The sequence below is a fragment of the Erinaceus europaeus genome, chromosome 15 (assembly GCF_950295315.1).
Source record: "Erinaceus europaeus chromosome 15, mEriEur2.1, whole genome shotgun sequence".
Lineage (NCBI taxonomy): Eukaryota > Metazoa > Chordata > Mammalia > Eulipotyphla > Erinaceidae > Erinaceus > Erinaceus europaeus.
The window spans coordinates 40,925,354-41,069,532 of NC_080176.1; the positions used below are offsets into that span (position 1 = coordinate 40,925,354).

At 39.5% G+C, this 144,179-nt stretch overlaps 2 protein-coding genes and 1 long non-coding RNA gene across 5 annotated transcripts in view; 1 reads left to right on the plus strand and 2 right to left on the minus strand.

Moving 5' to 3' along the window:
• Positions 1-51,289: 51,289 nt before the first annotated feature.
• On the minus strand, positions 51,290-67,383 carry AQP4 (aquaporin 4). Of its 3 annotated transcripts, none has more exons than XM_007520066.3 (5): positions 67,225-67,383; positions 63,890-64,304; positions 62,801-62,965; positions 62,441-62,521; positions 51,290-56,177 (listed from the first exon to the last, which is right to left on the minus strand). In XM_007520066.3, exons 1-5 carry the CDS (start codon positions 67,254-67,256, stop codon positions 55,899-55,901), a joined length of 972 nt encoding a protein of 323 aa, XP_007520128.1. In that variant the 5' UTR covers positions 67,257-67,383; the 3' UTR covers positions 51,290-55,898. The 3 variants fall into 3 exon arrangements, with proteins under 3 accessions (XP_007520128.1, XP_016042329.1, XP_060029628.1); XM_016186843.2 differs by lacking the exon at positions 67,225-67,383 and adding an exon at positions 64,429-64,519; XM_060173645.1 differs by lacking the exon at positions 62,801-62,965 and having other exon boundaries at positions 67,225-67,321.
• On the plus strand, positions 66,745-109,460 carry LOC132533156 (uncharacterized). Its single transcript, XR_009545066.1, has 3 exons — positions 66,745-66,919; positions 108,118-108,244; positions 109,102-109,460. It is a non-coding gene; the product is annotated as an uncharacterized LOC132533156 (long non-coding RNA).
• Positions 109,461-119,890: 10,430 nt separating this feature from the next.
• Positions 119,891-144,179, minus strand: part of CHST9 (carbohydrate sulfotransferase 9) — a 400,006-nt gene continuing 375,717 nt past the window's right edge. The window contains exon 5 of the mRNA XM_060173646.1: positions 119,891-122,700. Within this exon, the coding sequence (XP_060029629.1) occupies positions 121,618-122,700 (1,083 nt within the window). The 3' untranslated portion in view covers positions 119,891-121,617. The remainder of the gene's footprint in view (positions 122,701-144,179) is intronic.

The following is a 144,179-nucleotide window of genomic DNA, read 5'->3' on the forward strand; positions in this document are numbered from 1 at the left end:
CTGATTGCACAGGTTAATGACCTATAAAAGAAGAACAAAGGAACCATAAGGCAACCAGAAGGACAGAGATCACTAAAGTTAGGGCAGAAATCAATAACATTGAAAATAGGTATACCATACAAAAGATCGATGGAAGTAGATATTGGTTCTTCAAAAGAGTGAACAAAATTGACAAACCTTTAGCCAGACTCAAATAACAAAAACGGTATAAGACCCAAATAAATCAAATCATAAATGAAAGAGGAGATATCACAACAGACACCGCAGAAATTCAACATATCATTCCAGACTTCTATTAACAACAATATGCCACCAAGCTAGAGAACCTGGAAAAATGGATGATTTCCTGAATACCTACGAACTTCCAAAATTAAGTAAAGAGGAACTAGATGACATGAGCAGGCCCATCATAGCTAATGAAATTGAAACAGTTATCAAAAAACTTCCCAAAAATAAAAGTCCTCGACCAGATGGTTTTACAAATGAATTCTACAAAACCTTTAAAGAAGAACTAACACCTCTACTTTTAAGAGTCTTCCAGAAGATTAAAGACATTAGAATACTCCCTTCCAGCTTCTATGAAGCCAACATCACTTTGATACCAAAAGCAGAAAGGAACACAACCAAAAAAGAAAACTACAGACCAATATCTCTGATGAACATAGATGCTAAAATATTGAACAAAATTCTAGCCATCCAGATACAGCAGTATATGAAAAAGATTATTCATCATGAACAAGTGGGGTTTATCCCAGGCATGCAAAGTTTAATACACATAAATCAATCAGTGTGGTCCACCACATCAATAATAGCGAAGATAATAGCGGTTTTGAAACCAAAGAAAGACCCAACACTGGCCGCCAGCTATAGACCAATTTCTCTCCTCTCCGTGTGTTACAAACTCCTTGAGAGGCTGCTTCTGTCACGTATTTCTCCTCTTACAGAGAAATTCCTATCACCCGCCCAAGTTGGTTTCCGCCCAGGAAGATCTACCTGCGAACAAGCCCTGGCCTTCTCAACTTACATTGAAAATGGATTCCAGAAGAATTTAAAGATGGGTGCTGTCTTTGTTGATCTCACAGCAGCCTGTGACACGGTCTCCTAGTGGTCTCCTAGTCAAGATCTCAAGATGCCTGCCTCCATGGGTGGCCAACACTATATCATTTCTTCTCCAAAACAGAAGATTCCGGGTGCATCTGGGTGACAAGTCTAGCAGATGGAGACTTGTCTCAAGTGGCCTCCCCCAGGGCTCTGTTCTGGCTCCTACGCTATTTAATATTTACATCAATGACCTCCCAGAAACTTCTTCAAGGAAGTTCATCTACGCCGATGACATCTGCTGTGCAACTCAGGCATCAAAGTTCGACATCCTTGAGGAAACATTCACGAAAGACATGTCTCTGATATCTGATTACTGTAAAAAATGGCGACTAATCCCTAGCACTGCAAAAACGGTATCATCTGTTTTCCATCTACACCATGCCTCGGCCTCGCGTGAGCTTAATGTGCAGCTTGGCGACACGAGAATCCGGCATGAAGCCCAGCCAGTCTATCTTGGCGTTACTCTCGATTGCACTCTGTCATTTCACGAACATCTCATAAAAACTGCAGCAAAGGTGGGCGCGAGGAATAACATCATTGCAAGACTGGCCAGCTCCTCATGGGGCGCGAGCGCTTCCACACTACGATCATCATCTCTGGCATTATGCTCTTCCACTGCAGAATACTGTGCCCCAGTATGGTTCCGTAGCCCCCACGTCCACTTGGTCGATTCCAAATTATATTCCTCCATGAGGATAATTTCTGGAACTATCCTTTCCATCCCGGTTCCATGGCTGCCAGTTTTTAGCAAGATCGCCCCACCAGATATTTGTCGGGATGCGGCATCATCTAAGTTCATTTCCCACGTCTACACTTGACCGGACCTGCCAATATATGCGGATGTCTTCGCCCACCTGTCCAACGCTTGACGTCTCGTCACCCAATCTGGTCCCCTATGCCTACACTGAACTTCTCTGTTCCAGTCTCTTGGAAACAGAGTTGGCAGTCAGCTGAGGTAAAGAACAAACACCTCATCACAGACCCCTGCAAGCATCAACCCGGCTTTGACCTAGCACATTATGATTGGGCCCTCCTCAATCGCTATCGAACAGGCCATGGCTGGTGTGCCACTATGTTCCATCGCTGGGGAGCCAGAGAGGACCCAAACTGCCCCTGCGGCTACAGACAGACTATGACCCACATAGTCAATGACTGCCACCTCTCCAGATTCAAAGGAGGTCTCAAAACTTTACATCAGGCTCAACCTGACGCTGTTGACTGGCTACGGAAGAAGAGCAAACGCTAGAAGAAGAATAATAGCAAGACCAAAAATCACATAGTCATATCAATAAATGCAGAGAAAGCCTTTGACAAAATACAACAACCCTTTATGATCAAAACACTACAGAAAATGGGAATAGATAAAATATTTCTAAAGACAGTGCAGTCCATATATTATAAACCTACAGCCAACATCATATTCAATGGTGTTGTTCATATTGAAGCAATTTCCCTCAGATCAGGTACTAGACAGGGCTGCCCACTATCACCATTATTATTCAACATAGTGTTGGAAGTTCTTGCCATAGCAATCAGGCAGGAACAAGGAATTAAAGGAATAAAGATCTGAGAACAAGAAGTCAAACTCTCTCTATTTGCATATGACATGATGGAACCCAACACATCCATCCAAAAAGATCTGTGTACATACATGTTCTTAGCAGCCCAATTTGTAATAGCCAAAACCTGGAAGCAACCCAGGTGTCCCACAATAGATGAGTGGCTGAGCAAGTTGTGGTATATACACAATGGAATACTACTCAGCTATAAAAAATGGTGACTTCACCATTTTTAGCCTATCTTGAATGGACCTTGAAAAATTCATGTTAAGTGAAATAGGTCAGAAACAGAAGGATGAAAATGGTATGATCTTACTCTCAGGCAGAATTTTAAAAACAAAATCAGAAGGGAAAACACAAGTAGAACCTGTACTGTAACTGGTATATTGCACCAAAGTAAAAGACTCGGGCATTGGTGGGGGGCAGAATACAGGTCCTAAAAGGATGATAGAGGACCTTGTGGGGGTTGTGTTGTTATATGAAACACTGGGAAATGTTAAGCATGTGCAAACTATTGTAGTTACTGTCAAATGTAAATCATTAATTCCCCAATAAAGAATAAATAAATAAATAAATAAATAATCCAGGACTGAGTGAGTGTACTGCACCATAGTCAAAGACTCTGGTTTTTTTGGGGGGTGGATTCAGGTCCTGAAACATGATGGCAGAGTAGGGTTGTCTTTTTTTGTGGAATGTTATGCATGTATAAACCACTGTATTTTACTGTGGATTCTAAACCATTAATACCCCAATAAAGAAATTCTTTAAAAAAAAACAAATAAATTCACAGGGCTGGGTGGTAGCGCACCTGGTTGAGTGCACATGTTACAGTGTACTAGGACCCGGGTTCAATTCCCTAGTCCCCACCTGCAGGGTGAAAGCTTTGCAAGTGGTGAAGCAGGTCTGCAGGTGTCTATCTCTCTCCCTCTCTACTTCTCCCTCCTCTCAATTTCTGGCTGTCTCCAATAAAATAAATGAAGATAATAAAATAATTTTAAAAAAATAACAAATTTGCCCAAGTTAGACCCCAAGAGCAACCTTTGAAGCAATTGACAATTCTTAATCTTTTCCAAATAGTCTTTATGAAACAATATTCAAAGCAAGTCCATATTGTAGCCTAATCACCTCTAAGTCCAACCATATAGACAAGGGCTTCTTCAGCTCATGGAAGAACAAATTAAGTTCCAACCATCTACTCTCCCTATCTGGAAGGGCAGGGAAATGAGCTCTGACTCAGGGAAGTACACAGCAGACAAGAACCTAGTTACTGACCTTTTCATTCAGCCTCTGGGGTTCAGCACAGTGTGGGCGTCCTGTGCTGCTCTGAAAGATGAATAACAAGTCTGACCAGGGCTAGTACAGAACTGCAGACACAACTCATGGCAAGGCACTGTAACCACTATTCCTCTCCCTGGCTCTCAGCCTCCACTAATTTTAGTTTCCTTATTTATTGGAAATACCAGTCATGCTCCACATGGCCTAGCTTTTCTTCAGTGTAGCTGCTTCTGCCTCTAGCAATGTCACATGCACATTTACTAATGAGACGACTGCATATTGTCACAGTATCAATAGAGCTTGTACATCTTGGATGATTAGCTTAGTCTGTAAGACACTCATATCTAAACAGTGACCAACAGTGGTCTGAGCATTTAGCTTTTACCAGTGTGGCAAGAGAGGTTTAAAAGTGCAATGGTGAAGGGGCGCGGTGGTGGCACACCTGGTTGAGTGCACGTATTACAGTGCGCGAGGACCTGGGTTTGAGCCCCCGGTCCCCACCTGCAGGGGGAAGGCTTTGCGAGTGGTGAAGCAGGGCTTCAGGTGTCTCCCTCTTTATCACCCCCTTCCCTCTTGATTCCTGGCTGTTCCTATCCAGTAAATAAAGATAAACAAAAATTTTTAAAAAGTGCAATGGTGAAAAGTCAACTCATGTTTAAGTTGATTTATCAGTGTTTTTTGGCCTCATTCTCTCCCTGTTTTGAGGCATTTACTATAAAGTCACTGCAGCTGTTGCTAAAGCAGTTGTACAGGAGACTATATAATGGAAGAAAAGAATATTTCCGTTTCAGTTTTGCTACTAGGATCCCTTGGTCACAAACAAAATCTCAGCTTTATCATCTTCTTATTCATCCTCCATCTTGAACAATTTTTAATTCTCTATAGGAATGCATGCACATATGCACCAGCCATGCATATAGAACATAAAGCAACAGCTGCAAAACAGGGTTGCTTCAGCAGATATTGTCCCCTTTCAACACCTGCCAAATGGGTGGAACTGTAGAGCCACAGACACTGGTGGTGTTGCTTTCTTGTTTTAACCTGTCAGCTTTCCACCATATTCAGACATGGCAGATTTACCTTGTATCACTTTTCATTAAGTTCTTAACCCCCTTTTTTTTTCTTTCTTATTATTATTGTTTTAGTTATAAAGAGGAAACACTGACAAAACCATAGGATAAGAGGGGTACAGCTCCACACAATTAGAACTCCATATTCTATCCCCTCCCCTGATAGCGTTCCTATTCTTTAACCCTCTGGGAGTATGGACACAAGGTCATTATGGGATGCAGAAGGTGGAAGGTCTGGCTTCTGTAATTGCTTCTCCACTGAACATGGGTTTTGAAAGTTCTTTTTTATTTCTTTTTTATTTAAGAAAGGATTAATTAACAAAACCATAGGGTAGAAGGGGTACAACTCCACACAATTCCCACCACTCAATCTCCATATCCCACCCCCTCCCCTGATAGCTTTCCCTTTCTCTATCCCTCTGGGAGCATGGACCCAGCGTCATTGTGGGTTGCAGAAGGTAGAAGGTCTGGCTTCTGTAATTGCTTCCCCGCTGAACATGGATGTTGACTGGTCAGTCCATACTCCCAGTCTGCCTCTCTCTTTCCTTAGTAGGGTGGGTCTCTGGGGAAGCTGAGCTCCAGGACACATTGGTGGGGTCTTCAATCCAGGGAAGCCTGGCCGGCATCCTGATGACATATGGAACCTGGTAGCTGAAAAGAGAGTTAACATATGAAGCCAAACAAATTGTTGAGCAATCATGGACCCAAAGCTTGGAATAGTGGAGAGGAAGTGTTAGGGGGGCTACTCACTGCAAACTCTAGTGTACTTCTGCTTTCAGGTATATATTTTGCAGTAGTTTATGGATACGTGTTAACATATGCTCTCTCTCACAGAAACTGATGTATATCTAGGTTTTGGGACTTTGTTAGAAAGTGAGCTACCTGAGATGGAATTAGAGTATACTATGAAAGGAAACGTCTCACCCGAGTAATGAAGCTGAAGGATTGTCATTCCACATGTGAAGTCTCTGGACACAGTCTGAAGTGAAGCATGTTGAGGTGGCCATCATTGCATTGATTAGGTTGTGATCAGCAGATGCAATATTATTTGATATGGATTGGGAGAGGCCTGAGGGAAAGTGGGCCCTATCCAAGCGCAGCAGTGTACTTGCACATTTACCAAGCTGTCATCACATCTAGTGGAGATTTAATCCAAGTTTTAGATTTAGAATCATATCCAAGATCTTCATTAGAGTCATAAAAACTAAAGCAAGGCTACTGCCTATTACTGCAGCAAGATTATTTATGCTTACATTAAAGTGGGAGAGCATCTGCAGGTTTTTCACAAGTGCAAACACTTAAGCGAGAAGCAACTGGTATTACCATTAGATGGCACACTGCAACCAACAATCATTTAGGCTCGATGGAAGCAGGCTGTGCCACCATGGCAGGACTTCCTGGGCATTCCTGGAGCCTTTCTGCTCACTATTTAAGATCTCAGAAGCCTGCTTGGAATCTGGCACCTGGGGGTTTTATGTTCCCTTGCTTCTCTTCATTTGAACATTTGGTTAGTACGAGCATGGACTGTTCATTTGGATTTCCTCTGCCCTCTGTGGTTTCCAAGCTGCTTGCTCCCATTGCTTTAGTTCTTCATTTCATTGCTGGATTAAAAAATATTTTTATATATTTATTTATTTAACTACTGGATAGAGATAACCAGAAGTTGAGAGGAAGGGGAAGACAGAGAGGAAAAAAGACACCTGTAGAAAAAAAAAAAAAGAGAGAGAGAGACACCTATAGCATAGCACAGAGTCACCATTTGCAAAGCTTTCCCCCCACAGGTGGGGACTAGGGACTTAAACCCAGGTCCTTGAGCATTGCAACATGTGCTCTCAACCAGGTGCACCACCACCCAGCCCACCATTGCTGGGGTTTCCACTGGCATTTACACAAGTGCATATGAAAGCCTGAAGTCAGTTTGAACCAAAGTTTCTGTTTTTTGGAATTAACTACATTATCAGTGGGTTGAGAGAATTAATCTAATGGGCAATAATTATTGTGTGCCATCTTTGCCTTCCAATGTTTGGGGGAAAGTACAGAAGAATAGTTAAAAAAATGGAATCATGGCAATTGCTAGAATTCTCAGCATCTGCTAATTTAGCACTTTTCCTTTAATTATGTGTAACCTCTCCTTTTCCAGGTTAACTGGCCAGAGGGACAAATTTCAAAGTGCAGTTAACAATAATAAGGGTAGCGACAACTGTCAAAGAAACTACTACTTTCTTAACATCTCCTTGAAGGATGCTAAGATTTCTTTGCACTGGACACTTATTCTAGTTTCTCAATTACTGCAGAGAAATTTTCACTCTGCTGCAATGACACTGCCATTCCAGTCACTAAAGGTTACTCGTGATTGGCTGGCAAGAGGCTGACCTTAAACTTCGAGGGCATTGTATGTTCTCACTCTAGTAAAACAGAATACACTTCCCTGAAACTGGGCTGGAGAAATTTAATTGATGGCACCAATTATCAAACCTGGGAATACTCTTGCCACGAACAGGCAAGCCAGTAAGCCACACTCTAGAATAAAGTCCTGGTCATCATCTCTTCTTCCTCTCACTATATGGTGTGACTGAAAAACCAGCGTCTTGCCATCTTTTCACATTGTGCTTCTGGGACTAGTCACTAAGCCTCTCCCTGCAGCAGCTTCCTCACACAAAAATAATTTTGACCCACACTTTCAGTTGGGGTAGGGGAATGATAGACAGAAGATGACCAGAGGGTTCTGAATTCCAGCTCCATCAGGAACCAGCGCGAAGGGAGGAAAGAGGAAGGGACATTTAGATGTAGTAATACATATATGTGTTACTTGGCAAGGAAGAGAAGATGGAACTTTTAAAATGGGCAAGTATAGATGATAGTTAACCCATAGCTGCAACCTCAGGAGGACGATAGTAGCTTACAGTGGAGCACTGAGGACCCAGAACTCTGGTGGTGGGAATGGCGAGGAATTATACCCCTGTCATGTTGTAATTTTGTAAATCAATATTAAATCACTAATAAAAGAATAAAAAAGAATAATCACAGGACCAACTTCCTAGAATTGTGAAGATTTGAGTCAAGATGGGTTTAGGACAGTACCTGCCTCTCAATAAGCACACACTCAGTATAGCCATTGCTGTTAAGAGAGTCTTTGAATTTTCTCTTTTCAGTGACTATATAGTTCCTTTATACTTTTTTTCCCCCCAAAGAGCAACTGAGACCAGTGCTTAGGTTGCCTGATGCTTTGATACAATATATGGAGATTCTAAAGAACTTTGAGGAAATTAAACCTGCCAAAATTTCTTTACCTACACCTTCCTTATAAAAATGCTTTGAAATAAACATGTTACAAACTGTCTGATGGAAAAATTACAGATGACCCAAATAGCAAGACTGAGAAGCAAGAGCAAAACCTTCAGAGATAGTGGGTCTACTTAGGCATTCACTGACATTATAGCCACTGGTCTTTTGTTTTTCTTCTGGAGAACACCATGACTTAACTCGAGGAAGCCATTTTCTCTCACTTTCATTGATAAGATTAAACCAACCTTTGGTTCTAGGGTGGCCCCCAATTGACCTAGTTTATGAGAATACTTCTTTTACTTTAAAAAATTATTATATTTATTTATTTATTGGATAGACACAACTAGAAATTGAGAAGAAAGGAGATATATATATAGAGAGAAATAGATGCAGCACTGATTCACTCAGAAAGCTTCCTCTCCCCACCCTCTTCCCCAGCAGGTGGGAACTGGGGGTTGAACCTGGGTAATTGTACATTGTAACATGTGCACTCAACTAGGTGCACCACCACCCAGTCCTGACTACCCCTGTTCCTTTGGACACTATGATTGTTTCAGAGAAGTACCCTTAAATCAGTCAAGACCAAAAAAAGACCTGATGGACATATGCTGGGGTTTCTGATAAGAAAAAGAAAAAAAAGATCCTTAATACTAACAGGAAGAGATACTCTCTTTTCTTCCAGTCTCTGGCTGATAGGGTGTGATAACATGAAGATGAAAAAAATTTTTTTTTGTCAATTTTAAGAAAAAGTAAGCACCAGGAAGAGACAGAGAGAACTCTACCTTTGACATTCTCCCAGTTGCTGTGTACAGTTCCACTATGGTTTCATCTGGCTTGTTCAGCTACAGTTCAACTAAATTTTCTGTATTAAATCAATCTGAGTTGAAGTTTTTTTTTTTTTTGCACTATACAAGGCGAGATGTTCAAAGTCTGCTATGGTTAAGTTTTTTAAAGATTAAATTTTGAAGCTATTATTGGATATTTCATTTGTATTTAGATGTCTAAAATATCTAAAAATTCAAGGTGTTTTATATTTATATGTGACCCTTCTTGTTATGCAAATCCAGAACTGAGTCATTTGTTAAACTGTATTTCCTAAAAGGTGTTCAACCTATCATTTAGAAAATGATCTTTCTTATTCAAGTAAAGTCATTTAGTGTTTGGCACATATCAAATGCTCAAAGAATGTTTTAAGAAATGGGTTTTCTGCTTACTTGAATTTCTGATTAATTGAAAGTTAATTAGAATCTCTCCCATCTAACTCACATAACCTACTATTACTTCTATATAGAAAAATCTTTGTGAAATATATGAGTGCACTTTCTTCCCATAGTAATTACAGTATAGTGAGCATAATTGCATTTTTGATGATTAAGAATTTTACAGTGCCTCAGGGTTATCAGTCAGAGTATAAATTCTCATTGCACAATATTTTACATGAAGAAGTTGAAAGAAATTGGGTTAAATAGGGATTGTTCCTGGTACATTTTTCTGGAAGTTAGCTGTTGTTGAGGTGGTCTGGTGTCGGGCTGCACCGCGGAGAAGAGAGCGGACGTCCAGAGCAAAGGGGTACACAGATCTTCATTATAGGATGGGGGGGGGAGGTTTGGTTCAGACCACGTGGAGCCAGCCAGCAATGGCCGACCACGGGGGGAGAGCAGGGAGCGAGACCTCAGAGAGGGAGAGCCGAGAGCCCAGAGAGAGAGAAGGGAGGGGTGAGGGGGCTTTTTATTGGGCGACAACCGGGGGTGACGTGTAGGGCCAGGATTGGTTGAAAGGGGGCACTCTAGGATTTAGCGGAGCATAGAAAAACCTGGGGGCGGAGACTGCATCAGAATAAGTCCTCAGCAACATCTCCTCCTATCCCTTTATATCTAAATGGACACAGTAAAGAAAAATGGAGCAGGCTTAAATGTTTTAGAGGAATGCCATGCTCAGGTGGGAAGATGTAGGACTTTCTGTGGAGAAGGGAAGGCTTAAATGGCTGCCAACCTTGTGAGATTTATGCGTCTTCCTGTGCTCAACCCCTCTTTAGAGAGAGAGACTAACCTGGAGAGACTCATCTCATAGGTTTAAGCGCAGCCTGCTCAACCATCTCTTCACAATATCTCTACATCTTTTCTATCTTTCTACCTAGTAATAGCATAAGATGTACAAAGTCTATAAAAGACTATCATGGGGCAGAAACCTTTTGGGCATAAGCCTACATGACATAACAAAATAGGAAGGGACACGAAGGGGAGAAGTAAAAGCCAGTGTGGTGTGAAGGGAAGGATTGGTGTGTAAAGGAGCATTCCCTGTTTGGGTGGGGAAAGGGGCAAGGGTACATAATGAGGGGGAGGCGGGAGGCATGACCCACCAAACAGAGGGGCTATTTGGCATTGTATAGTCCTCAAGGCAACAGTCTGTAAAGTCTATGAATTACTCAGGATCAGTCTATGAAAAACCAGCAACGTGAAGGGAAGGAAGCTGCTGTAAAATTGTCTAAAGTGTCCGAAGGGTATACCAGCAAGTCCGATAGAAGTCTCAGTCCAAAGTAGGCGACTGGGGGAGAAATGGCAGGGGATGAAATGCTGCATGAGGAAGGTCAGCCTCTGGAATTCTGCTTTTCTGTAGATTGTGAGCTGGAACCGCCAAAACGTGACAGGTCAAAGCAAAAGCAGGAAAGGCAGACAGGCAGTAAAAAGGTTCTGTCCTTGGAGTCTGCGAATCAGATTCTTCAGATCGCGTTGAGTGACATCTAGGGTTTCGGGGGGTGTGCCACGGTAGTCGTGCCATCTAGTGAGTGACGTCAGGGTGTGCAGGGGTTCAGATGGTTTTTCCGGGATTCCTGTAAAGAAACACAAACAATCCGCTTCTCGTGGTTAGCAGGGCATCTGATTTGAATGCTTTATAGAAGAAGAGGTTTGGTGCCTTGACCAACTGAGTATTGGGGGATGTATCTTTCCTATTCATTTATGATTACATTTTATATTATTTGTCATGGTTTCGGAGACCTCAGGCCGGGCGTGGTGTGGGTACGGAACACGTTGGGCGCCAGATGTTGTTGAGGTGGTCTGGTGTCGGGCTGCACCGCGGAGAAGAGAGCGGACGTCCAGAGCAAAGGGGTACACAGATCTTCATTATAGGATGGGGGGGGGAGGTTTGGTTCAGACCACGTGGAGCCAGACAGCAATGGCCGACCACGGGGGGAGAGCAGGGAGCGAGACCTCAGAGAGGGAGAGCCGAGAGCCCAGAGAGAGAGAAGGAAGGGGTGAGGGGGCTTTTTATTGGGCGACAACCAGGGGTGACGTGTAGGGCCAGGATTGGTTGAAAGGGGGCACTCTAGGATTTAGCGGAGCATAGAAAAACCTGGGGGCAGAGCCAGGATTGGTTGAAAGGGGGCACTCTAGGATTTAGCGGAGCATAGAAAAACCTGGGGGCGGAGACTGCATCAGAATAAGTCCTCAGCAACAGTTAGCTTTCTGAAAAGTTACACTGGCTTTCATTGTCCTTCAAATTTTTTAAAAAAGATATTTGTGTAAAAATGTTTAACCAAAATCTTGGTCATATAGATTCTAGTTTAAGAATTGATACAGACATTGATAATTCTACTATAAGATCATTCATATTGGCAATATTAGAGAAAGCATGAAGTTAAAGGAACTTGACAGGGCTAGATGATGGCTGAGCACAGATATTACCATGCACAAGGGCTCAGGTTCAAGTTCCTGACCACTTACCTGCAGGGGGGATGTTTCATGAGGGTGAAACAGTGCTATAGGTATCACTCTTTCTCTATCCATTTCTGGTTCATCCTTCATTCTCAATTCTCAATTCTCAATTTCCTCCTCCCCTATCAAATGAGAGAAAAATGGGAGAGAGAGAGAGAGAGAGAGAGAGTCATATATCAGAAAAGGTAGCAACAATAATGCTGGTGAGGTTGTGGGGACAAAAGGATCCTCCTCCTGCACTGCTGGTGGGAATTAAATTAGTCTAATATTCTGGAGAACTCTCAGAAGGCTAGAGGTGGGCCTACCCTCTGATCCTGCAGTTCTTCTCCTAGGGATATATCCTAAAGAACCAAACACACCCACCCAAAAATATATGTGTCTACTTCTGTTTGGGCACAATTTTTAATAGTCCAAAACTGGAAGCAACCTAGGTGTTCAACAACAGATGAGTGGCTGAGAAAGTTGTGGTCTATATACACAATGGAACACTACTCAGAGTGAGGAATTCACTATCTTCACCTCATCTTGGATGAAGCTTGAAGGAATCATGTTAAGTGAGATAAGCCCAAAAGAAAATAAATATGGGAGAATTTCGCTCATAGACAGAATTTGAGAAATAAGCACAGAAAGGGAAAACACAAAGTAGAACTGGGCTTGGTGTGTTGTACTGAAGTAAAGGACTCTGGGGGCTTTTAGGTCCTGTTGCATGATGGTAGATGAGATGCTGGGGGTGAGAGACTTTTGCAGAAAACTGAGAAATTTTACACAAGTATCAAAAACTCTATTTACTGCAAAACATTAATCCCCCAATAAAAAGTAGTCATTAGTCTCCTTATTCCTATGACAGGTAAGATTAATTGCCAAAGTCAGAGATAAGAAGACAGAACATGGGAGTTGGGCAGTAGCACAGTGGGTCAAGCACAAGTGACGCAAAGTACAAGGATTGGTGTAAAGATCCTGGTTTGAACCCCCGGCTCCTCACCTGCAGGGAAGTTGCTTTACAGACAGTGAAGCAAGTCTTCAGGTGTCTTTCTTTCCCCCTCTCTGTCTTCCCCTCCCCTCTCCGTTTCTCTCTGTCCTATCTTACAATGTCAATAACAACAACAATAATAACTACAACAATAAAACAAGGGCAACAAAAGGAAATAAATAAGATAAAATAAAATAAAAATAAAAAAGAAGACAGAACATATCATATAATTTATGGACTGAAGTATTCCCCTGTCCTCCCCATGTCCACCCCTATATTCATATGTTGATACCTCTGGTATCCAGAATATGAACACATTTGGAGACAAAGCCTCTAAAGATGTAATTAAATCACACTGAAATTAGTAAGGTGAGTCGTAGTTCTATATAACAGGTTTCCTTATTAGAAGGGAAATTGAACCTAGGTAAGTTCAGACAAAAAATTATATTAGTACATAAGAACAAGATGGAGATCTGTGATCCAAGGAGAAACACCTCAGGAAAAAAAAAAACAGTCATGCCAATACCTTGACTGTAGATGTTTACCGCCTAAAATGTAAGAAAATAAGTTTCTGTTATTTAAGCAATGAGTCTATGGCACTTAGTAATGACAAACGACACCTCCCGCCCCAAAGAACAGTCTAATATCAGTGTATGATCACTAGTGGGATAGTAGCAGATCACATTAGGAGGATATAAATGGTCCACATCAGTGCCAAGGAAGTAAGTATTATCTATCGGTTGTAGAACATGGGGATTCACTAGCTTGCAGCCAGCAAGAGTACCACTGAGTCTTACCCTTTGTCTCAATACACTTGGAGTTTCAATTATCCTCTTCCTAACTCCTACCTTACTGTCTCCTAATTGTCAAGAGATCTTGTTTTACGGTTGTGTAGAAACTTATATTGGACAAATGAAAGGTATGTTGTGTTTTTTCCAGATTAATCTGTCCTTTGCTAGGGTTATCCTTCATGTGAGTGCTGACATTATTGACCTACTGTCTGCAGGGCATGTACATTGAGTTGTGTTTATAGTTTTGATGATGAATTAAGCTTGAGTTAGTGGAAACTTCTCACTAGTATTCCCTGTGAATTTGGCTTTGTATGTGTGGAAAAATTATAGAATACGCTTAGATAGAAATGTGCAGGATACTTTTCTCTTTAGGTATTCCTATTCCAAAATATTTTGTAAACACTGGGAAGTTTGTTTTTGTTGCCATTGCCAGGGCTTCACAACTACAGAATGATTTTTTAAGGCAAAGAGAGAGAGAGAGAGAGAGAGAGAGAGAGAGAGAGAGAGAGAGATACTATAGCATTGAAGTTTCCTTCAATATGACAGGGGCCGGACTTGAACTTGAGTTACACACATGGCAAAGCAGTGTATTATCTATGTAAGCTATTTTTCCTACCCCCTAAATTTTAGGGTTTTTCTTTTCTTTTTTCTTTTTGTAACACATGGATAAATTTGTCTTTGAGAGTCAGAGCTCTTGACTGGAGTAATTCTAGTAAAATTGATAGGTACTTATGATTAAATGATTCTATTCCTAGAATGTTTGCTCTATGGAAGCAGATTTTTAGTTGCATTATTCTCTGACCCATGTGCTGGGCATATGAATATCACAGAGGTAATTATTTTTTAGCCACAATAGTGGGGGATGGGATGTCCTATAATACAGCTTGGGTTCTTGACCCAAGATACAACTAGTTGACACATGGGTACAACTTCACATTTCTGTGTGATAGGTGTTTGCAGAACATTCTCTTCCCCAACCTAGGTCCTTTTCCACCATCCTACACCAAGACTCCAGTGGCCCTCCTTTGCCTTTCTTCCTCAGAGTCCTTTGCTTTGGTGCAATATACCACATCCAGTCAAAGTTTCATTTTGTGTTTCCCATTTTGGTCCATGGAGGCATTTCTTTCTTTTTAAAAAAAATTATTTATAAAATGGAAATACTGACAAGACCATAGGATAAGAGGGGTACAACTCCACACAGTTCCCACCACCAGAACTCTGTATTCCAACCCTTCCCCTTTCCTATTCTTTAACCCTCTGAGAGTATGAACCCAAGGTCATTGTGGGATGCAGAAGGTGAAAGGTCTGGCTTCTGTAATTGCTTCCCCAATGAATTGGGCATTGATAGGTTGATCCATACTCCCAGCCTGTCTCTCTCTTTCCCTAGTGGGGTAGGACTCTGAGGAAGCAGGGATCCAGGACACATTGGTGGGGGTCCTCTGTCCAAGGAAGTCTGGTTGACATCATGGAAACTGGTGGACAGCTGGAACCTGGTGGATAGCTCCATGGCTCAGGATCTGGTATGTGTGTGTCTTCTCTGAGCCTGTTCCAGCTTACATGTGATCTGCTTCTCTCATGGAGACATTTTTAAGGTAAAAGGAATGGGGACAGTAATTGGAGAATTAGAAATTTAAGGTCCTGGGAGCTGGCCAGTGGCACACTTGGTAGAGTACACATATTACAATGCACAATAACACAGGTTAAAACCCTCTATCCACACCTGTAGGAGTGGGATAGGGAAAGGAAGCTTTAGGACAGTTTAGCAGTGCTGCAAGTATCTATCTCCTCCTTCCCTACTGATTTCTCTGTCTCTACATGATAAAAAAAGTAAAATATTTTTAAAAAAGAATATAAGGTCTTGGAAGTCAGTATAAACAAACAAAACTGGTAGGGACAGGGCAGTGTGACTTGAACGCACACATTGCAACACACAAGGACCTGGGTTTAAGTCCCAGGTCCCCACCTGTTGGGGGGAAGAAATGAAGTAGGTCTGCAGGTGTCTGTCTTTCTCACTCCCTCTGTACCTCCCCTACCCCTAGCAAATAAAAATAGAAAAAATAAAAATAGAAAAAAGGGCAAAAAAGGCCACTAGAAGCAGTGTAGTCACAGTGCTAGCAATAAGCCCTGGTAACAATTAAAAACAAACAAAAATGGGCAATGAGTAAATAGGAAAAACAAGAAAGACCATAGGAAGACTAATGAATAGTCATTATATTTCATTACTAGGTATCTATCAGTGTTTTAGAGAAACTGAATGCCACTGGGCAGTAGTAAAAAACCCAATATTCAAACTGAGGACAAAACAGAGACCTCAAATATTCATCCTCAATATTCCAGCCGTTAGGTACATGATTAGTCAGCAATTTGTTCTGCTTTATATCTTAACTCTTTTTCAGCCACCAGGTTCCAGATGCTACCATGATGTCAACCAGTCTTCCTTGGACAGAAGACCCCACCATGTGCCTTGGAGCCCTGCCTCCCCAGAACCCTGCCCCACTAGGGAAAGAGAGAGACAGGCTGGGATTATGTATCAACTACCAATGCCCAGGTCCAGTGGAAAAATAATTACAGAAGCCAGACTTTCCACCTTCTGCACCCTATAATGATCCTGGGTCCATACTCCCAGAGGGATAAAGAATAGTAAAACTATCAGGGGAGGGAATGGGATATTGGGTTCTGGGGGTGGAAATTGTGTGGAATTGTACCCCTCTTATGCTATGATCTTGTCAGTGTTTCCATTTTATAAATAAAAATTACATATATACACATATATATATATATTTATATGAAAAGAAAACCCAATAGTCAATGATTACAATGTTAAAGAGAAGGAGGGACTTTGTTTTTTGTTTTCCTTTTTTTTTGAAACACCAGAGCACTGCTCAGCTCTGGCTTATGGTGGTGCGGGGGAATGAACCTGGGACTTTGGAGCCTCAAGCATGAGAGTCTGTTTGCATAACCATTATGCTATCTCCCCAGCCCTAGAAGGAGGGACTTTGTAACAATGAATCACAGCTATTATTTCCAAAAGCCTGGCAAAGGAGACAAGTGAAATGGGTCTTTATTTTAACAAAAAAAAGTTCAAAGGAAAACAAAGATATAAAATAAGAAGAAAGTCATCAGATCCTAATTAAGTATCTGTGTGTGAGGAAGGGGAGTGGGATAAAACCAGAAGAGAAGGAGCTAGCCTTCAAAGACAATTATAGTTGAATGGGTTTTTAAAAGGGGAAATCAAAAGTGGGTGAATTTTTTTCTTCTTTTTTAAATATTTTTTTTATTTATGAAAAGGAAACATTGACTAAACCATAGGATAAGAGGAGTACAACTTCGCACAGTTCTTACCACCAGAACTCTGTATCCCATCCCCTCCCCTGATAGCTTTCCTATTCTTTAACCCTCTAGGAGTATGGACCCAAGATCATTGTGGAATGCAGAAGGTTGAAGGTCTGCCTTCTGTAATTGCTTCCCCACTGAACATGGGCATTGATAGATGGATCCATATTCCCAGCCTGTCTCTCTCTTTCCCTAGTGCAGAAGAGTTCTGGGGAAGCAGAGCTCCAGGACACATTGGTGGGGGTCCTCTGTCCAAGGAAGTCTGGTTGACATCATGGTAGCATCTGGAACGTGGTGGTTGAAAAGAGAGTTAACATAAAAAGCCAAACAAATTGTTGACCAATCATGGACCTAAAGGTTGGAATAGTGCAGATGAAGAGTTGGGGGAGGGTCTCCATTTTGTAGATAGCTAGTAGGCACATTTTAGTCATATTCCAAAGGTCCTGTGGCTATGCTAGTGTTTTTTTGTTTGTTTGTTTGTTTGTTTTGCCTGAGCCTGAAGTATAGATAGATCCTGGTAGATCCTAATTATTGTCTGGAGAGGTGATGTCATGGCTGCAGAAAGGACCAGAAAGCTGGATCAGGGAAGAGAGTAGCTCTCAAATATGGGAAAGGTATATAAATATTATTGACTGTAAACCCCTTTGATTTGATCTGATCTGGGTCCCATATTCAGCTTAGGAGCCTATGTGACCTCTGCATCCCTATAGATATAAGCTCACATTCTGTGGTCATGAGTAGGAACGTTCCAAGCTTTCCCAATATCAGGATCCATCTTACTCAGGTGTAGCATAGAGTATATTGTCCAGTCTCCCTTCGGAGGATGGAACACTCTCTACTATTGTTGATCCAAGTTGAGGGCAAGGTCCTATGGGGTCCCACAAAGGGGTCTATTGTGTTGTTCTTGATAGGAATGACCAATAAGAATGGAGAGAGGGATTTGTTTGAGGTCTAGGCCCATTATGTCTGTTTGGGAATCTCAGGACTCCAAGTGGGTGAATTTTAATGTTAGGGTAGATAATTGAGGGAGATAAAATTGCAGCTGGTCCCCACCTGCAGGAAAACAACTTCACATGTTGTGTAGTGCTGCAGGTGTGTCTCTGTCCCTCTTCCACTCTCCCTCTCCCTCTGCCCTCTCAATTACTCTGTCTCTATAAAAAGATAAATAAAAACTATTTTTTTAAAGAAACTGAGGACATCTAGAGAGATAATTCACCTGGTAAGATGCCAGCATTGTATTGTCCCCAACCTGGGTTTGAGCCCTGGAACCACACAGGAGGTTCATGGCAGCAGAGGAAGAGTTAGTGTACTTCTTATCCCTCTCTTTCTCTGTCTCACTATCTGAACAAAATTGTGGCCTGGAGTACTAAAATTGCATATGCTCATGAAACATGTTTAAATTTTTTAAAAGCTGAGGGTAGCTATCATTTCAGCTACTAAATAATAAGGTAAATAAGTTGTGGTTTGATGGTGATCTAGGATGGGAAAGAACTAAGAGACTCTATAGAGAACAATTAGGGTCAGTGAATAAGGGTTAGGACTGCTCAGTACATCAAGAAAAGACAGAACTTGATGGTGTGGATATGTTTCAGATCCAGTCTACTCAGAGATAGGCCTTCAGAGATAGGTCTTCCTTCCCCTTCCCCTTCCCCTTCCCCTTCCCCTTCCCCTTCCCTTTCCCCTTCCCCTTCCCCTTCCCCTTCTCCTCCTCCTCCTCCTTATCCTTCTCCTTCTTTTCCAGAGTTATCACTGGGGCTCGGTGCCTACATCATGAATTCACGGCTCCTGGAGGCCATTTTCCCACATTTTGTTACCCTCATTGTTGCCATAGCTATTGTTGTTGGATAGAACAGAGAGAAGTGGAGAGAAGATGGGAAGACAGAGAGGAGGAGCGAAAGATAGACACCTGCAGACTTGCTTTACTACTTGTGAAGCGACCCCCCTGCAGGTGGGGAGCTGGGGGCTAAAACTGTGATTCTTACACTGGCCCTTGGGCTTTGCGCTATGTGCCCTTAATTTGCTGTGCTACCGCCCAACCCCCGAGATATGACTTCTTCTATGCCCTCTCCATAAACATGCTTGCTTCTCAAAATGGAGATCAAAAGTAAAATGACTGATAAAAGTAAGACAGCAAGGTAGGATTTTTCATGTTGGAAAGGAGGTTGTGGAGGTGGGTGAACAGGGTCTAGGAAACCAGCGTCTTCAGAACATATTAGAGAAAATGGGGCAGGAATAGTAGGAGATTGAATGAGGAGGTAAAGACTAAGGAGTAGAAAGCCTTGAAGACAAATACTGGAATCAGCAGCAAAAAGAACAGCAGCAGGAAAAGGACAGGAGAAGTGGATATTTCATTGTGTTCATCTGATTTGACCATTCTTTTCTTCCAGGAAAATAATATATACAAGAGCAATAAAATGGAAAGGTTTTTTTTTTTTAATGAATTCACCCCGAAAAACAACATCCCTCTCATATCTTGGTGCATAAGTAAACATTGCTGTCTATTGGAGATGTAAATTCCTGGTTAGAGTAGATGTCCCGCAGAAAGCCGTTTCTTCTAGATTTATGTGAACAATGAGAAGAATGGGGTATGATCCCTTAGCTTAATTATTATGCCCTTTACACTTAATCTTGGGAAATGGAATCTTACCCTGTATTTTCCATGAAGTTATTTGTCAGCCACATTCTAAGTTATAACCAAACATGGGCTTATTCTAAAATGTCTTCATTTTGTCTTGCCTGAGTATAACAGGTATCAGAAGAAGTGACCTTAAACACTGTCCTAATGGTTGTGGTACTCAGAAGTTATGAACTTCTGGTAGTGAGACTATTTGATTCTACATAAGTCTGCTGGTGGCTAGTAACCTTCCTATCAGTTTATAAGTTATAATGAGTTTCTTCTGACCTTATAACAAATGATAGAATTTTAATTTTTTTTTGCCAGTATTTAAAACTCATGTAGGAAAAAATGCTACAGTAAGCTTTGATCTTAAAGTAGAGGATACAGATTCTGTCCAACAGCCATTAGGTGGTGCTGCCTAACCAACATTCCCCACTCTGAAACTGCACCTACATTGCCTGTATGGTGGGTACAATATTACCTGGAAAAATTTAAAAAGGTGAAAGTGACTGACATTTCTGTGAAACATATCAGATTCTCTCTCTCTCTCTCACTCTCTCTCTCCCTCTCTCCCTCTCCCCCTCTCCCCCTCTCCCCCTCTCCCTCTCTCCACCTCTTCCCCCCCTCCCCCCCCTCTCCTGTCATGAAATAGCTAACATTGGCTGTAAGGAAGCAGCAGACTGGGAAGTGACTGCTTAGACTGAAAACACCTGCAGGGGAGTCACTTCACAGGCTGTGAAGCAGGTTTGCAGGTGTCTATCTTTCTCTCACCCTCTCTGTCTTCCCCTCCTCTCTCCATTTCTCTCTGTCCTATCCAACAATGACGACAACAATAATAACTACAATAATAAAACAATAAGGGCAACAAAAGGGAATAAGTAAACAAATAAATATTTTTTAAAAAGAACTTAAAAAACAAGGGCAGAAAAGTAAACCTGAACTGGGTGGACTTTACTGCACCAGAAGAAAAGACTCTGGGAAAGGAGGAGTTGGAAGAGGATGAACAGAGCCACGGGATACTGTTGTATGATGATGATGGAGAAGGACCAAAATTAGGGATAAGGGTATTCTGCAGACACCTATCATGGAGACATGAGACACTGTTCCCATGTGCCTGCAAACAAACTGTAAACCATTAACCCCTCAATAAAATGTAAACAGACAAACAGATGGAGGGGCTGGTGGCAGAAAATTATGAGGATCTATGGGCGTTACCACCTTAGTGGTTGAACATGATTATGTGTGCCACCGCCTCTCCTCATGACACTAATTTTTCCAATCTATGAGTATGCTATATCTTTCCACCAAAAGAGAGGTTCTTTTTAGTTTTTAATTTTTTATTATCTTTATTTGATAGAGACAACCAGAAATTGAGAGGGAAGGGGGTGATAGAGAGGGAAAGAGACAGAGAGACAGCTGTAGCACTGTTTCACCACTTACAAAGCTTTTCCCCTGCAGGTGGGGACCAGGGGCTCGAACCTGGGTCCTTGCACATTGTAACATGTGCACTCAACCAGATGCACCACCACCTGGTGGCACCCCAAAGAGGGGTTCTTAATCATTGTTATTAAGTATGGCAGTAGTTGTAGATGAATGAGTAGCTCTCCCGTGCACTTGCAATCACATGCAGAATAGTCACTCTTAAATATTATTTTGCCTTTCAACCTTTGTAAGATAAAATCCTCTCAAATCTGGTCTGTGTGCACCCAGGTGAGCACACACTTTTCCCCCAGTGAGGATCAGGGTTTGAGTCTCTGGTACCAGCTGGAAACACCATGCACAAGGAGAAACTTCACAAGCAGTGGAGTGTTGCTGCGATCTCTCTCCCTCTTTCTCTTCCCTCTCTCCTTCCTTCCCTCCCTCCTTCTCTATTTCTATCTGTGATTGAAAGTATAGCTGTCAGTTCAGAGTAGTGGAACTGCAATGTGCAAGCCCCAGTGGCCAAATGAAAACACTAATCCTGATACTGTCCTACAGAGTCTGTAAGTCTATATTCAGACAATAGAACTATAGCAACCAACGAAATCTCTGTGCTTAAACAATGTAGGTGCATGGTATTTCAGACTCCTAGGTTTTTAAAAATTTTATTTTACCTTTTTTCTAAGAGATATATACATTATAAACAATAGGCAATTTCCGTGTTACACAATAAAAGTAAAAAAAAAAACAGTGTGATTTAATGTTGGAAATCAATACTGTATGACTGTGATTGAATGGGAAGATGGAGATGAAGACTTTTACTGCCCCAGGTTGGAAAATGTTGGTGCCTGCAAGCCTGCAGTCAGTCACAGAAGATCCAGTCACTATATATTTTCATTGCTTCCAATATTCCCCAGCTCCAGGCTACTGTCTGTTCTGCCTAATGACAGGAGCAACCTTGACTGGGAACCTTCAGAAGCCTCCTCAGGTGCTTGTTCACCCCAGTGACACTAGCTTTCAGAGGATGTGAAAGAGAAATCTTAATGAAAGCACAGAGGACTGAGATGATTTTGTGTACATCTGACCACACTCCCACTACTTGATGACTATATTTGATTTTTAAGTCTTTTTGAAGTCTCTGCAACACCACTTTTGAAAATCTTTTTTCAACATCACAACTTTTACTATAAAGCTTATTTCAAGGAGGAAAATCTATTAGAATTCAAATCTCTCCTACTTTATGCTAGTCTGTTTGTTTGGGATACTAGCTTACAAGATGTCCTTTGAGCGACTGCTTTTAGTGAAATCAAAGAGACTTGAGGAGCAAAAACTTTGCTAACTGAATATGTGCTTTATACTACTTCAAGGGGACCCGTTGCGACTTGTAAATGTGATAACTAAATCCTCAGGGATGAAAGGGGCTGAGGTCTATATTCCTTTTTTTTTTTTTTGTAAAATTAAAAATTAAATCAGGAAAGCATTTAGAGGAAGTAGCCATTTTGTGAGACTTCAGAAGAAATAAAGACCCAAGTTGGTGATTCAAGAGTAATTTCAAATTGGGATAATGGGTATTCTTTTTTTTTAAATGGTTATTCTTTGTTGTCAAATCCTTCAGAGATGCAACAATGAGAGGGAATTCATGTCCTTAGGGAAGTTCCCCACCCCCTTACTTTGTCAGTAGACACTCTTAGAGTAGTGTAGATTTGCAAAGATTATTATTATTATTTATAGAATCTTTAAAAAAATTTTTTTATTTATTTTTACCTTTTGTTTCCCTTGTTGTTTTTCATTGTTGTTGTTGTTAGATAGGACAGAGAGAAATGGAGACAGGAGGGGAAGACAGAGATGGGGAGAGAAAGACACCTGCGGACCTACTTCACTGTATGTGAAGCAACTCCCCTACAGGTGGGGAGCCAGGGGCTCCTACCTGGATCCTTATGCCAGTTCTTGGACTTTGCACCACATGTGCTTAACCCACTGTGCTACCACCTGACTCCCTTGCAAAGATTATTATAGGAAAGTCAGAAGTTTCTCTTTTCAGGGTTGATGGCATGCAACTTACTTCCTTCTTCTGCAGTTCCTCTGGAGATGTCCTGGCTTTAGTGGATATGTCACCTTTTCATTAGGAAAAAGGTATTTTCTTGGGGTAGGAGTAGATAGCATAATAGTTACGCAAAGGGACTTTCATGCCTGAGGATCTAGAGTCCTAGGCTCAATCTCCTGCACCGTCACAAACCAGAGCTGAGGAGTGCTCTTGTTTAAAAAAAAAAAAAGTGAAAAGAGATCTTCTCAACCCAGGTTCCCAAGAACAAATGAGTGGTTAATAAAGTTTTGAAATTACATATATATATGGGTCACCACTGCACTGATTAAGTGTATATCACTGTGTGAAAGGATTTATATTCGGGCCCCTGGCCCCCAACTAAAGAGGGAAAGTGTCACATGTAGTGAAGCAGTGCTGCAGGCATCTTTCTATCTCTTTATCTCTTCCTCTCAATCCCCATTTCTTCTTAATTTCTCTGTCCTATAAAATAAAAATAAATATAGTTTAATATATATATATTCTATTCAGCTATTAAAAATGATGAAGTCACGTCTTTTGTTTCATCTTGAATGGAACTAGAAGGCATTATTTTAAGTGAGATAAGCTAAAAAGAGAAGGACAAATACCAAGTTATTTTGCTTGTAGGTACAACTTTAAAAAATTTATTTATTTATTTCTTATTGGATAGAGAAAAAGAAAAACTGAGAGGGGATGGGGAGATAGAGAGGAAAAAGACAAAGAGACACCTGCAGCCCTGCTTCACCACTTGTGAAGCTTTCTCCCTGCAGGTGGGAAGCTAGGGGCTTGAACCCCAGGTCCTTGCACAGTGTAATGTGTGTGCTTAACCAGGTGCGCCACCACTTGGCCTCAACTTGTAGGTACAACTTAAGAGGCGAAGACATTAAAGGAAAAACATAAAGCGAAACATGGGCTGGGTGGTGTGCACTGCATCAAAGTAGAAACTCTGGGGTAGGAGGCTTTAGGAAGAGGGCCTTGGGGTCTTTGTGTCTGATGACGGAAAGGGACCTAAGCTGGATGAGAGTGTCCTGAAGACACCAGCCCTGGGGAGAAGACAAACTGCTCATGTGTCAACAATCACATTGTAAACCATTGACCTGTCAGTAGTTGTTATTGTTGTTTTAAACTAAGCTTTATTTATTTATTATTGGATAGAGACAAAAAAATTAAAAGAAGAGAAGGAGATAGAGATGGGGAGAGACTGAGAGATACCTGCAGCCCTGCTTCACCACTCATGAAGCTTTCCCCCTGCAGGTGGGGACCAGGGACTTGAACACGGGTCCTTGTGCACTGTGGTGTGTGCTCTTAACCAGGTATGCCATTGCCTGGCCCCTGACCTGCCAGTAAAATGAAAAAAAAAAAGAATATGTAAAACCAGAGGGGATACTGCCTTATTCTTTTTATCATATGAACAAAAATGCAATACATTTATAATATTCTTTAAAAGCAAAAGTTACCACATGTTCACTGCCACATGTAATAAAATAGTAAGTGCTTATTGTGAAAATGACATGGCAATATCCTGTGATAAAAAAGCACTGTGAATCAGTATTTCCTCAATTCAGTTATAGTGGCATTGGTAAAAGAAAAAAGTTAATTAAAAATTACATGACAATATATGTTTAATTTAATCCTTACAACATTTTTAGTGAGGTCATCATGCTTGTTTTATGAAGGAGGAATACGTGTTTAGAAAGATAAAGATCCCAAGGGCTGGCAGGGCAATGGTTCAAGCCCCTGATGCCCACCTTTGGGGGTGGGGGGACACTTCACTCACAGTGAAGCTGGTCTGCAGTTGTCTGTTTAGAAAAAAAAAAAGGCTGCTGGGAGGGGCAGATGCATAGTGCCAGAACTGAGCCCCAGTGATAACCCTCGTGAAAATAAAAATAAACGGATAGATGAATAAATAAATGAAAGATAAAAATCCAAAGGTTGGTGAGATGTTTTATTTGTATAAAGTTTTGTGCTTGACCCAGGTTCAAACCTCACTGCCCTAGAGGAAGCTTCTGTGCTTTAGTCTTTTGTACTCCCTCTTTTCACTTCTTCTTCTCTCTTTCTAGCTGGGAAAAAAAACTCATCTGAAGTGGTTTGGGAGACAACATACTGGTTATATAAAAGACTTTCATGGCGGAAGATCAGAGGTCCTAGGTTCAATTCCAGATACCATTATAAACCAAAGCAAGCATTGCTGTCTCTCTCTACATCTTTATTTTTCTAATTCAAATGAAATATATAAAAAGTATTTGAAAAAATCATCCTGGAGCAGTAAAATCCTAGAAATGGCAAAACAAACAACAACAAAAAACTAATAAAACAAACAAATAAAAACAGCAAAAAGAAAGGAATATAGGAAGAAAAGGAAGGAAGTGAGGCAGGGAGGAAGGGAGGAAAGAGCAAGGGAAGGACAGAGGGAAAAAGACTATAGCTGGTAGCTGGTTAAGCTGGGACTTAAATGCAGTTGTAGTTGGCTTCAACAATGGTGGTATTAAGGAGACTTTATTAGAGTATCATTGTGAAGATTTGTTCACTGTTAATCATTTAGGTAAAAGCATACAATACCCCATCTAACTTTTTCAGTTCTTGGAAAGGAAAGCACAATGAACATGCAAATACATTGGCTATTTTTAAATTTTTTTTTTCCCTGAGCAGGTCTACTTCCACACTGCAGAGCAGATAGCTTCTAATGTCACAGCATAGTCATTCACATCAGAAAAAGTAAAAGAGAAATGTGTATCTGTTGTCTCATAGAAGGAAAAAGGAATGTAGAGTGTAGAAAATTATAAAATGATATAAAGTATAAACTTGTGGCAAGGGAAGACTGGTCTTGCTGGTGAAATAATCGTCAACAGGTCACTGACCAACTATCACTGGTCATTACAGATACCAATATCTGGGATACTTATTTTTGCCATTAGGATTATCACTAGGGCTTATTCCATGCATAACTCGACTTGTCCTGCTAGTCTTTTTTTCCATAAGAGAGATAGAGAGAGGGGAGTCTGTAGCACACCAGATTAAGTGCTCGTGGCGCAAAGTGCAAGGACCAGTGTAAGGAACCCTTTTGAGCCCCGGGCTCTCCACCTACAGGGGAGTCACTTCACAGGCAGTGAAGCAGGTCTGCAGGTGTCTTTCTCTCCCCCTCTCTGTCTTCCCCTCCTCTCTCCATTTCTCTCTGTCCTCTCCAACAATGACAACATCAATAGCAACAATAATAATAATGACAACAACAATAAAAGCAAGGACAACAAGGAAATAAATAAATAACAAAAAGGAAATAAATAAATAAATATTTTTAAAAATATTTTTAAAAAAAGAGATAGAGAGAAGAAGCACCTGGGGCACTGCTCCACCACTTGAGAATATTTTCCCTTCGGGTTGGACCCAGGCACTTGAACTCTGTCCTCTTGCATGATAACACATGGGCTCCACCTGGTATACCACCACCCAGCCACCAGTCGCTGGAACTCTATGGTGAATTACACTTACAGAAACTATCAGTCTCAAGGAGATTTTCTTTGGTTCTCTTAGAAGTGAGCCCTAAGACTGGCATGGTTGGCACTCCTCCTGTGACCCAGCTTCTCCTTGACTTGTTTGCTTTTTGAAGTAATCTCCTGGTCCACATTCAGAAAGACTCATACCAGGAAATGACAGTAATTTTCTTTGTTAATATTAGTGAGGGTGTAACCTACTACAAAGAATAATTTCATATCTACCTATCTAACATTGTGATAAATATTTTTAAACAAAAACACTCCAAAGATAGAACTGTCAAGCTCAAAAGCAATCCAGATGGATTTTTTGACCTCTTTCTGTGCTAGCATTTTCTTTATGCCCTTGGAACCAGCTGGAGAGATTTTTATACCAGTTCACATTTCAATCCTGGGACTCAGAAAGTTTCTCTATTGTGCCTTTCACAGCAATGTGTGCCATTATTAAACTTGAACTGTCTGGACAGCTGTGAAAATGGAAAGGAAAAACCATCTCTGGAACATTTTCATTTCACCATGGATATTCCTTATAGTGCAGCTGGTCTAAATTCCCCATATAAAAGATGTTGTGCAGCTATTTCTCTGAGGCAGAACCTACAAGCAAACATGTGAACCCCTCACCCAGGCACATCCTTTCTGATCTTAGTGAGGCATTCCTTCCCATAACTCTGCTGTGTATAATTACAAAAGATTGCTGTTTATCTGAATCTTCTTTAGGATACAGTGCATGAGCTTTTATTTCCGAAGTTGCGGGAAGCAGCATCTTATTGTAAAAGATTTTCTATATCCCTCACCCCCTAGTTCCTCAGTTTCCATGGCAACATTTTGCTTTGATGGCACCTCCAGGATTATTACTATCATCATAGTTATTTCTCCTGATTACTATTGTTGTTTATTGTCATCAGCATCATTTCAACTGTCTGTAAGTTGCATCCTGATCCTTAACACTAGGCCTCTGGGGGATGTCTTCTCAAAATGGTTGAAAAGTGAAAGAAAAAAAAAAGTGAAATGTAAATCTCTTGTGGATTCCATAAGTGCAATTATCCAAATCAGGTTCTTCTTCTTTTTTTGTTGTTCCTTCTCTTTACCTTCCTAGGAAGTCATTGCAATCTTTCAAGCTTGTTATGATATCAAGATATTTATAGTTGTTGCTACTAAGCCTGCTTTGTTTCAGGAGAAAAATGTATGCGTGTTTATGTGTGTTTGGGGGGAGCAGAGGGGGCTACCCCCAAAGATTTCTAATACAATTAAAGGAAAATTTTACTAAAAGTTAGAAACTAGTTGTTCAGAGACCAGATTTTAGTATAAAATTATCTATTACTGGTTAATCTTCGAGGAATTAATGTTTTACATTCGACAATAAATACAATAGTTTGTACATGCATAACATTTCCCAGTTTTCCATATAACAGTACAATTCCCAATAGGTTCTCTCATGCTATTTGGACCTGTATTCTCCCCACCCTCCCACCCCAGAGTCTTTTATTTTCGTGCAATATGCCAATTCCAGTTCAGATTCTACTTGTGTTTGCTCTTCTGATCTTACTTTTCAATTTCTGCCTGAGAGTGAGATCATCCCATATTCATCCTTCTGTTTCTGACTTATTTCACTTAACATGAATGTTTCAAGGTCAGTCCAAGATTGGCTTCTTCTTCTTCTAGCGTTTGCCCTTCTTCTGTAGCCAGTCAACAGCGTCAGGTTGAGCCTGATGTAAAATTTCGAGACCTCCTTTGAATCTGGAGAGGTGGCAGTCATTGACTATGTGGGTCATAGTCTGTCTGTAGCCGCAGGGGCAGTTCAGGTCGTCTCTGGCTCCCCAGCGATGGAGCATAGCAGCGCACCGGCCATGGCCTGTTCGATAGCTGTTGAGGAGGGCCCAGTCATAACGTGCTAGGTCAAAGCCGGGTTGACGCTTGCAGGGGTCTGTGATGAGGTGTTTGTTCTTTACCTCAGCTGACTGCCAACTCTGTTTCCAAGAGTCTGGAACAGAGAAGTTCAGTGTAGGCGTAGGAGACCAGATTGGGTGACGAGACGTCAAGCGTTGGACAGGGTGGGCAAAGATATCTGCTTATATTGGCAGGTCCGGTCGAGCGTAGACGTGGGAAAAGAACTTAGATGATGCCGCATCCTGACGAATATCTGGCAGGGCAATGTTGCTAAGGACTGGCAGCCATGGAACCGGGGTGGAAAGGATGGTTCCAGAAATTATCCTCATGGAGGAATATAATTTGGAATCGAGCAAGTGGACATGGGGGCTACGGAACCATACTGGGGCACAGTATTCTGCAGTGGAATAGCATAATGCCAGAGATGATGATTGTAGTGTGGAAGCGCTCGCGCCCCATGAGGAGCTGGCCAGTCTTGCAATGATGTTATTCCTCGCGCCCACCTTTGCTGCAGTTTTTATGAGATGTTCGTGAAATGACAGAGTGCAATCGAGAGTAACGCCAAGATAGACTGGCTGGGCTTCATGCCGGATTTTCGTGTCGCCAAGCTGCACATTAAGCTCACGCGAGGCCGAGGCATGGTGTAGATGGAAAACAGATGATACCGTTTTTGCAGTGCTAGGGATTAGTCGCCATTTTTTACAGTAATCAGATACCAGAGACATGTCTTTCGTGAGTGTTTCCTCAAGGATGTCGAACTTTGATGCCTGAGTTGCACAGCAGATGTCATCGGCGTAGATGAACTTCCTTGAAGAAGTTTCTGGGAGGTCATTGATGTAAATATTAAATAGCGTAGGAGCCAGAACAGAGCCCTGGGGGAGGCCACTTGAGACAAGTCTCCATCTGCTAGACTTGTCACCCAGATGCACCCGGAATCTTCTGTTTTGGAGAAGAAACGATATAGTGTTGGCCACCCATGGAGGCAGGCATCTTGAGATCTTGACTAGGAGACCACGGTGCCAGACCGTGTCATAGGCTGCTGTGAGATCAACAAAGACAGCACCCGTCTTTAAATTCTTCTGGAATCCATTTTCAATGTAAGTTGAGAAGGCCAGGGCTTGTTCGCAGGTAGATCTTCCTGGGCGGAAACCAGCTTGGGCGGGTGATAGGAATTTCTCTGTAAGATGAGAAATACATGACAGAAGCAGCCTCTCAAGGAGTTTGTAACACACGGAGAGGAGAGAAATTGGTCTATAGCTGAAAACGGTGAAGCCACCAGTTTTAATAGCTGAGTAGTAGTCCATTGTGTATATATACCACAACTTGCTCAGCCACTCATCTGTTGTTGGACACATGGGTTGCTTACACGTTTTGGCAATTACAAATTGTTCAGCTAAGAACATATGTATATACAGAACATTTTGGATGGGTTTGTTGGGTTCAGATATATCTCTAGGGGAGGAACTGCAAGATCATAGGGTAGGTTCATTTCTAGCCTTCTGAGAGTTCTCCAGACTGTTCTCCACAGAGGTTAGACCAATTGACATTCCCACCAGCACTGCAAGAGGGTTCCATTGAACACAGAACCTCTCCAGCATTTGCTGTTGTTACCTTTTCTGATGTATGACATTCTCACAGGAGTGAAGTGGTATCTCACTGTTGTCTTGATTTGCATTTCTCTGACAATCAAAGACTTGGAGCATTTTTTTCATGTGTTTCTCAGCCTTTTGGATCTCTTCTGTGGTGAATATTCTGTCCATGTCCTCTCCCTATTTTTGGATGGGGTCCTTTCTTGCTTTTGGCAAGATCATTATACATTTTGGTTTTTAGCCTCCTGTCTGATGTATGGAATGTAAAGGTATTCTCCCATTCTGTGAGGGGTCTCTTGGTTTGGGTAGTGGTTTCTTTTGCTTCTCAGAAGCTTTTTAATTTGATGTAGTCCCATAGGTTAATGTTTACCTTAGTCTTCTTTGTAATTGGATTTGTTTCATTGAAGATGTCTTTAAGGTTTATGCAGAAAAGAGTTCTACCAATATTTTCCTCTAAGTATCTGATACTTTGTGGTCCAACATCCAAGTCCTTGATCCACTTGGAATTTACTTTTGTGTTTGGTGAAATATAGTGGTTCAGTTTCATTCTTCTGAGTGTTTCAACTCATTTTTTTCTAACACCATTTGTCAAAGAGACTCTGCTTTCCCCAATTAATGGTATGAGCACCTTTGTAAAAGATTAGTTGTCCATAGGTGTGGGGGCTTACTCTGAGGCTCTCAATTCTGTTCCACTGCTCAGTGTGTCTATTCATGTTCCAGTACCAAACAGTTTTGATAATAATGGCCTTATAATACAATTTGAGTGTACTGGGAGTGTGATGCCTCCAGTTCTGTTCTTTCTTCTCAAGATTATTTTGGCAATTCTAGGTCCTTTCTGGTTCCAGATAAACATTTGTAACATTTGTTCTATTCTCCTAAAAATGTGGTTGGGATCGTGATGGGGATAGCATTAAATTTTTTTTTAAAATTATTTTATTCCCTTTTTTTGCCCTGATAGTACCAAATTTGTATATGGCTCTCGGTAGTATATTCATTTTGACAATGATAATTCTTCCAACCCATGAACATAGAATATCTTTCCACTTCTTTGTGTCTTTTTCAATTTCCTTGAGTAGTGACTCATAATTTTCAGTATACAAGTCTTTTACTTCTTTGGCTAGGTTTATTCCTAGATATTATATTGTTTTTGTTGCTATAGTAAAAGGAATTGATTTCTAGACTTCAACTTCTTCTAACAGTGTTAGCATAGAGGAATGCCACTGACTTTTGAATGTTAATTTTGTGGCCTGACACCTTACTGTATTGCCTGATAATTTCCAAAAGCTTCTTGCTGGATTCCTTAGGTTTTTCTATGTATGTTATCATGCCATCTGCAAATAGGGAGATTTTGACTTTTTGTCCTCCAATCTTTATCCCTTTAATTCCTTGCTCCTGCTTGATTGCTATGGCAAGAACTTCCAACACTATGTTGAATAATAATGATGATAGTGGGCAGCCCTGTCTAGTACTTCATCTGGGGGAAATGCTTCCAGTTTTCACCATTGAGAATGATGTTGGCTGTAGATCTGCCATATAAAGACTCCACTATCTTCAGAAATTTTCCATCTATTCTCATTTTTTGTAGTGTTTTGATCATAAAGTGTCGTTGTATTTTGTCAAAGGCTTTCTCTGCATCTATTGATATGACTATGTGGTTTTTGTCTTACTTTTATTGGTGTGGTGGATCACGTTGATTGATTTCTGACCTTGCATCCCTGGGATAAACCCCACTTGGTCATGATGAACAATATTGTTTAATATACTGTTATATCCTGTTGGCTAGAACTTTGTTCAATATTTTAGCTGGGTTCAAGTTACCATATGGAAGGATCTCCAGCAGGGTAGCTTCAAGAGTGGTGAAGCAGGGCTGCAGGTAGAAATACCTAAAATAGACTTCCTAGCTTATTCCAACATGAAGACCCCAAATCTCATCTGATATATTCTTAACTTCAGGTTCTGGTTATTAAACAATTTGTTCTGCTTTATATCTTAATGTTTTCAGACACCAGTTGCAGCTGCTACCATGATGGCAACCTGACTTCATTGGGCTGAGGACCTCACCAATGTATCCTGGAACCTCACCTCCCTAGAGCCCTACACCATTAAGGAAGGATAGGGGCAGACTGGAAGTATAGATCCACCTGTCAATGCCCATGCCCAGAAGAGAATCAGTTACAGAAGCCAGACCTCCCACCTCCTACACTCCATAAAGATCTTTAGTTCACACTCACAGAGGGATAAAGAATTAGGGAAGCTTCCAATGGAGGGGATGGGATATGAAACTTTGGAGTTTGATGATAACTTATGGGTTTCCTTCTGTATATGCCTTTTTTTCCTCATGTAGTCTTCAGGATCCTTTCTTTACCCTTCTTTTCATTGTAACTATGATGTGTCTTGGTTTCCTCAGGTCTGGGATAATTCCATTTGGGACTTTCTGGGCCTCTTGAAGCTTGGTGTCCTTTCTATTGTTTAGGGTGTTTCTATTATTTCCTCTAGGATGCTTTCTTCCTCTGGTAGGTCAATAATGTGTATATTACTTCTTTTGAGGTCATCCCATATGTCTCCGCTGTTGTTTGTTAGTGTCTCTCAATCTGTTTTTGAGTTTCTTTACTTTTTTTTTTTAGTTTTTATCTAATTCATTTCCAGTCTGGCTAATTCTGTTTTCTGCTTTTGTTATTCTGTTCTCCCTTCCCCTCAGATTCATTCTTTAGTTCAGCTTTTTTTTTTTTTTTTTTACCTTGCTCAGTTATAGTATTAGCTTGTTCTGCTAGCTAGCCTTTTAGCTCAGCTATTTTAGTTTTCACTTCTCTCATTACCTTGAGATGGTGTTTTCTTTCAGGGTCTCATTTGTTATTTCTCTATTTTTGGTAGTATTTCCCCTCCAAACTTCCCTCACTCCTGTGACTAAGTCATCAGTTCATGTTTGAATGCTTTCCTCATTCTTAGTTGTTGGAAATTTTTTCTGGGATCCTGTCCAGGTTCATTGTTGTAGTGGATCTTTTTTTTACTTTTGGTGTCTTTTGTAGTCTGTGTCTTGGCTATTGCTATTCTGGTATGGTATGGGGTGACCTCTAGTTTAGTCTGAGATATCTGAAACAAATAATATTTTGGTCTGACTCAGTACTGGCTGTAGCCATTGTTCTAATGTGATACCACTGCCACTGCCTATGAGATGAAGTCTCTATGTGTTCAAATTGAAGTGGGGGATATTTGAAGCCACTTTGCCACCACTCCATTCTCCTTTGTCCCTTTTAGCAGCCTTTATCAACTTATAGATGACTTATAATGTTACACCGTGGTTTCTCTTTTTCCCTTCCTCTAGAGATTCTGCCCTGGAAATCCTGCTCTTACGTGGAATTCCCGGGTTTAAAGCAGCCTTTTTGCAGAAAGTATGCCAAGGTGTTGTCTTCAAGTCACCATTTTGATTCCTGTTATAGGATATGAAACTCTGATGGTGGGAATTATGTGGAATAGAACCCCTCTTATCAAACAATCTTGTTGATCGTTATTAAATCACCAATAAAATATTTTTAAAAGAAGATAATGCCAAAGGCAATTGATTTTACTGTTAAATGTGTATATCTTTTTCTTTTTGTATTTTATGGATAATACTTGTAGTTGTGAAATTTAAATTATGAAATAGTGAGGTATTTCAATGTAGAATTAGTTCCTTAATACATGTAAAGTGTCTATAATTTGTACTTCTTCAAGGTCTGTTTTGGGCTGTTTGATGATTTTTGCTATTATATTACATTATTATATTATTTGTAGTGAATTTAATTTCTGTCTTCATGTTATTATTTTTCCCGAGTCACTACTGAAGACATAATGATTTACAAGCGCTGTTGTCACACGGCTACAATTTCTTATCTTTTTCCCCCTCTTCCCTTTCCTAATTAATCCTAACTACAATCTTCAAATCTCATTTCAAATGCAACTTCCATAGGGGAGCCCACTCCTCTGAAGTAAATGTCTTGTTCATGTCCTTTGCCCATTTTTGGATGGGGTCATTTGCTTTTCTGTTGCTAAGTTTGCTGAGCTCTTTGTATATATTGGTGATTAGTCTCTTGTCTGATGTATGGCATGTGAAGATCTTCTCTCATTCTGTGAGGGGTCTCTCTGTTTGTTTAATAGTTTCTTTGGATGTGCAGAAGCTTTTCAATTTGATGTAGTCCCATTGGTTTGTTTCTTCTTTAGTCTTCCTTGCAATTGGGTTTGATTCATCAAAGATGTTCTTGAGGTGCAGGTAATGTATTTGATTGTTTCTGATCTGACATCCAGGTCCTTGATCCATTTGAAGTTGATTTTTGTTTCTGGTGAGATAAGTTTCAATCAGTTTTCTCAGTACCATTTATTGAAGAGTGTCTCCTTCCTCCACTTAATGCTTTGGGCCCCCTTATCAAAGATTAGATGTCATTAAGTGTAGGGGTTTAGATCTGGGCTTTGAATTCTGTTCCACTGGTCTGTGTGACTATTTTTGTTCCAGTATCAGGCTGTTTTGATGATGATGGCCTTATAATATAGTTTGAGTTCTGGGAGTGTGATGCCTCCATTTCTGTTTCTTTTCCTCAAGATGGTTTTGGCAGTTCTAGGTGTTTTCTGGTTCCAGATAAATGACTTTAGTTTTTGATCTATTCTTTTAAAGAAGCTTGGTGGAACTTTGATGTCTATCACATTAAATTTGTATATGGCTCTGGGGAGAATATTCATTTTGATGATATTTATTCTTCCAATCCATGAGCATGGGATAACTTTCCATTCCTTGGTATCAGTTTTTATTTCCTTGATTAGTGAATCATAGTTTTCAGTATACAAGTCTTTCACTTCTTTGGTCAGCTTTACTCCTAGGTATTTTTATTTATTTATTTATTTATTTTTTATTTAAGAAAGGATAAATTAACAAAACCATAGGGTAGGAGAGGTACAACTCCACACAGTTCCCACCACCCAGTCTCCATATCCCATCCCCTCCCCTGATAGCTTTCCCATTCTCTATCCCTCTGGGAGCATAGACCCAGGGTCGTTGTGGGTTGCAGAAGGTAGAAGGTCTGGCTTCTGTAATTGCTTCCCCACTGAATGTGGACCTTGACTGGTCGGTCCATACTCCCAGTCTGCCTCTCTCTTTCCCTAGTAGGGTGGGTCTCTGGGGAAGTGGAGATCCAGGACATATTGGTGGATTCTTCAGTCCAGGGAAGCCTGGCCGGCATCCTGATGGCATCTGGAAACTGGTAGCTGAAAAGAGAGTTAACATACAAAGCCAAACAAATTGTTGAGCAATCATGAACCCAAAGGTTGGAATAGTGGAGAGGAAGTGTTAGGGGGATACTCACTGCAAACTCTAGTGTACTTCTGCTTTCAGGTATATATTTTGCACTAGTTTATTGTTACGTGTATTTTATTGCTTTTGCTGCAACAGTGAATGGGAGTGATTTCTGGATGTCTTCTTCTTTGCTTTTAGTGTTTGCATAGAGAAATGCCACTTAGTTTTGTACACTGATTTTGTAGCCTGACACTTTGCTACATTGCCGAATAACTTCCAATAGTTCTCTGCTGGATACTTTACGTTTTTCTATGTATACTATCATATCATCTGCAGACAGTGAGAGCTTGACTTCTTCCCTTCCAATCTGTATTCCTTTGATTTCTTTCTTTTGCCTGATTGCTATGGCAAGAACTTCCAATACTATGTTTAAGAGTAATGGTGATAGTGGATAGCCCTGTCTAGTCCTCGACCTGAGGGTAAATGCTTTCAGCTTCTGTCCATTGAGTATGATGTTGGCTGTAGGTTTCCTATATATGGACTCCACTATCTTTAGGAATTTCCCATCTATTCCCATTTTTTGTAGACTTTTGAGCACGAATGGGTGTTGGATTTTGTCAAGTGCTTTCTCTGTATCTATTACGATAATCATGTGGTTTTTGGCTTTGCTTTTATTGATGTGGTGAATGACATTGATTGACTTATGTATGTTGAACCAGTCTTGCATTCCTGGAATAAATCCCACTTGGTTGTGATGAACAATCTTTTTGATATACTACTGTATCCAGTATGCCAAGATCTTGTTTAATATTTTGGCATCTATGTTTATCAGAGATATTGGTCTGTTGTTTTCCTTTTTAGCTACATTTCTATCTACTTTTGGTATCAGGGTGATGTTGGCTACATAGAAGGTAGAAAGGAGTGTTCCTGTTTCTTTGATCTTATGGAAAAGCTTTAGAAGTATGGGTACTAACTGTTTCCTGAAGGTTTTGTAGAATTTGTTTGTGAAGCCATCTGGTCCAGGACTTTTTTTGTTGGGGAGATTCTTAATAACTGTTTCAATTTCTTTGTCTGTGATTGGTGCATTTAGGTTTTGTACTTCTTCTTGGTTCAGTTTTGGAAGGGCATATGTTTCTAGGAATTCTTCCATTTCTTCCATATTTTCTAGCTTGGTGGTGTATAGTTCTTCATAGAAGTTTTGCATGATTTTCTGGATTTCTGTGATGTCAGTTGTGATAGCTCCTATATCGTTTACAATTCTATTAATATGAGTCTTCTCCCTTTTTTGTTTAGTGAGTCTGGCTAGGGGTTTGTCAATCTTGCTTAATTTTTCAAAGTACCAACATTTGGCTTCATTGATATTTTGTATGGTTCTCTTATTTTCGATGATGTTTATTTCTTCTGTAATTTTTGTAATTTCTGTCTTTCTCCTTGCCTTAGAGTTCCTTTGTTCCTCTTCCTCTAAGTCCTTAAGGTGTGCAGTAAGGTCGTTTATTTGAGTTGTTTCTTGTTGTTTAATACGTGATTGTATGGCTATGAGTTTCCCTCTCAATATTGCTCTAGCTGTGTCCCAAATATTTTGATAGGTTGTGTCTTCATTTTCATTTATTTCCAGGAACATTTGAATTTCTTGATTGAGTGTCTCTCTGACCCAGTGGTTCTTAAGCAGTATGTTGTTTAGTTTCCAAATTGTGTCTTTAGTAATTTTCTGTTTGTTGTTAAATGTTAGCTTTACTCCACTGTGGTCTGAGAAGATACTTGGGATGCTTTTAATGCTCTTGAATTTGTTGATGCTGTCTTTGTGTCCTAACATGTGGTCTATCCTTGAGTATGTGTTATGTGGATTTGAAAAGAAGGTATATTCCAGTTTTTTGGGGTAAAGAACTCTGAAAATGTTCAAGAGGTCTAGTCTGACCATCTCTTCATTTAATTCTCTTGTTTTTTTGTTGATTATCTGCTTTGTTGATCTGTATAAGTGTAAGAGTGGGTCTTTAAAGTCTCCCACTATTATTGTACTACTGTTGATCTATTTTTGAAGTTCTTTGAGTAGGTTATTTGATGTATTTAGATGGTCCTTCATTGGGTGCTTAGATGTTAATAATTGTTAAGTCTTCTTGGCTGATTGATCCTCTAATCATTATGTAATGCCCTTGCTTATCTTTTATTACTTTATTTAAATTTAAATCTATTCTGTCAGAAATGATAATGGCTGTTCCTGCCTTTTTTGTGTTCCATTAGCCTGTTTGATAGTTTTCCATCCTTTCACTTTAAATCTGTGTTTATCTTGTTGTGTCAGATGGGTTTCCTGAAAGCAGCATATGGTTGGGTTATATTTTCTGATCCATCCTCCCACTCTGTGCATTTTGATGGGTGAGTTTAAGCCACTGACATTTATTGATATTGTGGATTTAATGTATTGTAGTGCCATTGTTCAACAAATTTTTATTTGTTCTGATATGTTGCAAGTATTATAGTGATGTTCTTGTTTATAAGAGGTTTTTTAGAACCTCTTTCAGGGCTGGTTTGTTGATGGTTGATTCCTTTAACTGTTGTTTGTCTAAGAAGGTTTTGATCCCTCCATGTAGTTTGAATGAAAGTCTAGCAGGATATATTATCCTTGGTTGAAAGCCTTTTTCATTCATGGCTTGATACATATCTTGCCATTCTCTTCAGGCTTTTAGAGTCTGAGTGGAGAAGTCTACTGATAGTCTTATGAGTTTTCCCCTGTATGTGATTTTTTTGTTTTTCTCTTGCAGCATTTAGGATCCATTCTTTATCCTTACTTCTTTTCATTGTAACTATGATGTGTCTTGGTGTCTTCAGGCCTGGATTGATTCTGTTTTGGACTCTCTGAGCCTCTCAAATCTTAATGTCCTTTCTGTTGTTCAGGTTTGAGAAGTTTTTTTCTATAATTTCCTCTAGAATGTTTACTTCCCCTTCCTCTCTTTCTTCCTCTGGCAGACCAATTATACGAATGTTACTTCTTTTGAGATCATCCCATATGTCTCTGCTGTTGTTTTCAGTGTCTCTCAATCTTTTTTTGAGCTATTTCATCTCTTTCTTAGTTTTCTCTATCTCATCCTCTGTCTGGCTAATTCTATTTTTTGCTTCTGCTAGTCTGCTTTTCCTACCCTCAGCTGCTTTCTTTATTTCAGCTTTCAGTTCTCTAATTGCCTCAAGGTAGTTAGTATTTTTCTTGAGGGTCTCATCTGTTGTTTCCCTAATACTAGTAGCCCTTTCCTCCAAAGTTGTTTTCATCTCCGTTATTAATAAGTTTGTTATTGCTTGCATACTTTTCTCATTTATGGTTACTTCTGGCTGATATGTAGTTTCTTCTGGTCTCTTGTCTTCATTCATTGTAGTGGCAGTTTTATTTGCTCTTGATCTACCCATTTTGTTTATTAATGTGTTTTTTTATTTTTATGTTCTGTTTTTCCTCAGTTGTTGTGTTTTGTGTACAAGCCATGCTATACTAAATACCTTTATGACAAATGCAATCACCACCCTCAGAAATTACAATAGTAACTGAAGCAAGGATTGAAGCAGTTTAACCAATACCAGTTAGCCCTACAATGTCTCCAGTTCAAGAAAAAATAGCAACCAAATCCAAATGCAAAGAAAGAGAAAAGAGAAAAGGGATAGCAGGAATAGACAACTATGCAAATCTACTGTCCACTGTAAATTCTAAGGGTAGCAAGAGGAGGAAGGGAAGTAGAGCAGAGACACACAAAGAGAGTCCACTCTGAGTCAGATTTCATCCCTGGAATAATTCACAAATGAGTATCAGTGAATTCAGAAAGCAGAAGGAAGAGGAAGGAAAAAAGGAAGATGGGGAAAAAAGAGATGAAAGAAAAAAGAAAACAGTAAAAAAAAAAGAGCAGCGAAAGAGAGTTGTGTGTTTTTTTTTATTTTTATTTATTTATTTATTTATTTTTTAATTTTTTATTTAAGAAAGGATTAGTGAACAAAATCATAAGGTAGGAGGGGTACAACTCCACACAATTCCCAACACCCAATCCCCATAACCCACCCCCTCCCATGGTAGCTTTCCCATTCTCTATCCCTCTGGGAGCATGGACCCAGGGTCGTTGAGGGTTGCAGAAGGTAGAAGGTCTGGCTTCTGTAATTGCTTCCCCGCTGAACATGGGCGTTGACTGGTCGGTCCATACCCCCAGTCTGCCTCTCTCTTTCCCTAGTAGGGTGTGACTCTGGGGAAGCTGAGCTCCAGGACACATTGGTGGGGTCTTCAATCCAGGGAAGCCTAGCCAGCATCCTGGTGGCATCTGGAACCTGGTGATTGAAAAGAGAGTTAACATATGAAGCCAAACAATTTGTTGAGCAATCATGGATCCCAAGCTTGGAATAGTGGAGAGGAAGTGTTAGGGAGGTACTCACTGCAAACTCTAGTGTAGTCCTGCTTTCAGGTATATATTTTGCAGTAGTTTATGGATACGTGTGCACATAAGCTCTCTCTCACAGAAACTGGTGTATATCTAGGTTATGGGACTTTGTTAGAAAGTGAACTACCTGAGATCAAATTAGAGTGTACTATTAAAGGAAAGGTCTCACCCTAGTGATGAAGCTGAAGGGTTGTCATTCCACACGTGAAGTCTCTGGATACATTCTGAGGTGAAGCATGTTGAGGTAGCAGTCGTTGCTTTGGTTAGGTTGTGATCGGCAGATGCAATGTTATTTGGTTTGGATTGGGAGATGCATACGGGAAAGTGGGCCCTATCCAAGGGTTCCAGGACTGGGGGAAGTAGGGGCTCTATAGTGAAGATGTGAGGTTCCTGCTGTCTTAGGGTTCAAAAAGACAATCAATAGTTAATATTATCATCACATTATTTGTTAATTGGGTTAACTTTGAAAAGTCCCTTTGTTATGGTTTGCTGGACAGTACCCAGTATCTTGTATATAGCTGTGCTATTGGAAGCTTCTAATCTACTTGGTCTAGGCTTTTGAGAGAGTCCGCATATCAAATACATAGCCTATATATTAAAAAGATTCAGTTTGTCTTTTGAGAAACTTTGAGACATACAATTGATTTCCCCCTCTCATATTAATTAGCTACTGATTTATATGTCTACATTTTGCTAGGAGTGTACATAAACACCATTCCCACCACCAAGGAACTGTGACCCATCCCTCCCGCCCACTCCCACCCCCCACTGGCCCAGGAAGCTACATGCCTACCCCTCACCACTGGGTTTTTACTTTGGTGCCCTACTTACAATTTGATCAGGTCCTGCTTTTAGTTTCCCTTTCAGATCTTCTTAGTCAGCTTCTGTTGATGAGTGGGATCATCCCATACTCATCTTTATCTTTCTGACTTAGTTCACTTAACATAATTCCTTCTAGCTCTGTCCAAGATGGGTCAGAGAAGGTGGGTTCATTGTTCTTGATAGCTGCATAGTGTTTTTTTTTTTTTAATTAGCTAGGAGGAGGGAGAAGGGGGAGAGTGGACAGAGGAGGTATGAAGTGTAAGACAAGTTCCTTTCATAATGGGTAAGACACCCAGTCGCCTAGCAGTGGAACATATACTGAGAGTTAATTTTGGTCAATTGGGCCTAAGTCCCTTACTAGGAGTAAAAAAAATAGCCAAGGTATTTAGAAAGGAGCAGGATTGGAATGGCACCCCTGGTGAGCCAGGAATCTTGGTAAAGAAATAAAATCAGTGGGGAGCCTGCTAGACCAGGCTTCCCGGGGTCTGGATATGGGGGGAGAGAGGGAGAGAAATAATAAAAATATTTCATTTCTTTTTGCTCTATTTTCTAACCCAAATTGAGCTATAGTCACCTGCTTGGTGTCAAGCTTAGAATGCCTTCTTTTTCCCGCTGAAGGCCAGGATCCTAATGCTTTCTAGCAGTTGTTGTCAGAGCTCATGCCAGCAGCTGCTTTCCAGTCGTCATCTTGGCTCTGCCCCTAGTATGTATATACTTTTCCTATATTTGGTAGCTACTCTCAGCCTTGATCCAGCTTTCTGGACCTATTCCCAACCCTGACACAGTCTTCCCAGACAATACTTAAGCCCACCTGCATGTTAGTTCTTGGACCTAGGCAAAAATTAGTAAAGTCATGAGGCTCTCAAAATATACCTAAAATAGACTTCCTAGCTTCTTCCAACGTGAAAACCTCAAATCTCATCTGCTATATTCTTACCTTTAGCTCCCTGATTATTAAACCATTTGTTCTGCTTTATATCTTGTTGCTTTTCAGCCACCAAGTGGCAGATGCTACCATGATATCAACCTCTCTGTCTTCCCCTCCTCTCTCCAATTCTCTCTGTCCTATCCAACAATGATGACATCTATAACAACAAGAGTAAAACAAGGAAAACAAAAGGGAGTAAATAAATAAATAAATAAATAAATTATTATTGAGTAGAGTCAGAAATTGAGAGGGGAGAGGAAGATAGGGTGGGAAAGTGACCGAGACCACCTGCAGCCCTGCTTTACCACTCATGAAGCTTTCCCCCTGCAGGTGGGGAACAAGGGCTTGAACCTGCATTCTTGAACACTATAATGTGTGCGCTTAACTAGGTGTGCCATCGCCTGGCCCCTGTAATATGCACTTTTAAAATGAGTCTTAAATGTACTATTTATATGTAGGTGACAAAAATATTTTAAAACTGCTTGAATAATAGAAAAAAATGGCATGCTTTTTATAGAGTAAAATGGACGATAATCATGTGAAGAGGAATATGTAATACGGGATGTAATGGTTAGAATTAAAATGATGTCTGACAATTACTTTCAATTTGAACTGAGGTGAAGAAAATCAGAATTACAATACTCCTGTGATTAAACTTTGATGAGATGAAAATGTCATCATTGTTTGATGAGAATTTTTTTATTAGAGTTCAAAGAATATGAATGATTTAGCCACAATGTACCACCACCACAGGGCTGAATAATCTCTCAGTTTTTCTCAATTCTTCCTTTCTGTAGGTCACCAGAGAACTCCTAGTCAGCTCTCATTCTTCAGTCTTTTTGGCAACTGTTTCCAGAAGACTGACTTTCAGAACAATAAAACTTAGGTCTTTTGTTGTAGTTTGACCCTGAAATCCTGGTAGCTTAATATGTTGAGTCATTTATGGGACCCCTATGGAGATTCAGACTCATGTTCTTTCTTACAAGAGAAATAAACTTTAGAGGCTAGATTCCTGAGAGAAATGGCTGTTTCTACCATAGATACTTTGAGGAAATAGGATCCTGTGTATTGTTTGCTTTCATAGAAGACTATTTCTTTCATTCTTTTTTAAAATTTCTTTATAGGTTATTAATGGTTTACAGTCAATAGTAAAATACATGTGTACATGTATAACGTTTTTCAGTTTTCCACATAATAATTCCACCCCCACTAGGTCTTCCTCTACTATCATATTCTAGGACATAACCCCCCCTCCCCCCAATCCCAGAGTCTTTTATTTCGGTGCAATACACCTGACTATTTCTTTTTTAGCCTGACATTTTTCACACTTAAAATAAAGGGTAAGGCTTTGTTGAAGACAGCATGTATTCTAGTTCTGTGAGTCACTAATTATAATGTAAAATGAACATGAACACACTGACTTAGCACAGAGACTTTGCACTGAGCTATGGCTGAGCAACTCTGGCATGGCACTGCATAGGAACTATAATGTTCCTAGAGTCGCCTCTCCACTCACTTTGCTGTTATTGAGCAATTTCTAGCTCTTTCCTTCCCTTCTCCCCCAAGTCCTACTACAACTCATCTCCCCTCTCTTTTCATTTTCCCATCCTGCCTCCCTTCTTCCTCCTTCCCTCCTCCCTTCCTTCCTTCCTTCCTTCCTTCCTTCCTTCCTTCCTTCCTTCTTTCCTTCCATTCCCTTCTGCTGTCATCAGGGTTATTGCTGGGACTAGGTACCTGCACCACTATTCACCACTACTCGCAGATATTTTCTTCTTTCTTTCTTTTCCTTTCTTTCTTTCTTTCTTTCTTTCTTTCTTTCTTTCTTTCTTTCTTCCTTCCTTCCTTCCTTCCTTTCTTTAAAGTATTTATTTATTAGAGACAGAAATTTAGAGGAGAGAGGGAGGTTGAGAGGGAGAGGGAGAGAGATACCTGCAGCCCTCCTTCATCACTCGTGAAGCTTTCCCCCCACAGGTGAGGGCCAATTTTTTTTCTTTCTTTGTATTTGATAGGCTAGAAAGAAATTGAGAGTGGAAAGGGAGAAAGAGAGAAAGCAGTAAGCTGCTTCACCACTTGTCAAACTTACTTCCTGTGGGTGGGAACTGCAGATACTTGTTCATGGTACTGTGGGCACTCAGTTGTACTCTCTTTCATTACTTTGCCTTCTAAGGTCCCTAATTTAAACAGACACTTTCCCTCAATCCTTGGTTGTGCATCTCTTCATTTTTACAGAGTTCTTGTTTTCTGAAAGCCTGAATCATAACAATTTGTTAATATTTATCTATTTGTTTATTTCCTTTTGTTGCCCTTGTTTTATTGTTGTTGCAGTTATTGTTGTTGTTATAGATGTCATCGTTGTTGGATAGGACAGAGAGAAATGGGAAGAAGAGGGGAAGAAAGAAAGGGGGAGAGAAAGACAGACGAATCCCCTGCAGGTGGGGAGCCAGATGCTGGAACTGGGATCCCACCGCAGGTCCATGTGCTTCGTGCCACATGCGCTTAACCCACTGAGCTACCGCTGACTCCCCAAGTCATAACATTTAGGGATTTAAAATATAATCCCATAGTTTGGAGGGTACTAGGTGTGCTTAGTTCTGTTTTACAGAAAACTTTTTTTTCTCTGCAGAAAAATTTATCACTGCAGAAAGCACCAGCATTGTTCTGTTTTGCCATTGTGACAATGCGACAACTTGAACCACTCAAAAGCATCTTTAATTTGGTAAATTTTTGAAAAGCTTGTTGAAAAACAAGTACTTTTGAAAAGTATTAGTTGCCCCAAATCATTTTTTCCTAGAGAAATATAGTTAATAGGCTATCCTAGAACAAGTCAGCACGTGGTCCAGGAGGTGGCGCAGTGGATAAAGCACTGGGTTCTCAAGCATGAGGTCATGAGTTCGGTCCCTGGCAGCACATGTACCAGAGTGATGTCTACTTCTTTCTCTCTCTCCTTCTTTCTCGTTAATAAATAAAATATTTAAAAAAAAAAAAAAGAACAAGTCAGCACTACTTCAATGAGATTATAGCCAAATATTGCCTGTTGATTATCTTATAAATATTTGTTTTCTTTAAATAAAATAGTTAATAAACACATGCAATTTATTAAAAACTATATAGAGTCCTGAGCAAAAGAAGTGCTGGGGCATGTATAGACTAAGTGGCTACTGTTTAAAACAAAGAATTAAATATTAGTCATTATAGTGATAAAAGAAATTGTTACGGCCATACAAGGAAATCAGATCTAAAAAGTGAGAGGTATAAGCAGTTTTTATCAGATACCCCTGCTTTCTAAAGACATGATTTTCTTGGCCAAAGTGCCTTCAAAAATACTTTTGTAAGATTAGCTAATTTATCTTTGTGGCATTTGCACTTGGGTGTTTCAATCTTTCTTCAGAGGAGGTTAGAATGATAATCAGAGGTTGTTGGGAACAACTGATAGGTTCAAACACTGTGCATTCTTTACTGCATAGGAAAAAGTCAACGGTTTGAAAAAAAACAAACAAACAAACAGATGATGAAAGCTGAACTGTTTAGAAGCCTAAAGCAGCTCAGTCAAGAGACAAGCTAATACCGTGATGTGGACACTGGGGATAGATTGCTGGTTCAAGCCCCACACTTAGCACAGAGTAGTTATTAAACTTTGAACAAGTTACTTCCTTAAACTTTAGCTTCTTCACCTGTAAAAATGAGAGATAGTTACATCTACCTTGTAGGGAGACTATGAGAAATGAATACAGAATTGTAAAGTCTATATCTGACTCAGATTAAGTATTCCGTAATAGAAAGCTGTTGTTACTTTTTTTTTTAAATTTCCCTTTGTTTGGGGACTAATGTAGAAGACCTTATCAGTAAATTTGCAATTATTCATCAACTGCATAATGTTTTCTTTTTTTTTTTTTATAAAATATTTATTTATTCCCTTTTGTTGCCCTTGTTTTATTGTTGTATTTATTATTGTTAGCTATTGATGTCATCGTCGTGGTTGGATAGGACAGAGAGAAATGGAGAGAGGAGAGGTAGACAGAGGGGGAGAGAAAGACAGACACCTGCAGACCTGCTTCACCTCCTATGAAGCGACTCCCCTGCAGGTGGGGAGCCGGGGGCTCGAACCGGGATCCTTACGCAGGTCCTGGCGATTTGCGCCTCGTGCGCTTAACCCACTGAGCCACCGCCCGACTCCCATAATGTTTTCTTAAAGAAAAAAAACAGTAGAAAGTTTCCTAAATTATCCAGAAAATCCTAAATTAAGCATATTGTTGCAGTAAACATTTTTTTCCTAATTCTTTCCCAAGATGTATAATACTTAAATTACTTGATCCAGCTCTGTAGTACTTGGCATACTACTCCTTGTGGATGTTGTACCTAAGAATGTCCTCATGGTGAGGTCTTGTATAATATAGCAAATCCTAACCATGGGATTTTCAAAGTCAACCAAATTCCCAAATAACTTGGTTACAGTAATAATTATCGATTCCCTTCTTAAATTCTAAGACAGCAGGAACTTTCCCCATTCTCTACAAAACCCGTATTTCTCCTGGTTCTGGATCCTCTGGGGCATGGCTTGTCTTCCTGAATGCTTCTCTAGATCCATACCTGGTATTGCATCTGCTTAGCTCAGCCAAATCAATGCAACGAGTACCACCTCCGCACTTCTCACTTTGGATTGTGTCCAGAGATGCCAGGCATGGAATTTCAACCCTTCAGCTCCAGTACTCTGCCACCAAGTTGCAGATGCTACCATGATGCCAACCTAACTTCCCTGGGAAGACAACTTCACCAGTGTTTCCTGGAACCCCACCTCCCCAGAGCCCTGCCCCACTAGGGATATATAATGACAAGCTGGGGGTTTGGATTGACATGCCAATGCCCATGTCCAGCAGAGAAACAATTACAGAAGCCAGACCTTCCACCTTCTGTACCTCATAATAATTCTGGGGCCATAATCCCAAAGGGATAAAGATTAAGAAATCTTCCAATGGAGGGTATGGGATGTGGAACTCTGGTGGTGGGAATTGTGTGGAGTTGTACCGCTCTTGTCCTGCGGTCTAGTCAATAATTATTAAATCAATAATAATAATAAAATAATAAAAAAGAATTTCCCTTAGCATGAATAAAATATTTACCACCACTTGAAGAAAAATGGGTGATGGTGAATTAGACTAGTGGGAGAAACTTCTGGGCAATTTAGAGGAATAACAGAGAATTAATATTAATTGATCCACATGCTTTAGTTTAGTTTTTTTTTTTTTTCTTTTCCCCAAGCACTGCTCAGCACTGGCTTATGGTGGTGTGAGGAAATTGAACACCCAGGACTTTGGAGCCTCAGGTATAAAAATCTTTTTGCATAACCATTGTGTTATCTACATCTACCCATCTTTTGTTTCTGCTTTACCATTAGATATATCTTTTGGTAATTTGATTTCTTTGACACAGGTTTCCATATTTTTGGAAATGAAATAGCAGCAATACCTCTCATATCATTCACCCTGAAAAATAAATGACCAAATACATACACACTAGAAAGACTTACATATCCATTTATAATTATTGATTACCTGAACTAATATATTCCTCATAGACTGTTCTTTTTTATTTATTTAAAAAAGGAGACATTAACAAAACCATAGGACAAGAAGGGTGCAACTCCACACAATTCCTACCACCAGATCTCCGTATCCCATCCCCTCCCCTGATAGCTTTCCTATTCTTTAACCCTCTGGGAGTATGGACCCAAGGTCATTGTGGGATGCAGAAGGTTGAAGGTCTGGCTTCTGTAATTGCTTCCCCACTGAACATGAGCATTGACTGGTCGATCCATATTCCCAGTCTGCCTCTCTCTTTCCCTAGTGGGGTAGGGCTCTGAGGAAGCAGAGCTCTAGGACACATTGGTGGGGTTGTCTGTCCAGGGAAATCTGGTCGGCATCATGCTGGCATCTGGAACCTCACAGACTATTCTTACTGTTAGTGCCTGCACATGGGGAGAAGGAATACATGCTCTGATTTTCATCTGTTCACAGATTTACTTGATACCACCAAATGTGTTACTTCTTATCTTGTTCTGCTCTTCCCTCCCTCCCCTCCTCCCCCCCCCTTTTATTTTCTCTCATCACTTTATCTTGCATTTACCAAACACTAGCCATGTGTTATGGTGGTGCAACCAAGTTTACACAAAACAATGACATGGTTTCACAGAAACCTATAAATATCTAGATGTAGATTTATTTATTTATTTATTTTTATATCTGTAATGTTTGATTAAACATGAGAGGTAAAGAGGTAGAAAAATTAAAAAATAAAAAAATATCAGAATGAATTCAGGTGATATGCTATGTTGGACACTTTCCAAGTAGGATAATTATCTAAAATCAGGCTGACATTTATATTTCTAGGTTCCTGTGCTTACTAAAATACTTTCTTTGCTGAAATACTCATTGAGCAAAATTTCACCTAACATCTGGCCATTGTATAAATATAGTAATGAAAACATGTCTTGTTGCCTTCACATTAGGTATACATTTTAGAAATCCAATTAGTGTTTCATTCTTTTTGTGCATTTTTTCCTTTTATTTTTCTTTAGCATTTAGCTCATTTCAGACCCTTAATTGAAATTATAAGAACTAAAATATTTAGCATATCTATACATCAACAAAAACAACTAGATTTGTTTTTAAAAAATATTTTCTAGTATTATAAGATAGTTCTTATGCATTTATGAAATGGAATGTCAGACTTAGTGCTCAGTACTGAGTGTGGAGGACTCAGAATAAACAAGACACAGTCTTAGCCGTTAAGGAATTTAGAGCTTAGTAGGGGACAGACACCTGCTACTCAGATGATTTCATCACAGTGTGACAAAAGTTTTAAGAGAGGTTCATATGCATCCACCTGACTCCTAGAGCATCATTCACCATTTATCTGATGGTTTCCACCCTACAGAAATGACTGTACCCAATCTTTCCCTGAGGGTTGATAAACCTTCAAAATTGAGAAGTCCCTCACACTACGAGCCCATGAGCATAAACTTGTATTCACTGTGGGTACGTTATCCATCTGGGTAGGTAGAATCTGCCAAATGCCCTCAGGATGAATCATCAATTTAGCAATAGTGGACTGATTTGGATCATGACTGTTTAAGTCTCCACTTTTTTAAAAAAATTGTTGTTGTAGTTATTGTTGTTATAGATGTCATCCTTGGACAGAGAGAAATGGAGAGAGGAGGGGAAGACAGAGAGGGGGAGAGAAAGATAGACACCTGAAGACCTGCATCATCACTTGTGAAGCAACTCCCCTGCAGGTGGGGAGCCGGGGGGCTGGTATCGAGATCCTTAAGCTGGTCCTTGTGCTTCGCGCCACTTGCGCTTAACCCGTTGTGCTACCGCCCTGCTCCCAAGGCTTCACTTTTAGAGTCACTAAAGTGATGTCAGATATTCAGTGGATTCAGTGGTCTACTTACCATAGATGTGGGCATTTATAAGTGATCACACAGTCATACTGTTTTCACAATCTACTTCCAAGCCTACCACAGTGTGTGTTCATCAAGTTCTCAAAATTTTGCTTTATGGATTTGACTACCATTTTATTTGATTTCAATGATACTCAGATATCTAAATCTTCTGGACACTTTAAAGGATTCTTCTATAATCTATGTTGCAAAAATTCCACTTTGCATTGAAAAAATGTAAACCCAAACTGTAAAGATTCCACCTCACACCTGTGAATAGGCGAGGTTGTGGAGAAAGGTGTACTGCATTATACTGCTGCTGAGAATGCCAACTGGTGAAGTCCTTCTGGAAGACTATGGAAAGTCCTTAAATAAAAAAGGTACTACCTCATGACTCAGCAATACCATTCTTAGGTATTTACCTAAAGGTCACACAAACACTTAGATAAAAGGACATGTGCACCTCTGTACTCATAGCCTTATTATCCACCATAGCTAAAGACCAGAAGCAGTCTAAATGTCCATCAACAGATGACTGGCTAAAAAGTTATGGGATCGGTAGATGCAATATCATTTGGTATGATTGAGAGAAGCATTCAGGAAAGTGAGCCCCACCCCAGAGGTTCCAGGACTAGAAGAGAATGTTCCATCCTCCGAAGGGAGGATGGACAACATACTCTATGCTACGCCTTCTCCTATCTATGAGGAAGATGGGTTGATATTGGGGCAGCATGGCTACATGACTACAGAATGTGAGCTCAGATCTAGATGGATGCATAGATCACATAGGCTCCTAAGCTAATTATGGGTCCCAGATCACATAAAATCGATGGTATTTATAGTCAACAATATTTATACCCCTTTCCCATATTAGGGAGCTACTCTCTCTCTTCCCTGATCCAGCTTTCTGGTCCTTTTCCCAGCTATGACATCATCTCCCCAGACAATAACTTGGATCCACTGGCATATCAGATTTCAGGCTCAGGGGCAAAAAGAAAAAGGGGAAAAAAAAAAAAAACTAGTATAGCCACAGGCCCTTTGCAATTTAACTAAAATATTCCAACTAGCCATTTACAAAATGGAGGGCCCCTCAACTCTTCATCTGCACTATTCCAGCCCTTAGGTACATGATTGTTCAACAATTTGTTTGGCTTTCTATGTTAACTCTCTTGTCAACCACCAGGTTCCAGATGCTAGCATTATGGCAACCAGACTTCCCTAAACAGACAACCCCACCAATGCGTCCTGGAGCTCCGCTTCCCCAGAGACCTTCTCCACTAGGGAAAGAGAGAGGCAGGCTGGGAGTATGGATAGACCTGTTAAATGCCTATGTTCAGTGGGGAAGCAATTACAGAAGCCAGACCTTCTACCTTCTGCATCCCACAGTGACCCTGGGTCCATACTCCCAGAGGGTTAAAGTATTGGAAAGCTATCAGGGGAGGGGATGGGATGCAGAGTTCTGGTGGTGGGAATTGTGTGAAACTGTACCCCTCTTATCCTATGGCTTTGTCAATGTTTCCTTTTTATAAATAAAAATTTTAAAAAATGGGATATTCTCACCTGCAGGGGGAAATCTTCACTAGTGGTGAAGCAGGGCTGCAGATGTCTCTCTGTCTCTTTCTCTCTCTACTTCTTTCTCCCTTCTCAGTTTCTCTCTGTCTCTATCCAATAATAAGTAAATGAATTAAAAAATCTTAAGAAAAGAAGTTATGGGATACTTCAGAGAATATTACTCCATGGTAAAAAAAAAATGGTGGGAGTTGGGCGGTAGTTCAGCAGGTTAAGCACACGTGGCACAAAGTACAAGGACCGGTGTAAGGATCCCCGTTAAGCTCTAGTCTCCCCACTTGCAGGAAAGTCGCTTCACAGGCAGTGAAGCAGGTCTACTGGTGTCTATCTTCCTCTCCCCCTCCCTGTCTTCCTCATCTCCTTCCAGTTCTCTCTGTCTTATCTAACAATGACGACATTAATAACAACAATACAATAATAACTAAAACAACAATAAAAAACAGAAGAGCAACAAAAGATAAACACAATAAATAATAAAATAAAGAAAAATGGTGACAGTGTGTCTGAAAGACAACTACCAGATTATTATACTCATATGTAGAATTTAGAGAACTAGAATACATGACCCTGAAAAAAAAAACAATCTCTAATGGTGGGTGTAGTGTGAAAATATATCCTGTAACCAACAACCTAGTAATCTACTATACATCACAAAAATAAAAAAGGTAAAAATAAATTAGGAACATTGTGAATGAATTATTAAACACCACTGAACATATTTCTTACCTTTTTAAACATTAAAAAGTTTATTCGCACAAAGTTAGCACTATGAGATAGAATATAAGTCCTGGAAACAACCACAGCGCTAACACTTGAATAGATGATTCCAAATATTAGATATTACAGTTTAAATTTCCACAACATTAGCTGTAATGTTGGAATAACACTTCAGTTAATAAATAATTGTGAATACAACCATATGTTCAGCTTATTCTCACCAGTTTATCATGAATTACAGTTTTATTATGATTTGAATCATAAAAGTGATAAACAAGTATTTGTACATTTTCATAAATTGCATGGTTATTTAATCAATCCTGAAGAGAGTTTAGAAAGAAAGTCCTATGGGTTATATAAATTAGTTAAGACATTTTGCTCTTGGATCTCAGCATGCCTGGGTAATGGTCTCACTGAACTTAAACAATGTTTTGGGGTTTTTTTTGTAAATACTATATAACATTGGTTTGATACACATTTTCATGCGCGGCAATCACTTGTAAAAGTGAATGACACATTTTTTTAATCCAAAATCAAATTACATATAGTGTGTGTGTGTGTGTGTGTGTGTGCGCGTGTGTTATATTTCTGAGAATTACAGTTTCAAATATTACTGTTATTTTAGGTGATCTACAAATTACTATAATGCCAGTGCATAAACATAAAGAAAGTGATGTTTGTTGGTTTAGAATTTTTTGGATAGTAACTACATTTTCCTGATATTTTAAATATTTATTTATTTTCTCTTTTTTTAAAAAATTGTTGTTGTAGTTATTATTGTAGTTATTATTGATGTCGTCGTTGTTGGATAGGACAGAGAGGAATGGAAAGAGGAGAGGAAGACAGAGAGGGGGAGAGAAAGACAGACACCTGCAGACGTGCTTCATAGCCTGTGAAGCGAGTCTCCTGCTGGTAGGGAGCCAGGGGCTGGAACTTGGATCTTTACTCAGGTCCTTGCGCTTGTGCCACGTGCGTTTAACTCGCTGCGCTACCGTCTGTCCCCCTTTCCTGATAATTTTAATGTCATACACATATTATGAAAGACAGAATTACTTTCAGGCATAAAACATCAGATATAAAGTTTGCATCTTCTGGAGGCCCGGCGGTAGTGCAGCAGGTTAAGTACAGAAAGCGCAAGGACCTGCATAAGCATCCTGGTTAAAGTCCCTGGCTCTCCACCTAAAGGTGTGTGGCTTCACAGCCAGTGAGGCAGGTCTGAAGGTGTCTATCTTTCTCTCCTCCTCTCTGCCTTTGAGGCACTTCTCTCTCAATTTCTCTCTGTCCTATCCAACAACAACGGCAACAAAATGGAAAAAATGGCCTCCCGGAGCGATGGATTCGTGGTGCAGGCATCAAGCCCCAGAGATAACCCTGGAGAAAAAAAAAAATCTTCCATAGTGTTTAAGATGATCATTTATCTTTGCTTCATATTACTTGAAAAGGCTATCTGTTGAGCTCCCACTGCCATCCTCAGTCGTTACAAAGATAATTTCCCTGTCAAATGTTTAGTGTGGATAATGTCATATTGACCTCTTCAGGATTAATTTTAGCTTTTAAATTTTTTACTCTATTTTGGAACTTCCCTGCACATTATCAAGTTTAAAGCAGTAAGGGAATTACCTGGTTTCGTGACCTAAGAAGAATATGCTTTGTTATTTGGAATCAATCCTCTAATAATTAACCAGCCATCATACTGCTATTCAAACAGTTGTAATCTCTTTGTAAAATTTTCAAGACTGTGCAGTAGCTCTATCTAGTACTGGCACTGGGCAGCTGCAGGAGGAAAAAAAAAATCAGATGGTAGGCTAAAAAGTTCATGAAAAACATCAAGTAGCAAAACAGTGTGTAGGAATTTTAATCCCAAGCAACCATTTGGGTATGAGAAAAGATATCCTCCCACTGGAAAAATTTGGGATGTCGAAGTGAAAACACACATCCAACCTCTAGAGTCCAAATTATTAAGAAATCCTGGGAAGTCTAGAAAATGACTTTATACCTTTTGTATTCTTTTGCCAAACCATAGCCCTTAGAGTGTATGTAGGGGCCACCATACAATTTTGGGATGCTTGCTGTGCTTTTCCTTAGAGAACAGAGATGGTTGGTTTCTTTTCCGGACTGGGTATGATTCATTTATGTCCTTCCAGTTTCCTCTCTCTGATCTCTTTTCTGTATATCTGTCAGCAGCACTCTCCTGGGAGAAGCATGGTGCACTTCATTAATAAGAAGGGATTAAAGGAAAAAGCCCTAGTTTCCTAATACACTCGGATAATTTGGTGTCATCCACAAGGCAATAGACCCCTGCTGCCTAGATGTCATTAGAAAGATGCAATTTCATTACTTTTTACTGGCAGAGCCTTGAGTGAAATACAAAATATGTTGTCTCATATTCAGGGGGAAAAGTGCTAAAGCTTTCATTCACTGCATACCTCTAAAATCGTAGAGTACAAAAAATATATTTTATGGTTTTTACATATATATTGCCTTCCTTTAGTAGTTCTTGAAATCATTGTTCATTAAAAATTGAGAGAAATAAAAATTAAGAGAAAATTATATTCTCACATCCCAAATGAAATTCATATAATTTTGTTAACTAGCACACTTGTTTTAACTACATATATACTATGTGCTAGGTACTCTGCTATTTGCTAAAAAATGAATTACTAAAACATCATTTTCACCAAAGTACTAAATTATTGAATGCTGTAACTGGAAGTGAATTTACAAAGAGTAAATCATATAGTTGAATAAAAATTATAGTAATCCAGTGAGTTGTGTTTGGAAAATCTTTTCTTTGTTAACCTAACTTATTTTGAATAGATGTGTTGACAAATACCTCCAATACTAAGTTTTTAATGATATATTGTGCAAACTTTTGGACAAGCATAAATCAACCTATCAGTTTCCTTACATAAACCCTAGATCTTATAAATTCTGCTCCATAAAGGAAGAAATGTGCATCATTGACAGCTGACCAGAATTCTGAGAAAGGAGACTGGGACTTAGGCTCCTGCTAATAAACAGTAATGGCACTCCCAGGCTCGACACGCATGTGAAAACTCTCTGGGAAACTTATACCTCACTTTCTTAGCACCAAAGAGAATTGGGTTTAATAGTGGTCCGCTATTTCCCACAGAGACACAACTGCCATTAATACTAAAAAAAAAAAAAAAAAAAAAAAAAAAAGGCGCACAGTTGGAACTGTGCTTGGGAGAAGAAAGCCCCCTGATTATCAGCTATTTACAAGCCACTCTTTGCAGTAATAACTTTTTGCTTTACTCGTACTTTTGTCCAGTGAAATTGACATTTGCAGCTCTCTGTCTAAGATAAAAGACTATACTAGATAGCTAACATTATAGAACTGGAGTTTCTAGAGATCATTCTACTGACTTTAGGAAAAGCAGTACAAGAAAAATAAACTATATATGGTTTACAAGGAAGTGAGTCAGTAGTGAAAATACATTATAAACATTTTTGATTTTGTACAGTATCTCTCTCTACAAGTGAAAGATTGGTTGTGTAGTCCAATTTGAATCAAGAGTGTTGTGAGATCACCACATTCTTTTTTATTCTGCAGTCAGGTTTCTTAACCTCATGAATTTTACATTCGTACACAGTCATGGGTCACAGTCAAGAGGACCACCAACACGACAAGAGGGAGAGAGCCAGTCGTAGAGGTCAGGACTGAAAGGACCAGTTTAAATCTTCTTGCACAAGTAGAGTTTAACTGTTATCAAAAAAGTCAGAACTCACTCACAGTTATGTTCTTGTTATCAAGGATATGTTACAGCTATGTTGAAATCTAAATCAGCAAAGTTATAAGCATAACAAAACCCTAGTTTTGTCAATAAATTAAAAAATAATTAAAGTAGTTAAGTGGTTAGACACCAATATTTTTAACCTCTTGTAGTATGTTTGAAAATGTGCACTGAAAACAGAGAAACTATTTGATATCAGAGTATGAATTTCCTTATAATTTTTGTCGTAAGGTAACTTTTACTTCATACCCCTAAGATCTTATGAATCTCAATAGGTAATTATTAGGAATTGGACATTTTACAGGTAGAACTGACAACTGAATAAATAGAGTTTCTGGACATTATTCCAATTTTGGGATTTTGGTTCCATACTACTTTGGGCACTGAAATAGAGAATGAATATTGTGAATTAAAGTGTAGGTTGAAAGCAGGATATTTGAAATACAAATGGAAATAATTCATTAGCAAGAGTATTGACAGTGCCAATTTCATAGTGGGAGTGAGGAAAGCAGAGAGGGGTTTTAAAAGCTTCTTTCAGACATGACTGAGCTAAATCTTAACACATATTTTCAATCAATTACTCATGAACCAAAACTTAATAAGCCAAATACATATTTGTTTTAGGAACATTTTAAAATATTATTTTTTTCCTTTTGGAATTCACAATAGTTTTTTCCCCCTCCTGTTTCTTCTTGGTAAATAGTGAATGCCTGTTGTTTGTACTACTAAATATGACAAGAAACAACAAAACCCGAACATGTCTAGTTTATAACAAATCTGTTTCCTTAATAGGTGGGAGGAGCTCTGAGGTTAGTTCTAAGGGTTCACGTCTGCTTTCAGTGCTATCTTCTAGTCATACTGAAGACAGTACCTCTCCAGATGGGTCTTTCCCCTTCTTCTCATCACTCTGGTCAATGTCAATCCCCTGCAGCATCCCAGGTTTTAGAATCAAGTCATTAGTCTCTACCTGACTTCTGTTGTCTTCCACCTCCATGTAGCTCCCTTTTGTTTGCTGAGCAGCTTTGCTGAAGGCTTCTTTAAAACGGCGTTTGAGTTCGACATCTGGACAGAAGACATATTCATAAAGGCCACCAGCCAGAACAGCTCCTATTATTGGCCCAACCCAATATATCTGGGAGAAAGATGGAAGAGTGTAGTGTTTAAGTAGAGGAAATAAAATGTGCATTTAGACAACTCATACAGAAATCATTCCCACTCACTGTTGTAGCAAAATTAATAAAATATCCAGGAATAAAGCTGACCAAAGAAGTGAAAGACTTGTATACTGAAAACTGTGAATCACTATTCAAGGAAATAGAAAATGATACTAAGAAATGGAAAGACATCTCATGCTTATGGATTGGAAGACTTAATATCATCAAAATGTGTATCCTCCCCCAAAACAGAATTTAGCCCAGTTCGATTAAGAAAGCTAGTATGTCTTGCATTAAAAAGGGGGAGAATTAGAAAACGCATCTGGGCCAGGCAGTGGCACACCTGGTTAAGCGCACACACTACAGTGCACAAATACCTGGGTTCAAGCCCCTGGTCCCCACCTGCAGGGGGAATGCTTCAAGAGTGGTAAAGCAGGGCTGCAGGTGTCTCTGTTTCTCTTTCCCTCCACCTACCTCTCCCCTCTCAAGTTCTCTCTGTCTCTAGCTAATAATAAAAAGTAAATAAAAGTTTTTAAAAAGAAAATACATCAGGTCTGTACTAGATATTTATATTTGTTAAGTGATATTTTGAATAGAAAACAATAAAAATGGGATAGGGATGCAGTTAAAAAATTTCATGCTCAAGCTGGAGATCCCAGTTTCAATCCCTAGATCGATGAATTGATCCCCTCTCTCTCTGCCTCATTAAAATAAAGACAGTTTTAATTAAAAAAATTAAATTATAAAAAAATTAAATTGTTTCACATCTCTTTCCCTGCAATTAAAAAAATTATTTGTTTATTTTCATGGAAGAGGAAATAGCACTCTGTTCACCTCTGGCATATTTTTGTGCCCAGGATTGAACCTGGTTAACTACCATTGTACTATTTCCTTAGCTCACCTCACTCTTTAGCTCCCACACTTAATTTATTCATTATGGTTTTCTATGTTATATAATCTATAAAGGAAACATAGTTCCTCTCTGGTAGAACATCAGATTAAAGCAGACACTAAGAATTCTTCAAATGAAGCAAGAAGGGAACATGGAATTTCTGGAGAGAGATCATTTTCTCATGACCCCCCAGCATACACTGAATTTCTGAATGGCCATGGTCAAAGAACAGATATCATCATTCACAGTTTTAGTTATTGGGTGCAGCTTGATGAGTGGAATTCCAGTTCTACCACTCACAGTAACTATGCCTGCATTAGTTTTTTTTTCCTTTTATTAACTTTTGCTTTTTTAAATTATTTATTTCTTATTTGACAGATCTGAGATACAATGAATATAGATAGCACAGAAAGATTTAGAGCAGTAAGTAAATTCCATTATGCCACATAAAAATCCACTGAAATTTCAGTGTTATTTTTAGCCTGACAGTCTATCAAGAAGTGTGTGTGTGTGTGTGTGTGTGTGTGTGTGTGTGTGTGTGTTTTACCAAAGCACTGGTCAGTTCTGACTTGTGGTGGTGTGGGAGACTGAACCTGGGACTTTGAAGCCTAAGCCATGAAAGTCTCTTTGCATAATCATTATGCTATCTATCCCAACAAATATATTTTAAGTTGACCAAAAGGAGATAAGAAGGAAGAAAGAGGGGGGGGGGAGAGGGAGGAGAGGGAGAGAGAGACGGAGAGGGAGAGAGAGAGACTAAAAGCACTGCTTCACTGCTGGTGAAGCTCTCCCTTGCAAGTAGAGACTGGGGGTTTGAACCTGGATCCTTGCACATGGTAATGTGTACTCAGCCAGGTGCACTACCTCCTGTCCCATGCATTAGTTTTCTGAGCAGTTTCCGCCTGCTAAGTTGAGGGGGGTATAATAATATATTTACATTAAAATGAAATTGAATGGCCTGGCAAGACAGTTCATTTGGAAGGAAGTACACCTGTTTTGTCATATGTGACCCAAGTTTAAGGCCCAGACTCTAAGTGTCCACCATCCCTATCTGTCTGACTTTGTCTTTCTGTTTCTATCAGAAAATATCTGTCTGGAGAGGGGATGTCCTGGCAATGACAAAATAAAAAACAATAATTCACTTGAAAGAGTACTTAAACACACTTAGTAGGTATAATTTCACAGTAAATTGTTCTACATTTTTAGACAATTTATAGAGGCATGTGACTAAATTGATTATAACTCCTTCTTATGGTTACAAGCTTTTCCTCTGTAAAAACTGGTGATTTTATTTAATCAGCACTCTCATGGTTCATTTATTATCCTTTTTGCTGAGTACTTTCTTCCTTGTGGTTCTTAAAATGTTTACCCCAAAGAAACAGTTTATTCTAGACACATAAGGGATATAATGAATACTCCTAATTTATTGAATTTAAAATTCTGTAGAATGTTTCCTCCTCAACTATTGATCATCCAAAAATAGTGCAAAGGTTCTGATCAAGTCACCATTCTAAGTCAAGTACCTCTGCATATTACAGATCTGTGTGACTTCATGCTTCTCCTTTGAATCACTACCTTGCTGTCCATTATACTATACTTAAATCTGGGAAAATAGTAAGACTGCTTCTCAGTTAAAATATTTTTTGGAAAGTAGTCTCACTTAAAATTTCCACTTTAGAAGTAAAGAAAAACAAAACTTTAGGCTGAAGCTGAGCACATGTACTTACAAGGGAAACTAGTTAGAGTGACTGCAAGAACCAATTTCTTTATCTTGAACATGAAAGAAACCATGTGAGAGATTACTCTCCACAAGCCCTTTTCAAATAAGAGTCCTCCTCTAAATGTCTTTGCCCTTTGTTACTTTTGTAAACTCTCCATATATATATATATATATATATATATATATATATACTATTTCAAAAAGTAGATGTTAGGATACTAAATAATTATGATATGCCCCTAAATATCAATGAAGAAGACATTTAGTTGCTTGCTCTCCTGATTAAATAAATCTGGGCTGGGGATACAGTGCAACTGTAGCACAAGGAGCCCTGGCACCAAGCCAGATCTAAATAGTGCTCTGGATAAAGAAAATGTGGTAGGGCAGAGCAGTGGCCCACTTATTACCACATTCTAGGACCCAGGGTCAAGTCCCTAGTCTCCACCTGGAGTAGGACTGGAGAGCCTCTCTAGCAGTTGAGCAGTGCTGCAGGCATCTCCCTGCTTTCACTATCCCTCTCTTGCCCCTCCCACCCACCTCTCTGTATCAAAAAGAGAGTTGTGGAAGAATAAATGGCCACAGGAGAAGGTGGATATGTGCCAACATGGACTCCCAGCAATAACTTTGGTGGAAAAAATGTGCCCTGTAATGTCTGGTACATGATGGCCTGGTTCTCTCTATCATTCATTTAAAAAATAAATCTTCAAGTAAAATGAAATAAGAAATTTCAGTTTCTATTTGTTTTACTAAATAAAACAATGATGTACTTTTTAGAAACTTTAAAAATCTATACAGGCGGGGCTGGGTGGTAGTGTAGCAGGTTAAGTGCACATGGTGCAAAGCGCAAGGACCCTTGTCAGGATCCAGGTTCCAGCCCCAGACTCCCTACCTGCAGGGGGCTCGCTTCGCAAGCGATGAAGCCGGTGTCTTTCTCTTGCCCTCTCTGCCTTCCCCTCCTTCTCCATTTCTCTCTGTCCTATCTAACAACAAGAGCTTTATATAACAACAATAACAGTAACCACAACAAGGACAAGGACAACAAAATAGGAATAAATAGCCTCCAGGAGCAGTGGATTCGTAGTGCTGGCATCGAGCCCCAGTGATAACCCTGGAGGCAATTAAAAATATATATATACAGGCCAAGAATTTCTATTGCCAAAAATACAGAAAATGCAGAAGGGTTTAGAGAAGTAAAGTAGTGTCATTATACCACATCAAATCCATTATTAATATTTTCAGTGTTATTTTTAGTCTACCAGCTTATCAACAAATATACTTTGTTGGCTAGAAATTCATACACCTTTGCTATAAAATGAACATTAATTTTCAGCAGGATTAAGTTTGTTATAAATAAGGGTAAATTTGGTTCAATCAGGAAGCTATACATTTTCCTATTTAAAATTTCACTACTCCTACTTCCAGCCATGACATAATTTCCCTAGACAATAACTAGGATCCACCTGCATATCAGATGTCAGGCTCAGTGAAAAAAACAAAACAAAACTAGAATTAGCCACAGGCCCTTTGGAATATAACTAAAATATGCCTACTAGCTATCTACAAAATGGAGACCCCCCCAAGTCTTCATCTGCACTACTCCAGCTTTTAGGTTCATGATTAGTCAACAACTTGTTTGGCTTTATATGTTATCTCTCTTTTCAGCCACCAAGTTCCAGATGCTAGCATGATACCAACCAGACTTCCCTTCATAGACAACCTTCTGCACCCCATAATGAGCCTGGATCCATACTCCCAGAGGGATAAAGAATAGGAAAGCTATCAGGGGAGGGGATGGGATACGGAGTTCTGGTGGTGGCAACTGTGTGGAGCTGTACCCCTCTTGTCCTATGGTTTTGTCAGTGTTTCCTTTTTATAAATAAATTAAAAAATTTTTTTCACTACTTTATTATAACCAACAAGCAACTAGTAAAAATATGTTTTCACCTGCATTTTAAAGTTCATAAATTATATTAACAGTTGTTTAATTTTTGTTATAGAAATAGTTGGAATTAATAAGCTCTACTGAAAATTGTAAATATATATGTATATGTTTTAGAGGCTAGACAGTGGCACACACATTAGAGTGCACATGTGATAGTGTGCAAGGATCCAGGCTCAAATTCTTGTCCCCACCTGCAGGATGAAACTTCTCAAGTGGTGAAATAGTGCTGTAGGTCTGTAGATAGATTATCATTCTCTTTTCTCTCCATTTCTCTCACTCTCTCTTTCCTCTCTATTTATGTATAATAAAATAAATATTTCATAAGATCTAGATACTAGTCATTATATTTATTTCACTTCTGTTAACTTGGCAAATTTTTTAGATACAAATGGATGTATTAGCAGTAAAATGATCAGTCATATATATATATATATATCTGACCAGGGTTTTGCATAGCTTAGTCTAAAATCTTGCTTTTGAACATTGATTCCCATGCTCTTTTTTTTAATGGTGTAGGTTACTTTTAAAGACGGAGTACACTTTTCTTAGCAGTGAATGTGAATGTGTATAGCAGTGGTGCAACTTCTTTTCATTTACATTGTTCCCTACAGTTGATGGAGAGTGACCTGGTCCATAGGTTACATACTCTGTTATATTCATGCATTCAAAATAAATGTTTGACCCAGGAGGTGGCATAGTAGCTGGGGAGCAACACTGGAAAGGATGAAGTCCTGTTTGATCCTTAGCATTGCCTGCACCAGAGTGATGCTCTGATTCTCTCTCATTCTCTCTCTCTTTCATTAATCTATCAGTAAAATCTTAAAACATAAAAGACAAAAGCTGTTATCAATAACAACATATAAAATGATAATAAACCCCATTTGAAACTAGTTTACATACATTTAAATTTTATTATGTTAGCTCTTAAGTGGTTTTCAAAGTTGCTGCATTATTATTTTAAAGGATTTAAACCTTTCTCTTTTTTTTCTGTAAGAAATAACTGAGATAAAATGTATTGTGATATCCAAAAATGGATACCACTGCTCTCAGGAAGCCTTGTCACTACTTTAATAAGTAGGTTAGGCAGGAGATTGAAAAATGTGCCTTTCTGAAAGTCATTTATTTTTCCTGCTATGGTTGTGGCGATGACAGCATAAACATTTGCAACATTTATTCCTCACCATCTGTAGTTCAAATGCATCCAATTCTCATTCTATTAATTGGGTTTGTGCTTTTGTAAACAAAAAAAGGTAAATATTTTTTCTATGAGCAATGAATGCTTTTAAAGCATCTTTTTCTGTTTTTTTTTTTTGCAAGTATATTTGTTATTGTTAAGAAAGTTTTATTTTAAATTATTTAAACACCATATTCACTACACTGCTGACTTTCAGTTATCCCAGATAGGCAACTTACATATACAATATATTTTCCCACAGTGTGTAAGGTACAGTGCCCAGAGCAGTGCTTTTAAAAAAGGAGTATAACTTGAGATCCATAGCTGCTACAAAATAACATCTCTTATAGCAGACTTGTGCTAGTCTCTCCATCTTTTTGAAAGATGTAATAAAGTTGGAGTTAATGTTGGGAAGAAGCAAGAGAAACTAATGAGCAAAACAATGGGGGGAAAAAGAGCTTTGGATAATTGTCCTCTACAGTAGGAAGACAGGATAATCAATGTGATGGTTACCCAGTGATTTTCCCAATTTCCCATGACAACTGCAGGTCCAAAGGATCGGGCAGGATTCATGCTGGCACCAGTGTAATTGATCTGCAGGGAGAAAGAAAACAATTTGAGACATTGCTAAAAACCAGATTATCAACAGACATCATTTTCCTGACATTTGCAATCGTAGCTAAGGAACTGAAGAATTGTCAAGTCATTAGCCACATCAACATTCTCATCCTCTAGTTAGCAAAATAATAATCTGGCATGGATAGACGTAGCTGTAGGATAAAGAAGTACAGTTGTAAAACACGTCTTCAGGTTATCATGAGGGTGAGGTGAAATGAAAGAGATCCATTATTTAAATGGACTTTGAAAACTTACTGCAAATAAATGTCCAATTGCAACAGAAAATCCAATAGCTAGAGCTATTGATCCAGTGACATCACTCCGTTTGGAATCACAGCTGGCAAAAATAGTAAACACCAATTGAAATGTGATTATCAACTCCACCAGGAGACCATGACCAGCAGTAAGATTCCCATGCACCTAGAAAGAGTAATATGCTCCATCAGAATGAGTACATTCAGAGTAGCCTGAGTATATTTCCTATAATAAAATAATATTGTGAAAGGTAATGCTTCATCCCTGTAAAAACTGATGGATAACGTGAATCTTCTAGTCTACTCCCCAGTTGAAACATACCCCCTGTCTCCCACCAAAAAGGGAGGAATAAGTCCCCACTCATTTGGGTCATAATATGAAATCAACTTATCTTAGAATGACCAAGTAGGAGTTTGTGCTGCATGTTCTTTTTCTGACAAGGAATAAAAAAATGTGCCATTGTTGCACTTGACTTATAAGAGTTTCTTGAGAGTCTTGCAATTTTATCAGGCAATGATTAAACCCATTAATTAGGTCTAAATTAATTAATATATATTTCAATTAAGATAAAAACTGTGTGTGGTTTTTTCAATCAACCCTTGTGCTGAGCTAACTGATGATGTCCCTAATCAGCTAAGGACAAAATGAGAATCAGATGACAATTTTTTTTTTTAAGTATGACCTTTTAAGTACATCATTATAAAACTCATGAACATGACAAGAAACAAAATTGTTTCTTCTGCTAGTGAACCACAAATAAGTGTAATAAAAATGCCCTAAGCTAAATATACAGTCAGTATAGCCACTGAGATGAGAAAGAGAGAGGGGGAGAAACAAAAACAAAAGCACACAACACATTTTTGTGCCTGCTAGACTTGATACTATTATGCCACTTTCTAGAAAACAGTGACTTTATGTGGATATATTCAGTTTGATTAGAGTCAGTTTCCACCTTTAAGGAATCACAAGAAATTTCCTGGGGATAAATTAGCAATTTTAAGATATTCTACCAAACCACCTGGTTATTATTTAGTAGAGTCTTCATGACACCTGGAACTCTAGTTTGAAAATAAGAACCAAAAATGATACCATGGTAACCCCCAAGCCCCCCACCACACTGGGAGGTGTGATGAGGTAGAGAATCCCTGCTCCAATGATGGCGCCCAGGCACTGGGCTAAGATGTAGAAGACAGACTTGGCAATGCTAATCTTCCTGGTGCACACCATGGCCACCGTCACAGCAGGGTTGATGTGTCCACCACTGATATGGCCGAAGCACTGCACCATTGTGGCAATGCTGAGTCCAAAGCAAAGGGAGATGAGAACCATGTCCACAGGTAAGGGCTTTTCCATTCCACCCCAGTTGATGGTGGATCCCAGGCTGAGGAGAACAAAGATGAAGGTGGCCAGAAACTCTGCTGTGACTGCTTTCCAGAAAGCTTGAGTCCAGACCCCTTTGAAGGCCACCATGATGTCTTCTCTTCTGCACAAACGTCCACACTTACTGAAAAGAAAAACAGACGGGATCAGGAATTGACAAATCAGGATTAATGAATTGAGGTGAAGACATCCAGACCTGTAGTTTGGTCCTATTGTGGGAAAGGCCCTCCCAAAGGTTATTTGCTTACCAAGAAAAAAAGCTTCTGGAAAATCTGCTTAATATATTGTCTTCTTTAATTAATAGTCAAGAGATTATTATTTTAGTCTTCTTTTATTTAATATTCAAAGATCATCTAGTTTCACTGGAAAATTATCTGAATTCTCCCCTAGAAAGGAAAATGTCTAAATCAAGTTCCTTAAAGAATTGAGAATAAAGCCTGTTTACCTAGCAGTTATTTACCTCAGAGCAACTTTGAAAGTTTCAATGTGCTTTATACATGCCATTGATCTTTTGATCACCAAACCATAAAGAGGTTAGTCTTTAATCTTTGTGTTTTTTGTTCAAAATGGTATTCTGAAAGGAATTTGTAGAGCTGATTCTCTGTCTCCCCTCTCCCAGCAGAGATTCTGAATTAAGAGGTTGACTTCTGGGAAGCCAAGAATCCCAGAAGTCTGTCATTCAAAGAAGGGGGACTTATTTGGAGGGAGTATATGATGGCTGATAGGGCCAGTGGGAAACAGGCTAGACAAAGCCTGCTGCTGTGAAACTAGTCAGCTCCAGCTTCCGGGAGAGTAAGAGGATGGGATAGGAGACAAGAAAAGTCACTCTTGAGTTGGTATTAGACTGGAGGGCAACTTACAGGTGGATCATCCGAGGAAGCCTGTGAGCTCAGATTCACCACTCATCCCCACAACCCCCAATGACTCTCATGATCCCACCTACAGCTCCTGTGTAAATTACAACCTGGCATGCCAGAAGCTGTTGCTGTGACCATTCTTCTTCCTATCTGACCCTCCTTAATCTTTAATTTTACTCTCCAGGTAAGTCCCCGCAAAGGGATCTTGAAGGCCTGTGCAGGGCAGCCCAACCCTTGGCTCCAAGTGAGAGTGACAACAGATTAAGGTGAAGGGCTGCACAGAAGGGGGTGGCAAGAGAGACTGTGGGGCTCAAAGTCCAGGACCTCTTAGAAAAATGTCTTTTTCTAGTAGCCCTTGGATAGCCTTCTCTTCTGCCTCCTTCTTCCTAAATGAATGTGTCTGCCTCTTTGTCAGGGAAGCTTGTGTGTGTTAGAGTGAGGAAGGGGACAAAGCTCATTACAGGGAAGATACTTTCTCCCACCAACCTATTTTTCATTTATGGTCTGCACATCTTTGGAGCTGTGGAAAGGAAGGGGTTTGAGGATATTAATGCCAGCTGCTTATTCTGGCAAGAAATGAACAGGATGGATTTCCTTGGGGGAGGGGTTATCCTAGTTACCCCATTATTCAAGGCATTTCCTTTATACTTTGCTTGGGTTATTGGAAGAGTCAAGGAGTGTGGAGAACATTTAGCTGAGGCATGAACTGAAGAGAACTATGCAAAGGGTTAGGCAAGAAATTCACCAAGGACTCTATAGGGCACTTGCATCTTTCCCTGGGCAAAGTTATTGCCAAATGGGGAACACCCTTTCCCTTCACATCATTGAATGCTCACTCCCTGGAGGTTGGGTTCTGGCTGAGTAGTAGAGAAATTCTGTGTCAAAAGGGTTGAGAGGACTCTGTCTTTGTTTTTAGGACTTCATTTAATTTGATATAGGACTTCGTTTCAGTGCTGGAAAGAGAAAGCCGTGTTCTGCCCAAGTCTAGGTGGGAAACAGCTTGAGGACTGCTGCCCATGTGAACTCCTCAAAGTGAATCATGCAACCATGAAAAAAAAAAAATCCAAACCCCAGCTGGGAGGACAATGACACCTTCCTCCCTAGAGGGAGAGAAAATAAAGAGATGAAAATTGCACTGGGAAAGGGGCAGAGCCAATGCCCTGGGAAAGACATTAGAAATATTCCAAAGGAATAGAAACTCAAAAGATCTCACAAGTTTAAAAAAAAAAAAGGTTAAGTGACTTCTGAACACCTTGGTAGCCCCATCGCCACAGTGATATTACAGACACTGGGCACCTGTGACTAGACAAAAATGACAAGAATCAAGCAAGAAACTATGGAAGACTAGTGGTCAGAAATAATAGGTCTATTTTCAGCAGCACTGGATGTGAGGCAAAGACCCCTCTTACCCCTCACTTCTCCCAGAACCTAGGATTTTTACTCCCTGCCCAATCCTCTGAAGCATTGCCTGCCTCTCCAGAGATCCAATTTGAGAAACTCACTTGCTCTTTCAGCTTCAGATTTTCACCAGCCAGAGAAATTGAAATAACAACAATCCTCCAGACAAAAAAACAAAACAAAACATATTTCTTCAAGAGAACATGAAAACCAACAATATCAGGTCTCCTTCCAGGGTAGCAACTGGCCTCACAGTCATCTATGGACCTCCAAGTTTTCTGACACCGTGAACCTATCTCTGAACTCACAGCCCCCAGCTAATATATGTTCACACTCCCTGCAAATGGAGCAGCATAATTTGCTTTGCTTCTCTGGCCTCAGCACAAAAGTAGTTTTGTTAATGTGGCCAAGCTGTGATGAATCAGACACCTTACTTTCTAGCGAACATCCAGCCTGATCTACTTCTGGACAGCTGAGGCCCTGGGTGAATTTTTCTGATGAACAACACTACAGATATATTTAAACCACCCCCCAAAGGTAATTATCCTGTGCTTTTACAAGTCTCCAATATCTAAGGATTTTGCTACTTAAAAGCGTCTCTCTGCTTTTCCCTTCTCTATGCCTCTCTTCTCAATATGCCTGTATTCAGACATAATGTAGCCATCAACCACCTGCTTTGCAGTTTCTAAGGACAGTCTACCTGAGAAGGCACAAATATCTGCAATAAAAGAGTCCCAGTTACATCTTTTGGCTCTGAGCATTATTCCCTTAAGGTAAAGAAAGACTTACCCCCACCGCCTTGCTGCGGGTCTGTCACTCATGCCTTCTCTGGCCAGAGTGCAGCTTGCATGCTGGCCCCTCAGCTCCCAGTGCACAGGGAGTCAGATTACTGCCACTTGTCTGATTGGGTTTTTGAAGTAGAGGGGTGGAAAGATTCTGCACCATGTGGCAATCGCTGTTATATTTGAACTTGAAATAACTTTCCCCCTACCTGATCACTACAGACAAGGCATTTCAGGAACACAAAATGTCAGGTTAGATTGTGCTTCTTAAGCTGATTGTTTCTGAAAATGAAGATTTCCCCTACTTCTTTATTTGAATTCAAAGACTTGCTGAAAACTGCTTTTGTTTGTGTGCTGTAGCTGAAGTTGGGCATCCATCAGAATAGGGATTTACATTTAAAAAGCGAGAAAACAACGACAACAAGAAACAAACAAACAAACAAAAAATCCCACCAGAAGTCAAAGTTAGAATGCATTGGGATTTAGGCTGAGTGCATTTGCTTTTGAATGGCAAAATATCCACTGAGTTCAACTTAAAGTTCTTGATCTGAATAGCATTATAAAGCATTATAAATAGATAACAGCAGGTTTATTTTTACTCAGTCAGCACTGATTTGGATAATAGGAAATAAAGAAATATGGGAAATGAGACTACTTCACGGTGTGTTCACCTGCTATAGTAACAATAATTACTGGGTAAGAATTAGCCTGCTTTCCTTCTTTCTTTTCTTTCATTCTTCCTCCTTTTCTCCCTCCTTCCCTTTCTCCCTCCCTCCCTCCCTCCCTCCCTTTCTTCCTTCCTTCCTTCCTTCCTTCCTTCCTTCCTTCCTTCCTTCCTTCCTTCCTTCCTTCCTTTTCTTTTTAAATCATCACCAGGGGGTTACAAGTCCAGCCTGAATTTTTCAGATATTTATATAGAGAGTGATTGGGAGAGACACTTTGCACAGAGGCTTGTCCCTAGGTACTGTGGGGGGCTTGGGATTCAAACCCAGGTTGTACACATGGCAAAGCAGGTGATTTTCCAACTGAGCCAACTCATCAGCCTGTAAGAAACAGTAAAGTTTTAAATATAATTTTGAGGAACATGTTTGGGAAAATTTCACAGTATTTTATGGAATAAACTTCCTTGTCTGAGGCATTTAAAGTCCCAAGTTCAAAGCTGGGACCACCATAAACCAGAGCTGAGCAGTGCTCAGAGGGGAAAAAGAAAAGATTTCAATGGAGACAAAATTATTGAAACGCATATGGAATTTTAATATCAAGAAATGTCAGGGCATACTGACTGCATAATTTGTATTTGTGAGGCCCTGTGTAAAATGAATCAGTACTCCTTGTTCAAAAATATGAAAATTTAAATGTCAAAATAGTAGGATGTTAATGAATGTGGGTGGGTCCAAATGCAAGGTTTGTATAACTTCACAGAGTGCATACCCATAAAGGCTTCTCTGACTACGAAATCTGGTGAATTCCAGGTGTGAGAACTAGCAGCCTACAACATCATTTCAATATTATTATTTTCCAATAAATGGCACGTAGAATTGGCATAATCATCATCCTTGGCTTGTGACACTCTGTCACCAGTAGAATACCTGCTCCCCTCTTTTATTTTGTATAATTGTCTTTTAAATAATACAGTGATCATCTATGATTCTACCCTTCAACTCAAATCTGTCATAATTATTGACGTCTACCTATGGGTTCTCACTCCCCACTGCCTCTTCATTTACTATCTCATTCTACATTGGAATTTTTTTTTTTCAGAAGCAACTGTGACTAGAAACACGGAAGAGAGAAGAGAAGTTGTTGTATGTTCATATCACAATTACGATTTTGTGTTTTCTTGGTCTTGTTCAGGTACTTGAGGAATGAGCAAAAAGCTTCCATTAGAAAGGAGTCAAAATTTTGAGTGTTAGTTTCAGAGGAGTATTTTATTACTGTTTCAAGTAGTCTCAAATAACAAATATCCCTTTTATATCTTCCAGAACGTGTTTGCACACGGTTGTTTGTTCATCAGTGGTTTCAGTCATTTAGAAATATTACAACTCCCCAAGAGGAGTTGTAATAAATTCTGTTGAGAGGGGAAAGGAAACCAGAGCAATTCCTGTTGATCCTTAAGCCTGCTTACTTACCATTCAGAATTTAGTGTGAGACTATATTTTATTTTATAGTTTTTACCACTTGGATTTTTGCTGGGTTTGGGTGCCTGCATAATGAATCTACTGCTCCTTGATGGCTTTTATTTATTTATTTGATCAGACAGAGGGGAATCAAAGGGAGGGAGAGATATAGAAGGAGAAAAAGAGACCCCCACATAACTGTTACACTGCCCATGGAGCTTCTTCCTTGCATATTGATAGTGGGGACTTGAACCCAGGTCCTTGCACATGGTGACATGTGCACTCAACCAAGGATACACCACTCCACTACCTGCTCCCCTGAGGTTTTCTTTTAAATGGTGTAAAAAAAAAATTTTTTTTTGGAAAAATGTTGGCATTCTAGGGAGATGTGCTAATATAATTACATAATAGGTCTGACTCATGGGACACTGTGTCAAAAGGGTTGTGTGAGGACGATGGACCCAAATAACAACACTACATATTTTAGGGTCTTCCTTGTGAATGAGACCGGTGGTCAAATCTGTAGTGACTGGCAGAGTAACACTCCCTGGGGGTGGTTGGTTCTTGAGAAACATTTTCAGGTCCACTTATTACAAGCCCTTCTTGCCTCAGGTTCATTAGCATTCATTCCCAGCACTTAGTAGTTCCCGCCTGGCACCGTTTTACAAAAGTGCCAGCAACACTTGGTTACCACGGTTTCTCAGACCCTTTCCCTTTCTTCTGGCTGGCTGATCACTGTCCTGGTAGGATGTTCTGACAGTCTAGTTCCTAAGGAAGGGCCACCCTCATTGGCATCAGTTCATAACACTTGTTAGTACTCTCAGCTGAGCAGCTTCAATTGGCCCAGGGATTAACCCTTCACCTCCTACAGGTGGTTTTTCTCATGAGGTATTACTTATCATCCTATTTGTATTATTGAGCCTCCTCCAACACTTTCAGCTTTGTGCAATAATCAACCATTTGCCTGGCCCTGTGTTTGGATCCTCATAGAGACTTCCAGTAGAATTATCTGTGGTGCTGTGTACAGACTGTGAAGATGAAATAAAGAAGTTATCCAGAGTGTGTGGCAGTGGTGGGGATACTAAAAATGAGGGCCCCGTGGTGAACATGAAAAAAAAAGCTTCTAAATTGATTCTTTTGAATTGGTCTGGCCCTAGATCCAAATGATATTTGGAGGGGTTTTCTTTTTATACTTTGATGATTTTAAGAGGATTAATTTTATAAAAGGAATTAGAATTCATTGATTAAATCTGCTTGACTTTTCTCACAAATAGTGCAGTGATCTTTAGGAGGGAAGATAGTAACATGGCATATTGATGTAAAATCCATCTTATCTGTCAGGCAGTTGAGTAGCTTGGGGATGCTATAGATATTAATAATTAACATATGAGGAAACTAAGAGAAGGATAAATGAAAACCACAAGCATACTCAGCAAAAACAAACAAACAAGCAAACATAGTTATTGGATTCATTTTGCTTTTTAATTGCTAATCTTCCATACCATACAGTTTTTCTTGGGTGTTGATGTTTATCTCTGGGGTTTGTGAAGACCTTTTCCAACCCCTGCCCTTACAACTTTGAATATTTCTTCATGGGATTCGAGATGGAAGACTGAAACAAAAACACTCCTAATGCTAGCAGTGCCTCAGACCAGACAGAGGGGGCTCCATGTTGGTAGGGGGTCATGACTTCAATCACAATTCATAGTTTTATTTTTGTTTTTTTTCTTTTCATGAGTCTCAGCATCATGCTGAGACTCCCCCCCTCCGCAACACACACACACACACACACACACACACACACACACACACACACTTAAATGTCAGTATATTCATTAAAAACAAATAAACAGTGTAACAACAATAGCAGCAACCACAACCAGGGCTTTAAAGGTATTAGGTTCCCTTTTCAGAGCAAAGTTGCTTTGTTCTGATTCAGAGTGGTTTGTTGAACTATAGATTACCAACAAGTGCAAACGAAAACAACAAACAGTTCAAGGAGCCAATATGTCTGACTTTGTTTCTTATTCTTTCATTGGGAAAACCTCAGTCTTTCCAATGGACATGTAGCCGTTCACAAGTCAGTCTGCCTGGCCCTAGGCTCCCAGATCCAGGTTTCCCCTTTGGGTGCTGCAGGTACTATTTCCTTAACTCCATCCAGGCAGTCTCTGCTTTGGCTAGAGAGGTGTACTCTGCTGACATTTAAGGTAGGAATTCCCTGGGAAAACAGTCAAGAGATTCTTTTGGTGCTGTTGGCAGGACCCCAAAGGGTTTAGGGTTCCCTTCTCTAGGCGAGTGGGGAGGGAGGATGAGAGGGAGGGAAAGAGAAATAGAAGGACTTTATTGAGTGACTGTATTTCATCTGAAGCTTGAAAAAAAAAACAGAAATGTGGTTGTACAACTGGATTCTTTTCTTACACCTTATCTCTTATAGCTACTGTGACAATCCAGAGTTTGCTTGGGCATTTTATTTTTTTTTCCCTTTTGTTGCCCTTTTTTTATTGTTGTTGTGGTTATTGTTGTTGTTATTGATGTCATTTGTCTTTTGTTAGATAGAACAGAGAGAAATGGAGAGAGGAGGGGAAGACAGAGAGGAGAGAGAAAGATAGAGACCTGTAGACCTGCTTCATCGCTTGTGAGACGACTCCCCTGCAGGTGGGGATCCTGGGGCTGGAACTGGGATCTTTATGCTGGTCCTTGTGCTTTGCGACAAGTGTGCTTAACCTGCTGTGCTACCGCTGGACTCCCTTTAAAATATCATTTATTTATTTATTTATTTATTTATTTATTTATTTATTTTTGTTTCCCTTGTTTTATTGTTGTTGTTGGATAGGACAGAGAGAAATGGAGAGAGGAGGGGAAGACAGAGAGGGGAAGAGAAAGACAGTACCTACAGACCTGCTTCACTGCTTGTAAAGCAACCCCCCTGTAGGTGGAGGTCTGGGGGCTTGAACTGGGATCCTTACACCGGTCCTTGTGCTTTGTGCCGACTCCTGGTTGCTTGGGCATTTTAAAGGCTACCTAAGCAGTTATAGGAGAAAAGTTGGTTTTCTGGAAAGTAGAATACTTTGTCATCCATTGGATTGGACCAAAATGTTTAAGAGGGGCAAATTGTCTAAGTAGAATGTGGTAGTAGTTGTTTCAAATTTGAACATATTAAGAACTAAACCAGGACTGGGGAGATAGCATAATGGTTATGCAAAGAATAACCTGAAGCTTTAAGGTACCAGGTTCAATCCTTAGCTGTACCATAAATCAGAGCTGAACAGTACTCTGGAATCTCTCTCTCTTCCTCTCTCTCTCACTCTCTCTCTCACTCTCTCTCTCTCATTAAGATAAATAAAATATTTTTAAAAGAGCTAAATCTACATATTGTGAATCACTGACACCTATTATCATACAGAAAGACTCATATTTTTTACTTTTTATTAATTTTTATTTATGAAATGGAAACAATGACAAGACCATAGGATAAGAGAGGTACAATTCAACACAATTCCCACCACCAGAACTCCATATCCCATCCCCTCCCCTGACTAGGAAGCTAAGAATGCTTTTAGGCAGCCAGGTTGTGGTAAACCCAGTAAATCATACCGTACCTGTATACCTACTAAGAGGACCATGTGCCAACACCTTGCCACCATTCACCTCTAAGAAGGCAGCTCAGGATCAAAAAGATAATCCTCTCCTCTTAGACTGCCCCTGTCCCGCCCCCTGCCACACTTTTTTTTTGGTAGTGCCTGCCTTGGGCATTGCATGCATACATGGGATTTCATTGTTCCTGGGCTATTTCTATACATCTGGAAGAAGTAGAAAGATACCACAACATTGGGGCTTCCCCTGGTGCTGTAGCTCACTCATGTGGTGCCAGGGCTCAAACCTGAATTGTGTGCATGGTAAGGCACATACCTTATTGTCTTATCATATGAACTCTCTCCTGGCATTTTATAAAATGTTTTATTTATAATAAGGAAACATTGACAAAACCATAGGATAAGAGGGGTACAGCTTCACACATTTCTTACCACCAGACCTCCATATACCATCCCCTCCACTGATAGCTTTCCTGTTCTTTAACTCTCTGGGAGTATGGACCAAAGGTTATTGTGGGATGCAGAAAGTTGAAGGTCTGGCTTCTGTAATTGCTTCCCCGCTGAACATGACCATTGACAGGTCTATCCATACTCCCAGCTTACCTCTCTCTTTCCCTAGTGGGGAAGAGCTGTGGGGAAGTAGAGCTCCAAGTCACATTGGTGGCGTTGTCTGTCCAGGGAAGTCTGGTCGCATCTGGCTAGCATCTGGAACCTGGTGGCTAAAAAAAAGAGTTAATACAAAAGCCAAACAAATTGTTGAACAATCATGGACATAAAGGCTGGAATAGTAAAGATGAAGTGTTGGAGGGTCCTCCATTTTGTAGATAGCTAGTAGGCATATTTTAGTTATATTTCAAAGGGCCTGTAGCTATACTAGTGTTTTTTATATTATTTTATTTTATTTTTTTGCCTGAGCCTAAAATCTGATATGCTGGTGGATTCTAATTATTGTCTGGGGAGATGATATCATGGCTGGGAAAAAGGACCAGAAAACTGGACTAGGGAAGAGAGTAGCTCCCTAGTATGGGAAAGGGGTATAAGTATTACAATAATCCCCATTGATTTGATGTGATCTGGCGCCCATTATTAGCTTAGGAGCCTGTGTGACCTCTACATCCCTCTAGCTCTGAGCTCACATTCTGTGGTCATGAGTAGGAACATTCCATGCTGGCCCAGTATCTACCTATCTTTCTCAGGTGTAGCATAGAGTATGTTGTCCATCCTCCCATTCAGAGGATAGAACATTCTCTACCACTGTTGATTCAAGTTGAGGGCAAGGTCCTATGGGGGCCCACAAAGGAGTCTATTTTGTTGTTCCTGATAGAAATGACCGGTATCAATGGAGAGAGGGATTTATTTGAGTTCTAGGCCCATAGAGTCTGTTTGGGAATCTCAGGACTCCCCAGTTAGGGCCCCAGCTGGTGGAATGGCCTGATAGTGACTAAAGAGTCATTGTTAAAGTATGCCAGTCTCGAGGAATCTCCGGAAGATGGCGGACTGAGAAGCTGCTAGCAGCGTGTGCTCTGATCACATCTGGAAACGGTAGGATTTTCTGCCTTTAGCAGGCCAGTCAATAATTATAGTCACCAGAGAGGTGACTATAATTTAATTTGGGTTAAGAATTATAGTAAAGGTGGCACGGACTAGCGGGGCTCCAGACTTCCCAGGCAGCGCCATGCAAGGCGGGTGCGCCGGGCATTGTCCTCCGCCCGGGAAGGCGGCTCCTCCGTCGCCAGTTGCAGAGCGCTGCTGGGCGGCCGGCAGAGGACCCAGAGGGAGCACTGTAGCTTGGGGGCTTTCTCTTGGGAGTCTCCAGGGACCACCGCGACCCTGAGAGCGGATCCAAAGACTTCTTAAATATAGCTCTCATTGGATCAAAGGACTTGGAGCTAGTTTTCATTTTCCAGAAATCCTTTAAAAAAGTCTGGGGGGGGGGTTTCCTGGAAGATGGAGGACTGAGAAGCTGCTAGCCGCTGAGCTCTGAACACATCCCCTGGAAAAATAGGATTTTCTGCCTTTAGCGGCCAGCCAATAAGGTGTCATAGCAGTGACAAGGAGATGACTATAACTTAATTTGGGTTAAGAATTAGAGTAGGAGAAAAAAATTCTTTTTTTCTTCCTTTTAATTTTCAAGCATACCTCCTCCCACCCACCCCCGCCATAAGCAGTCCCTGGGGACCAGCTCCTAGCAGGATACCACACACCACCAAACAGGGTGCTTTTTTTGAATTCACTGATACACATTTGGGAAGTTCCTTGCACTGCTCTTTAATTACAACTCTTTTTCTTATCTTCTCCCTTTTCTCTCTCTTGTCTCTCTCTCTCTCTCTCTTTTTTTTTTAATCTTGTCATACACTTCTTCCTTCTTCTTTGCCTTTCTGAATTTTTGAATTACTTTGGGGAAGATATCTGACTCATAGCGGACTCTCTATGTGTGTATCTCTGCTCTAGTTCCCTTTCCCCTCTTGTCACCCCTAGAATATACGGTGGATAGTAGATTTGCATAACTGTCTAATCTTGCTATCCTCTCTTTCTTTTGTCTTTCTTCACTGGGATTTGGTTACTATTTTTTCACGGACTGGAGAAATTGTTTGGCTAACTGGTAACGATTAAACTACTTCAATACTTACTTCAGTTGCTACTGTAATTCCGGAGGTTGGTGAGTGCAATTGTCATAAAGGTATTTAGTACAGTGTTACTTATACTCAAGACACAACAACTGAGGAACAACAGAGCATAAAAAAAAGAAGAAAGAAACACATAAATAAAAAAATGGGTAAATCAAAAACAAATAAAACTGCTACTCCAATGAATGAAGACAAGAGCCCAGAAGAAACTACAAATCAGCCAGAAGTAACCATAGATAAGAAAAGTATGCAAGCAATAATAAACTTATTAATCACAGAAATGAAAACAACATTGGAGGAAAGGAATGGCAGTATTAGGGAAACAACAGTTGAGACCCCCAAGGAAAATACTGATTATCTTGAGGCAATTAGAGAACTGAAAGCTGAAATAGCTGTAATGAAGAAAGAAGCTGAAGCAAGGGAAAGCAGACTAACAGAAGCAGAAAACAGAATTAGTCAGACAGAGGATGAGTTAGAAAAAACCAAGAAAGAGGTGAAAGAGCTTAAAAAGAGATTGAGAGACACTGAAAACAACAACAGAGACATATGGGATGATCTCAAAAGAAGTAACATTTGTATAATTGGCCTGCCAGAGGAAGAAAGAGAGGAAGGGGAAGCAAACATTCTAGAGGAAATAATACAAGAAAACTTCCCAGACCTAAATAACAGAAAGGATATCAAGGTTCAAGAGGCCCAGAGAGTAACAAACAGAATCAACCCAGACCTGAAGACACCAAGACACATCATAGTCACAATGAGAAAAAGTAACGATAAAGAAAGGATCCTAAAGGCTGCAAGAGAGAAAGAAAAAGTCACATACAAGGGAAAATCCATAAGATTATCTGCAGACTTCTCCACTCAAACTCTAAAAGCCAGAAGGGAGTGGCAAGATATCTATTGAGCCCTGAATGAAAAAGGGTTTCAACCAAGGATAATATATCCTGCTAGACTTTCATTCAAACTAGATGGAGGGATCAAAACCTTCATAGATAAACAACAGTTAAAGGAGGCAACCATCACCAAGCCGGCCCTGAAAGAGGTACTAAAAGACCTCTTATAAACAAGAGCATCACTATAATACTTGCAATATATCAGAGCAAACAAATTTTTTTTTAGAACAATGGCACTACAATACATTAAATCCATAATATCAATAAATGTCAATGGCTTAAACTCACCCATCAAAGGCACAGGGTGGGGGGATGGATCAGAAAACATAACCCAACCATATGCTGCTTGCAAGAATCCCATCTGTCACAACAAGATAAACACAGACTTAAAGTGAAAGGATGGAAAACTATCATACAGGCTAACAGACCACAAAAAAGGGCAGGAACAGCCATTCTCATCTCAGACACGATAGATTTTAAATTAAATAAAGTAATAAAAGATAGGCAAGGACATTACATAATGATTAGATGATCAATCATCCAAGAAGACTTAACAATTATTAACCTCTATGCACCCAACGAGGGACCATATAAATACATTAAGCATCTACTGAAAGAATTTCAAAAATACATCAGTAGTAATACAATAATAGTGGGAGACTTCAATACCCCACTCTCACACTTAGACAGATCAACAAAGCAGAGAACCAATAAAGATACAAGAGAATTGAATGAAGAGATTGACAGACTAGACCTCTTGGACATTTTCAGACTCCTCCACCCCAACAAACTGGAATACACCTTCTTTTCAAATCCACATAACACATACTCAAGGATAGACCACATGTTAGGCCACAAAGACATCATCAATAAATTCAAGAGCATTGAAATCATCCCAAGTATCTTCTCAGACCACAGTGGAGTAAAACTAACATTTAACAACAAACGGAAAATTATTAAAAGATATAGAATTTGAAAACTAAACAACATGCTCCTTAAGGAACCACTGGGTCAGAGACTCACTCAAACAGGAAATTCAAATGTTCCTGGAAACTAATGAAAATGAGGACACAACCTATCAAAATATTTGGGACACAGCTAAAGCAGTACTGAGAGGGAAACTTATAGCCATACAATCACATATTAAACACCAAGAAGAAGCCCAAATGAACAACCTTACTGCACACCTCAAGGACTTAGAGGAAGAGGAACAAAGGAACCCTAAAGCAACCAGAAGGACAGAAATCACTAAAGTTAGATCAGAAATAAACAACATCGAAAATAAAAGAACCATACAAAAGATCAATGAAGCCAAATGTTGGTTCTTTGAAAGATTAACCAAAATTGAGAAACCCCTAGCCAGACTCACCAAACAAAAAAGAGAGAAGACTCAAATTAATAGAATTGTAAACGATGCAGGAGATATCACAACTGACACCACAGAAATCCAGAGAATCCTCCGAAACTTCTATAAAGAACTATATGCCACCAAGCTAGAGAATCTGGAAGAAATGGAACAATTCCTAGAAACCTATGCACTTCCAAAACTGAACCAAGAAGAACTACAAAATCTAAATGCACCAATCACAGACAAAGAAATTGAAACCGTTATTAAGAATCTCCCCAACAACAAAAGTCCTGGACCACATGGCTTCACAAACGAATTCTACAAAACTTTCAGGAAACAGTTAATACCCATACTTCTTAAGCTATTCCATAAGATTGAAGAAACAGGAATACTCCCTTCCACCTTTTATGAAGCCAACATCACCCTGATACCAAAAGCTGATAGGGACAGAACAAAAAAGGAAAACTACAGACCAATATCTCTGATGAACATAGATGCCAAAATATTAAACAAGATCTTGGCCAACCGGATACAGCAACACATCAAAAAGATTGTTCATCATGACCAAGTGGGATTCATCCCAGGAATGCAAGGCTGGTTCAACATCCATAAGTCAATCAATGCCATTCACCACATCAATAAAAGCAAAGCCAAAAACCACATGATTATCTCAATAGATGCAGAGAAAGCCTTTGACAAAATCCAACACCCATTTGTGCTCAAAACTCTACAAAAAATGGGAATAGATGGGAAATTCCTCAAGATAGTGGAGTCTATATATAGCAAACCTACAGCCAACATCATACTCAATGGAGAGAAGCTGAAAGCATTCCCCCTCAGATCAGGGACTAGACAGGGCTGTCCACTGTCACCATTACTCTTCAACATAGTATTGGAAGTTCTTGCCATAGCAAACAGGCAAGAGAAAGAAATCAAAGGAATACAGATTGGAAGGGAAGAAGTCAAACTCTCACTATTTGTAGATGATATGATAGTATACATAGAAAGACCTAAAGAATCCAGTAGAAAATTACTGGAAGTTATCAGGCAATATAGCAAGGTATCAGGCTACAAAATCAATGTACAAAAATCAGTGGCATTTCTTTATGCAAACACTAAATCTGAAGAAGATGACATCCAGAAATCACTCCCATTTACTGTTTCAGCAAAATCAATCAAATACCTAGGAATAAAGTTGACCAAAGTAGTGAAAGACTTGTATGCTGAAAACTATGAGTCGCTACTCAAGGAAATAGAAACTGATACCCAGAAATGGAAAGATATCCCATGCTCATGGATTGGAAGAATAAATATCATCAAAATGAATATTCTCCCCAGAGCCATATACAAATTTAATGCAATACCCATCAAAGTTCCACCAAGCTTCTTTAAGAGAATAGAACAAACACTACAATCATTTATCTGGAACCTGAAAACACCTAGAATTGCCAAAAGCATCTTAAGGAAAAGAAACAGAAATGGAGGAATCACACTCCCAGTCCTTAAACTATATTATAAAGCCATCATCATCAAAACAGCATGGTACTGGAACAAAAATAGGCACACAGACCAGTGGAACAGAATTGAAAGCCCAGAAGTAAATCCCCACCCCTATGGGCATCTAATCTTTGATAAGGGGGCCGAGAGGATTAAATGGAAAAAGGAGGCTCTCTTCAATAAATGGTGCTGGGAAAACTGGGTTGAAACATGCAGAAGAATGAAATTGAACCACTTTATCTCACCAGAAACAAAAATCAACTCCAAATGGATCAAAGACCTAGATGTCAGACCAGAAACAATCAAATACTTAGAGGAAAACATTGGTAAAACACTTTCCCACATACACCTCAAGGACATCTTTGATGAATCAAACCCAATTGCAAGGAAGACTAAAGCAGAAACAAACCAATGGGACTACATAAAATTGAAAAGCTTCTGCACATCCAAAGAAACTATTAAACAAACAGAGAGACCCCTCACAGAATGGGAGAAGATCTTCACATGCCATACATCAGACAAGAAACTAATCACCAAAATATATAAAGAGCTCAGCAAACTTAGCACCAAAAAAGCAAATGACCCCATTCTATCCAAAAATGGGCAGAGGATATGAACAAAACATTCACCTCAGAGGAGATCCAAAAGGCTAACAAACATATGAAAAACTGCTCTAGGTCACTGATTGTCAGAGAAATACTATTTAAGGCAACACTAAGATACCACCTCACTCCTGTAACAATGGCATACATTAAAAAGGACAGCAGCAACAAATGCTGGAGAGGATGTGGGGACAGAGGAACCCTTTTACATTGCTGGTGGGAATGTAAATTGGTACAGCCTCTGTGGAGAGCAGTCTGGAAAACTCTCAGAAGGCTAGACATGGACCTTCCATATGATCCAGTAATTCCTCTCCTGGGGTTATACCCCAAGGACTCCATAACACCCAACCAAAAAGAGGTGTGTACTCCTATGTTCATAGCAGCACAATTCATAATAGCTAAAACCTGGAAGCAACCCAGGTGCTCAACAACAGATGAGTGGCTGAGAAAGCTGTGGTATATATACACAATGGAATACTATGCAGCTATCAAGAACAATGAACCCATCTTCTCTGACCCATCTTGGACAGAGCTAGAAGGAATTATGTTAAGTGAGCTAAGTCAGAAAGATAAAGATGAGTATGGGATGATCCCACTCATCAACAGAAGTTGATTAAGAAGATCTGAAAGGGAAACTAAAAGCAGGACCTGATCAAATTGTAAGTAGGGCACCAAAGTAAAAACCCTGTGGTGAGGGGTAGACATGTAGCTTCCTGGGCCAGTGGGGTGTGGGAGTGTGCGGGAGGGATGGGTCACAGTCCTTTGGTGGTGGGAATGGTGTTTATGTACACTCCTAGCAAAATGTAGACATATAAATCAGTAGTTAATTAATATGAGAAGGGAAAAATCAATTGTATGTCTCAAAGTTTCTTAAAACACAAACTGAATCCTTTTAATATATAGGCTGTGTATTTGATACGCGGACTCTCTCAAAAGCCTAGACCAAGTAGATTAGAAGCATCCAATAGCACAGCTATATACAAGATACTGGATACTGTACAGCAAACCATAACAAAAGGACTTTTCAAAGTTAACCCAATTACCAAATAATGTGATGATAACATTAACTATCAATTGTCTTTTTGAACCCTAAGACAGCAGGAACCTCACATCTCCACTATAGAGCCCCTACTTCCCCCAGTCCTGGAACCCTTGGATAGGGCCCACTTTCCCGTATGCATCTCCCAATCCAAACCAAATAATATTGCATCTGCTGATCACAACCTAACCAACACAACGATTGCCACCTCAACATGCTTCACCTGACTGTGTCCGGAGACTTCACGTGTGGAATGACAACCCTTCAGCTTCATTACTCGGGTGAGACCTTTCCTTTTATAGTACACTCTAATTTCATCTCAGGTAGTTCACTTTCTAACAAAGTCCCATAACCTAGATATACACCAATTTCTGTGAGAGAGAGCTTATGTACACACGTATCCATAAATTACTGCAAAATATATACCTGAAAGCAATAGTACACTAGAGTTTGCAGTGAGTATCTCCCTAACACTTCCTCTCCACTATTCCAAGCTTGGGATCCATGATTGCTCAACAAATTGTTTGGCTTCGTATGTTAACTCTCTTTTCAATCACCAGGTTCCAGATGCCACCAGGATGCTGGCCAGACTTCCCTGGATTGAAGTCCCCACCAATGTGTCCTGGAGCTCAGCTTCCCCAGAGACACACCTTACTAGGGAAAGAGAGAGGCAGACTGGGAGTATGGACCGACCAGTCAACGCCCATGTTCAGCGGGGAAGCAATTACAGAAGCCAGACCTTCTACCTTCTGCAACCCTCAACGACCCTGGGTCCATGCTCCGAGAGGGCTAGAGAATGGGAAAGCTATCATGGGAGTGGGTGGGTTATGGAGATTGGGTGGTGGGAATTGTGTGGAGTTGTACCCCTCCTACCCTATGTTTTTGTTCATTAATCCTTTCTTAAATAAAAAATTTAAAAAAAAAGTATGGCAGACTCTTGCCCTTATTCAGCTTTTGCAGTCCTTGCTTTGAGAAGTTTAGCTTTGGAGTGAGGGAGAGAACTGTAATAGGAAATAGATGAGGAGGTTATCTCGGTCTAAGTGGACACTATTTCATTATCACCTTGATACTGACTCACTGCAGACTATTGTGTTTTTTTGCTTTCAGTTATATATTCTGCCCTAATTTATGGATACATGTGAACATATGCTCTATCCCACAGGACCTGGTCCCCTCTAATTTTAATCCTTTCCCTTCTCTCTCTGCCACAAAAGTATCTGATTTTTTAAAAATAGTTCTCAATATGTATTTTCTCCATGAAGTAAGTCTGACCTTCCCAAACTGTCAGGCTCTAGTTATCACTTTAGATGACAGTAAGAATAAAACACACACACAAACAAACAAAAAACCCTACAGCAATCTGGAAGTCTATGTGTGATACTCTAGAGACTCTTGTAGCATTACTGGCATTTGATGCTACTTTACTCTTTGTTTTTAGATATAAATGGAGGCCACTGGTGTGCTGTTCAGTATGTAGAGCACAGGAATTGTATATCTGAGGCCCTGGGTTTGGAGATGCTCCAGCCTCTTTCTCTCAATAAATAAATAAATAAATAAATAAATAAATAAATAAATAAATATAGGCCAGGTGGTGGATCATTGGGTTGAGCTCACACATTACTATGTTCAAGGACCTAGGCTCAAGCTCCCTTTCCCACCTGCAAGGGGAAGCTTCATGAGTGGTGATGTAAGTCTACAGGTCTCTCTTACTGTCTCTCTCTCTGCCTTCCTCTCTCTCTCTCCCTATCTTCCCCTTCCATCTCAGCTTCTGTCTCTATCAAATAACTGAATAAATAAATAAATAAGTAAATAAATATACCACCTAAAAAAAGGTCAGACACTGAATTTGTAAACTATAGAAGTTCTATTAACTTTCTTAGGGTGATCATGATGACAATGATGGTAGAATGACAGTAATGGCTCTCATGATAGTACAATTGCACAGTGGAATGAAAAGAAATGAGAGTCTTGAGTATTGTGGGGGAAATGGGTCTGAAGAGTCTCTCCTCTGTGATGGATGGTTTGCTCCAATTTTATTCCACAAAAAATTCTGGAGGCCATAGCTAGGCATTATAAACTGTATTTAGGAAATTGGAAGCAAGTGTATAGAGAGCCCCTTGGGTCATTTGCACAAAATGGCAGACTTGATGGAGTTGGGACCTCTTTCTACCTGGAACCAACTTCTCATTGGCATGTTTAAGGGGCACTCTTTTATTGGTCCTGCCTCCCCTTGTGAGACTTCCCACCTTCTTTCTTTCAAAGCCACAGACCTATACCTGTTACTACTTTTGGTGTTCTTCCTTTTTCTTCCATCTAGGTAAGGGAAACAAAATACCTGATTTTTTTTAACTTTTATTTATTTATTTATTTAATTAATTTGATAGGACAGAGAACTTTTAGAGGGAAGGGGCATATAGGTGGGGAGAGACACACAGAGATACTTGGAGCACCGCTTCACTGCTTTCTCCCTGCAGGTGGGGACCAGGAGCTTGAACCCAGGTCCATATGCACTGTAATGTGTGCAGTTAACCAAGTACAACATCAACCAGCCCCAAGGTCTGGTTTATTTCATAGGTGTTCTCCAAATTCTCCTCCCTCTCAGTGACAGGGCCAGAACAAAAGTTCCTGGCTACCAAAGTCCTGTGTCCTAATCATCCCTTAACATTGAGTCTACCACTTAACTTGGTTGTTTGCCTCTTGACCTGTCTGAGCTCAGTTCTGTGAAATGGAGTGGAGTGGAGCATTATATCTGTCTTCTATGCAAAGTTATGGTAAAACCAAATGCCTCCCTTACCGCATCCTGGCTTTAGACCCCCTCTTATAAGCGGCTTCAGTTCTTCAGTTCCTCAATTCTCATCACTGAATTGTTCCCAGGATGCTGTTAAGCCCATATATTATCTATCCTCAATCACTTGCCTGGAATCACAAGGAGAGCAGGGAATACTCACTCTCCTGGTAGTCTTAGTAATTAATTAGTCTTTGTAATTAATTGTTATATAACAATTATCTACCATAGATTCAAGATATGTTTTAAAAACAAAAATAACACTTCAGAGTGAACAAATAAGTAAATAGGGCTCAGAAAATAATTAATAAATGTAAATAATGATGATGATGTTCCTTATGATAAAGAGAGCATTCAGTCTTGGGAAAATAGCTCACCTGGATAGTGTGCCTGCTTTGTAACTTTTTGAGCAAGGCCTTCACCTGCTTTGGAGGAAACTTTGATTCTGTAGTGTCTGTTTACCTCTTTATGGTTTTCCTTCTACCTGAAAAAGTCAGTCCAGTCCAGAGAGGTGAAGCCCTAGTCCTGGTAATGAAAAAGAAGAAGAAGAAGAAGAAGGAGGAGGAGGAGGAGGAGGCGGAGGAGGAGGAGGAGGAGGAGGAGGAGGAGAAGAAGGAGAAGAGGAAGAAGAAGAAGAACAAGGGGAAGAAGAATAGGAGGAGGAGGAGGAGGAGGAAGGTATTCTTTTATATGTCAAAAAACATATTCATATGGAATCTTCTAGAGGGTCATGTATTCTTGGTCTCATTTCCCCAATTATAAAAGACAATGGTAATGGGATTTTTGTGTAGTTTTTTTTTTTTCCTTCCAGAACACTGCACATCTCTGGCTTATAGTGTTACTGGGGATTGAATTTGGGCTCTTTGGTGCCTTTTTAGTGCCTCAGGTTGGAAGTTTTTTGAATAACCTATATGTCAGCCTGATATGGCTTTTTTAGATGGGATGAGAACTTATAAATCATTTATCTACAATGTATAGTGTTTTGAAGTAAAGAGGTAACTGCAATGTATTAATGTTAACTATAAAATTTTACAAACTTCAAATAGACAATTCCAGTGTTGGGTCCAATCAAATTCAAGATGATAGCTTAGGAAGAACAGGAATTTCTCCCTGCCCTCATTATATAAACACAATGAATCTAGTACCAAGTGCTGGGTACCAACAAATCTTTAGAACATTAATGCTTGGGTCTGTGAAATAGCTCATTTGGACAGTGAGCTGTTTTGTCATGTGTGAGGCTCAGCTTCTAGCCTGGACCACCCCCATGAAATTAAAGAAAGCTTCTTAAATTTCTTTCACTCTCATTTTGTCTCTATGAGAGCTATCAGGATTACTTGGGGAAAAGGAGATAATAGGATTTTGGTGGTGGGTGCTACGTGGAACTTCTCAATCTTAAAATCTTGTCAAGTATAGTTTTTTTAAATTTTATTTTATTAGTGATTTAATAATGATTGACAAGATTGTGGGATAAGAGGCGTACAATTCCATATAATTCCCACTACCAGAGTTCCACATCTCATCCCTTCCATTGGAAGCTTTCCTAGTCTTTATCCTTCTGGGAGTATGAACCAAAAATCTTTATGGGGTGCAGAAGGTGGAAGGTCTGGCTTCTGTAATTGCTTTTCTGTTGGACATGGGCATTGACAGGTTTATCCATATCCCCAGCCCATTTTTATCTGAAAGAGAATATTTTAAGAAGGATGGAAATCAAATAGCAATAAATGGGGATATAGGTAAGAAACAATAATAAAGGAAGAGGAGAAGTAAGAAGAGGAGGAGAAAGCCCACTTAATGATCACTTAACACCATCTTGCATACATCCACTTGTATTTATCAATATGAGCATGCTGTCTCTTCCATGAAAGTTGACATTCCATTATAGGAAAAAAAACGAAGAGAGGATTCAGGAAATGACTTATCTCAAGAGGGAATTTTAAAAGGAGGAAAATGAAGATTTGTATATACAGTCTCACTGGAAGATGATACAAATGGTTAGTCCTTCAAGTGATACAGATCAAGGATTGTTTTATAAAGCAATACAGATGTTATTAGAGGATTAATTACTATAAAGTAAAAAAGATTATATATACATTTACTTTTAATTACCTTTTTAAGTGTTTTACTTATTGGGTATAGACATAAAGAAGTCATTAAGAAGGGGAAAATAGAGTGAGAAAGAGACTTCTGAAGCACTGCTTCACTGCTCCTGAATTCTTTCTGTAAGTGGAGACCAGGCCCTTTAACCCAAATCTTTGGGCATTGTGACTTGTGTTCTCTATCAGATGCATGGCTACTTGACACCAGGATTGCATATTTCTTTTTTTTTTTTTAACTGGGAGTATTTGATTTATAGTAAATACAGTTGTTGATACATTTGTAAAATTTCTTGGTTTTCTGCCTCAGCTTAGGTCTGCCTCCACTATCATGCACCAGGACTTGAAACCCCATCCCACTACTCCCTAGAGTTCATTGGTGCAATACAGAATTGCATATTTCAACTGAAGGACTAGAACTCTGTTGTCCATTGGTGCTTAGAATGTAAATCAAAGAACTATGAAAATAGCAACAGATACAGGGAACCAAGTCTTAACCTAGAACTTTTTTTTAGAAGATTCTGCTCCTCTTAGAAATATACCTCCTTCTTCCTTGGGTAAACCAGAGCCATCTATATCAGACATTTTTATAACTTGGACTTCACAATTCTTTACACTCAAAGCAAGCCTTTTTTGCATCTAATCTCCTCATCTGGACTGACATGTGTGCAGACTGACATGTGTGCAGACTCAGTTCTTGCAGTGGTCAATGAAGAGCTAGCAAAGTGCATGTACACAGAAACAGAAGTGAGATGTGTCCACATTCATGCATGTGAAGGTGCTCCTGGAGTGAGAGGAGCTTTTACCGGGAAGAGAAGGGGAAGCCAAATATTAAGAAAACAAGGACTCTTGCTTTTTCTTCAGATTCAGCAAACTGAGCAAAGAAAAAGAATGAGTTATTCCCAGGAAACATGACAGTTGAAAGGGAACAAATACTGCAAGTTTCACCACTGCACATATTTCTCTTTTGCTGGCAGGAATTGTATTAGCTAGAACTATGCAAGCATTGTGAAAGCTCTATTTGAGGTAGAAATCTTGAACAACTGAGAGTGCAATTAGTGCCAAAACTAGATTCACAGAAGTCACTACTGTGATTATTTTGATACAGATCCAACTGGAACAGGACTATGGAAGACAGAAATAATGTAAGTCATGGAAACATGACACAAAAAGAAGCTTGAATTGTATTAATGTAGAAAATCTTCCCTTGGGAGTCGGGCTGTAGTGCAGTGGGTTAATCGCAGGTGGCGCAAAGCACAAGGACCGGCATAAGGATCCCGGTTCGAACCCTGGCTCCCCACCTGCAGGGGAGTCGCTTCACAGGCGGTGAAGCAGTTCTGCAGGTGTCTATCTTTCTCTCCTCCTCTCTGTCTTCCCCTCCTCTCTCCATTTCTCTCTGTCCTATCCAACAACGACAACAACAATAATAACTACAACAATAAAACAACAAGGGCAACAAAAGGGAATAAACAAATAAAATAAATATTAAAAAAAAGAAAATCTTCCCTTACCTGCTTTTGGCTAGGATTTCTCTCAATTCTTTAGAGAAAAATAAATAAATGGAAGTTCATTTAGGAACTACACTAGTAACATTGATTTTAATAAAATTTATGTGTTGAACAAACTTTTATCAATAGTGTTCTATCAAAGACACTGGTGTACATAAAGTGAGTGTTGTTTGCCTTCTGACCAGATCACTGCTCAGTTCTAGCTGTTGGTGGTGTCAAGGATAGAACCTGGGACAGAATCCTCTCTTCCTTTTTTTTCAATGCAAGAAATCCTGTGGGCTACCACTGAGCCATCTCTCAACTCACAATCATATTTTTATGAGGTCTTACTCTACACTGCAAATTTTTGTTATTAAGTTTTCAAATGCTGTGACCTTGGGATGGGTTGGCAGACTGCGAAAAATGGAAGAGATGAGTGATTGCAGAGCTTGGTGATATCTCTAGAAATTTATGTTCAGTTGCTTCAACTTATACCAGAGATGGATAGAATGTCAGTGTGAGGAATTTATCTTTAAAGATTTGACAATTACAGAATGAATGAATAAGATAGAGAAGAGTGATATTTTCTGAAGGCCATTAAGTATTAGATAGATTATTTTGACTGGTTTGTGCTATTTTATTAATAGGCCTAGACTGGAAGCATAATTCTAAGCAAGAAATGATTACTCAGTATCTCTGTTTTCAGAGATGTGAAAATAATCTTGTTATTTTTATTTGTTTTTGTTTGTACTTTAACTGATAAAAAATATGTGTATTGGGTTGGGGAGATAGTATAGCACTTATAAAGGTATTCCTATCTGAGACTACATAGTCCCAGATTCAGCATCTGGAACCACCATAAGCCAGAGCTGAGCAATGCTCTAAAAGAAGTAGAAGGAGAAGGAGGAAGGGGCAGGAAAAGGGGGGGAGGAAGAAGAAGAATTAAGTAGAAATGCATGTGTAATTTTTAATATTGAGGTGATGAATATTCAAACAAAACAGTTTGACTATTTGTGTTGTGGTTGAAAGTTGTGGCTGTGTGTGGCCATGCTTTGCGCATCAGAGAAAAACTTTGAAAGCCACACTTTCATTTGGGTAAGATTCAGCAATATGGCTATATCAGGGAAGCAGTTTGCTATCATTTCCAGATCTTAATTGGTGTTTGTAACAGCTAATCTGTAAACCTATGTTTAGGGGCTTCTGGAAGAAAAGACATGTGACTCTAGCCACCTGGCTTGCTTGCTTCTTTGTGGTTAGAGAGCACTGTTGACTCAGACATCATGCAAGTCAGTGGGCCAAGGAGGCAGGCTCTTCTGTGGAGCTGATTGTTCATGCACAGTAAAACTCACTTTCAATTACTGAAATCAAATTTTTCCAATGCCTCAAAGCAGGCACTGTTCAGAGACCTTCGAAAGCAATTTTTCATTTTATTTCTTTGCAAACTGACACATTACTTTGTTTGCTTTGTAACAGAAGAGCTGATTTGAAACAGTTTACTATTTTGCCTTACTCTGGATGTCTGTCTCTTCCACACATATTCCTGTTACTCTCTACCATATGGCAGATGCTAGAAATGGCTTTAAAGAGTCTAGATATGTGGCAGAGTTGTTTTTACTTACTTCAGTTTTTTAATTATCTTTATTTATATGTTGTATAGATAAAGTCAGAAATCAAAAGGGGAAGGGGAAATAGAGAAGGAGAGACCCTTTCAGCACTGCTTCACCACTTGCAAAGCTTTGCCCCTGCAGATGGGGACCAGCGGCTCAAACCTGGGACCATGTGTACTCAACCAGGTGCGCCACCACTCTGTCCCACAGTATTGTTTTTCTTTTTTTAAGAATTTATTTATTTATTCATGAGGAAGATAGGAGGAAAGAAAGAACCAGACAGCACTCTGGTATATGTGCTGCTGGGGATCGAACCCAGGACCTCATGGTTGAGAATCCAACGCTTTATCCATTGTGCCACCTGCCAGACCACAACAGAATTGTTTTTATCTAGAATTTTTACCATAATTTTCATAAAACATTTATTTTTGCATTGTTATGGTATTTAAGTATCTGATATTTCACAAGTATAAAAATTGAAGATGATTTATTATCCCAAAAGTTGTACAGGCCCTGGAAAAGGATGACAGTGGACCTAGTGGGGGTTGTAGTGTTATGTGGAAAACTGAGAAATGTTATGCATGTACAAACTATTGTATTTACTGTCAAATCTAAAACATTAATGCCCCAATAAAGGAACAAAAAATTTTGCACAGTCATTAATAGCAGAAAGCTGAATATTTCATTTTGATTTTTTAACAAGTATGTCTTAATTTATTTTCTATTTCTTTTCTTCTTTCTTTCTTTCTTTTTTTTTTTTTTTGTCTTCAGGGTTATTGCTGGTACTATGAATCCACTGCTCCTGGTGGTCATCTTTTCCATTTTATTGGATAGGACAGAGAGAAATTGAGAGGGGAGGGGGAGATGGTGAGGGAGAGAGAAAGATAGACACCTGCAGACTTGCTTCACCACTTATGAAGCATCCCCTCTGCAGTTGGGGGGCCGGGGACTCAAACCTATATCCTTGCACAGGTCCTTGAGCTTAGTACTATGTGTGCTTAATCAGTTGTACTACTTAAACTTCTTAATTTCTTTAAGTGCATTTGTAATCTGGCCAGAGAGAGTATTTCCCTACAATTCAAACTGACTTGTTTGTACTGGTTCTTTGGTCATTTTGGTTGACTGGAACATTTAAGAACTGAGTAAATGATTTTAATTTTCTCAGGGTACAGCTCAACTCTGACTTAAAGTGGCACCAGGAACTAAACTCAGGATGAGTTCTGAGTCTTAAGCATGAATATCTTTTCCATAACCATTGTACTATCTCTCATGCCCTAGCAGTGACTTTTAAAGTTCTCCTTTTTTTTTTTTTAAATATGTAGGTCACCTAATCAAAATCTGATTCCCCTGTTTCAATGATTTTCTAACCAATACATTTTGCCTTCATTAGAAATCTCTTAATGAAGATACCCCCCCTCCCCCCCGTGGTAAACAAGTTCACTGCATTTATTGGAAAACAACACTAACCATTGTCAACCTCTTCTCATCTACCCAGTTCTCATGTCTGGAATATTAGCTTAATAGGGGAAATGTGTGTGTGTGTGTGTGTGTGTGTGTGTGTGTGTGTGTGTGTGTGTGTGTGAAATAAAAAGGAAATATCCTGTGCTATATGGCTAATTATCAAACAAATTTTGCCTTGTAAATAATAACTTTAAACTATTTGGGATTCTTCAGTGTATTGCCATTTAAAACCTGTAGTTTGGAACTTTGTTTCATTAGAGTTCAGAGCCACACAGACTTTTACCAATACATATAGAATCAAAATTTTAACTAGAATTTTATACCACAGTCATAGCAAGATATTTGCACATGTCACACCTGATGAGCATGAGGGTTGAGAATATTTATTAGATCACAATGTTTCAAGTAGTATCTAGCAGCTGAGAATTCTTTGCTTTTATGGAGTGTTTCCCTGCTCTTTTCCCACGTGGATTTCTCACTTTCATCTCTATCCCAGATGATGGTTCCTTATGTTCCACTGAGGATGACTTTGGCATGTTAGGACATGTTTCCTGATTCACAAATGACTTGATTAACTAAAAACTGGGTTTAATCTAAAAATGGTAAAGGAAAAATAGACAAATTCTACTAATGAGATGAGAAAAATAAACTTGAAATAATGTATATGTTGTATCTTATGTAATTCTATGACCATACTGAAAATAATAGACACCATAAATAACACACTAAAGACAACAAACAAGAAAGATATATCTCAGTTTACTCTATCCAGAATGAAAATCTGGCATTTGCTTTTTTGGATAACACATTCACACAATATATACTATTTGAGGAAATGAGGATAGAAAGATTGTTGGCTTTATGCTACATTGATAGTTTGGAAAATAGAGCATATGGGGTGTATAGTACAACACAAATTGTAGTTAATCAGTTGTTAAACCAGTTAAGATGAGTGCATTAGAAAATCCAAGAGGGTGTCTGTTCTAACTTTACAACATACAAGTGACCTTTGTTCTTTGTATTCCTAGTTATATAGAAAGCTGTCTCAAGGGTTGTGGCAGTTCATGGTCAGCAAAGAGGAAGAGTATGTGTTAGGATGTGAAGACTAGTTTGGGGGTGGGGGAGGGGGCGTGCCATAGAATCTTCTGAGGTCTATAGTTAATAGTCCCAAGCCTGAAATGAAAAAGTTCTTCTTCTGCTCAGTATTCAAGTTGAGAATTTCCTCTGTAAGAGACAGTCAGCTGCTGATTTCCCTTGAATATACTTGGAAAGAGAAGAACTTAAACTAACCATGATGAGGAGAATCATGCCAGGTTTACTGGCAGCATTGACAAAACCTAACAATCCCTCAGAATTTTCAGAGGCGCCAGACAAGTGTTTGCATTTCAATGGAAAAAGTTCTGAAAGCTCTGGAAACACTCCCCAGTTTCATTTTTTCATTAAAAGGAAAACACACACACACACCTACAGCCAATAAGCAACAAAAGCACTTGTTGGCACTTCTTTAAGAGTAAAGGAAAAGAACTTCTGGGAAATTTTAATTTTTTAGTCCTTTTTGTATTGAGGGAAATATGGGCCAAGTTCATTCCCCACATGTTTAAAGGGTCATCACACATAATCTCAACAAAGAACTGAGGAGAAAGCATGATTTTCAGGAATTTTAAACTTTATTCAGGAAAAGTGAGAACACCACATGTACTCCCCAAGTACAGAGAGAAAAGAAAGACAGAGAGATGGAGAGAGAGAGAGAGAGAGAGAGAGAGAGAGCGCTCTTTGCCCACAAGCCATGGACACAAGTATAACTTCTAAACATACAAATACAGCCTTCACCTCCTTTTTAAGCCACACCCACAGCTGTTATCACTTCCATTTTTTGTGCAGCAGTTTCCTTCCCCCAAGGCACACAGGTGTTCCTGGGGAACATGTGTTCTGGCATGGTATAACAGTATCTATGTTCCTCTAGGTGCTTTTGAACTCAACACTTTGCCACAAAACCAAGACAAAAGGAATTCAGTCACAGATACAAATAAGAAATAAAAGTATTATTAACTTTAATACGAGAGTACCCAATATCTGGAGCTGCTTTCCACTCATCTTACATTGAAAGAGCAAACTTCCCAGGTTTAAGAATATGTAATACCAACAGCATGGCAATAAAATAATGATCTACCTCACCAGCACATACACAACATATGTATTTTATCTTCTTATGCACTGCAAATACCCTGCTGAGGTAACTTGGAGATTATAGTGTTCTTGAGAAACAACCTTTGAGAAAAAGAATAAAACTATTTCCATTTGAGAGTTGCAAAGATTTAAAGTAGAGCTATATTACCAACCAAAAATAGAACAATCTCTGTATAGCAAACAATTCTTTTAGCTCTAATTCTATAATAAGCTTGAAGGAAATAACTTAAAATAATCTGTGTACATAAAATGTTCTGGGGCCAGGTAGTGGCACACTTGGTTGAGTGTGTAAGGACCCAGGTTCAAGCCCCCAGTCCCCACCTGTAGGGGGAAAGCTCTATGAGTGGTGAAGCAGGGATGCAGGTGTGTCTCAGTTTCTCTCCCTCTCACCTCCTTCCCTCTTAATTTCTGGTTTTCTCTATCCAATAAATAAATAAAGATAAATAAAAAAAATTAAAAAACTAAAAGGTTCTATTAGTTACATTAAGAATATAAATGTGAATATATCAACACAGTATAGCACTATGGCCTACTTTATCAAATACACATAAATATTATCACTTCACTATATAAATAATGTGTAAACTAGTAATGAGATATTTTAATTTTTTTACCAAAAGTCTGAATTTTGTATGCTTTCTATACTTAGGGCATTATCTCCATTTGGATGATAAGTTTTCACTGGGAATACTTAATTTGTATTCAAATTGAAAAGAATAGACCCACACACTTCAAATTCTCCAATAACTGAACTGTGTAACAACTTTAAGTTATAAATTGACAAAAGTTAAATGAATTTGAAAGCCCATTCACTGGGGGAAAGTGCAAATTTAAACACAATAAACTATTTCTCTCTTTACATCTTATTAAAATTCTTATTTTAAAAAAGAAAAGAAAAAAATGTGGTGAAATGAAAAGAAGTTGTCCCAGATGTGGTGCAGTGGTAAAGCTTTAGACTCTCAAGCATGAGACTGCGAGTTCAATCCCTAGCAGCATATGTGCCAGAGTGATGTCTGGTTCTTTCTCTCTCCTCCCATCTTTCTCAAAAATAAATAAAAATCTTTAAAAAAAAAAAGAAAATGAAAAGAAAAGGGAATTGGGTCATGGGTGGTGGCACACCTGGTTGAGTGCACATGTTACAAAGCACAAGGACCCAGGTCCAAGGCCCTGAGGATTTCCCTGCAGGGGGAAAGCCTCACAAGTGGTTGCAGGTGTCTCTGTGTCTCTTTCCTTCCCTTCTCGCAATTTTTGTTTCTAATAATAAATAAATAAAACTATTTAAGAAAAAAAAAGGAACTGGATACCATCAATGGGGATGTGAATTAGGGTAATCACTATGGAAAACAGTATACAGATTTCTTTAAAATTTTAAACTAGAAGAGAATTGGTGGTTTACCTACACGTAATTACACACAATGAAGTTGCAACCATATGGATGATACTTGAGGGTGTTAAGATGAGTGAAATATGCATAAAAGACAAATAAAGTATTCTATGTATAAATACAGACTTAGGCATAGATTGAGAAATTTCAGAATGAGAAAATTACCTTTCCTGAAGCTTCAGTCACAGAGCTTGAAATGAAAAATTGACCATTAAAACTTTTGTTGTTTTGGGCTGTAGCGCAGCGGGTTAAGCGCAGGTGGCGCTAAGCTCAAGGACCGGCGTCAGGATCCCGGTTCGAGCCCCCGGCTCTCCACCTGCAGGCAGGTCCCTTCACAGGCGGTGAAGCAGGTCTACAGGTGTCTGTCTTTCTCTCCCCTCTCTGTCTTCCCCTCCTCTCTCCATTTCTCTCTGTCCTATCCAACAACAATGACATCAATAATAACTACAACAATAAAACAACAAGGGCAACAAAAGGGAATAAATAATAAAAAAAACTTTTGTTGTTTTGAGAAGAACAAGATAAATTATGCCACAACATACCCCTGCTCCTGCAAGAATTATGTAACCTGACCACCAGCCTGCCTTCTTCTTCAGGGTGTGTAAAACTTCCTTACTTCAGGGCGTATAAAACTTACTTATATGTGAGAAATATGCTGAAGATGGACTAAAGACCTGGGTATTAAACCTAAAGCCATAAAATAGATAGAAGCCATTGCAGAAGGACTTCCTGATCTCCCCTCTTTTAGGAGGGACAAATAATTTAGGAACAATTGAATTCATTCTTCATGAGTTTTCATAGACCACCTACAAATAAGCCACCTAAATCTGAGAGGGTCCCATCCTCAGTTCGAAGCTGTCGCTAGTTAGTTGTGATTCTCTATCTCTACATATTTTCCTGAAACTCTGCTTTGAACCTGTCATTCTGCTCATGCCTCTCTTCATATCACTAAATAAAGCACCAACTCCTACATCCAGCACTTGTTCTCCTAATTACCACTTCCACTACATTTCTTCTTCTCTAAAGGCTATTCACAATCTAGTCAACTTGCAGTACTCCTCACTATCAGAGGTTAATCTATGATTTCCTGTAAACCCAGTAAATCCCATGGTTGGGTTGTTTTCTTTCTGCTTTTTTCCTATCTCTCCATGTTAGTAAGAACCCAAAGTAAGTGTTAATATACAGCTTGAGTAACATTTGAAAAATATTCCCAAGCTTCTCTGTTCATGGATGTTATTGTTCATCCCTTCAAATTAATATAAAACTTTCTTTACTATTATTGCCTAAAATTTATCATAATCTGAGATTTTAATTTGCCTCTACCCCTGGCCCTTGAGTTATATGATCTTTGGTACAGAATCTTATTTTCTGTGCCTATCTCCTATAGGAGTTTGCATGTACAAAGATAAGGTAGATAAATCTTATGAAATTAAATTAAATATAATAAGAAAATAGGAAAATAAATCAGTTCAAAGCTAGACTAGTATGAATTATATTTAAGATAGTTTAGTAGCTTTACTTTCTCTAGGTTTATACCATTAACTATTCAAAAAAAGAATTATTTCTTTTTAGAATGAGTATCTTTAGTTCAGTTTTAATTTGAAAGTTGGGGCAAATAAAGAGACTTCCAGAACCCTCCTGCACTGCTGGTGGGAATGCAAATTGGTTCAACCCCTGTGGAGAACAATCTGGAGAACTCTCAGAAAGCTAGAAATGGAACTGCCCTATGACCCAGCAATTCTTCACCTGGAGACAGTCTTAAGGAATCAGACACACCCATCCAAAAAGATCTGTGTACACCTATATTCATAGCAGAACAATTTTTTTTATTTAAGAAAGTATTAATTAACAAAACCATAGGGTAGGAGGGGTACAATTCCACACAATTCCCACCACCCAATCTCCATATCTCACCCCCTCCCCTGATAGCTTTCCCATTCTCTATCCCTCTGGGAGCATGGACCCAGGGTCATTGTGGGTTGCATAAGGTAGAAGGTCTGGCTTCTGTAATTGTTCCCCGCTGAACATGGGCATTGACTGGTCAGTCCATACTCCCAGTCTGCCTCTCTCTTTCCCTAGTAGGGTGGGTCTCTGGGGAAGCAGAGCTCCAGGACACATTGGTGGGGTCTTCAGTCCAGGGAAGCCTGGCCAGCATCCTGATGACATCTGGAACCTGGTGATTGAAAAGAGAGTTAACATACGAAGCCAAACAAGTTGTTAAGCAATCATGGACCCAAAGCTTGGAATAGTGGAGAAGAAGTGTTAGGGGGATACTCACTGCAAACTCTAGTGTACTATTGCTTTCAGGTATATATTTTGCAGTAGTTTACGGATACATGTGAACATATGCTCTCTCTCACAGAAACTGGTGTATATCTAGGTTTTGGGACTTTGTTAGAAAGTGAACCACCTGAGATGGAATTAGAGTATACTATGAAAGGAAACGTCTCACCTGAGTAATGAAGCTGAAGGGTTGTCATTCCACACGTGCAGTCTCTGGACACAGTCTGAAGTGAAGCATGTTGAGGTGTCAATCGTTGTGTTGGTTAGGTTGTGATCGGCAGATGCAATATTATTTGATATGGATTGGGAGAGGCATATGGGAAAGTGGGCCCTATCCAAGGGTTCCAGGACTGGGGGAAGTAGGGGCTTTATAGTGGAGATGTGAGGTTCCTGCTGTCTTAGGGTTCAAAAATACAATGGATAGTTAATGTTATCATCACATTATTTGGTAATTGGGTTAACTTTGAAAAGTCCTTTTGTTAGGGTTTGCTGTACAGTACCAAGTATCTTGTATATAGCTCTGCTATTGGTTACTTCTGATCTACTTGGTCTAGGCTTTTGAGAGAGTCTGCATATCAATTACACTGCATATATTGAGAAAAGATTCAGTTTGTGTTTTGAAAAACTTCAAGACATACAATTAATTTTCCCCCTCTCATATTAATTAATTAGTGATGTATATGACTACATTTTACTAGGAGTGTACATAAACACCATTCCCACCACCAAAAGACTGTGATCCATCCCTCCCACCCACTCTCACCCCCCACTGTCCCAGGAAGCTGTATGTCTACCCCTCACCTCAGGGTTTTTACTTTGGTGCCCTACTAGCAGAACAATTTGTAATAGACAAAACCTGGAAGCAACCTAGGTGTCCAGCAACAGATGAGTGGATACGAAAGCTATGATATATATATATATATATATATATATATATATATATATATATATATATATATATATATATAAAATACTCAGCTATTAAAAATGATTAATTCACTTTCTTCAACTCATCATGGATGGAACTTGTAGGAATCCTACTAAACAAGATAAGCTGGAAAGGGAAGGATGAATATGGGATGATCTTACTCATAGGCAAAAGTTGAGAAATAAGAGCAGAAAGAAAAATACAAAGTTGAACTTGAACTGGGCTTGGTGTATTGCACCAAAGTAAAGAAACTCTGGGGGGTTGGGGGAAGAAAGAGCTTTCAAGCCTGGGTGCATGATGGTGGAAGAGGACTGGGGGTGAGAGTGTTTTGCAGAAAACTGAGAAATTTTACACATGTACTATCAACTGTACTTAATATAAACCACCAATCTCCATAATAAAAATAATAAAAAAGGCTTCCAGGAATCTGGGTGGTGGCACATCTGGTAGAGTACACACATTATAGAGTGCAAGAATCCTGTATCAAGTATCTGGTCTCCACTTGCAGTGGGGAAGCAAAGACTTACTGGGGAGGAAAGACAGAAAGGAAGGAAGGAAAGAAGGAAGGGATGAAGGGGTAAAGAGAGGGAGGGAGGGATGGAGAAAGAGAAAAAAATTAAAAAATAAAATGGTGAATTCAATGCTTTAAATTCCTAGTATAAATTCTTCATAGTGGACCTAGATGACTGTATGAATTCTCTCTTCCAAAACCTTTAACTTCTATAGCTGCAGCATTGAGATCTGGTCATCAAACCTAATTGCTAGTCCCACAGGCAGTTGGATTACAAAATAAATCAATCATCAACTTTACTCGATCAGTTATAAACAAGGTGTTGATTGGGAAAGAAAGGATTCTAAAAACAATGATGTAAAATATGGGTGTTTTTCTTGAAACTCAGGATTGTGAATCTGTAAGTCCTTGTGGCATTCTTCTGCTTATAGTGCAAACCTTCTATCCCTATATGAGGTGGTCAATTAGAACTCTAGACATTGTGTGACAGGTATGGGGATCTTGGATCCTAGGATGTGAGATCAGGGGGGAAAGAACATAAAGTTAGACTTAATTGATTATAAGGAGCAACAATGGGAAGATCATTGCCCTTTCCATAGTAGAGGTAGTTTATGTGACCCCTTTGTTAAACAGTGGCTGCTGAGTACTAAGGGTGTGTGTGTGTTACATGATGCCTTGTCAACAGCAGGATAAGGGTGCAGGTTTGGTACTCATTGGTTCTAGCTGTACTGGTAAACAGAAGAACGTGTGTCTAGTGGCATCCATCACATCTTTTTTCTGACACTGTGGCTGCTTTTTTCATAAGCCTTTGTTAAGGTAGCAGATTCTCCAGTTTCCCATTAGATTTTTCTCCTTCTATCATTTGACTTGTGATTTCCACTGCTTACCTAAGTCATGGAGTTTGGAGACTTCTCGGTGGGAAGAGTGACACAGGGTATATCAGTTTGTCCTTGGGTTATAGTTTATGCTAGTGAGTTCTGGTTTGTCTTTGTTGTCTTCGTATGTAGTTTTCTTGCCAACTGGATTCCAACCAACTTGCCCAGTTGGGTACCACATTCACAGGCAACAGTCTACATAGAGTCCTTACAGTTCCATAGCATTTGGTAAAGTCAAATTTGCATTAGAACCTCTCACTCTACTCAGCTCTACTCCCTGATTGGGCTGCTTCCTTTCTAATTAAACCTTAACTTGACATAATGAAAAGGACCCATCCTCAGAAGTAACAGTGGGGAACAAAACGAGTGAAGCAGAGAAAGGGAGGGCAGACTTATTTTATTTTATTTATTTATTTGTTTTATATCCTCTTCACAAGTTACAGCTGGGAATATTCTAATAGAGAGAAGACTGGTTTACAACACCTGGTACAAATTCTGGGTGTACAGTTTCTCACATCAGCAACTGTATCTCTCACAGCAAGAGTCTCCTCTCTCTCTCTCTCTCCCTTTCTCTCTTTTAATTATCTTTATTTATTGGATAGAGACAGTCAGAAATCAATAAGGTAGAGGGGAGTTGAGAGGGAGAAAGGCAGACAGAGATACCTGCAGCTCAGCTTCACAACTCCTGAAGCTTCCTCCTCTGCAGGTGGGGATCAGGGGCTTGAACCTGGGACCTTGTGCACTGAAATGTGTGTGCTTAAACAGGTGCACCACCACCTGGCCCTAGGAGAGCATATTTAAGCATTCATCATTTAATTGGCTGCCATTAGAAATGATTAATCCCTAATATTGAAATGCTATCAGAGAAGCAGAAAAACAAAAGGGAGCAGGTGGTGGTGCACCAGTTAAGTGCACATAGTACAAATTGCAAGAATGTGCTCAAGGATCTGGTTTTGAGCCCCTGGCTCCCTACCTGCAGAGGCGAAGCTTCACAAGTGGTGAAGAAGGTCTATAGGTGTCTTTCTCTCACCTTCTCTTTCACCTCCCTCTCCTCTCAATCTCTCTATGTCCTACCCAATAAAATGGAAAAAATGGCCACCAGAACAGTGGATTCACAGTGCTGGTAGAGAACCCCAGCGATAACCTTGGAGGAAAAACAAAACAAACAATCTAAAGACAAGAATTTATCAGTCAATTCATTCCCCATTTGTCAGAAGTTGACCTGACAGAACATTAAGGCTCATGCAGTGTTCACAGGAAAGATAGGAGATTGTATAGTAGCTGTGGGTAATGTCAGCTCAAGACTGTATGAAGCCAGCTGGAAGTCCTGCAGTGCTGGCTGCTGCAGTGGCAGCTAAAATAGGAATGGAGGGAGTTAGGAGGTAGTACAGCAGGGTAAGCGCAGGTGGTGCAAAGCGCAAGGACTGGTAAGGATCCCAGTTCGAGCCTCTGGCTCCCTACCTGCAGGGGAGTCGCTTCGTAGGTGGTGAAGCAGGTCTGCAGGTGTCTTTCTCTCCCCCTCTCTGTCTTCCCCTCCTCTCTCCATTTATCTCTGTCCTTTCCAACAACAATGACATCAATAACAACAGCAACTACAACAATAAAGAACAAGGGCAACGAAAGGGAATAAATAAATGTTAAAAAATTAAAATAGGAATGGAAGACTGAAAATATCTGAATAGGAGTCCATGAGTTGTCTGATATCAGTCATCTCTCATACCTCCAAACATCTACTCATCTGTTCAACACATTTTCCTTTAAGTACAGCATAATCAGTTTTCTCAGTATCCTTTTATCAATAAAATGCTGATTTACAGCATTACTATCATGAGGGTACATTTCCACACTTTTCTGAGAAAGGTGCCAGCATAGTTCACCCTCCACCAAACTGTAATCCTGCTCTACCATAGATGCTTCCGGTTTTCTGAGAACAAGTTGCCTCTGCTTCCCAAGAGGGAAGTTACAGATCCAGTCAGTCATAATCCCCTTCAAGCCCAAAATGTCTAAAAAATGAAGCAAGATTTCATTCTATTATAATTTGTCTCTTGGGACAAATAGATGTCCCTCTCCTTCCTTCTCTTGTTCCACACATTCTCAGCTTCCTGACTCTCAGCCAGCAGTTTTGCTTATTTGGCTTGTTTGTCTGGTATTATGATCCAGACTGTGGTCCACTAGAGATTTGAGATATTCAGTTCTTTTATGTTGGTTATACTGTGGTCATTAAAATTGTTTTTTTGCTGTTCTCATTGGGAAAGAAAGCACCATAAGACATTCCAGGAGTTCACTGGGTTGTAGACGTCCTCCTTCCTGTCCCTTGTTGGGTAGTAGCTTCTCATCTGGCAATTAGAGTTAAATTCTCTTACACTACAATGAGACTCTTTTCTTTACATGCCCCCACCCACAAAAACATAAGGAGTTCAGAGCATTCAGAATTTTCATGGAATTTTCTGACTTTTTTTTTTTTCTTAGCTGAAAATTTCCCCTCTAGGAGGCTACAGGAGTCTGTTTTCAGTGTGTGTGTGGGGGGTTAGCACAGATTTTTCCAGTGTTTCTGTATATAATAGAGAAAGAGAATAACCCTTCTTTCCAAAGCTTTGTATTCCAGTGACAGGGACACAGCAATATAATTCAGTATAAATACTCTATCCTGAAGAATATTTCCCTAACATTAAAAAAAAAAAAAAGGGAGTCCGGGCAGTAGTGCAGCGGGTTAAGTGCACATGGCATGAAGCGCAAGGATCAGAGGCCAAAGGATCCCGATTCTAGGTGCCCCCCCCCCACCTGCCAAGTAGGTGCTTCACAGGCGGTGAAGCATGTCTGCAGGTGTCCTTCTTTCCCCCTCCCTGTCTTCCCTTCCTCGCTCTATTTTTCTCTGTCCTATCCAACAATGATAACATCAATAACAACAACAATGGTAACTACAACACAATAAAACAACAAGGGCAACAAAAGCAAAATAAAAGCAAAAGTAAAAAAAAATTAAAAATGCTTGGTTTAGTGAATTCTATGGTTTTATATTACTTATTTCTCATAAAATAAGTCTCTTGACTATAGGCAATGTAATGTGGGTTGTATGTTGGTATGGTATTCTTTTTGAGTTAACTGGGTGTTGGTGCTGATGATAGCTTTAAGGCAGATGAAACACAAGAACACTACATCAACAAAACTACATCAGTAAAATGGCAGGTTCTGGCAAGGTGATGGAGAAAAAGGGTCTCTGTTATACTATTGGTAGGAATGTTAACTCGTGACAAGACTTTGTCCTCAAACAAATGAAAACTGGAATTACCTTATGATATAGCAATATCATGCTTGGGCAAGTATCCAAAAATTATGCAGACAGTCTTTTGTATGTATCCCTATGTTTACAATAGCCAAAGACTGGAAACAGCCTAACTGCCCATCAACACATGATTTCATAAAGAAGATATGGGTTATGTACTTCATGGATTACTACTCTGCAGTCAAAAAGACGGTATTGTATCCTTTTACACCAAATGGGTGGAACTGATGTGATTATGCTTTGTGAAATAATCAGAGATAAAAGTCAGCTACCAGATGATTTCACTTATATGTGGAATCTAAAGAATTGATCACATGAACTTTCAAAACAAAACAAAAAACAGAAATAAACAAACTATCTCTGAGACTTTGTGAAAATTGTTGTGGTTATCTTGGAGAGGGCAGGGCAGTTGCACTCATGAATTACCTCCACGTCTGTTACCATGGTCACTCTGCTCATGGGCCCACTGTACCAGCACTGAGAAGCAGTCATCATACTTCCTAGAGCTTCCCCACCCCGTTTTTTGTTTTGTTTTTGCCTCTATTATTGTTTATCCTTGTTGTTATTATTATTGTTGCTGTTGTTGTTGTTGGATAGGACAGAGAGAAATCAAGAGAGGAGGGGACGACAGAGCGGGGGAAAGATAGATACCTGCAGACCTCCTTCACTGCTTGTGGAGTGACCCCCCCCCTGCAGGTGGGGAGCCTGGGGCTCGAACTAGGATCTTTATGCTGGTCCTTGAGCTCATGTGCGCTTAACGCACTGTGCTTCCGCCCGCCCCTCCAACCACCCCCCCTGCCAGAGCTCCCTTTTGGATGAATTCTCCTCAGTGGCAAACATCTGTGTACTCCGTGTTTGTAGTCCCGTAAATTCTACATGCCTCCTCCACAGAGTTCATTTTCTTTAATCTTGGTCAACCTTTTACTTAAAAGTTAAAATATAGGGCGCCGGCCAGCAGCGCAGGAGGTTAAGCTCGAGTGGCGTGAAGCGCAAGGACGGGTGTAAGGATCCGGGTTGGAGCCCCCAGCCCCCCACCTGCAGGGTGGTCGCCTCATAGGTGGTGAAGCTGGTCTGCAGGTGTCTGACTTTCTCTCCCCCTCTCTGTCTTTGCCTCCTCTCTCGATTTCTCTCTGTCCTATCCAACAACAACGACATCATTAACAACAATAATGATAAACAACAAGCACAACAAAAGGGAAAAATAGATTCTAGGAGCAGTGAATTCCTAGTGTCAGCACCCAGCCCCAGTAATAAGCCTGGAGGCAAAAAAAAAGTTAAAATATTTTTATTTTATGAAAGATGAGGGTATGTACCAAGGATAGAACCTCATGCAGGTAAGTCTTTAGATCTACTGCAGAGCTATTTCTTTGACCTTCACCTCATTTTGTAAAACAAACCTCTTCTAATGGGTGACAATATTGTAAAATTACAGTGTATACTTTCACACCATACCCATAACAAAAGCTCTGTGTCCCCATCCTCCCACTTCCCCAGAATTAACCCCAGACTTCCCCCAAGTTGTATAAACAGTTTGCTTGCTACTGCTTTGCTTTGTATGGTTTTGCACTTCACTTATATTAGTTCTTCAGATAACACATGAGTGAACCCATACTGTAGTTATCTTTAATCTCTTTACTTATTCTGAAAAATATAGACTGTAGTTCCATCTGTTTTGTTTCAATGGACAAAATACTGCCTTTTTGACTGAAGAGTAGTATTCCTAGATATTTACAACCCGTAACATCTTTATGCAGTCACATATGGATGGGGATTTAGGCTGTTTCCAGTCTTTGGATATTATGCATAATACAGCTATCACTTCAGGGCTGCATATGCCCCTTCAAATTAGTGTTTTAATGTCCTTTGGATTAATACAGGCCTCACTGTGAACAAATTCAAGTCATTGGTTCCTATCCAGGCATCCTTGAATATCTACCTTTTAGTGTATGTCTTCCATGCAAATTGGATAACCAAATGCAAATGTTCACTGGACCTGGGCATCTGCAGATTGATCCATACCCCCACCTGTTTCTATCTTTCCCTGGTGGGGCAGGGGTCTAGAGAGGTGAGGATACGATACACATTGTTAAGGTCCTCTGCCCAGGGAGTTCAAGATGAAATCCTAGTAGCATCCTTAACTTGGTGGCTGTGGCATAATGAATTTCTGGAGAGATCCTGATTGTGTTTTGTGAAGTTTTCAGGTGTGAGCAATACGAATCCACTGCTGCTGGAGGCCATTGTTTTTACCTTTTTATTTTTTTATTGGATAGGACAGAAGGAAATTGAAAGAGGAAGGGAAGACAAAGAGGGGGAGAGAAAGATTGACATCTGCCAACCTGCTTCACAGCTTGTGAAGCAACCCCCCTGCAGGTGGGGAGCCTGGGGCTTGAACTGGCATCCTTGTGCGGGTCCTTATGCTTTGCATTTTGTGCATTAAACCTGGTGTACCACTGGTCCCCTCCCCACCACCTCAGATTTCAGGTAAAGAAATAAACATGACTCTCTGATGGGATTGCACTTGGGAAGTTGGAGCAGAATGAGAGAGAGAGAAATACACAGGCAGAAACACGGTGCTGCATTGCCAGCCGGTGCCGTATCTGCAGCCCTTGTGTGGAACCACTTAGTGGCTTATAAAAGGAGATTGGGACTACTGTTTAGAGCTGTAGAAGACAAAGGGCCCTAAGCATAACCCAGGAAATCTTTTGGCAGATCCAGGAAATTAAATGTTGTACCTTTTGGCAGTAAAGAATCCGAACAAATTTTAAGGTGACCCACTGCCATAGAAACCCTGGTGAAGAAGGTTAGACTGTGCTGCAGTTAGGAAAGGGATTCTGACCTCATAACAGAGTTTCTACTTTCAATAAACAGTGTGGGAAGAAAAGAAGGGGACAGGGGATCCTCCTCCTCTTGATTTCTGGCTGTCTCTATCCAATAAATACAGATTAAAAGAAAAAAAATTTAAAAATATATATTAAAAATGTTTGTCTTAGACATACTTTTCCCTTATATATAAATTATTAGTGTAATACTTGTAGACATAACACATTCACATACAGTCCTCTGTCTTATTAAATGGTATCATTTTTTCTCTAGTACTTTTAATCTTTCTTACATCTCTTTGTTTTTCTCATTCTTCTTATATATAGTATCTTAAGGCTTTTTAATTGGTGCTTGTGTTCAGAGATTCTTGTTATAGTTTATATTATTTATATATACATGGTCTTCATTTCTCTGAAATGTGGTTTGGAGTTGAAGATACTGGATGGTCTCACTCATATGTGCTATATAAAGAGCGGAGACATGGATTTTTTTTTTTTTAACAAAAACAGATAGACACCAGAGCACTGTTCAGCTGTAGCATATGAGGTTGTTGGGGATTGAACCTGAACCTGAGAACTCAAGCCATAGGGATTAAGTCCTATAATGTTAAATTATGTCCCTAGCCTATAACAAGGATATTTTCTTGCAACTTTGTCATCTGGGAAAATTCCCTTTTCTGGTGTCCTGTAGAACTCCTAATGAATTATTGTACTAGGACAGTAGTCTTATTTTTGTCTAAAAACATGTATCCCATCAACCAAGCTGTGAACTATGCTAGAATTATGTCCATCAGTTGGTCACAAGGAACCCCCTTTCAGGAGCTCCAGTTGTGCAGTCAGTCAGCATGCAGTCCTTACACAGGAACCCCCTTTCAATGAAACTTGTGACTTGCTGAAACAGGAAACATGGGGATGTAGACCACTAATGCATTATTTTTTCATGTAATTTATTCACACTTTCTGGAAATATTAGGACTAATGTTAAATAAAATATTCTGTTGAGTACTAGTTTGTTGCTGTGGACAAGGAGCCTTAACTTCAGACCTTGTATCACATCATTCCTAATAAGCTGCTAATTATAATAGCACTTGGGGCTGGGGAGACAGCATAATGATTATGCAAAAAAGACTTCTGTGACTGAGGTTCTAAGGTCCCAGGTTCAGTCCCCAGCACCACTTCATAAGCCAGAGCTGAGCAATGTGCTGGTCTTTCTTTCTATATCTCTCTCATTAAAATAAAATAAGTATTTGAAATATATATATTTGGTACCCTATGGTCAGGTACAGTTTCTGCTAGGTACCAATGACATTTTTTTTCAGGTGAAAAATAGTCTACAACAGTGGCCTAGATTAGGTCTAGAATCCAAGAAATTGTGTTGCATCTTTTTGTTGAGACTTGTCATGGACACTTCATAGCATCTTGATCCATCATAGACCCACCTATTGCCATCATAGACATTGTGCCATGCAGCCAAATGGCAGCACAGATCGTACTCCAGCCTAGACCTGACTGACAGTCCTTTCATGACCCAAGTTCTAATTGAACTGGCAATTTTCTGAGCAGCTCTGAATATCAGACCAACACCCCCAATTACAGTATTTGCTGCCTCCAAAATCCAAAAGAGTCACACCTTTTTCTTAGTGTTAGGATGTGTAATTTATAATAAATTACTATGCACAGAATGCCGAGACTGCTCTACCTACCAACTCTTCATTTATGTGATAAACTTAAATGGTCATGATTCTTATCTCCCACACTTTTGAACACATGGATTTCTCTAGGATATCAGAAAACTCACCATTTTCTTCTTAAAGGTAAAATTAACCTGTTGTTATCAGCATAATAAGCCATTGTGATGATTTTTCAGAATACCAAAATAGTCAAGGTCCCTATGATCATAGTACCACAAAAGGCAACAGAATCAACATAGCCCTGGAGTCAGATAGTTAATATTCTAACTCTTCTATGTGAAAGAGATCATCTGTTTGATCTGTTTTATTGGAAGGGAAGACTGCTTTCACTAGATCATAATCCACAAACCATATGTTAGAGGTTATGTTGATTTGTTGCAGCAAAGACACGTCTAGCCAGCTATCACTTGGTTTAGATTATGGAAGACCACGAATAATTGTGTGAGGGAGAACATTGCCCTTACACACTTTAAGTCTTTGAAGATTAATTTAAAACTACTGCTGGGAGATAATGCTACTACCATTTAGCATGTTAGCCAGTTGGCAGAAGCAGCTTCAGGATATTTCGCTGGTCTTCCACTATTAATCCTCAATTTCCAGCCATATGAGAATCATGCCACTTCTAAATATGTCCATTTTGATTTCTGGAAGAGCTCCATCACTGCATTACTCTAGAGTTAAATTAGATACATCAGAACTTCTGGCTAACACATAAGTCATTTTCTTTAAAAAAAATTGATTTACTATTGACCAATAAGACTATGAGATAAGAGGGGTACAATTCTACACAGTTCCCACCACTGGAGTTCCATATTCCATCCCCTCCATTGGAAGCTTTCTTATTCTTTATCCCTCTGGGAGCATGGGACCAGGATTATTATGGGGTGCAGAAGGTGGAAGGTCTGGCTTCTATAATTTCTTCCCTGCGGAGCATGAGCATTGGCAGGTGGATCCATACTTCCAGCCTGTCTTTGTCTTTCCCTAGTGGGGTGGTGTTCTGGGGAGGTAGGGTTCCAGGACACATTGGTGAGGTCATCTGTCCAGTGAAGAGAAGTAAATTGTTAATTTCTCCAGTTTTTTTTCCTGCTATAGAACAAATCCATTACACTGTTTTGCTTCTTCTCATCTATAACACAATCTTTAAGAACTTAGTCATAAAGTAACTCCTTCTCACAAAAATAAAAATGTATAGACCTACTCAGTTGAGCATTTATCACCATCTTATGAAAGAGGAGGACTGAAGACAAGGATGGTCTTCATGTGGGTGGTCGACATGGATGTGCTGAGTGCTGACAACATGCTTGGTACTGAAGAGAAAAAAAAAGGTGGCATAGTCCTTCCCTAACACAGGGAAACTTCTTGCTTTCCAGCAGAACGCATGTCTGAAAAAGTAACGTTAAAAAGTAGGGAAGACATTTCTGAAGACTAATAGTTATGAGATCTGCTCATAGTATTCTAGGCTCAAGTCCTTGCCCTTAAAATGACTCTGAGATCTGAGACAGGAGAAAGTGTGTGTGTGTCATGTGTGTGTTGTGTGTGTCATGTATGTGTGTGTTGTGTATGTGTAGGGGGAGGTTAAAGATGAAAATGCAATAAAATTTTAAATTGAGTAGCTTCTATGTTTGGGTTAGGATGTTTATTCTTGTTACAGGGACTTCACCACTCCAGGCCAACTTTTTTTGTTTTTTTGACCTCCAGGGATGCAGAGGTTATACAGACTCCTTTATAAAGTATGACCTTCTCACAGGAGTAAAAAAAAAAAAAAAAACAAATTTTTGTTTGTTTATTTTCAGCTTGAAAGACGAAGACAGAGACAGAGATACAGATGGGAGGATATTACAACACTAAAGCTTCCTTCAGGGTGATGGGGACCAGGTTTGAATCGAATTACACACAAAACAAAGGAAGCACACTATCCAGGTGAGCTGTCTTGCCAGCCAGAAAAAACATGCTATCTTATCAGCTTTTCAAATCTGACGTTTGAACCAAAATTTTACTAGAGATTCACCGTTTGAATGCCTAAAATTCAATGAGATAATTATTCATTAATGTTTTGCCTTTAGTAACTTTGAATCAAATAGGAAAATCTGGAATTTTCTTTTTTCCTTTCTTCTTACTTTCTATCATTGTTAATTATTGTGGTGTTAATGGTTTTTAGTACAATTGTTGACACATGGTCAGGTAACAGTTTCTCACCTTTCCATGATAGGTGTCATAAACACTTTCACTCCCAGCCTTTTCCACCTCCATGCATCAGGGTCTCTAAGTCTGTCTAGTTCCAGCCCTTCTCTCTTTCCTCAGAGTCCTTTGCTTTGGTGCAAAACTGAACCCAAATTTAACTTTGTGTTTTCCCTTTATATCCTTGTTTTTTAAGTTCCACTGAGCTGAATATGGGCCCCAGATCAAATCAAATCAATGGGGTTTACAGTCAACAATATTTATACACCTTTCCCATATTTGGGAGCTACTCTCTCCCTGATCCAGCTTTCTGGTCCTTTTTCCAGCCATGACATCATCTCCTCAGACAATAATTTGGATTCACCTTCATATCAGATGTCAGGCCCAGAAAAGAAAAGAAAAGAAAAGAAAAGAAAAGAAAAAAACTAGTATAGTCATGGGTCCTTTTGATTATAGCTAAAATATGCCTACTAACTATATACAAAATGGAGGACCCCCCCCCCCACACACACACACACTCTTCATACTCCAGCCTTTAGGTTCATGATTAGTCAACAGCTTGTTTAGTTTTATATGTTAACTCGTTTTTCAACGACCAGGTTCCAGATGCTACCTTGATGACAACCAGACTTCCTTGGGCAGACAACCCCACCAATGCCTCCTGGAGCCCCGCTTCCCCATAGCCCCACCCCACTAGGAAAAGAGAGAAACAGTCTGAGAGTATGAATCGACCTGTCAATGCCCATGTTCAGCGGGGAAGCAATTACAGAAGCCAGACCTTCCACCTTCTGCACCCCATAATGACCCTGGGTCCATACTCCCAGAGGGTTAAAGAATAGGAAAGTTATCAGGGTAGGGGATGGGATATGGGGTTCTGGTGGTTAGAATTGTGTGGAGCTGTACCCCTTTTATCCTATGGTTTTTGTCAGTGTTTCCTTTTAATAAATAAAAATTAAAAGAAAAAACAAGAAGTGATAGCATCTGGTATTTGTCCTTCTTTTTCCCCCTTATTTCCCTTACCATGATTCCTTCAAGCTCTAATCTAATGTGAGATAAAGGACATGACTTCATCGTTTTTAACAGCTGAGTAATATTTCACTATATACCACAACTTTCTTAGCCACTCATCTGTCATCAGATATCTGGACTGCTTCTAAGTTTTCATTTTTACAAATTGTGCTGCTATAAAAGTAGGTGTACATAGATCTGTTTGCATGTTTGTATTTGCTTCCTTCTGATATATCCCCAGGAGAGAATTTGACAGGTCATATAGGGCAGGTCCACTTCTAGCATTCTGACAAGGCTCCAGACTGTTTCCTGTAGGGAATGGATCAATTTGCATTCCAACCAACAGTGTAAAAGAGTTTCTTTTCCTCCATATCCTTGCCAACAGTTTTTGTTACTGTCCTTTTTTTAAATTTACTGATTGATTTAATAAAGATCAATAAGACCATAGGATAAGAGGGGTACTATTCCACACATTTCCCACCACTAGAATTCTGTACCCCCTCCCCTCCTTTGAAAGCTTTCCTATGCTTCATCCCTCTGAGAATATGGACTAAAGATTTTCATAGCATGCAGAAAGTGGCTTCTGTAATTGCTTCTCTGATCAATAGTCCCAGCCTGTTTCTTTGTGGGGCAGGGCTCTGGGGAGGTGGGGTTTTAGGACTCATTGGTGAGGTCATCTGTGCTGGGAAGTCATATTGGCATCATGTAACAACATGATGACTGAAAAGCATCAAGATATAAAGCAGAATAGACTATTTGAGTTATCAGGAACCTAAAGATAAGAATATAGTAGGAGAAATTTGGGATCTTCATGAAGGAAGGAGCTATGAAGTTTATTTTAGGTATATTTTCATAGGCCCATGATTTTACTAATTTTTATCTGAGCCTGACAGCTAACATGCAGGTGGGCTAAAGGTATTACCTGGAAAGATGGTGTCAGAGCTGGGAATAGGGCTAGAAAGCTGAATCAGGGAATAAAGTATCTCACAGATATGGGAAAAGTATATATATACCATTAATAGTAAACCCCACCGATCTGATACTTAATCAGATAGTTTCTACTTAGACTTAGATACCCTCCTCACCTACTTCCTATTTCACTTCCATCAATGACTCAAAGGCTAACCTTGTCCGATAAAGTAAGGACTACAAAAGCTGGATAACGGAAAGCAACAAGCATACTTTAATGATGGCTTTCTTGGTCACTACCAGGCCATCCCATTATCTGGGGCCCTAGTCAGGGAATTCTGTGATTCCCACATAGACATGATGAGCCTAGACACCTCTATCCACCATCACTGGTCATCCCCATCAGGAGCAACATCATAAACCCTCTTGTGGGCCTTTACAGGACCTTGCCCTCAACGTGGAATAACAATGGTAGCAACTGCCCCACTCTCTGAAGGGAGGCTGGGTCAACATACACTCGAGGAAGCTGGGTCCTGAAATGAGTGCAGCCTAGAATATTCCTAGCTATGACCATGGAATGCAAACTCAGACCTCCAGGGATGCAGAGGTTACACAGACTCTTTTCTAAAGTATGACCTTCTTATAGGAGTAAAGTGGTATTTTATTGTTAACCTTGTTTACATTTCTCTGATAATCAGTGACTTTCAGCATTTGTGACTCTAGGATTATCAGAGGCTTGGTACCTGCACCAATGATTCAACCACTCCCAAGAGCCAATTCCTCCCCATTTTCTTTTCATAGAGAGTGAGAGACAGAGACACAGAGAGGGAGAAACAGCTGAAGTATTGTTCCACTGCTCATGTTCCTCCCTATAAGTGCAGACCTCAGGCTTGAACCTGGGTCCTTGCACATGTGTGCTCTACCAGGTGAGCTACCATGTGACCCCAAGACACATTTTCGTATTATTGCAATACAAGTTAGATACATATCTGGGGAGTCGAGTAGTAGCACAGTGGGTTAAGAACAGGTGGTGCGGTAGTTTATGGATACGTGTGCACATAAGCTCTCTCTCACAGAAACTGGTGTATATCTAGGTTATGGGACTTTGTTAGAAAGTGAACTACCTGAGATGAAATTAGAGTGTACTATTAAAGGAAAGGTCTCACCCGAGTAATGAAGCTGAAGGGTTGTCATTCCACACGTGAAGTCTCTGGATACATTCTGAGGTAAAGCATGTTGAGGTAGCAATCGTTGCTTTGGTTAGGTTGTAATCGGCAATATACCTGAAAGTAGGACTACACTAGAGTTTGCAGTGAGTACCTCCCTAACACTTCCTCTCCACTATTCCAAGCTTGGGATCCATGATTGCTCAACAAATTGTTTGGCTTCATATGTTAACTCTCTTTTCAATCACCAGGTTCCAGATGCCACCAGGATGCTGGCTAGGCTTCCCTGGATTGAAGACCCCACCAATATGTCCTGGAGCTCAGCTTCCCCAGAGTCACACCCTACTAGGGAAAGAGAGAGGCAGACTGGGGGTATGGACCGACCAGTCAACGCCCATGTTCAGCGGGGAAGCAATTACAGAAGCCAGACCTTCTACCTTCTGCAACCCTCAACGACCCTGGGTCCATGCTCCGAGAGGGCTAGAGAATGGGAAAGCTACCATGGGAGGGGGTGGGTTATGGGGATTGGGTGTTGGGAATTGTGTGGAGTTGTACCCCTCCTACCTTATGATTTTGTTCACTAATCCTTTCTTAAATAAAAGATTAAAAAAAAAAAAAAAGAACAGGTGGTGCGGAGTGCAAGGACCAGTGCAAGTATCCCAGTTCGAGCCCCCAGTCTCCCCACCTGTGGGGGGGTTGTTCACTTCATGAGTGGCGAAGCAGGTCTGCATGTGTCTATCTTTCTCTCCCCCTCTCTGTTTTCCCCTCCTCTCTCCATTTCTCTGTCCTATCCAACAATGATGACAAAAATAATAACTACAACAGTAAAACAGCAAGGGCAACAAAAGGGAATAAATAAATATTAAAAAAGAATGCATATCTTAAGGGTTGGACACACTGTTCTGTGACTGATTGGAGTAACTGAGACTCATTCAGCATTCATTTCTTCAACAAATACTCAATAAGTGCTTTCTCTGACATTACAAAAGTAGAAAACGGTGTTAGGAATTCAACCTTCTGGGAAGTAAGAAATCCATAATTGGAATTCTGTAAAATATTTTATATGAAATAAAGTTCACTTTAAAGAAATGATAACAACAGTCATATATTTTTAGATAGAGACAGAGACTAAAGGAGAGAGATAAAATGAAAGAGACCATAGCCAACGCACTGAAACTTCCTTTAATGAGAGATGAGAAGAGAAAAATGTTAAATCATTTCAGTTATATGAGGAAGCTGAAGACATCAGATGTAAAGAAACAGAAAGTAGAATGTTGGCTATTAGGAGCTGGGGAGGGAAGAGATGGGTTACTATTGAATGAGTGTGTTTTTAGTTTTTTAAAATGAAAAAGAGTTCTGGAGATAGACATTGGTGACCATTATATAACAACATGAATATACTCAGTGCCATTTGAAATGGTAAAAGTTTGTTATGTGTATTTTGCCACAATGGGAAAATAAGAGTGATAAGGAGTAATATTTCTTTTCAGAGGCCATTTCTAATAGTCCAGGTAAATGCCTAATGTGGCTAGAACTGAGTGGGCAACTGTGGAGTTGTAGTAGAATTATTTGAAAGGACTGTTCTGTTTTGTGCATCAGCAGTTGTCAAAAGTTGGCAATACCATGTGATTCAACATAATAAAAATGGAGGAGGAACAAATTCTTTATTGAAGTCCAAGAAAACATACATTCCTACCATTTAAGATAAATTGCAAAAGATTTCCTAGGGCACTTGCTTGCCAACTAATAACCCAAAAAGCAAATATTTTCCATTTTCAATCATCTTAGCACAACTGGAAAATAGCTTTTTATTTTTATTGGGGAAATTCATATTGTCTTCACTTTGTTTAGTGTAAAGTTGGATTGCCAAAACTGCCCTCAGTACACATTTGTCTTCTGTGTTTCAAAAGGGGAAAGTTTCCATTTCCCCCTTTTATCCAGAAAGCTTTCAAAAAGTTTGGGCAATGACCAACTCTGTCCCCATAACTCATTGCATCATTTCAGCTCTAGTTCTTGCAGTTGGCAGACCTCACCAGGCAACTTCTTGCTTCAGCACTGGTCAAAATCCCACAGAGGACATTGCTGCCAGTGCTCATCAACTTGTCTGTGAGCTGAGTCTGTAATTTTTCAATAAAGTAATACAATGAAAAAAGCAGACCTTATTATCACCTATCAGCAACCAGGCTTTAAAAAGTCATTGGTGATTTCACAATAATCACATTTAAATCACCCAAGTGGAGCTCAAAGATTGTTGTATAATACGGTTCAGCTCAAGAGATTGTTTTAAACAATTCTGCAGTGGGTTTTGGAAACTCAGCTGCAGCACATCTAGGGCAGGGTACAGAAATCGGGTTTTAATTAAAATTGTATGACTCTGGTAAAGGTGACTCAAGTCTAATTTTTTTTTTTTAGGAATTAATAAACTAAACAAGGGTTTAATTTTTCTGTGTATAAATAGTCATCCTTGAATCTGTGTCATTTTAAATTTGTTATTATTCTAGCACTCTAAGTGTATTTCCATCCACAAGAGTTCTGAAAAACATTTTTCTAATCTTTGGAAATATTCTGAGGATATGAATAGATGGGGCGAAGTACTATATGGCATGGCTTGTCACAGGTTTCCTGCTCTTTGAAAGACATGTTATGGTTATTGCTTCTAGTGACTGTTTTATTGAGTCTCCAAGTATTGAAGTGGGAGGTGAGGTTACAGTATTAAGAAACAAAGACAGTGCAATCACTTTAAGTCTCACTTCATCAGATAAAGACTACAAAAGTTGGATAAAGGCAAGAGACAGGCACACTTTAATGATGGATATATATATTATCACTACCAGGCCACTCTACCATCTGGGGCTCTATTCAGGGACTCCTTGCATTTCCACAAAGATATGATAGGCCTAGACCTCTAACAGATCTCTCCACCATCACTGGTCACTCCCATCAGGAATGTCACCATAAACCCTCCTGTGGGCCTCTCCAGGACTTTGTCTTCACAGCAGCAATGGTAGGAGCTTCCCCACTCTCTGAAGGGAGGCTGGGCCAACCTACTCTGCTACTTGAAGAAGACTGGTCCTGAAATGAGTACATTTTCTGGCTGTGACCATGGACTTCAAGCTCAGACTGACAGGGACTCACGGGTTACACAGGCTCCTGTGAATATGAATATGAACAGATATAAGCCCTAGGTCAGACTGAGGGGGTTAACCATTAATGGTATTTATATACTTTCCTCATATCTGGGTAGTGCTACTCTTTGCTTCAATCCAGCCTTCTAGTCTTACCCTCAACTCTGACGCCATCTTGCCAGACTATACTCCTAGCCCACCCACATTAGCTGTCAGGCTCAGACAAAAATTACATGGAACGTACCTTAAATAGATTTCCTAGTTTTTTTTCTATCATTGTTGTGGTTTTTTCTATCATTGTTGGTGTTGATGTTATTGTTGGATAGAACAGAGATAGAGAAAGGAGGGAAGACAAAGAGGGGGAGAGAAAGACAGATACCTACTTCATTTGTGAATCAACCCCTCCCCCCCACAGATGGGGAGCTTGGGGGCTTGAACTGGGATACTTATGCCGGTCCTTAAGCTTTGTGCCATATGCGCTTAACCCGCTGCGCTACCACCTGACCATGACCTTCTTTCCACATGAAGACCCCCTAGTTTCATTTATTGTATTCCTACCTTTGGGTTACTGTTTATTGAACAATTTACTTTATATCTTACCATCTTTCAGCCATCAAGTTGCAATTGCTACCATGCCATCCTGACTTTCCCTGGCAGATGACCTCACCAATGTGTCCTTGAACCTCATCTCTCCAGAGCCCAACTCTACCAGAGAAAGAAACAGGCTGGTAGTATGGGTTGACCTGTCAACATCCATGTCCAGCAGAGAGGTAATTATAGATGCCGGACCCTTTTACCTTCTGCATCCCATAAAGAACTTTGGTACCATACTCCTAGAGGGATAAAGAATAAGGAAGCTTCCAGTGGAGTGGTGGTAGCAACTATGTGGAAATGTACCCTTGTTATTTTATAATCTTGCTAATAATTATTAAACCACTAATTAAAAAGAGAAAGAGAATAGAATGTCACTAAGAATGCTAACATCTCCCTGGCCAATAACAGAGATTGCAGTGAAGAGTGTTACTAAACACATCAGGAAATTCTCCAAGGGAGCTAAAAAATAGGTAACCTTCGGAGTTGGGGCAGAGTGTCTGAAGACAGGTTATGGAATAGCAGCATTATGCTGAGTGATTTTTTTGCTCTTAAACATTGAGACCCTGAGGATGTGGGAGCATGGTTCATCCATATTGATAGGACTGGGAAGAACTGTTATTGCCAGAAAGATCCAAAGAATTAGGAAGAAAGATGCCAAAGAAAAGTACTGGATTTTGCCCCAGTTTCTTTGGAAGAAAGTGGCTAAACTTTATTTTTAGTGATTCACTGTGTTTAAGACCAAAGGACCAGCAGCATCTTGAGTGTGGATAAGGAGATCCAGAATGCAGCAACTAAAGGACTGCACAACAGAATAATGGTCAAAGATAAGGTTCAGAAATTGCTGTTTCTTTAGAAATTTGGTGCATGGAATAACACACACATCAGAGGAGGGGTTGAAAAGTGAGACAATGGTAGCACAGCGGGTTAAGTGAACATGGCACAAAGCGTAAGGACCAGCATAAAGATCCTGGTTCGAACCCCTAGCTCCCCATCTGCAGGGAAGTCACTTCACAGGCGGTGAAGCAGGTCTGCAGGTGTTTATCTTTCCCCTCTCTGTCTTCCCCTCCTCTCTCCACTTCTCTCTGTCTTATCCAACAATGAAGACATCAATAACAACAACAATAAAACAACAAGGGCAACAAAAGGGAATAAATAAAAAAAAGTGAGACACCTATACAAGAAGGTGTAGGGTGTGGCGTGTTGACACCTATCATGGGGAAATAGGAAACTGTTTACTTGGGAGATTGCATCATGGACAATGTAATGGGTTTTCATCCCCAAGGCATGAAGGTTACAGGTTCAGTCCCCAGCACCACAATAAGCCAGAGTCAAACAGTAATCTGGTAGAAGGAATACAAGGAAGAAAAAGAAGCTACATATGTTATAATACCTGGTACTTAAATCAACATTTCCTTCAGAAAGTGACTCAATAAAGAGGAAAAGTGGGACATTTAGGGACAAATTGGGCATGGCAAAGGAGTGAGGATGGCTGGGTGCGGGACAGGAACAATGAGAGCTCTCTGACCTCACATAAATAGGCTGATCTCAATTCTCCCCTACGTTTAGGTTAGGCATGCAGGATGTGGGGAAACATGCGTTTCTTATTGTTGATGGAAGAGCTTCAAATGTAAAATGTTGGCAACTAATTTTGTGAAATAAGACACTGTAGGCCAAACCAAACATAGCTTTGCCCGGGCCTAGCCTGTAAAGCTGCCAGTGTGTGGTCCCAGCTTTGGAGCCAGGGAGATTCTGACTGGATGTCAGCTGTGCGGCTCCATGCAGCTGGGGGTGGTGTGGGCGGTTGCAGCAGTGGTGGTAGTGGACTAAAATATCAATTGATAGCTTTCATTTTGGGAGGGTATAAGGTCAGACACACTCTTTTTCTTTTTAAGAATTTCTTTCTTAAAAAAAAACATTATTTTACTTTATTTTATTGGTTAGGACAGAAAGAAATTGAGAGGGGAGGAGGAGGGAGAGAGAGGGAGAGAGAGAGACACCTGCAGACCTGATTCACTGCTTGTGAAATTTTCCCCCTGCAAGTGGGGACCAGGGGCTTGAACTCATGTCCTTGTACACTGTAAGTGTGCACTTAACCAGGTGCACCACCACCCGGCCTCTAGACATACTCTTCATATCAATAAATATTTTCTGTGTCTGCCACCTTGTACATACTTAATAAGCAATTTTCCTGTTAATCAGAATCATGTTAGGCAGGTCTTAAAACTACATGATGTGAGGCAACTCTAGTCTGTTGAACTTGGTTTTTCTCAGGTAGCATTATCTTGTGGGCCTAGGAAAGGCCTGGCCACTTTTAGCTGAGTACTTATTTTGTTTTAAAAATTCAATAGTGTTTTCCAGTTGGTTTAAGTCAACTTGCTCCTATACTCTCTTCTACCACTCCCCTGAATCTGTTTTAGGCTATCTAATAACTAAACTAGTCTAAAGCATGGAAACTTGGGGGCAAAAGTGATCATATGCAATTACTTAGTTTCTGACAGGAATGGAGTTGCCACTTCGGCTTACTTGTTATGTCACAGGTGCTTTCAATGACCACCGAGTGCCTACAGAAAATTCATTTGTCTTCTCCTTTTTGTATAGTCCTCCCCTTGATCTGTGTGTCTGAACTTTTTAGTTAAAATGGTAAGTTTGGGGGCTAGCAGTGGCACATTGGGTAAACCACATGTTACCATGTTTGAGGATCCAAGTTCAAGCCTCGAGGTTCATCTGCAAAAGGGAGAGCTTCATGAGTGGTTTAGCAGTGCTGTAGGCATCTTTAGCTCCTCTGTCTCTATCCAGGAGAAAGAGGAAGAGGAGGGATAGAAGGAATGGTGGGGGATGAGGATGAAGAGAAAAGGAGGTAAGGGAAGACAGAAGGGAGGAAAAGAAGAATGACCACCTGGAGAGATGAAGCTGTGTGGGCACCAAGTCCCAGTGATAAAATCTGATGGCAACAAGACAAAAAGAAAACAATATGATGTCTGTTTTCTTCAGGCAAAATTTGTTTAGAAATTTCAGGAATCTCTCTCTCTCTCCTTTTCTATCACTCTCATCACCAGAGCTATCACTGGGACTCAGTACATGAATGACTCTATTTTTCTAAGTAGTCATTTTCTTCCTTTCTTTTTCTCTTATTTATTTTTGACAGAGGATGAGAGACACAGAGGAGAGACACCTGCAGCACTGCAGCATTACTCCATCACTTGTGAAGTTTCCTCTCTGCAAGTGAGAACCAGGGTCTTGAGCCTGGACCCAAGTGCATCATAACATGGTCACGTTTGCGCCCTATTAGGTGAGTTAGCACCCCTGGATTTTGAAAAAAAATGGAGAGGGGAGGAAGGAAGCCAAATTTCTTACAGAATCTGATTTTCTTGGGTTAGTTTACCCTCTCAATTTTTGGCTGTCTCTATCCAATAAATAAAGATAAAAATAATTAAAATGAGGCCTGCCCAGAGTGTAACTGTTGCCAAAAAACAACAACAAACAAACAAAAAAAGATCCTTAAGGTTTAATTAGAGGGCTTACAACTATAACTATATTTTGGAGAATCTCAAAATTAAAATAGCAACACTGGACATCTAAAAGATAAATTTATATTTGGTCACAACCATTTCAGAACAAATCCAAGAGACTCTCTAAAGAAGTGGTGATGCTTAAACCTGAGATTGGTGCATGGGCAGAATGCACAAGGTGATGTGACTGGTCTCACAGGATACTTCAGGAGAGATAGATGGAAAAGGTCTTTAAAAATCACAAGGGGGGAGTCGGGCGGTAGCACAGTGGGTTAAGCTCACATGGCACAAAGTACAAGGACAGGCCTGAGGATCCTGGTTCCCCACCTGCAGTGGAGTCGATTCACAGGCGGTGAAGCAAGTCTGAAGGTGTCTTTCTCTCCCCCTCTCTGTCTTACCCTCCTCTCTCCATTTGTCTCTGTCCTATCCAACAACGACAACAATAATACTACAATAATAAACAAGGGCAACAAAAAGGAAATAAATAAATATAAAAAAAAATCACAAGGGATCCAGAATAATGACTGGCTCCTTTGCTCTTACCATGAATAAAAAAATAAAAAAACCCTCATTATTAAAGAAGAATAGATATGTTAAAATGTTGTTCTTTCTTTCACAAACCCACAGGGTCCTTGAGACTCACAACCAGCCATGTTGTTAATTGGTATCAGAGAAAATATGTTATCTGTTGGCACATGGGCCTCATGGAAAAGGGTGGGAAGGGATTACATCCACCAAAATGGCTTTTATAGGGCATTGTGAGTCAGTATATTCCATTTACTCCTCTGCTCTATCACCAGTGACATCGTCACACAGCTACAATGTAATGTGTCTATACACACACTACATACATTCCATCCTACTAAGTGCATTTTAAATAATATTAAGAGAGACAGGTCCTTAATCCTGTATTTTTTGTGGTTCCTTATATGGTTTTAGAGGTAACTGAGAAGAGTACCTCCATCCTTTGCAGCAAATGCCACCTAAAATTAGTTTTGGAGTTGAAATTCAGACTTTATTCTGTTTTTTATTCTCTCTTATAGAAAGATACTTTTGACATGTCTTAAGTTACTAGGATATCATTCTTTATGGAATGGCAAGACTTAAATTATACAGTGGAAATACTCTACAGTCAAACACCTTGAAAGCAGAAAGCAGAGTGTATGAGGCAAGAATAAATGGAGTGGGAAAGTCGTAAAAGGTTGGTTTGGAAGGTTTACTACTTATGGTCTGGCCGGCCTTGCATTTACTCACTACTTAGGAGACTCAGATGGGGCAAAGTAGGTGTGTGAAAAGTGAACCAATTCATGAATACTCAGCCATGAAATGGAAATACAAAATGAAATAGTATGACTATATCGCTATGCAAGTTCTATTAATATTCAGATATGAATTCTTACTTTTCTTTGAAAGGTGCTTCTAAGTCTTTACTAGAGTGATATTTGAGAACATGTATAGCAAATGCATTTAAACGGGGTTTGCATGCATTCTGCTTGACTCAGGCTAACAGCTGACCAATTAAAATAAATTCCCGATCAGAGAATGTTTCTTTTAAGTTAGGGTTCTTTGGAAAAAAATGTCTACACTCCATTATAGCTTTTCACAGGGGTGACACATGGCCTTATTTTCCAAAGACTTTAATTTAATATTGGAATGTAATGCTATGTGACTTTCTTAGTATAGAATCTTTAAACTTAAAAACCACCTAAATTTGTTTATGCATAAGCCTATTAAAATGTTTCTAGGGGCTCTTGTTAGTTGACTTTCTATAATATGATCTATCTTTGAAGTAGTATATTAGTTTTTAAAAAGTCATTCTCAAACTGAATAATTAAACTAAAAACAAAAGCTATTCTTAGGGTACATGCCATATACAAAACCATGCACATGATGCTTTGATTCAAATAATATTCTTATAGAAAACTTATTGTTTGAGGTCTATATTAAGAGTGGCAACTTTTGTTCTTCATGCTTATTCCATCCTGAAACAATTTACTCCTTCACAATTAAACCAGAATTGGGAGCACATTTCTATCTGAAGAGGCTTAAAGGTCTTGAGTTCCTGTTTCAGAAACAACAAACTTTAGCGCTTGTATTCATTCTGTCTATGTATAGAGGGCTCAGAAGAAAAATCCATTCCCTTAAGTTTTTCACGAGCAAGAAAAGTTGTCTTTTTTCTCTGATGTTAAAATTGTTGTGCATGTTTTTATTGGCTGCTGAATACAAAATGACGTAGTCTCATCTAGGTTTTTTTTGTTAGATTCTCATATTGTAAATCACATAGTAAGTTCCCCTCTAAAGCAAAATGCTTATATCCAAAATACCACTCAAAACTGATTTATCATTACAGCTAACAGAAAGGTTCTCAGAGTATAAGAGAAAGATCCAGTGTTTGATTAACATGTCACAGACTGGCAAAAATATATCCATGCACATTAAAGAATAAATCCCAGGATGTAGATCTATACCCATGCGGTTTTATATCCCTTTTCCTATCATTGCAAGAGGCTGTTGTAGTTAATGTAGCAGCTGGCTAGGTTATTGTTTCTGTAATACAATCCATAATGCAAAAGCAGTTCTTTCCAAACATTTTAGAGCAACTCGAGTTGTTTACATGTGTCTGTTAGGTAATTTTCCTATAAGTTTGTGCCAATTGTTGACATATTATTTGGTTGAAGTATTCATTAAATCAAGACAACTGCATTTAGTTAAGTTGCTCTCATCCAGAGCACACAGAGAAATTATAATAGCTAATTTGAGGCAATCTTCATGAAGGAAATAGAGTATCAGAAAATGAAAGCAAACTACAAAAATGGAATTGTATAATTAAACATTAAATAGTCCAAATAATAAAAATCATAGATTAATTGTCTCTCAGTTCTAGTCAAATCCTTTAAATACTGTCTTACAACCTGGGCATTGGTTCTTTCATCCGAAGAATGTCTATCCTTAAAATTTGGAAATTTCAGCTCTTTTGGAGCACCAATAAGCTGTAAAAAGTAGTTGGCATCTTCTTCTAAAGTTTCAAATTTCCCTACAAAATCATAGTTGATCAAACATGGATAGCAGAGCTTGCTAACCTTTTCCCAGTGAATGTCCATCCCTACTGGACGGTGGGAATCCAGCAAATAGTGGACAAACTCTTTGAATTTGACTCCAGATCCATTGTTTAGTGATTCTTCACAGGCATTTGGCCGATACTTCTTTATAATTGCCTTTCCAAATATTGGGTGGTAATAACTATTGGGGTGTTCAAATTTATCCCTAAATGCTGATACTAATCTTTCCATGGGATCCCGAATGAACACAGCTTTCGTGTAGGTATTTAAACGAGTATATATTCCTCTTAAGTCAAAGCTATCTAGTGTTTTCAAATATTTTCCATAGTGGACAGCATCATGGGAGATGTTATATGTAGAGGGAGCTAACCCACTTAGTACCATCAAAATTCTTTTCCAGTTGGAACAGCCAGCCTTGGGTACTTCACAGTACAAGATTTTGTGTTTATCTTCTACATAGATCCTGGATACTACATGGAAAAGACGTGATTGAAAATGACTCATGCCACCATATTTCTTGCAAAACTCTTGAAGGAAAGACCTACGCATCTCTTGGGTCAAATCAGTTTTCTTCCATTTGTCATCTCTAACTAAACTTTTGTTTAAAGGATGAATGGCCAATGGCCAACTCATTTCACCAAATTTCTTTGGAAGGGTGTTAGTTCTTCGATGCTTTTCAGTCATCCTAATGGTTGGAGATGCTGTTGTCTTACTCAAAGCTTGACTCTCCCCTTGAGAATGGTTGGTCTTTGTTAATACCCTAGTAGGTCTCTTAGAGTTCAGTAGGAAGTTTTCCTTTGGATCTTCAGGCATGTGGAACTTGGGATTCTGTTAAAACAGAAATGGAGATATGTTTAATACAGTATACATAAGTATACTAGAAAAGGAGCTTAGTATAGTTGCTGTTAAAACTATCAAGCAGAGGGGCTCAGGTGGTGGCTCACCTGGTTGAGCACATGTATTACAAAGTGCAAGGACCTAGGTTCGAGCCCCTGTCCCTACCTGCAAGAGGAAAGCTTAGTGAGTGGTGAAACAGTCCTGCAGGTATCTCTCTGTCTCTCTGTCCCTCTCTATCACCCCCTTCCCTCTGAATTTCTGGCTCTCTGTCCAATAAATAAAGATAACTTAAAAAAAAAAAACTATCAAGCAGAGCCAATTTTATGTAAGCTGTCAGGGCAATTTAGCAAAGCATGTTGGATATACACTGTATAGTAATCTTCCTCACAGAAAAGAAAACAATGGAAAATGGTATCCATGCATCATCATGAACCAAAGTTTCACCAGTTATGTTAAGTATATTTGAATTACTGACATGTTTTATTCATTTAATGTTAACATGTTATAGGGCATTAGTAAACTTTCTCAGGCTAAAGTATCTGAATACTATGGAGACATGACTACTATTTATTGACTTGAATATATTATCCCTGATACTTTTATTTATTTTGTTCTATCATTGCATCTATAGTTATCATGCAACCCTAAAAATGCAAAAATATATAAAGTAGAAAAGGCCCTGAATATTCATCTTAGCACTGCCTATAAAGCAATAGAATATAACTTAATCATTCCTTATGTCAAGGGTTCTTCAGTTACTGAGGAACATGCAACATTTAACCATTCAGTGGAGCTGAATACAGATATAAAATGTAGCTTGATTTAGGTTATTTTAAACCATTTACTTATACATTAATGAGAGACAGAGAGATCATTACTCTAGTATATGTGGTGCCAGGGATTGAACTAATGACCTCACACATCAAGTCCTGTACTCTACCAGTCACCTTCCTCCTTGCAGGACTGAAACTTGATGTTTTCGAGAAGATTTGTAACACTAAGAACAATTTAAAGCTGTAAATTATATCTTGAAATTGTGGCAAGTCAAATTATAATATCCCAGTGGTCGCTAGTTTTTAAGCATTTGGAAAGTAATGCATTTTTCACCTTAGAAAATATTTTATTTTTCTAAACTATTTTATCACAATAACTATTTCTGTGATGTGTTGCCCCTGGATGTACACTTTTTTTTTTTTTTTGCCTCCAGGGTTATTGCTGGGGCTGGGTGCCTGCTATGAATCTGCTGCTGCTACTTTTAATGTCATTTTTGTTGTTGTTGCCCTTGTTATTTATTGTTGTTGTTTTTATTGCTGTTGTTGGATAAGACAGAGAGAAGTGGAGAGAGGAGGGGGAGACAGAGAGGGGCAAAGAAAGACAAACAGCTGTAAACCTGCTTCACAGCTTGCGAAATGACCCCCCTGCATGTGGGGAGCTGGGGGCTCGAACTGGGATCTTTAAACTGGTCCTTGCACTTTGTGCCATGTGCACTTAACCCACTGAGTTACCGCCCAGCTCCCCTGGATGTACAATTTTACTGTTCTCAGGATAATTTTTACTTTTACATTCAGAGAGACAGACAGAGAAAGGAGAGACAGTAAAGTATTGGAACTGCCCCCATATTCAAGGCATTTCCATGTGATGCTGGGTCTTGGATCTGGCCATGCACAATGCAATGCACATGCTGCACTCAGGAAATAACTTCTGACCCATATCATAATAATTTAAGAACTGCAACCATACCATTGTATAATTCCACTACTCCATAAGATCGTTGCCCTTTCTCAAGTAAAAAACGACAAGGAAATTGAGAAAAGTGCCATGCCATGCTCTTTAAAGTTGAATCAAAAATAAGATGCCAGTTTTATTCTTTATCATATAATTTTTTATTTTTTTAATTTTAATATTTTTTAATGAGGGAGATAAAGATATAAAGAAAGACTAGAGCACCTCCAAAGTCCCAGGTTCAATCCCCCACACCAACATAAGCCAGAGCTGAACAGTGCTCTGGTTAAGAAAAAAAAAAGAAAGAAAGGCCAGAGCACTGTTCAGCTCTGCTTATGGTGATGCTGGGGATAACATCTACTCTTTATTAGATCATATGTACCCAGCGACACTTGCGCAAACTGAGTATAAGAAAACATAGAAGGTAAGATTTGCAAGATGGCGCTCTCTGATTTGGAATTCGCTCAAGATTTGTGATGAACAAGCCGTGAAGCAGGTCTGCAGGTGTCGTTTATTCCCCCTCTCTATCTTCCCCTCCCCCTTGATTTCTCTCTGTCCTATCCAATAAAACGAAGGGGAAAAAAGAATTGTGATGAATAGCTTCTACCCTGGACAGACTAGTAAACCTTTGACAGTCTCTGAGCAGAGAAATAAACTGATTTCCTTTAGATTTGAAAAGGATGAATGATCACAAGACAGAAGTGGAGGAAACTATATAGGGCTGTCAGCATGTTATTGAGAAAAAAGTTGGACAAATTATGTGCAGCCTAGTGAAGGGGGAGTAGTGGTAGGGAATGTTTTCTTAGGGATATGTAGCTAGATTGAGGAAAGAGTTGCATTTACATATATTAAGCTCAATATAGACAGTGCCATTGTACCCCTAGTGTCTAGAATGATCTATATCCTATAATAATTATTCTCATTTACTGAATAGGTAAACTATGAGTAGAATTAGAAGTAATAATTATTCAAGTTTGGGGAAATATCACAAGTTACACAACAGACTGAGGGATCCAATTTAGTCCCAAGCACAAGCTAGAGTTGAACAGTGCTCTGGTCAAAAAGAAACAACCAACCAAACAACCAAACAACAAATTAAATGATTTCTAGCAAGCTGAGCAAAAGAGCAATAGAACGAAGCAACGAGGAAGAGAAAAACCTATAGACATCATGGTCATTGCACTAGTTGAGCTTTAAAGTGGTTTTGCTAATTCTGGTACAAAAACTCCTAACTACCATATTCGATTAGGTCAACTATTTGGGTTTTACCTTTAAAACCTTATGCTTGCTATCTTCTCAGAGGCTGACAAGATGGATTCATTTTTAATCAACTATTTGTAGCTCATAAAATTTGTGTTGAGAATTGACCATTTGACTTGACATTCATAAATAACATCATTGTGGGATTATCAGTTGACTGCATGGACAAAGAGTATAGGACTGAAATAAAACTGACAATATAGCCCTATTGCAATTATAAATAATACATGTTATTACTACTGTTTTCATAGTGGTAGTCATGGTGATAATATTTTATCCCAGTATCCCAGTGACCCAGTGAGTTTCAGAACTCTCCAACTGTCCATTAGTATTCATTCAGGAATTTGTCTTTATCCCTGCCCTAAGTTCTCTCCTCTACCCCACTATTAAAAACAAATGAAGGCTTCCATTGTGCCCTCTGGACCTCCTGCTTGTGATCACCAAATTCCCTTTTAATCTTTAGGGACTTCTGGAATGTTTGTTTCCCATGACTTTCTCTAAATGAAACTTGGCTGGTCCCCAAGACTCTGCTTCCGAGGCACTTTCTCATGTGGAAAGATAGCAAACTTCACTTCTTTGAACCAACCGTCTAATCCAGAAGACAGGAAGCAATTTTCATATACTCCTGCTGCTTCCCAGGCATTTCCTTTAGCGCTTACTTCCTATTGCCTCTGTTCATGCTTTCATCTGATTTTACCACTGACCTTTTCTACTATATGTAACTCAGACTGTGCTTCTTTAACCCCACTCTCATTTGTGTGTGTCTGCCACTCAACAAACTCTTAGTTTTTGACATTTTCACCTTTATCAAGCATTCTACACTCTATAGACTTTGGTATGGCCAGAACCTGCACCCTATCCATCATGTCTCTCATCACCACTATCTAACCTTCCAGCTCACCGTAGTTACTTCCAGCTTTGTAGTTCTTTGATCACTTCCACTGTTACCCAACCTCTTAGCCTGTAAGTGTGCATGTTTTTTTTTTTTTTCCTGCTTTAACTTTCAGGAAGTCACTATAGGCAAGCTTTCCTTGATCACTCTGTCTAGATTATCTTCCCTTCTGAGATTTTCTCCCATAAAGCTCCACTTACTTTCCTCATAACACATATCACAGCATGGCATAATTTTACTTATTCACTTCCCATGCTGTCATTTTCCAGCCCACTCTACTTCTATTACACTAGAGTAGGACTGCAGAAGTCTTACCCAATAACATTGCTTGCTTGCATCTCTGGTGCATAGGAGACGACCATGAATAACTTTCAGATGAATAGATGTGATTATAATGTAAGGATGGATTTTTAGGCAATCATCTTATGAATTTTTTTGCTAAGAACAAGGGTCATGGAATGGTCAAGGTTAAGTTGGACAAATAATTTGCCAATTCTTATTGAGGTGATGAAAATCTATATTCAAACAAGACTTTGGCAGAAAATAAGACAAACAAAATAGGCATATGTAGAGCTGATTAGGCTAAAGTAGGTATGGAGGGTTTGGAACCTTACCAACTGCCAAATAAGATTGTTTCAAAGTCACTCAGTGATGCCATAGGACTCTGGGAATCTTGCCAGTAATTTGAAACCTCAGGTCTCACTGTGGAAACCCTGAAGTAGACTATTTGGAGGGTGGAGCACTTGATCTAATTGAAACAAGTTCCCCTAGGTACCACACGGGCAGTAATTTGCGATTGGGAATCACTGAGCTTCAGCACAGCCAAGAAAAGTGAAAATATATAAGAATTCATTCCAAACTGTCCAAGAGAGAAAAACATACTCCCAGCCTGTCTCTCTCTTTCCCTAGTGGGGAAGGGCTCTGGGGAAGCAGAGCTCCAGGACATATTGGTGGGGTTGTCTGTCCAAGGAAGTCTGGTATAAGGTGGGCATGCACATTTCAGTAAGTAGAGACAGGGATATCACATAAGCCTATGCATGTATCAGATGAAACAACTTCTACAATAACTCACTTTCCCTTGTTGGAAGACCATGTTGTTGAAGAACAAGGTACTGCCCAGAAAATAGGAGTGGTTACAGGTATGGTGGCTTGGAAAGGTGGAGGGGGGCTTGGATTTTAAAAGAAAGACACATTCTTTGCTCTCTCTCTGCCTGGGGATCATTATGTAAATGTTAACTTGGTCCTTCTCTTTCTCTCTCTCATTTTCTCATGCCCTAACATTTGAATGTTCTCAATTTTCCTAAATAAAAGATTAAAGTGATTGAATTTTCATGCTCTCTCCTTAATTCTTTGTTGAGAAAAACTTTTTAATATGGGAGGAACAAACTCCAGCTTATCCTTTCCCTCTTAAACAATGTTACCCAAGTACCTTTCTATCTTTCTTTTTGTCTCTATGAAATAGATATTTAAGAACAGTACTACCAGTTTCATTATGTTCTTTTTAAAAAATAGTTATTTATTTATTCTTTTTGTTGCCCTTGTTGTCTTATTGTTGTAGTTACTATTACTGTTACTGATGTCGTTGTTGTTGGATAGGAGAGGAAAAAATGGAGAGAGGAGAGGAAAACAGAGGGGGACAGATAGACACCTACAGACCTGCTTCACTGCCTGTGAAGTGACTCCCCTGCAGTTGGGGAGCCGGGGTCTCGAACCGGGATCCTTGTGCTGATCCTCTCACTTTGCGCCACATGCACTTAACACGCTGTGCTACCTGAGCTTAACCTACTGCACTATATCCTGACAAGAGACACTTAATCTCATTTTCCAAAGGCAGTGAGAGTGATATACCTACACCAGCGTATGCTCTGCAGGTAGGTGGCTTTGAGCCTAGGAATTTCAGGTTAAGTCAGGATTTCCAGGCCAGTGGTGGAAGAATAATACAGGAGAGGTCAAAGTGGCATATACCCAACCTTAGGTTGGTAATTAGAAGCTGAAAAGGACAAAGGAGGCATGGAGTTGTTAGTTTTATTCTTTCTCTCTGCACCTCCCTCCAAGATTAAGAATTAAGAAGGAGGTATAAAAGCTTAAAAAAAAAAAGAGAGATTGAGATACAATGAAAACAACAACACAGGCATATGGGATGACTTCTTCAAAAGAAGTAACATATGGACATATTACCAGAGGGGAAAAAAAGAGAGAAGAATGGGAAGAAAACATGCTAGAGGAAATAATAGAAAAAAACTTCCTCACCCTAAATAACAGAAATAACATTAAGATTTAAGAATCCCAGAGAGTCCCAAACAGAATCAAACCAGACCTGAAGACACCAAGTCACATCATAGTTACAATGGAAGGAAGTAAGCATAAAGAAAGGATCCTGAAGGCTGAACGAAAGAGACAAAAAAATCACATACAGAGGAAAAGCCATAAAACTATCAGCAGGCTTCTCCACACAAACCCTAAAAGTCATTAAAAGAATTGCAAGATAAAAGAAAAAGGAAAAAAAAAACCTAGTATAGCCAAAGGCCCTTTGGAATATAACTAAAATATGCCTAGTAGCTATCTATAAAATGGAGGACTCCCCAACTCTTTATCTGCACTATTCCAGCCTTTAGGTCCATGACTGGTCAACAATTTGTTTGGCTTTGTATGTTAACTCTCTTTTCAACCACCAGGTTCCAGATGCTACCATGATGTCAACCAGACTTCCTTGGACAGAGGACCCCCGCCAATGTGTCCTGGAGCTCTGCTTCCCCAGAGCCCTTCCCCACCAGGGAGAGAGAGAGACAGGCTGGGGGTATAGATTGACCTGTCAATGCTCATGTTCAGTGGGGAAGCAATTACAGAAGGCAGACCTTCAACCTTCTGCATCCCATAATGATCATCCATACTCCCAGAGGGTTAAAGAATAGGAAAGCTATCAGGGGAGGGGATGGGATACAGAGTTCTGGTGGTGGTAATTGTGTGAAGTTGTACCCTGCTTATCCTACAGTTTTGTCAATGTTTCCTTTTTATAGATAAAAAAATTAAAAAAGAGAATTGCAAGATATCTATCAAGCTTTCAATGAAAAAAGAGTTTTAACCAAGGGTAGTATATCCTGCTAGACTGTCATTCAGACTAGATGAAGGGATAAAAACCTTCTCAGACAAGGAACAGTAAAAGGAGGCAACTATCACCAAGCCTATCCTGAAAGAGGTTCTAAAAGATAGAGATATAAGCATTAAAAACATGACCAAAAATCTTGACATTTATTAGAACAAACAAAAAATTATTGAATAATGACACTGAAATACCTTTAATCCATAAAATCAGTAAATGTCAATGGCTTACATTCACACATTAGAAGGTGCAGAGTAGGAGATCAGAAAAACAGTCCCAGAAACTTCTGAATCAGAACACAAGGTGACTCATTTCTGTTGTTCAGGTACCAACAGACTGGAGGTCGCATCACACAATAATTGATCAGCAACAGCCAGGATACAAATAAAAATATAACAAAAATGGTTAGGTAAAAAAAAAAAAAAAACTACTACAACAATTGTTGGGTAGTATGCCACCTCCCCCTGGCTTCTGCTTAACCATATGCCTATATAGGGATTTACTGATCCAAAGCTTTGGTCTATTTACATAAATCACTTTTACATTTACATAAAGCACTCCCTCCAGGGCATTGGTGGTTCAGTGATAGGATTCTCGCCTGTTCCGCCCCCTCCTTGTCACACTCTGATTTTCACCAGTCACTTTTCTCTCCACCCTCTCTATATCACATCCTGTTTCCACCCTACTTGGAGAGTATAAAAACAGCTGCTCTTCTGATTAAAGACACTTGGAAATTGCTTTCCGGCTCCGAGAGTTCCAGAGTGTATCTCCTGCGGAAGTTAGTGCGGCACGAGTTCCTGATCCCTCTCCCACGCAGCAGCCTAGATCGACTCCAGTTGAGTTCTCTCCAAGCCAGAGAGCACTAGCTCGGGAAGAAGTACCCTCAGGCTATCCCGGCAAACAATGAACCAGGACAGGAGTCCATAAAAAATTCCAAGCATGCCAGAAGCAACTAAGAATTGAAGAAAGTATCCAAATATTAATTGAGGCATTAATCAAAGAAGTGAGGAAAACTTTTGAGGAAAATGCTATCAGAAATAGGGAAATAACCAATGAGACCCTGAAAGCAAACATGAGCTATCTCAGGGTAATTAAAGAACTGAAATCTGTACTACCTGAGGTAAAAGGCCAGCTAGTAGAACAAGCTAATACTGTAATTGAACAAGGTAAAAAAAAAAAATAGCTGAACTGAAGAAGGAAGATTAAGGGAGGGAGAATATAATAACAGAAACAAAATATAGAATTAGCCAGACTGAGAATGAACTAAAGAAAACTAAGAAAGAAGTAAAAGAGCTAAAAAGAAAGGAGAGAGAGAGACACTGAAAACAACAGAGAACCCTTGTGGACTGCTGGTAGGAATGTAAATTTGTCTAACCCCTGTTGAAAGCAGTCTGGGGAACCCTCACGAGGCAAGAAATGGACCTTCCATATGACCCAGTAGTTCTTCTCCTAAGGATATATACTAAAGAGTCAAATGCACCCATCCCAAAAGATATGTGTATACCTATGTTCATAGCAGCACAATTCATAATAGCCAAAACCTGGAAACAACCAGGTGTCCAAAAGCAGATGAGTGGCTGAGAAAGTTGTGATATATATATATATATATATATATATATATATATATATATATATATATATATATATTGAAATAATGTTCAGCTATTAAGAATAAAGAATCCACTTTATCCTACCCATCTTGGATAGAGCTAGAAGGAATTATGTTAAGTAATATAACCTAGAAATAGAAAGATGAGTATGGGATGCATAAACAGAAGCTGATGTGGAAGAACAGTTAGAGAAATGCAAAGCATAATTTGACAGAGTTTGTAGTATTGCACCAAAATAAAGAAACCCTGAGGGTGGGGGTGAGGAGGGGTGATTTTCATCTTCACTGAAGGTGGTGGGAGTAGGGATACAGACCTTTGGTGGCAGGAATGGTTTTAATATATTCACCTATTAAGCTACAGTCATATAAATCACTATTTAATCAATATGAGAGGGAAAAACAAATTGAATGTTTTGAGCTTTTTAATGCATAGAATTCAGTTCTGAGTATATATTCCTTAAAACTAAGCACTTCAGGTTTCAAATGAGTAAACTGATTGAATTTTAACATTAGGCCTAAATTGTTAATGCATTTCTTTTTTTTTTAATTTAATTTAATTTTTTAATTTTTTTATTTAAGAAAGGATTAATTAACAAAACCATAGGGTAGGAGGGGCACAATTCCACACAATTCCCACCACCCAATCTCCATATCCCACCCCCTCCCCTGATAGCTTATCCATTCTCTATCCCTCTGGGAGCATGGACCCAGGGTCATTGTGGGTTGCATAAGGTAGAAGGTCTGGCTTCTGTAATTGCTTCCCCGCTGAACTTGGACGTTGACTGGTCGGTCCATACTCCCAGTCTGCCTTTCTCTTTCCCTAGTAGGGTGGGTCTCTGGGGAAGCAGAGCTCCAGGACACATTGGTGGGGTCTTCAGTCTAGGGAAGCCTGGCCAGCATCCTGATGACATCTGGAACCTGGTGACTGAAAAGAGAGTTAACATACGAAGCCAAACAAATTGTTGAGCAATCATGGATCCAAAGCTTGGAATAGTGGAGAGGAAGTGTTAGGGGGTACTCACTGCAAACTCTAGTGTACTTCTGCTTTCAGGTATATATTTTGCAGTAGTTTACAGATACATGTGAACATATGCTCTATCTCCTGGAACCTGGTCTATATCTAGGTTTTGGGACTTTGTTAGAAAGTGAACCACCTGAGATGGAATTAGAGTATACTATGAAAGGAAAGGTCTTACCCGAGTAATGAAGCTGAAGGGTTGTCATTCCACATGTATTAATGCATTTCTAATAATAATTTTCTTTTGAAATATCAAACCCCCTATAATCTTAGACTAACTGGTCTTATCTGTATATAAGATATAGTTATTTTTAAATATCATTATGTGACATAAGTAATGGTAAAGTCTTGTATAGTATAGTACATCTTTTAAAAAATTATTTATTTATTTATTCCCTTTGTTGCCCTTGCTGTTTTATTGTTGTAGTTATTATTGTTGTTGTTATTGATGTCATCATTTTTGGATAGCACAAAGAGAAATGGAGAGAGGAGGGGATGACAGAGAGGGGGAGAAAAAGTTAGACACCTGCAGACCTGCTTCACCGCCTGTGATGCGACTCCCCTGAAGGTGGGGAGCCAGGGGCTCAAACCTGCATCCTGACCCCAGTCCTTTTGCTTTGTGCCTCATGCACTTAACCCAATGTGATACTGCCCAACTCCCAGTACAGTACATCTTAGTCATGGGATTTCCAAAGTAAATCAAGTTCCTAAATAACTTGGTTATAATAATAATAATCTATTTCCTTCTTAAACCTAAGACAGCAAGGAAATTTCTTTATTCTCTTTAAACCTGTATTTCTACCAGTCTTGGAACCTCTGGGGATTTGCTAATTTTCATTCATGTTTTTCTGTTTTTTTAATTTTTTAGTATTTATTTATTCCCTTTTGTTGTCCTTGTTGTTTTTTTATTTTTGTAGTTATTATTAATGTCATTGTTGTTGGATAGGACAGAGAGAAATGAGGAGATGAGGGGAAGAAAGAGAAGGAGAGAGAAAGACATCTGCAGATCTGCTTCATGCTTGTGAAGTGAACCTCCCTGCAGGTGGGGAGCCAGGGGTTCGAACCGGGATCCTTACACTGGTCCTTGTGCTTTGTGCCATGTGCACTTAACCTGTTGTGCTACCGCCCTACTCCCAGTACAGTAAATCTTAGCCATGGGATTTCCAAAGTAAATAAAGTTCCTAAATAACTTGGTTATAATAATAATAATTATTATATAATATATTATAATTATATAATTATATATAATTATATATTATATATTACATATTATAGAATATATATCATATAATTATATATAATTATATAATATATATTATATTAATATATAATAATAGTAATTATTATTATTATTCCACACTACGATCATCATCTCTGGCATTATGCTATTCCACTGCAGAATACTGTGCCCCAGTATGGTTCCATAGCCCCCATGTCCACTTGGTCGATTCCAAATTATATTCCTCCATGAGGATAATTTCTGGAACCATCCGTTCCACCCCAGTTCCATGGCTGCCAGTTCTTAGCAACATCGCCCCGCCAGATATTCGTCGGCATGCGGCATCATCTAAGTTCATTTCCCACGTCTACGCTCGACCGGACCTGCCAATATACGCGGATATCTTCGCCCACCCTGTCCAACGCTTGACGTCTCGTCACCCAATCTGGTCCCCTACGCCCACACTGAACTTCTCTGTTCCAGACTCTTGGAAACAGAGTTGGCAGTCAGCTGAGGTAAAGAACAAACACCTCATCACAGACCCCTGCAAGCGTCAACCGGGCTTTGACCTAGCACGTTATGATTGGGCCCTCCTCAATCGCTATCGAACAGGCCATGGCCGGTGCGCCGCTATGTTCCATCGCTGGGGAGCCAGAGACGACCCGAACTGCCCCTGCGGCTACAGAGAGACTATGACCCACATAGTCAACGACTGCCACCTCTCCAGATTCAAAGGAGGTCTCGAAACTTTACATCAGGCTCAACCTGACGCTGTTGACTGGCTACGGAAGAAGGGCAAACGCTAGAACAATAATAATAATAATAATAATAATAATATATTTCCTTCTTAAACCTAAGACAGCAAGGAGACTTCTTTATTCTCTATAAACCTGTATTTCTCCCAGTCCTGGAACCTCTGGGGCTATTCTCATTTTGATTCATGCTTTACTTGATCCATACCATTTGACACTGAATCTGAGGATTTCAAACAAATCAAGGTAACCAGTGCCACCCTGACATGTTCACTTCAAACTGTATCCAGAGATGCCAAGTGTGGGATGTCAAACCTCCAGCTCCACTACTTTGCTGAGAACTTTCCTAGCACATAAGACTCCTTAATTCTATTTCGGGTAGCACTAAGATAGTTACAGAACCTAGATAAAGACCAGGGCCTATGAGGTAGGGCACATGTATGCACAGGGAAATTGTGAGGATGTGGTTAAGCTTGGCAGGGCTTGACTTGAGGGGACATCCATCCTGCCAGTCTCTCTCTCTACTGAGAGGTCGAGAGAGGAAGGACACAACCCCCCAAGGTTTGCCTCATCTTATCAGTCTCCCTGCCTCACAAAGCACCCTGCATTCCTGATACTATGGCCTGCTCCTTTATTATCTACATAATCATTTTTTTGCCTGAAAGATCCCCACCCTGCCTATTCCTTTGATCTATCTTCCTTCTACCCTCAAGACCCTCCCTGCCTGCAGGATATTATTAATCCTACAAATTAAAACCCTTGCAACAGTTGCTAAGAAAGTTCCTACCTTTCCTAGCCCCTTTTTCATTTCTCCACCCCTTTCCAAACCATGTCAAGCCATTTCTGTTTCTGACTTACCACTTCCAGGTCTGAATCTTAAAAGTTTTGGCTCTTTGATCAATAAAGAATGGAATCGCCTCACCACCAGTAGCTCAGTTCCTGGGTCATCTCTCTCCAGTTGCTGAGTGTGTAGCAACCCAGGCTGGCTCCGGTCGCATTCTCTCTAACTCAGAGAGTACGCGCCCAAGAAGAGGCACCCCCATGCTATCCCGGCAGTATGAATGAGTTAGGGGAAAATATATAACTTGAAGTAAAAGTGTGCAACAGTCTACAGTGACTCAATAAGTGCTGCAAGCAAATAGAAAGTTCTAAAAAAGACACCTTAAGATACTTAATCAGATATTTTCTACTGAGACATAGACACCCTCTTCATCAACTCCCTATTTCACTTCCCTTAATTACTCTAAGTTGAACCATGTCAGACAAAGTAAGGACTACAAAAAGGTGATAACGGCAAGAGACTGGCACATTTTACCAATGTCCCTTTTGGTCACTACCAGACTACCCCATTATCCAGGGCTCTAGTAAGGAAATCTTTGGATTTCCATATAGATATCATGGGTCTAGACCCTAGACCTCTAACAGATACCTCTCCACCATCACTGGTCACTTCCATCAGGAATGTTATCATAAACCCTCTTGTGAGCCTCTCCAGGACCTTGCCCTTACTGTACAGCAGCAATAGTAGGAACTGACCTATTTTCTGAAGTGAGGCTAGGTCAAACTCCTATGCTACTTGAAGAAGACTGGTCCTGAAATGAGTACATTTCCTGGCTGTGACCATGGACTTCAAGCTCAGGGATTCAGAGGTTACACAAGTTCCTCTACTAAATATGAATAGATATTGGCCCTATGTCAGATCGAAGGAGTTAACCATTAGTGGTATTTATATACTTTTCTCATATCTGGGAGCTAATATTTGCTTTAATCCAGCCTTCTAGCCCTATCCTCGACACCATCTTCCCAGATAATACTCCTAGCCCACCTGCAAGTTAGCTGTTGGGCTCAGTCAAAAATTAGTAAAGTCATGGGCTCCCTTGGAATCTACCTAAAGTAGACTTTATAGCTCCTTCCAACATGAAGATTCCACATTTGATCTGGTATACTTTTTCTTTAGGTTCTTGATTATTAAATACATTGTTCTGCTTTATACCTTATTGCTTTTCAGCCACCAAGTTACAGATGCTACCATAATGCCAACCTGACTTCCCTGGGAAGACAACCTCACCAATGTATCCTGGAACCCCACTTGTCCAGAGCCCTGCCCTACAAGGAAAGATGGAAACAGGCTGGGGGTATGGATCTACCTGTCAATGCCTATGTCTAGTGGAGAAGCAATGACAGAGGCCATACCTCCCACCTTCTGTACCCCATAAATATCTTTGGTCCATACTCCCAGAGGGATAAAGAATATGGAAACTTCTAATGGAGGGAAGGAGATATGGAACACTGCTGGTGGAAATCACACGGAATTGTATCCCTCTGTCCTAAAATCTTATTAATAATTATTAAATCATTAATAAAATTATTAAAAAAAGATTTTAATCTCCTATTAGTTCACTTAGTACAAATTATTTCCTTCAGATCTGATCAAATAAAGATAAAGGCAATGAATTAACTTCCCAAAATAATGAACCTTCACAAAGCTTATTGAATAGTTTCACTATTACTCACCTTATAAAAATTATTACTGAAATATGGTGAGATCCCTTTCCACCCTGAGCCCAATTCTATTTCCTTCCAATCATAGTAAATGCTTTCCTTGACTACAAGTTTTGAGTTACCAAAATCGAGGTTAATGTTCATTTAAAATTTAGGTGGGTACTATTAGGAATACTGTTTTGTTACAGTGAACAAAAGAAATTATGAGACATGAGCATAATTAGCATAGGCCTGACTTTATCTTGGCATCAGGAGCATATGATAGACACACACAAACTCACAAGGGATTGTGGGTATAGGAACACACTTAAAGGAGTATCTGGCAGAAGTTGCTCCTTTTTCCTGCTTGTTCTTTGCCTAGTCTTCTCTGTTCTCTCCCCAGACCATTGACGCTGAATTCCTCCCCTGGACTTACATGTGCTGTAGCTGACCACTAGTGAACAATGCTTAAAGACTGTGGCACAAGCCACAGGCTAGCCAATCCTACCCTTATTTTGCTGCCACAGTATCTACCTACTAAAACTGCTGCATTATGTTAAACCCCACAGCAACAGCCCAAATAGAAGTTTTAACTTTTTTACAGTAGCATACTGATGAATTTCCACCACTACCATCATAATAATAATAGAAACCATAGCAATAGTAAAAAGATAAAATAGTTACAACTCTGCTTTTTTTTTTTGAAGCACTTTGTTATGTTGTTCCTAAAGAAAATGTAAATAAGTCTAAACTTTTTTTTTATTCAGTCCTGTTGGTATGCTTCTAATTCTGCTTCTGAAAGCCCCTTCTGTTTCATTTGGTTTAATCCCCACTGCTTAACACTATTATATTTACATAACCACTGTTAACTAAGCACCACACTCCCTCCAGGGCATTGGTGGTTCAGTGGTAGAATTCTCACCTGCTCCGCCCCCTCTCCTTGTCACACCCTCATTTGCATCACTTTTTGCCCCACCCTCTCTACATCACATCCTGTTTCCGCCCTACTTGGTGAGTATATATAGGATTGTGAGTTTAGTTTAGCTTGGTTTGGCTTAAATTGTGCTGCATTCTGCATGAATAAAGAGATACTGCATACAGCTCAGCCATGAGTCTCTGGTCATCTGTCTCCCATCAGCAAAGGTAGTCCGGCACAGTCCTTGTGGATTTTTTTTTTCCTCTTGGAGTAGTTCTATTATATTCCATCTACTTACTCAAAATCTAAGAGACATTTTACAAATGAATGAGTTAATTTATACTTTACAATGCTGTCAAAACCTTTTTTTTTAATCATTTCTTAACTGAACTTCCTTAGTATCTTCCTAATTAATCTTCCCAAACTGGGATTCTAAAACTGGTCCTTGAACTTAGCACCAGGTGCACTTAACCTGCTTTGCTACTGCCCAACTTCCCTAATATACAAATTTTACATAGGATTTGACACTTAGTGAGCTTAAGTAACTGACCTAAATTATCACAGCTGGCTTCCGACCTTGGTCATAGTCACCTATTGCTTCTCAGGTGTGCCACATATCTGTTTCCTTGGTTTATGGCCACCGCATGAATTGATAAAATGAAAGCACCAAACAGATGCTTTACATAAGGGAGTATGGCAGTTAGGAATCTGAATTTCAGAGCTAAAAGAACCTGGTTTTATGTTTCAGTTCTATTATTTTATTTTTGATCAAGGTAACCTATTTTCTTTACTCTTCATTCCTTCCTCTCCTCCACGGGGCTCGGTACTGGCACTACGAATCCATGGCTCCTATGGTCATTTTATCCTTTATTTTCCTCTTTCTCCTTTATTTTTATTTGTCAGGACAGAGAAAAATTGAGGAGGAAGGGGTGGGAGAAAGATAGACACCTGCAAACCTGACTCACTGCACATGAAATGTCCTCCTTGCAGATGGGGAGCGGGGACTGGAATCTAATTCCTAGTGGATGGTGATATGTACACTTAACTGGGTGGGCCACTGCGTGGCCCACCTCACCCCGCCCTTCCCTGCCCCTCTTTCTCCTCGCCCCACCCTCCTCTCCTTACCACGCCCCTTCTCTCTTCGCCCCACCCCTCATTGTTCTGCCCCTTACCACTGCCTTGCCTCCAAAAAGGTAGTAGGAGGAGGAAGAGGAGTAGATGAAGGAGAGTAGGAGGTTGAGGAAAAGGAGGAGAAAAAAAGCAGGAAAAGGTGTAGGATAGAGAGGAGTAGTAGTAAAGAAGTAGTAAATTTATCTCTAACATTTTTTTGAGACCTATAGTGATTATCGAATGGGAGGTAGGGTTGGGTGGGTGCATAAAATTTCTGTGGTAAGTGCAGTGTGGAACTCTATCCCTGTAATGTTATAATCTTGCAAACCACTAATAATTTACTAGTAAAAATGTTTAAGAAGAAGTGGGCATTTGCTCTAAGGGAAGCTTATCCACAAATGAATTTTCTCTTGCTCCAAGAAGAGAACCTGGTGTGTAGATAGTAACGAGCTAAGTACATTAGATCTCTGTTCAGGTCTCTGCCAGAGAATCTGGAGAAATTTGGCTAGTTATTGCTAAAGAGAAAAAAGACCAGTCACAAAAAGCAGCAGCATCCAAGAGAAAGGTTGGACAGGGTAACTATGGAGTTGAGGACTTCAGCATGGGTGGTAGTCTGGTCCCAGAAATCAGCATATCCCCAAGGGTGTGTTTCTTCCCCCTTCCACTGCCCACAGTCCAGAGCTACTTGAACCGTGGGAAGAGCCATGCCAACTGTGAGAGCAGCAGGGACACTGGCAGTGACACATTTCATTTATCTTATTTGGTTAAGCATCTGCCAGATCCAGATCAGATTTTAAGGTGTCAGCACCTGTGAGTGACACATATGTCCTTTTGGCTCAAGTTGCCTGCATATCTGACAACTCAGCTTGACTCAAGGTTGCTTCCCCAAAGCTTGGTTTAGGCTTCTCAGATGAGAGCAGGCAACTCAATCTTTGGTGCTCCAATGGATAACCTGGACCTTGTGTTAGGAAGAATGGATTGTTTGTGACACAGATAATGCCATGGGGATCCTGAGAGGTTGACTTTTGGGATTTCAGTCTGAGAGTGTAAGACATGCAAAAGAAGAATATAAGACATAAGCTTCAGGAAAAAAGTAAGGCAAAGAGGAAAGAGGTAAAGAGGCTTATCATATGAGGCTGTCAGAGTAAATCACTGTACAACAAAACAGTGATGATAAAATTGATATCTCTTCAAATAGTAACATAGTTATGAATATTACTTCATTAATTATAAACACTAATGTTGGGGGGGATCTTAAGATGTTACTGAAATTGCTATTAGGAAGTATCTTTGACCATGGTCATGGTCTCTCCTTTAGGTTAGGCATACACGGCAGTGGTTCTAAGGCTGGTAATCTTTAGTCATTCAGTGTTCAGTTTACTTCCTCAGAGATGATAGAGAATGTGCTTCACTTGGATATGAGATGATCGGAGGAATGTATACCCATCAGCAGCCCAGATTTGGTAAGTGAAAATGGATAACTAGAGGAGAGGAGAGTTGGTGGCAATCTAATCATTTCTTAAGGCAGAAACTAAGTGTTCACAAGCAGCATATACCTACAAAAATTTCTTTCCCTATCTATTCATTATTGAGTACTTCAAAATAACTTGAGCCCTGAAAATTGCAGCTATGAGAGCAGCAGATGAACTGGCAGAGACTGATGTTCTCTTCTGTGGAGATGCTAATGGGTAGGAATACACTATCTCTTTATAGAGACAGAAATTTCTTTAAATAAGCAAGCATACTTCTTTAAACTCATTCAGACATTGTGTCACCACCTTTTTCTCCTCTACAGTTCATCTGCTTCTTAGAAGTAACACATACTGGCATATCTTGCTCAGAAATACCATCACACATTGTTTATCTACGCTCCCAGAAGAGAAAATTGTCCATAGTCAAGGGAACCAAGTCTTTAGCTCCCTTTCAGGAATTTTCTTGGAACTTATCAAACTAGCAGGATTAAAATTTATATAGATAGCAGACAATAAAGTTCATGGGAAGAACTTTGGCTTTTATCAGAGGTGTAATATGAGTCACTGGATGTTTTAGACAGGGATTCACACATGGAATTGCGCTTCATGAAGATCACTTTGTTGACCAGGTAGAGTCTCTAATGGCAGCTGGCAAAAAATGGAAGCAGATTGTAGACTGGTATTAATGAACATTACAGGAAAAAAAGAAGAAAAAAACAGGTTGTGATTTTGAGAAAGTTCCATTATGATTTTTTAAGTTATTTCTTAACTCCATAGTCCCATTGCCACATGATTTCTGCTGATTCAAACTGGAAAAAACTATGATATTCAAAATGCTCCATGATTCTTCTCTGACCACTTCTCTTTGTTCACTTTTCTATCCCCCAACCCCACTTTTCATATTGTATAGTTAATAAGCAAATAAAGACACTAACTGTGATTTACTGAGGTATTAAGTCTTCTCTATCAAGACAGAACATACCTTTAGAATAGGTATCATTCTGGTGCATTTTTCAACATCTCCCACACCACTTATTATAGCTCTAAACACAGAGCATAAGTTGATAGTACTTACCAATTGAATAAAAACATACATCACAGATTCCCAGAGATGTGGTCATGGAGTAGCAGCTGCTGCGTGTCAGTTGCCTGATTAATTAGTTGAAGCAATGAAAAATTAACTGAAAACTCACCAAATTCCAACCAGGATTTCTCCAGAAACTCACTAAGCCAAGGTAGGTACAGGCATGTGTGGTCAGTGGATGGAAAAAAAAGGGGGGGGGGTGAGGGAGAGATTCTCAGGGCTTAAGAAACAATTTTTTAGCAGTTTTCAGAAAAAAAAGTCACATCCTGTTTTTTTGTTTCCTCTGGCAAATGGTTACAGAAATAAATCTTGTTTATTCTTTGAGCACTCATAAGAAAGAAATTCTTCTATAGTGTTAGCACCGGAAGCTGGAAACACAGCAGAAGAACCATATATTTATATTACAGGAACTAAAATGGCCTGGTAACACAGAATAGAATCTACCTTCCCCCACCACAATATGGACAAAAGGAAATCCAAGACCATAATCACAGGACCATTTACTGGCACAACCATAGAAGCCACACAAAATGTGGAAGTTTAGAAATATTAATACAACACAAATAGCAATGTCACAAACAACAAATGATTAAAAAGACATAGATATTGAAAAAATGATAAAGATAGGTTTCAGAAAACTCATTATGAAAGCAATTTAAGAAATTAAGCTCTTGGAATACTGGGAAATGTTATCCATGTACAAACTATTGTATTTACTGTTGAATGTAAAATATTAATTCCCCAATAAAGAAATTAAAAAAAATTAAACTCAACATACGGACACAAATTCAAGGACTCAGAAAGCATTTCATCAAATATTTACAAAACAAAGGAAAAAAATCTCTAAATAGAGCTGCAGGGTTTGATGGACACTTTGAACTCATCTCAGGCTCAGTTAGCAGGGTTAGGAAGTAGAGTAAATCAGGTTGTGGGGAGAGTATCTGTGTTAGAGGATACAACTACTAAACTCTGAATTTAAAGCAGTTGGAGGAGAGGCTTTAGAGAAATGAAGCACCTCTTTGTGAAATAGAAGATCAAGTCAGAAAGGCAAATTGAGACGTATTTGGAATCTTGAGGAAGAAAAGCAAGAGAGAGGAACAGAGAACATAAACAAAAAAATCATAGCAGAACACTTTTCACACTTGAGGAATATTTAAAATATAGACATTCAGGAAGATAATTGAACACACTAAGTTCCTAATTCCAAAATAGTACACACCAAGATAGAACATAGTAAAATTATCCAAAAGCAAAATCAAGGAAGAATATAGTGCATGCTGTTACGGAAAGGAAAAAACTGACATACAGAGGTAGAACTATCAGGATCTCATTATATTTCTCATCATAAACCCTAGAGGCAAGGAAGGAGTGGAGTGACATATTCAAAGTACTAGAAGATAAGACTTGCCATCGATGAATACCGTATCCTGCTAAATTATTTTTTTAAGTATAAGGGAGAAGTAAAGATCTTCTCAAACATTCAGAAATTGAAGAAATTTGCCACTACCAATCCAACCTTGCAGGAATTACTGATAGTCCTGCATGACAAGAAGAAACTAAGTTTTAAACTTTTAATGAAGCTATCAGTAGTAAAACGAGAACAAGGGACACAACAACAGGGGAAAATAGACTCAAGAAAGGGTGTGGCAAATTGGAGACAAATACAATCAAATGTTGGTGAATCAAGACCAAATTAAAAAAAACTGCTGTAGATAATGTAAGATACAATATTCAAGATAACCATAAAACAAATATAGTACAGAGACAAGTAGGAAACATATTCACAGTAGGCAAGATCATCATAGAAGACCATGCATATAAAGTAACAAGCAGAAGCAAACAGGGATATAGTCAACAAGGACATACAACAACTTTGAAATAAAAACCAGAATGGCAATAAGCAAACTACATTTATGAGTAGTCATCCTGAATATGAATGGATTAAGTTAACTAATCAAAAGGTTCAGAGTGTCTGAATGGATTAAAAAGCAAGATTCATTTACTCTATTTTTTTAAAAATTTTAATTCATAAGAAAGACAGGAGGTGAGAGATAAAGAACCAGACATAACTCTGGTACATGTGCTGCCAGGTATTAAATTCAGGACCTTATGGTTGAGAATCCAATGTTTTATCCACTGCACCACCTGCTGTACCACAAGATTCATTTGTTCTGTATTTCCAGGAAACAGATACCCAAAAGGAAGAAAAGCAAAAACTCCAGGTGATGGGCTGGGAAAAGGCATTACAAGAAAATGATGTAGAAAAAAGGACATGAATAGCTATTCTATCAGATAAACTAGACCTTCAGGCAAAGAAGGTGATAAGAGAGAGATAGACGCTACATACAGGTCAGAAGATTAATCCAACAGGAAGATATAGCCAATGTCAATACATATGATCCCAATATGAATGCAGCCAAATATGTAAAACAAGTACATACTGACCTCAAGAGACATAGAAACAACACAATAATGGTAGGAGTCCTTAATATACCAATCATAGCCAGGTAGAGAACATGGAGACAAAAAAAAAATCAACAAGGAACTAGAATCCATAAATGAAGTCCTAGATGAGATGAACATAATTGATATATTCAGAACTTTTATCCCCAAAGAAAAGAATATACATTTGTTTCAAGTGCACATGAAACATTATCAAGGATTGACCATGTGTTAGGGGGCACAAAGACAGCCTTAATAAATATATGAATACTGAAATAATAAAAGGTATGAAGGTAGTGGGATTAGTGAAGTGAAACACTTTGAGGTGGTACTGGTTGCAGTGATTGGGTTGAGATCTGTAGTTGTAATACCAAATGGTATGGATCAAGAGAC

Bases quoted from the DNA above. Each gene is read 5' to 3' on its own strand.
- AQP4 (XM_007520066.3), bottom strand. From the start codon at position 67,256: ATGAGTGACAGACCCGCAGCAAGGCGGTGGGG. The intron at 64,305-67,224 runs GTAAGTCTTTCT...TTTTCTTTTCAG, and splicing joins CCCGCAGCAAGGCGGTGGGG to TAAGTGTGGACGTTTGTGCA. The intron at 62,522-62,800 runs GTAAGTTTTCAA...TTCTCCCTGCAG, and splicing joins CAATTGGACATTTATTTGCA to ATCAATTACACTGGTGCCAG.